Source organism: Onychostruthus taczanowskii, unplaced genomic scaffold (assembly GCF_017590055.1).
Source record: "Onychostruthus taczanowskii isolate IOZ18803 unplaced genomic scaffold, ASM1759005v1 scaffold30, whole genome shotgun sequence".
Lineage (NCBI taxonomy): Eukaryota > Metazoa > Chordata > Aves > Passeriformes > Passeridae > Onychostruthus > Onychostruthus taczanowskii.
Window position 1 is genome coordinate 2,219,597 of NW_024500350.1, and position 111,235 is coordinate 2,330,831.

Sequence of the window (111,235 nt, forward strand, 5' to 3'; positions counted from 1 at the left end):
CATTCAAACCTCTGTGGGCAGCCTGCAAAAGCTTCGTGTCGTGCTAACTGTTATGAATAAAAATATACCTATTTTTATTTAAGGTTACAGAGAAAAAAAACGGTGGGACCAGTTGCTGTTAAATTAGCTTAATTGTAAAGAGTTCTTTAATTGCCCGTTAATGGTTGGTGATTTAGCCATTGTCCTCCCAATGCTTGCCCCGGAGCTACACCTGGACACGCAGCCCAGGAGAATAGGAGTGGCCTGGGACCACGTATGCAGATGAGAAATGCACCGCGCCAAAATTTTCCCGTTTTCTTGGAAAACCCCTAAAAACAACGAACTAATGTGGAATTAGGGGACCCGAGGTGATGTCTAAGGATGGGCGTGAAGTCCAGTGCCTGCTTGGATCCTTTTTGCTTCACACCCTGACCTCAAGAGATGTTCACTAAGAAGGGCACCCGAAGTGTTGGATGAGATAGCAGGAATCTGCGGATCTCCCGTGAGGACGCAGTCCCCAGCTCTGCCTGCAGACCAGCGGACAGAGCTGCATCACCATCATCATCATCATCATCACCCTCCTCCTCCTCCGTGCCACTCTTGGGGACAGCGGCGGCGTGGGCGCGACCCGCCGATTTCTCCCCACCTGAGCTGAATCTCTTTAATAAAGGCATTGAAAAGGAGAAAGATCTCCTGCCCTATCTATGTCACTCCCCGTGTCTGAGCGCAGGGAGCTGCTGGCTCCTCCTGGGGCCGCGACGTGTGGGCAGAGCCGGGGCTCGGCGTGCCGTGAGCCGCCGCCTGGAGCAGCCCGTGCGGCCCGGCACATCCACGGCGGCTGTTCGACCTCCCTGCATGTGCCTTTCAGTCACTCCTCACCAGGGTGCCTGCTGCGGGTAGAGCAGACATGAGAATTTCACTAGGACCACTTTAAAGCAGGTATTGTATGCAAAAAAAAACAAAAACCCAAATCTTTGTCTTTTTTTTTTTTTTTTTTTTTTTTTTTTTTAGTTAAGCTCTCTGACAAAGTGTTGAAGTTGCATTTTAATCGGTATTTGACAAGCAGAGTTTCTGAACAGTCGTGCAAAATAATTTAAAGATAATTAAATCAGTGAGAATAGTTTGTATTGTTTAGAACGGGCAGTGGCTGTTTGTCTGATTCCCCCCCCTTGCATATTTCATGACAGATGCTAAGAAATGACTATAATTATAATGTGCATAGTGGAAAAAGGAATTGAAAGGGGAAGATTGATACAAAAACTGACTGAGTCTTAAAAATTAAAAGCAGTAGTTGAGTTGACCACCACCTTTACCAAAGCTGAAGGGAAGACAGTATTTCATTTTAGCTGAATTACATTACTTCCCAGCTCCTGTGTATTGCTTAATAAATAAGGGACTTGCATGAAATTCAGTGTCTAATTATAAAAAATAAGTAAGATAAGATATTTTTCAAAAGAGAGCGATTCTGCCTTTTCATAACAAGCAGCATCTACTTTGTTTTTCTCCAAACTGGGAGGTAATTAACTGACAATTCCAGGCTGTACTGAAAATGACAGATGACTGGATTGGGAGTAGGAAGAAAGCAGAAGTCCTTTTGTACTAAAGAAAGGGGGACGGCACACTATAGTTGGATCTGGTTCTCTTTTACAGGTCTCTTTCAGAGCTGAAGCAGTTCTGGGTGACCCCGGCCAACTGATTTTATTGTTTAATTTCTTAATGTCAGTGACAGCTGTTGCAGGTCCCAGGTACAACAGCCTTTCCTACTCAGTCAGTTTTATAAATCTTGTCATTTCTTCTTTGTGACCGTAAAGACACAGGTGGTGTGGAAAGAAATCTGCTTGAATGTAAGACTTATGGGTGGTTTTGGTTTGGACCTTTTTTCTGCTAGTTTTGAGCTTAAGTTTTCTCATCTCCTGGTTTATAAAAGTCAGAACAGCCCCTGTTTGTCTCACATGGTGATTAAACTGCTTCACAAGTGTGCTTGAGATCTGTAATGAGTAAAATTGTGAAGCTGTTCTGGCAGATCAGCTGTTCTGTCTGGGTCACAAGCAGCAACACTTATTGATTGCACTTGGGCAGATTTGCAGAGACAGTTGTGATAACAGTTCAGGGTGTGTGAGAAGTCAGGGCAGAGCATGAGGAGGATTTCAGCTGCCTCAGAAGTTAAAAGCTGCCAATTATGCTCCTAATGCTGCTGAGCACTGGCGTTAGTTTATGGTATGGCTTTGGGCAAGCCCTCCATGCCTCTGTTTCCCTGTTTGCAGAATATGGATATCTGTATATTTATATGTGTACACATCTATTATCTGTTAGCATACATCTATTCCATCCCTTTGATATTGTTGCCTTTAGTGCTAACCTAAAGCTGCAAATCAAAATGAGACCAGCTCACCAATATACAGCAAAGTAGTTACCCACCTCATTCATTATCCTGCTCTCTAAAGAACAGACACAGAAAACACATTTGGACAGGGTTTTTTCCTTAGCTTTGCTGTCTGATTCCCTAATTAGTCCTGTCACACAATGTTCCAAAGATGGGCATGTGGGGATAGACCAGAAATCTAAATCTTGAATTAAGGTTTTAGAGAAACTCTACTGACAGCAGTTAAGTCTTGTAGATTTTCATCCTTGGTGTCCATTTTAATATGAGCTGACAAAAAATGTGAATTTGTTGCCAGTTCTGTCTGTATGTGGTTTTGTTTCAGTTTTGTTTCAGTCTGTGGTCTGACTTTAAACTACATCCTCAGGTTTTTCTCAAGGTATTCAGCATCTTCCTAGAGCAGGTTGTATTTGTTGCTCTTTGGTTGCATCAGGCATGTTTGAAGCAACTTTGTTCCAAGACAGACCCAAATATGTAAAAAATTGAATAGTTTTGGATTTTATGGCTAATGTCCCTGGTTTGATTATCACACTGAGGCTAACATGGGTTGAGGTGGAAAGAAAAAGGCAAGAAAGTAATATTAATGCACTAAATCTCAACAGCCCCATTCCCAGCATTCCCCATTCCCTCCATGCTGTGCCTACATTCCTGTCATTCCCCCTGTGCTGCACCCACTGTATCCCTGCACATCTCAGACAGAGGTGTTTATCCAGGCAGTCCCCCCACAGCTGTCAGAACAGTCTCGTGGCAGTAAATTTTCAACTGGGAAGAAAATTGATCAGGGCCTGTCTACATCTATTCCACATTCCCTGTGGCGGAATGTCCGATTTTCCATGGGAGCAAGCTTTGTGTCCTGCCTCATACATCGGGCTGCTGAGATACAACTTCTACACAACACACAGAGAGTTACCTTATACAAGCTGCAGCAGGACAATGCAGAATCACAGCGTGAAATTTGGAGCATCTTCAGATGTGCTGAGCCCATCAAGGGTTTGCTTTTTTAAAAAAAACACTACAATACTTTGAAAGCAGGAAATGCGTCAGAGGAAGAAAGGTGCATGTTATAAATGTATTTCATTACAATTATTGTGCCAGATGCCTTTAAAAAAAAAAACCACTGCAACAAACACAAAGTTCCTTAAATTGTCAGTAGTGTATTGTAGTTCATGATGATGACAGATCCTCATGTCTGAGGAGAACAGCCTTAGGAACATGGCATTAATACCACTACTCCAAGCAGCAATTTTAAACCTTTAGTGGCTGCTTGACCCATTTTAACAAATATTCCTCTGATCTATTGATAGCAAAACCCATACGTTTATTTCCCCAGACTGCTCTGAGAAGTTTAAAAAAGTATCCAAAAAAATGTCAGACACAAGGATTTTTCTTACCTTCTTAAAATACTCAGAGCTAATCTTGGATTATATTTTATCATCATCAACTGTCATAGAACATTCAAGCTATTCCTAGACTGCAAAAAAAAAAAAAAATTGAAATTGAACCTTTAGCAAAACAATGTCTCTTTGCCTTTTTCACCCTTACTCACAGCTATGTCAGGATTTTGGCTTTTGCTGTAGCAAAGCTACACAGTATTGCACAATAAATTGTGTGTTTCTATAAAGTATTAACTTGTTTGCAAGCTGGGGGAACATTCTACATGGATTGGTTTGCGAGCAAGTACATCTCAGCAATTCCTCAGTCAGGAATGTCTTTCTGTAACACTCTAATCTCTGCTATTTCTGAAATTTGTGCTTGTTTGATTTTCTAGGGCTGCCCTTTTACAGTCAGGCAGCTGCAGCCCCATAAAGTAGCTGTCATTCAACTGGCAGCTGTTGGCCATAGCTGGCTTTTCAAGTCCAGCTAAAAGTAGCTCCTATAACTTCTTTGAGATGTTATTTAACTTAGAGAAACCTACTATGAACTTCTGAATCCCCGTCTTGAGGGCATACATGAAACACGAGATTGTGTAGGACTGTTCTAGGAACAAATACTGGGGACTTGAGTGATCTTGGAATCCAGCTCTGATTTCATCAGTCTTGGTGTCACTTCTAAATGAATCATTTCTGCATCCTCAGAAAGAATGTCTGAAACGTTTGTAACATCTCAATTCCTAAAGCTCCTTTTCTCCACCCTTTCCAATGCTTTGAGTGAAGTATGGGAAGAACTCACATCTTCCCTGAAAACCTGGGAATAAGTTAAAACCCCTTAAAGACAATGTTGTGAGGATGAGGAAATGAACTTGCCAAGGGTTTAAAGCACAAATTTAATTCAATCTTTATCAAGCTGCTTAAGCATTTATAATGAGAATGTTAGCAGGCAATGTTTGCAGAGCACTATTTATAATCTGGATTGTCTGAGGTTGTGGTAAATATTCTGATGGTACTCTGGTCTTGGCATGGATGTAACCACAACCCCCCTGGCAGACACCAGCTGGGGAGAGCAACCAGTGCCACTGTTTATTTTTTTAAAAAGGGGTTTAATTGGAGGCTGAATATGTGCATCTCTGTCATACAACAAAGTATCAGTCACCTGTGCCTAAATTGTAGACTTTGGTCCACAACAATCCTAAATTTACATGAGCCCAGCTGTGGGCTCTGCAGCTGAGGTCTGGACACTGTGGTTGTGCCACTTCGAGTGCCCACTTCCAGTCTTGGCATCTTTTTGGAGGTGGGGAAGGGACAAAAGTAACCCTGTAGTAACTCATCCCTTCAGGGGGTGGGAGTACAGTGCTAGAAAGGAATTTCATGTTCAGAAACCACCTTTCCTTTCTAAAGCCAGAGGAAAGCTTTTTATTTATGCCTTTATCAAAGGACTGAGGCCTGATGTTTACCTGAGCAACTGCTTTACTCTGTAATTAAAAGTATTTTCAAGCTAAAAGAATGTCAGGAGGGTCATCCATGCAAACCCTGACATTAGTTGCCTGTGCAATCTCAGTTTTGGCCTCTGTGGATGCTGTAATTGCCATGTATGATGAAACTATTTGTTCCTGCAGCACAGGTGCCGTAATCCCTGCTCAGGAGGGATGGCAGTTGTCAAGGTACGGCCGACCCGGTGTGTCCTTTGCTCTGAGCTTGGTGAGCAGCTCTGCACCCCTCGCTGTCTGCTCAAACACTGCCTAGGCAGCCTGGGATGGATTGGAGTTAGAGAATTTCTAAATTAACTCCTCCCTGCTGGCTCCACGCTGTGGTAGATGGCTCTGTTTTACAAAGTGGGGACACGGACAAATTAGGCAAGTATTGTGCACAAAGCCAGTGTGATTTCTTCTCCAGATAATGAGGACACGGAGCCTCGATAGCAATGTCACAGAATCCATTTGGTTGGAAAAGACCTCGGAGGCCAGCGAGGCCAACCAACACCACGATGTCAACCAGACCACGTCCAGCCTTCCCTTCAGCACCTGCAGCGACGGTGCCTCCAGCACGTCCTGGGCAGCCCGCTGCAGTGGTTAATAACAGTGGTTAATAACAGTGGTTAATAACAGTGGTTAATAACCATGGCGGCGGAAAAATTCTTCCTGATGTGCAGCCAGAACCTCCCCGGCGCAGCTTTCACTCTGCCCTTTTGTCCTATGGCTAGTTGCCTGGAAGAGCCCGACCCCCGCCTGCCTACACCCTCCTTTCAGGTGTTCGGCCCGGCCCACGCTGCCTGTCCGCTCCCGCTCCGACACGAACGCCGCCGTTCCCGGTGGGCTCCTGAGGCGGGGCCGCGGCGGGGCAGGTCGGCCTGGCACTGCGCACGCGCGGGGCGTGCCCGCGCTCCCGACGGGGCGGTGAGCGCGCAGGCGCCGCTCCCGCGGAGGGCGCCGACAGGGCGGCTCTCGCGAGAGTTGCTGCGGGGGCGGGAGCGCCCAGCGCTGCGCGGTGAGTTCCGGGCGTGTGGAGGGCCGCCGCCCACCGGGGGCCGTGCCGGGGCGGGGAGCGTGGAGGGCACGCGCTGAGCCCCCGGTGCCGCGGCCTGCGCCCCGCGGTGTTCCGCTCTCCTCGCTGAGCTCCGCAGGACTCGCCTCGGCGCCCGCCCCGTGTCCCGCCGGGCCCCGGCCTGCCTGGGGCGCGGGGCGTGGAGGGGATGCGGGCTCTGCCGGTGGGGGGTGGTTGGAATAAGCTCTGGGTTCCAGAGGCGGCATCTGCTCGGCGAGGTTCCCGGCTCACGCACGGGGAACACCGGGCGGGGGTCGCTCTTCCCTCTGCCCTGCGGCTGGGGAGTGCTGGCCGGTCGTGCTTCTTGGGGCTTATCTTCTGTATTCCCCAAAAAGAGTTCCATAACTTAAGGCCGCTTCCAGAGGTTAAAAGGCTGCAAGTACCCTGTAGGCAGGATAACATCCCTGCCGCACTGTCTCCAAACTCTTTTAGGGTCGTGCTTCAGTCGTGAGTTTCTGTGACGGAGAAGGTCGTTTTTCTCTTGGCCTCTTCCTCCTCTTACGAACTTCCTTCTTGAGAGCCAGTGCTGGTTTTGTGGGATAAGGTTTGACTCGCCAGTATAGTTTCAAATAATCTGTACAAGACAAGGATGCGGCCTTGTTAACTCCCACAACATCTGACTCAGACACCTCTTTTATAACCTACAGTGAAAACTGTTCTGTAGCACAGTTACTAACTGCAAGAGCAATTCACAGATACAGTGCTTAGGGAAATTAATTCTTTGTTTCAAAAACCATTAAATGCCCGGGGTCAAGGGACAAAATCTGAAAGACCACAGATGGTTAATCAATCTTCAAACAGGGTGTTGTTTGTAATCCATTTCTGTGCCAGCTTTGGGTATTGAGAATTTGTGCCATAAAAAGACCTTTCAGTTGTTACCATCTCTTAGGTTACTGACATGCAGTATTTTGAGTATTTCATAATACCAGCTAAGCTCGTAACATTTAAAGCCGTTTTAGACAGTTTAAAATAAGAAGAAAAAAAAAACAAACCTGCCAGTAAATAAATTCTGGCAGAGGTGAAGTTTTCTGTTACCTGATAAAATGTTTTGATCTGATAAGTATTATCTGTGCTTTGTGCTGTAGCTTAGTTTTGTAAGTGATATCTTGAGTTGCCTGGTGCTGAAGGAAGTTGAATCACTTTAAGCTGGTAGATCAGGGGGATAATTTGTGATCCTGAATGTTCTGGGGTTTATATGTTAAAATTATAATTTATATTTCACTTTGTTTCTTTATTATGTTATACTTCCTTATTTGGTTAATTTGAATTAGTGTTCTGCCCTTACAATTTTACTTTCTATTCTTTTGTCTAGAGTCTGACACTTGCATTTCTGCATGTCTTCCAGATGATGTATGCACACATTTTTCTTTCTACCACCCTCAGTAATGTTTTGTTCTAAAACAGCTGATGAAGTTTAGGACCTGATTCTTTCCAAAATCTCCCAGTGAATCTCTCTTGCCTCTCTTGACTTTTCTAAACTGTCTGTTGTTCTATTCCTGCCTGTATCACTTTCCAGAAGAGCAGTAAAACAGTGAAAAGAGAACAATGAGAACACTCTCTTTTGTTTAAAAACCATTATGTTTCTAAGAGTCATGTAAAAGCTCACTTTTGCCTGTGTGCTTTTTGAAATATCTGTTGAAGTGAACATGACAACTGTTTCCTGTTGGCCACAACAGGGAGGTTTGTCTTTATAATTACTTTTATTCCATCCTGAGCTGCAGCACTACTACTAATGAGCATTTACTGTTGGCTGCATCTGCTGCCTTTTCTTCCTCTCACCCCTCCCAGTATTTTTAAGAGCAAAGGAAGTCTTAACCCATGTCACAGTAAGGTGAGAAACATTGATATTTTGAGAAGACTTAGTCATTCCTCTAGCAAGATCATCTGATAGTTTTTGTACCATGTAATCATTGTATTCATATATTGACTGTTATTCATCCACACCAGGCTTACTCCCTTTGCAGTCTGTGCATGGGGCTCACTGTTGCACTGCTCTCTGCCTGAAGCAGATGCAGCTGTGCTTTTTCCCCCCACTCATGCAGTTTGTTCATGTTTTAATAACGACATGGCTGAATGTGTGTAAGAACTTACATTTTCTGCAAGCAGAAAATGCTTCCTTAAGAGACTTGAAGGGAATTGTGCTTCCTGTGTTTCCTGACATTTGCTATGTGAGTATCTTGGTTCAATATTTTCAAAGCTTTTCCCTCTTTCAGAAGTAACTTTAGTGCCTAAACTTCAGCTTTTGTCTGCAGTCAGGAAGGGTAGAGTTTTACTCCACACTGCAGCTGCTGTTAAAATTGTTACCTGGAAACTTCACTCCTTTGTATGTTGACAATATGTCTGATGGTGGTAGCAGTACTAATGCATGTTTAAAGAGTATTGCATGATGAATCTCTTTCATCTTGAATTGTGCTGGAAAATTTCCCAACATTGTGCTGTTACTAAGCTCAGGGAAATGCCAGTATAGTTCTTGGAAATGCTGCATCAGTTTCTCTAAGAATCTTGTGCATTAACACCTTCATTTAGAAAAACTAATTATTAGCTGGTAGTGCAATGCTGGGTAGCAATACTTGTGTGCCCCCAAAAAAGGAATATTTAAAAGTGGAAGCAGTTTCTTTCTTTAAATGTCTCAAGCCTTTAGTGTGTACTTTAAGTTGTGCAACTTGATGTTACGTTCTTAGGTTTGGAACTTGGGGTTTTCAAGCCACGCTCCCTTGGCTGAAGGTGTTTGTCCTCATATGTGGTGTGGTGGTGTTAGAAACTCCCAAAGGTTGCTGCCAGTAATATTTAAGAAGGACTAGAAATAGATGATGTTTACCATGAAAGATACAGGACTGGTAGTTGAGCAGTTTACATTTTCCATTGCTTCATGCACTGTCATTGATGTTGCACTTTAATGGTGCTATAATAGCAGAAAATTATCAGTACCATCAGTTGACAAACCCCAAGAGGCCAGGTTGGAAAGGTGAGGAGATGGTGAACACAACGCAGTAGAAGCAGCAAAGAGAAAATACGTCTGGTGAAGGGAAATAATTACTGCTGTTTGGATGAGTGTGCTGGGATGATGTGGAAGACTCACATCAGAAAGAAGGTTTTTCATCGGCCTTGAGACTAAAATTAAGTCCTTCAAAATTACCAAAATGTAGTTAAGATGATCCACTTTATGGATTTCATTATGTGTGTTGGTTGAAGCTTGGATCCAGTACATTTATTTCCTAGCACAGGGAGATTGTTCTGTTAGGATCTTTGTGACAGGTGACTCTGTTTTCAGCCTTGCTGACATTTCAGTGGTGCTTTGTAGGAAGACCAGAGAAATCCCAAAGCTCTGTCCATGTGGGGACCCTGCTAAGCTGGTCTTTTTTTGATCAAGGTGAATCCTGTAAATACTTCCTCTCATTCTGACAGATTCCTGTGATAGAATCTCAGTTCCAGTGTTTGCCTCAAGCTTCATTATTCTCTACAGGGAGCTGAAGGTTGGGCAAACATGGAGCTCATGGAATATAAGCATGTTAATTGCTGAACTGTATTTATGTAAGGCAGGTTTTTCTCTGAAATGAAAAATTACTGTTGCCATCTGCTGCCTTTGCATGCAGCAGGGCTCTTTCTGGGCCACAACCACAGAGCCTGAATTAGCAGGTGCGTGGGTTCACCAGTGTTTGTCAGATCTCTTCAGTCTTGAATTGTCATTGACAAGTGCCAGCTCTCTGTTAGCTCTTCAAGGGGGTATTCGTGGTGGGTTTTAACTTACACACTTTCTTGTGTTTTGGTGATTTTTTTCTGATTATTTAGCTTCTGTGCTATCAAGTATAGTTGGAGTTATGGAAAATCATTCCTATTCAAACCTCAGGGCAGGATTTAAGCCTTTTCAGTGGTTTCAGTGTGTATATATGACTTGCCAGCTTTGATTTAATGTCTTCTCCCAGCCGCTAAGAGACACAAACTTGGTGATTGTCACACTGAATTACAAAGATTTTTAAACGTGTTCTGCTGCTCAAAGCACTGGAATTTCAGGATGGTTGCTTTTACTTAAAGTCAGCCCAAACTTTTCTTCCTGTGTCATATTATTTGAGGACACTTTCTGATAGGCATTTCCATTCCAAAAACCCAATAGCGCTCTGCTTTGTCCAGCTTGTATTTAAATCGACATGAGCTGTATGAATGGCAGAACCCAAACCAGAAGCGAATCTCCAGACGGGTTTTTCCCAGGGCAGCCGGTGGGGAGCGGAGCGCATCCCCGCCTACCGCGGGCTGTGCCGGTTCCGTGGTGCCGTGCCCGGGGCTCTTCTCCCGGGCCCTCGGGAGGCCGGCTGGCCACGTCCTCCCCCCGTTACATCGCTGTAATTACCGCTGCGAGGAGCGGGAGAGATCCCCGGGAGAGGCCCCCCCGGCAGTGGCTCCCGGTCTCGGTGCCGCTCCCGCCCCCGGGAGCGCCGGGGCCGTCATTGGCCGCGGGACGCGTCACTCGGGCGAGCCGGGCCCGGGCGAGCGGCGGCGGGAGGAAGCGGCGGCCGCGCCGCGCCGGGCAGAGGGAGCGGCGCTGGGCGCGGCCCCGGCCATCGATCCGTGCCACTTCCCCTAATGGCCCGTCTCTTCCTCCTCCTCCCCCTCCCCTAGGGCGGATCGTCCCCCGGCCTCCCTGTATGTGAGAGACGGGGCCGGCGCCTCGCACGGAGCCGGGAGCCGCCGCCGCGGGAGGAGCGGAGGCTTCGGGGAGCGCTTCCTGCCCACCGCCCGCACCGCCGGGCGCGGCAGCCCCAGCATGGAAGCCATCGCCAAGTACGACTTCAAAGCCACCGCGGATGACGAGCTGAGCTTCAAACGGGGCGATATCCTTAAGGTAAGCGGAGGGCTCGGGCTCGGGAGTTCCCTCTTTACCCCTGGGCTGTTCAGTTTCTCTCCGAGTCTCTTCCTGTCCGTCTGACCTGACCCTCTTTTGGGTCCCCAGAGAATGCCATCTCCTTTTTATACGGAGCCTCAAGATCTTCTAAATCCCAGCCACAAGCACCTCTGAGAGCAGGGGAGGCTGTTTTGTTTCAGTACAAAGCGTGCATCCCAAAGTCTCTCAATTCTCTCTTCTGAGATGGGAATATTTGAAAACTTAGTCATAAACACGGCAGCAAATAAGCAGAAGTACAAGATAAAGGGGAATTCAGTGTAGAGATTATGAGAGGAAGCCCCATGAAGTAATCAAGATCAATTTGGTATTCCTTTTCTTTGCCTCCTGCCAAGGATTCTAATATCAAAGAACAGTGATTGGATTATTTCTCAGTAGATAATCTTTTAGCATCAGTCTGTCAAATATTGAAGCTGAGTTTTATCTTCAGTTGTGATGAACTGGAGTGATAAGCTTGTGGCTGAATATATAATGGATCTGTGCAAATGTAAGTGAATGTTAGAGTGCATTAGAGGAATTTTGGTCTATAATTCTTTCAATATATCAAAGGCTTTTTAGGCTTTGTCTTGGCTATATTACAGGAATTTGAAAAAACAGTTGAATTTCTACAACTGTAATAAAACTGGACACACAGAACAAGCCCAAAATTTTATTTTGAGGAGGTAGTAAAACACAGAAATCCTCAGTGATTTGGCCTCGGTGAAGTGTAGCTCAGAGCTTTGTTTCTTCCAAGTAATAAGAGCCATACTGCAAAATGCTTTAATGGAATTCATTCATCATCACTATTTCTCCATAAAAGTGGGCTTCACCTTCCTAGTGTGATATCTTTGGTGTTAAGGTATCTTTAAGCTGGTTTTTTTTTCTAAAATACTTAGAGTAGAAGCAGTTTTGAGAGGTGCTTTTCCTGCAGATGTAAGGCTGTAACTGTGTGTATGCTGACAAATCAAGTCCTGCAGACCTCAGTGGGATTACTCATCTGCTCAGCATTTTTGCCAGGAAAGGGCTTGATTTTAACTACTATTTTAAAATAAGCTGGAAAAATAACCTGTATGGGTAAACCTAATATGTATCTTTTATAGTTGATATTTCAATTATGGCTTTGTTAAAAGTGTGAGGCAATAAACAGATAAAGATTGCTAAAGCATATCATGCTTTGAGATTTTAACTTCTAAAATGATTGCATCTCTGTGTGTCCTACACATCCCTGCCCCCCATAATTGGCCTAAAAACTCCTGTTAGACCTGTACACCTCAGTGCCACTGTGTGTGTAAATTACCAGGATATTTCCTAGGGCTATTTTTAAATGCTTGAGACTGTCAGAATTTTGGAAACCTTTTGTGATAACCTTGGGGTTTTTTTGTTTGTTTTTTTTTTGTTTGTTTGTTTGTTTTTTTGTTTTTGTTTTTTTAACCTGAGCTGTATTCTTCTATTTTGAGTTACTACTAGCTGCCCTCAACTTTTACAGTGTATTTGAAGTAGAGCATAGCTGAAGTCAGCTTTTAGAAAATGCTGAACAGGAAGGAAAAATGAAGTTTAATGAAATGCAGTTTATTGTAAAGTGTATTCTCAGCCATTTTCATTTAGTTTGGGGTAGAAGTTTAAGTACATTAAAAAATAAACTTTTCATTTGTTTAAAAATATGTTCTCTAAGAATTCAAGGAAAAAAAATTTTTTTTTGGTATTATTGAAGTACAGTCTGTGTTAAAAGTCTTGCATCTGTGCACAGTGGCTGATAGTAAGATGTTCTTGAGTCCTGTCTACTTGATGTCATCCCATAGATACAAGTTTTGTCACACAAATATAAACATGTATGCTGTTACACTGCATTAATAATTATATTTTTCCTAGAATTCAAAGGGTTTTCCTACTTTACCCTAAACTTAGGCTGAATACTTCCTCAAAGCATTTATGCACAGTTCTTCAATCTGTGTTTCCTTTCTTTTCAGTATATATTCATATGAAAATGTTCACAAATTTTACATGTTTACATCATTGATGCATAAACTGAGCCATAGAAATGGTAAATTGCTCATGATTATCACTAAAGTCAGTGGAAGCATCAGGACTTACAGGAATCCTTCAGCACATCGCTGAGCTGAGTTCTGTGCAGTGTGGTGAGATTCACTGTGTAAAGCTGGCAAATTTCAGACCAATAAATCCAAACAAGTTAGAACTGTTCCAGTTTACCCATACTGACAAACTTCTGTGGCACTTTATTGCTTTGAAAAATCTGTTTCACTTCAAATGTGTTTGTGGTTGTGGAAATTAATTTCCACCCAAAATGCCAGATCTCTTTGTTAGAGCTGTGCTCATGACTGAGAAATCTCAGGGTATCCCAGTCGTGTGCCCTGTGTGATGTCTCTCATTAACCAGGTCAATCCTCCTGTCCTCAAGGGAGTTGGGAAGAGAAATAAACTTGTAACATGTTGAATGCACCTGGACCCTTCAGTGTCCCTTGCTGGGGGCTCGTGTTATTCAAGCACAGTGAAGCCTTTTCACTGTGAGACACCTGTGGTGATGCACTCCAGAGAACCAGGTCTGGCCATTTGAGGATGGCACAGGATTGACTTGTAGCAAGATGTGTCACACAAGGCAAGAACAAAATCTCTTAACAGTTTAATTCCCAGTCCTTGGAAGTCCATGTTTCTCCCTGTGAGGAGAGAAGGCAGAGATGCCCAGTCTGGCTGCTCTGACCTCAGCAGATAACTTGCCTATGATGTCATGTGCCATTACTGCTGCCTACCCACAGATTCAGGACCTGATTGAATAGCACTTGAACTGGAGCCATTAAGCTGGTTGTTAGTAATCTTGTGGCTGGTTTCCAAAAGTGAGTGAAGATAGTTGACCTTTGGCTTGCAATTGTAAAACAGCTGAGTGAAGAGGAAAAGTGCTTGGCCTCTTTTTTTTTTTTTTTTTTTTGTGGGCACTACATGGTAAAAGCTGCTTCTATGGTTTCTGTAACCCTGGCAGGACAGTGGGTCCTCTGCTCTCTGCCTAGTGGCTGTGTAGCACCATGTGGTACTGCCTCTCAGGAGATGCTCACTGACAGCTTTCTCTAAACTTCACATACTCTAAATACTAGTTGCTGAGCCTTTTCCAAAGAAAGGCAGGATTGCTGCTTCCTTGTGACAGTGCTGCAGCTCTCTAGCTTCGTGCTTTTCCTGTTGCTTCACAGGAACTTGTTGGTGACTGGGGTCCTGCTGGGAGGGGTGAAGGTGGCCCATCCTGTTAATTAAAAAGTAAATAAGGAAGCTGAGGAATTCCTACCTGAGAGATTCCTACTTGAAATCTTGAATTACTCTTTTTTCACTTCGAACAGTTTACAGTTGTCCTGATGCCTTTACAGTCTTCACCCCTTTTTTTTCTGTATATATTGAAGTTTGGAGGAGTTAAATTCAGTCTTGGTATTTGTTACTCAGGTTTTATGTCCCCCAAAACTATCAGCCTTCTTGCTAAGTGCCAAATACTCAGATCTAAAGTGTATCTAATACATGTTGATGGTTTGGCAGGAACCAGGAGGAGAAAAGAGAAGAAAAATCACATTCTTTGTCATCTCATTGTAATTTCTTTACTCCTAAATCTAATCAGAAGTGTAAAGTTAAAGCCATGGGGCTCTGAGAACTGTTTCTGTGGGGTTAATGTAGGAGCACTAAACATATTAATTAATATTTTACATGTTAAAATTGTTTTGTCTTTAAACCGTAAACTACTGCTCCATTTCCTCTTTCTCTTTTGTCATAGGGTTTGGGCATAGCTGGAAAGTGTTTTTCTGAAGAAGTGAATAATCTACTTTTCCCAGTAGATGTCATCATAATTAATTCAGGGGTGCTTAGAGATTGTTTTTATGACTCAAACTATCCAGGTGGTGTTTTAAGTAAAAGGTCATCATCTTGAATTCTGAGGTTTTTGCTTTTGTGTGATACTCAAACCAGCTTCCTTATGTGCTAAAAGAAGATTTAGATTTCCTTGATAGGATTTTGGTCACTTCACAATTTGGTTCAGCCAAGTCAAGATTACTTTTCCCGTTCTGGTCGTACACGTGACAGTCGTCACAGGTTCTGTCCTCAGGAGTGTTTGTCACCACACTTATTTTCTTTGTCAGCCCTTAAGAGGATTGAGTGTTTGCTAACAGTTGATGCTGAGATGGCATTTTCAGTTCCTGCATGAAAACCATTTTTCTGTGTCAGAATAGAGTGGAACAGTTTCAAATAGAGGCAGGACGATGATAAATGAGGGGAGCAATGTCTCCCTGCTGCTCTTTCCCCTCCCTGCTCTGTGACTTCACCTGCATTGGCTGTTGTGTCGTGGTGTCTGTCCTACAGAACAGAAGATCAAGGCATGCTGAAGAGATGTGCCAGTATTTTTCCTGGTTTGAGTGAAGCTGTCTTCACATTCATCTTTCCTCTCCCTTCTTTACACACTCCTCCATCATTTCCCATTTGTTGTAATGGGATGGACTCTGTGTGGTCTTGATGATTTTAATGTGTGAGAAACAATTTTCTGAATTAATGATTCAGCCAAATTGCAAACACTATGTGCTTTATCGTGAAATAGGTCAAATATTAGAATAGGTTGCCCAGAAAAGTTGTGGAATCCCCATCCTTGGAGATACCCAGACACATCCCTGAGCACTCTAATCTAATTAGACTGCTTTGAGCAGGAGGGGTCTTGGGTGTCTTCCAGAGGCCCTTCCAAGCTCCATTATTCTGTGACTTAGCAGTGAGTGGCAGCTCTGCTGTGTGTGATGGTTGATTTGTAGAGGTGTGCTTAGGTCATGTTCCCTGGCAGGTGGCCTTGAATTAAGATGATAATTGCCATCAATATGTGATTGATATTGCAGTCTAAGGTGGCAAAACTGTCAGAACACTACAGAGACATAAAACCGAGTACAGTTACCTGAAATGTAGTTGATTTGGCAGCCTGGCAGTTGGAGATCTGTGTCACAAAGAGATGGTGCTATAAGGGGCTGCATTCTTCTGATCTGCCAAAGTGTTCAAGGCCTGGTTTGAGTGCAAACTTCTCAAATAATGTTCCTCTTATGTATGAAAGTAATCTGAAGGTGGGTTATGTTCCATTAGCCAACTTTTGTAGGCATGAGGGTGAAGTGTGTGGGAAAGAAATAGCTGATGTTAACAAAGTGTGTGTTCTGTATTTGTAGAAGAGCTTGGACCTGCTTAGATGAAGACCATGTTGCTGAAGGTATTTCTGTGCAGGAGACATAGTTATGGAGTATTCCAGTCTGAAGGTGTAAAGTGGTCTTTGCAAGCAAGGAGTAAACACATTCCACCTTAAATATGGCATCTTTATTTAGAAGGTTTTTATGATGATTATCTAAACTTATCCCTGAAAGCAGAGAAAGATGAGCTCTGTGAGCTACCTGAAGGCTGCAGGAGTTCTGAGTGTTGAACAAACACTGACTGTAGCTAGTGGTCAGCTCAGCTGATTTTGTGACACTGCCTTAGCACGTGTTGCATTTTGTGATAACCAGGGAGATGGTGCTAATTTGAAGCTCAGCTGCCTTTGCCAGTTTAATGGAGGAGCTGTTACAGCCTCTCTGCAAGGTCCAGCTTGTGATGTGCCAGGAGTGACAGATAAGCATTAGCACAGGCATAGCAGCAAATCACATTTTGGCTTGATAAATTATTTATCTGTTTTGTTCAACCTGCTTGTCAAACTGCAACAAACGTGACATGCTTTTGTTTTTATTTACTGGCAGCACAAAAATGCTGCCTCCCCTCTTTGGTCAGGTGACATCTCTGTTGTGTTAATTATTGTGATTAGGGATTGTGTGAGAATTTCAGATCAATAACATCTGTTACTGTTGGACATCCTGGGTGTTAATGAACTAGCTTTGATTTAATTTTTTGTTTTAAATTAAAATGGTAAGAGCTTGATCGCAGCTTGAGGGAAGAAAAGAAAGATTATGATTTTTAGTGGCATGTATTAAGGATTGGGAGTGTATTCACAGATTTCCAGTTTGTGTGCAGAGTCCTGCTAATTGCTGGAGGAGGGATCTTGTTTGTAGTGATATTCAGACTTGTCTGGTTTCTCTCTGCAACTAATAAGAATCCAACTTAATAAGAAGGGAAGATAAGAAATCCAGTTTTTCTGTGTAGAGCTGAGCCTAACAAGGAGTGAACTATATGACCCCTTGATAAAATCCCTTGTGCTTTAAAATTGCCAGGGGCTACATACCGTAAATCAAATACTAAAGCCTGAACTTCAGAGGAAAAAAAGTGCTGGGCTAAACTAATCCTATTTTATGAAAGTGTAAGAAAATTAGTGCCCTAACAACACTGCAGCAAATAAATCTTATAATCTCAAATTGAGCAAAAAGGGGCTTTAATTTACCAGTCTTGATTAATTTTACACTAGAAATCTAAACTAGAAGAGCTACTGAAAATAATGTTTGGACATTTTCACAGCTGCTGTGAGACTGAAGTATTGTATTATAAGCTATTGTACTGAAGATGGCAGATTTCCATACTTGCTCTTTATCCCTGAATTACAACCTTTGCTAAATTTTTAATAATTCTATTTATGTACATTTTAAAAGTTTGAAGAATCAAAGCTAATTTTAGAACCACAACAACAAGCGACTTTAAAAATCCAACCAACATACCTACACATGTCCCCCACCTCCCCCAGAAAAACACATTTAAAGCCATTCACATCAGCAAAGGATTCTACAGCAGACAGGACCTAGTGGAGATGAGTTTTGAGTTTGTCCTGTGTGTCTTTGTGGCATCACCTTTCTTCTGGTCTGTGGTGTTGAATTGCAGAATGTCCTTGCCCGGTGTGACAGCAGAGGGTTGTTGCAGCACTGAGACCTGAGGTGTCTCAGGTCCACGGGTTTGTCTGCATTGTGTGGTCAAGAGAAGGGGCTGGATCTTCTTTAGCTACAGCCAAACTGACTTGAGGTGGCTGGACTAAAGATAGCCCCACTGTGGGATTCGATGTGAATTACAAAACTCACGCAGGAGTCTGGATGAATACTTTGCTGTTAGTTAATGTTTGAGCAGCTACTCTTAATTAACACACTGTAGCAAAGGATAGGCCTATTCCCCTTCTTCCCCTTGCCCTTTTTTCAGTGCTAGTGGGATGGGTCCTAGCCAGGGAGATGAAGCTGTGACTTGGGAATAGAATATTGACATAGGAAAGTGACCAAGGGAATGCAGTTGTTCTTTCTCTGCCCAGCCTTACAGACTTAGAAATGGAGCATTTGTGTAGCTATCTGTTTCACTGGGGCACTAGTGAAAAGAGGCACTAGGTCCAAGTGTTTTATGTTTTACTTGCTTCATTTAGCATTTTGCTAGGAAAGCTGCCTTTGATCTCTATCATTTCCAGTTTTCTCTGAAAATTGTGTTAGATTTAAAATGCAAATGAGTAGGTGACTTGTGTGTGTTCTGCATTTGAAGGTAGATCAGGAGACTGATACTGCAGCAGTTTGATACACAGTTCTTATCTGCAGCTTTATCCCCCAGCTGTTCTTGCTGTTTCATTTCCTTTGCTGGTCCTGCAGTGGCACTTATCTCCCAGGGTGGGCAAGGACCAGTGACTGCAATAATTAATATACACCTGGAAATCAGTGTGAATTTTGGATGCTTTGGCTCTTGGGAGAGAAAATAGGATAGGAGAATACTTTATATGACTTTTGGGGTGGGCTGGTTTTGTTTTCATTTTCCACATTGGGAAATACTGGATAAAGTTGTTTCCTTCCCTCAAATGGCCAAATCTTTTTAGACAGACCAGCAGCATTGTCCATTTCAATCTGTCAAGCCTGGGGCTTGTCCTTGTTTGTCACTTTGAGGCTCTTGCCCTGTTGCTGAGTGTTTAAAGCAATATGTGAGTGGCACATGCCTTCAGCTTCGAAGACATTTTGTAACACCTCCTCGGAGTAGGTGTTCAAATGGAACAGAAAACGTTGTGAAGCAGAATGTCTGTGGTGGAGCCTGAACTTGTTCCCATGGCTTGTATGCATGATTGGTGCCACCATCTGACAACTCAAGTGAGAATTGGTTTAACAAACTTAAAAATGTGTTTTTTCATGATGACATGTGCTAAACACACGGAGTTGTACAGCTGAGCTCTAATGGAGCAAAAAGTGATCTGACAGTCTCCAAAACTGCTCATGAAAATTATTTTTAGGATATTTATTATATTCCTGAATCCCAGATGCTACTCTACAATACTTCCTGATTAGTGACTAGATGCATCTGAAATTTGCATTTTAAATGGTTGTGTTCATATTTTTCCTCAGCCAGTATGTCTCTCTTTGAGAAAAGAATGGTGTTTTTCTATAGATACTGACTAAAAGCCCATTTGAAAAATGTTTTAAATGTCTTGAAGAGCTTAAGAGGCTTTTTATCCCCTTCAACAATGACTGCTCACTTGAATTCCTGTACCTGAAGTTGGTTTCTTTTGTCTCCAACTGTTTGAGGTTGTGAAGAGCAAATAGTCTTGGTATTGGGGACTCATGAAATCAGTTGGGTTTTGATCCTGTGGTGGCAGATCAGAACAGTGACTGGAATAAGGCAAAAGCTAGGAACAGCTACTTCTGCCTAGGAAGTAGATTGTCAGTCTCTGTGGAGTAATTAATTTAGAATGGTGATGTTCAAATGTTACTGCCCTTTATAAATAAAATATAAGAGAATACTCAACAGAGTAGAAATATTCTGTTTGTACCTGCTGGATTTACTGGTTTGCATGAGTTCGTGTCAGCCTGCACGCAGTGTTGGGAGCTGCCTGTTGGCTCCACTGCAGCTGGACCTCATGCAGAGAGAGCAGAAAGCTTTTTTTTTTTTTTTTCCCCCCCTCTCTCTTCAGCTGAACTGTAATTATACTGTTAGTCTCTAAAACCTCTTATTTAAATAATTTGTCTCTGGAATTCATGCTTTCTCCATGGAGCCAACCTACTTCTTGCTCTAACTTGTACTAAAACTCTACAGGTTGGGGGGGGAACGACGTGCTGCTGTTATGCAAAATTGTTTCCCTTGGGAGGAAAGGGGGGAATTCTTCATGAGTTATGTATGAGACAGCAGGTTCCACTAATCATAGCAGCTCTGCTAGTACTGAAGACTTGTAGTATGAGCTAGTCAGCCCTCTGGTTTGTGAGAAATTGGCACAAAATTTTAAATTCTTGCAACTCTTGCTGAGCTTGAGTAGGTTTTGCCATTATAAGTCCTGATGTACAGTCAAATTTTGAGTATTCTTTTGTTACCTACCCTTCTTTAGCATAAATATGGTAATGATACTTTAACCATTTGATCTGATTTTTACTTACTGCTGTTAACAATAGATTATGGTCTGCTTGGAAAGAGCTATGCTTAGATTCCTAGTCTAAGTGGATTTATTTTAGAATAAGTAGGATTTTAAGCTGCAGAAGTGTGTACCTTTTTTGAGCACATTTGGAAAATCTGCCACTTTTGCTCAGGAGGTATTTCCCTGAACTCCTGTGCAGTTCAGGTTTTGTGCCCTAATCTTTACTACTTCTGGGGCACAACTAATCAAGGAAATTCTTGGGAGGGAGGAGGGAAACAAGGGTTCAAAGTGCATCCCACAGTTGCAGAAGAAGGGAAAAGAACCAAATGCAAGGAGGAAGATGAGGAGAAAGTGGCACCCAAGGATAGTGAACACTTTTAAAAATTAAATTTGGCAATTAAAATGTTCTTTTTCCCAACCTTGCCTGTGAATAATGCTTGAACTTTGGTGACATGAACATCAGCTTGACAAATTTGCCTTATCCAGGCTGTGTTAGGGGAACCTGTTGTGCACATATTTCACAGCTAAATTTTGTTTCTGTAATGTTCTGCATGTCCTCAAAGACTACTTGAACAAGATGTATCCTTAAGCATGGAAGTGCTCAAGCATGGGCTGGCAGTTCAGCTCCCTGATGACCACTGGAATGGAGGAAGCAGAAGTTGCTTCTGCTTCCTCCTTGCCTTCATTTCTGTCCCTATTTCTTAAAATACATTTTGCACTACCACCTCTGCCCTACCTCTCCTGAAACTATAGTTTGTCAAAAACGGTGTGGATTTGTCTGACTGTTTGTGCCGGGGTGTTAAAACTTTCTTTCAGCTTCAAGCTGTCTTGACATTTCCTTACACTTTACTGAGAAGAGATCTGTTCCTCATTTTTCTTCCCTGAAAATTGCCTATAAGGTTCAGAGCATCATTTGCTCTCTGCCAGAATGGGCAGCTGAAGACTCTTGTGACTCTGGCTAAGCTCATTGAATTGCCTAGCTTGGAAAAGACCCCTAAGATCATCACATCCAGCCTTACTACCTAGAAAAATTCAGATTGAAACTAACAACTTTGTCTGCAGGGTCACAAAAAATAAAGATAACCAAAGTGATTATAGTTGACCCACATTTCCTGATTTCCACCCTTCCCATTACAGCTTGTTGTGTCTGGAAATCTTGCAAGCTGTTACCTTTGCTCTCTTTAGGTAATGTAAAAAGGAAAGGCATAAGTAAAAAGGCTTCCAGTGTTTCTATAAACTTTGTTGAGCTTTCTTTCCTTTGAAAAGTTTGTGTTTCAGTCCACCTGTCTCTGTTTGGATTACAAACACCTGCACGATGTCGCAGTAAGATTAGAGGCACTGTTGATTCTATTTGCATGATGAGTAATAAATTCCCCCTAAAGCTTGTTTGTTGAGAAGAAAACATTATTTTTAACATTCCAGAAAGGCTGAAGTTATTAAACATAGGGCAGTATGTTGATAAAAGAGCTGCTCTACAGGCTGGTCAGCTACTGAAAAAGATCTGTGGGTGACTCAGGAGTGCTGCAGGTTGAAATTCTATGGAAGTGGCTGAATTACCACCCCCCCTCCCCCCAAGAGTATTTTTCTGAACCCTTTAGGGCTCCCTAGTTTAAAGTCCTCACAAAGAAAATAATGTTACACAATCATTTAAGTTTGCTTTGACTCTAACTGGATTTAGCTGTTCTTAGTCAGAATTGCAGTCAAAACTGAGAAGTCTGGTCATACCTAATGAAAATCTTCTAAAAGGATCTGTTTTCCCTCACTCATTGTTCCCAAAACTCCCAGTGTACTAACTGGGAGGGAGAGGCCATGGTCCAGATGGGTGAAAACTGACTCTCATGTCCTAATGGCAGGGATCAAGTAACACTCTGGGGTGTGCTTGGGTTTGCCAAGGTTTTTCAGCCCCCACAGACAGATTTGAGCTGACCTTTCACATGGCCCTTGTACTGTGCTGCCAGCTACCTGTATTAGTCAGCTTTCTCCCACTCGCTGTTGGTTGCTACAGATAATATTCAGGTTTTTGTACCTTTATAATGGATTATGTATTAATGCTTCAAACATTCTTTGATGGAAGTAAATTCTGTTCTTCACAGTGTTCTGGGAGTAGTTCCCATCTGAAGTGAATTATGCAATTTTCACATTTAAAAGAAATAGAAAACTGTTTACACGTAGGTTTTTCCTTTTTTCGTCTCTGTACTCTGAATATTTGCCACTCTACACTGGGCTAGATGGACCATCCAATGCTGACTGTGTTGGTCGGATGTCTAGCCCGGGACATCATCTTCCTCTTTGTGTAAGGTGTTGGCTTCCTTCAGTCAGGCTGGAGGCTGTGCCTGGGTATTAGTGGCCACACCTTCTGTGCATCTTTCTAAACCCATTTTGAATCTATCTGTACATTACAGCATGAAAGCCTCATAACATAAACATGTACTGTGTGGAATAAAGCCACTTGCTTCATTTAAAACTTGCTACCTAGGAGCGTTACTGATTTTTTCCTTCTTCTCTCCCCCTTCCCTTGCAAGAGACTATAGGAAAACATCTCCCCCTGTACTTCTCATGGGGAGAATTGATTTGGAAATGGCTTCTTGTCTTTTTTTTTCTGAGAAGGAGATAGGAGGAGCCTGATCTCTTAACAGTCCGAAACCCCTTCTGTGCTTTGTTTTGTCTTGGTTCTTTTTGCAACTTTTTTAGTTCATTTTAACCCATCCTAAAAAATGCTAAATGTAAGTATTCAGAGTGTGGAGGGGCTGACACAAATTTAGTGTCAAAATATTTGTTTTGTTCCGTTCTTACGCGAAACAGGTGATGTTTCTAATTTATTTTCAGATTGCTGCCCCTTTGATTGTGTTATAATTGCTGAGGAGTAATAATTTAAAATCCTTAGTTTCATGCATTCACAGTTCTTTGGCTTTTTGGTTGTGTTTTTCCCCACACGTTATTTTCCATATTGTATTTAATCTCCATTTATTACTTGGCCATTTAGTATTACAATTTATCAGTGTAACTGATTAATATTAGGGTACATTTTGTCACTCCCTTGATGCCACACGTTATTTTCCATATTGTATTTAATCTCCATTTATTACTTGGCCATTTAGTATTACAAGTTATCAGTGTAAGTGATTAATTTGGGGTACATTTTGTCACTCCCTTGATAAACTTTGCCACTTCACCCCACTGTTACTTTCTTGGTTGGCTCCTGAAGCTGCAGCCTGTCCTGAGATCCTGTGGCACAGCCTCCCTGTGCTGCAGACACTGACCCTTTGGTTTCTTTTTTAACCACCAAGGGTGAGGTTCTTATGTTGTTAATGAGCACATTTGTGGGGAGGAGTAGCCAAAATTTGAGTTGTTGGGTTTTTAAAAGAAGCAGCTCAAATAAACCTTAGAAAAGCCTTGTGACTCTTTCCAGTTTATCACAATGAGTGATTCATCTGCCCTCTATACGGAATTATATTTTTGTTCTCTCCTGCCACTGATTAAGTGGAGGTCTGAGGTGATGATTGCTTTTTGCTTTTATAGCTTTGCCAGAAGAGCCCAGCCTCCAAACAGCTGCCTGAGTCAACTTAATTGGATATTTGCTGTACTTCCAGGGAGGTTTTATGGCTGTGGACTGGCAATATTACTGCAAAGCAGCTGGGACCAAACCAGCATCTGTCATCTCATCATATGTATTTTAAAGTCTTTAGATAAGGCCTGGTCCTGGTTGGTGAGTACATCCCTGAGTTGGCTTCCACATATTGAGGTCTTCCCAGAACTCCACTTGGGAATCTTCTTGGATGCATCCACACTAATGCGTGGTTTGAAAATCCCATTTTGTTGTGTAGGAATGATTGACCCCTTGTCAGGGCCCTAGGGGGAGTTTTTTTGTGGCCAAGGCATTGAATCTCCCAGTAAGGGAGAGATTTAATGCTTTAGCTTTTATTGTGACTTACAACAGAGATACTGTGCTTCTATAATGTACTTGGAAGCTTAAAATTAGTCTGTGGTCAAATAATACACCCTCAGGTGTCAGTGACCTGCATTGTGATATCCCTCCCAGGTTATTGCAACGGAGCCATCACGAGTTCTACTCTTCTTCTAATTTGTTCTTGACCTGGAACAATTCTTCTAATTTGAGACACTAATTAGGAGATGGTTTTAGTTATCTCTGATCTTTTCCATAAAGAATTTTGTGCCTCAGCTGTCTTGACTTTTAAATTTTGGAGCAAATTACTGCTTTTGGCATTTCATATCTGCATTTCTGCATTATTCATGTAAGGAGACTCTTGGATTTTTTTTGTTTTTGCCCACAAGCCAAGAGAGCAGCAATAGACTTAATTGTCAATATAGCTGGTGTTTCTAATAGTATGTTATATTAAAAAAAAAAGGCAGCATTTATCACTTTCATATTTTCTGTTCTTCTGAGATAATATAAGTCGTGTTTCTTTTTAAATTTAAAAAAATTATTCCTCTATTAGGATACTGGTTTTCTTTCTGACCCTGGGTAACTCTGGACTGTGTTTCTAGCCCAGTCCATGGGATAGTGAGCTACAAGAGACCTAGTGTAGTCTCAGTCTGTTCATGATACAAAGTTCTACTCTAACTTTGTGTGAGTAAATGGCATTTAAATGCTTTATTTTCCTTTTATGGGAGAATTGGACATGAACAAATACTATTTTATTAGTTCTGAAGTGAAAGAGGAACTTTACTACACAAGGGGATTTTTTAAGCATTACTTTGATGTGCAGATGTTGACCCCTCTTTTTTTTTTTTTTTTTTATTTTTTCTTCTTCTTCTTCTACCAAGACATTCATTTCACTTGAACTATGGAAGTGAAAAACTCACTGTCGTTTGCATCTATACTTTTTTAATTGTCAATATAGCTGGTGTTTCTAATAGTATGTTATATTAAAAAAAAAAAGGCAGCATTTATCACTTTCATATTTTCTGTTCTTCTGAGATAATATAAGTAGTGTTTCTTTTTAAATTTAAAAAAAATTATTCCTCTGACCCTGGGTAACTCTGGACTGTGTTTCTAGCCCAGTCCATGGGATAGTGAGCTACAAGAGACCTAGTGTAGTCTCAGTCTGTTCATGATACAAAGTGCTACTCTAACTTTGTGTGAGTAAATGGCATTTAAATGCTTTATTTTCCTTTTATGGGAGAATTGGACATGAACAAATGCTATTTTATTAGTCCTGAAGTGAAAGAGGAACTTTACTACACAAGGGGATTTTTTAAGCATTACTTTGATGTGCAGATGTTGACCCCTCTTTTTTTTTTTTTTTTATTCTTCTCATTTTCCCCTCTCCCCTCCCTTCCAGTGTGTAATTGAGCAGTTTACTTTCAGTAAGCCCCCACAGCTGTGAATTTGGACTTTTTCTGAGGTAGAATGAAAATTAAAGTTGCTTTGGAGTCCTTGGGCCTTGTACTTTCCCAGCTGAAGTCAGCTTAGGAGCAGTGTTTTGGTGTGAGTGGATGTCACAGACCATCAGCAGCTATGGCACACGTGTGATCCTTGCTGTACAGTGTCATCTTTCCTCCTCCTTTCCAAAAGAGGAGATTATTGATGTCTATTCAAAGTGACATCTGGTGCTTCTTTTTGGGCTTAGACAAATGCCATTTAGTTCTGATAGCTTTTGTTGTTTTAAAGGAATGATCTTATCCTTTGCCATCTGATTCCATGTCTGTGGTTCAGGTGGCCTTCTCTCCAGCTCCTCTCTCCATCAGCAGTTATCAAAGCATGTTCTTTTCTCAGTCTCCTGAGGAGTGTGTGTTTTTACAGGCTCGGGTGGGAGGGTGTTTTTCTTTTCTCCTTGAAAAAAAGGCTAAGCTTTCCTGTTTGGCCTGAAATTGCTGATCTTTTTATGGTTAAATTGAGCCCACTGTGACCCCAGAATTTGTTATTCCAGTCTTATGAGTAGAGAATTGTGGGTGTTTTAATTCTGTATCCTATTGGTTCTCCACTAACGAACCTTCCTTTAATGATGAGTTTGGAGAAGAAAGAAAAATGGATTAAGGTTGGAATGAATTATAACTTTTTTGACTCAGGCCTGTTGTGACCCAAAAATAGGCTAAACTTAAATGTCATTAAAAGATTTCTGGGATACAGTAGTTCATTATCCTGTAGCAGTCTGCAAACAATCATACATTTCTTCTGAAAGTTATCATGGATTGAAGATCAACATGAGACACTGGTACACCAACCCCACTCTGTTTTTAGAGAATTTGTGTGTTTGCCCTATTGAGGTTTGCGTATGCTGAAGGCACGAGTCCCTGGGAAAGCACTGAGGAAGCTTTGTGCTGGAGAGGCTGGAATATTGGCACTCCTGTAAAAGATGGGATTGATGGTGGATAAGTGGATTGCCCAAGTCTTCGTCATCAAATTATTTAAGATACAATGTTAAGAATATTGACATACAGGTTGTATGCCTCATGATCAGAGACCTATGGAAAGCTGGAAAAGCAATGAAGGATTTATAAGTTAAACCAGTTGTTTGGGAAACTGTAGATTTGGAAAGATCACTGAGCATAAGTAGTTGGTGCAGTTTGGTTCTATTGGCTGTCAAAACTGTTAGAATAATTGCTCAGAACAACCTGTGAAGCAAAGTTGTGACTAAATATGTTTTCAGAAAGGTTAGTTAACTGCAAAATTCACTAAAATCCATTTTTCCTGTATGTTTTTTTAATATGTATTATATTTAGTGTGTTTGCCTTGGTGACTGGGTTTTTTTGACAGTAAGGTTTGCTTCTTACAGGCCCAGAAGTTTGAATTCAGTGTTAATCATGGCTTTGGTGAACAAAGATCTTTCAGTACGTTTGTTATTTGAATTTTTTTTTTCTCCTAGTAGAACCTGGCCAGGTGGAAATGACCGGAGTTGCATCTCTTAACAACCTCCCGAGGTGGCTTGAACAGCATGTAACAATGGGCTGTTTGAAGTGTCTTTGAACTTCAGGTTATTAGTGCAACACTAGCATAATCCTGATTGGGTTTTTGTTGTTGTTTTTAAACCAACCAGGGTGAGTTTTTTTTGTTGGGTGTCTTTTGAAGTGTGACTGATGGCCTGCACCCATCCATTGAAACAGGTGCAGGGAAATGTGCCCTCTCAAACCTTTCAAAGCAAGTCCCCTAAAAATCTTTTTGCATTGAATGGCCTCTTTATTATCCTTTCTTTCTCCCGCATTCGGTGTTACATGAGCAGGGAAATCACTCGTGTTCCTGTAATGCTGTACACTAAAGCTTAATCTCTTTTCTCCGTGTTCGGTTTTGTTTGGTGAGATTGGAGAATCCTGTGAAGTGTTTGTGAGTTTAGTGTTCTAGAGGCAGTGGTGCAAAGTGCCCCCAGTGTGGTGTGATCTGCCACACTCGGGTTTGCAGGCTCTTGGGGTGCTTTGCATTATGCAAACAGGACAGGAATGAGTCAGACGTGTTCAACATTCGGATCAGAAACCATTTGCAGTGTCTTCCTCTTGTGTGTGCATGTCCCGCTAGCAGCAAGGAAGTGGGAACAACTGTGCAGTTACAGGAAAACGAGGAGAGTTCCCTTTTCTATTAAATATTGTCACTCTGAAGATTAGCCAGACTAAATACCTGTCCCTTTCCTCTTCAGTTCAAGACGTTGCTAGTCAATAAAAACATTAAATAAACATAATCAAAAAATGAACTGATTAAAATCATCCCTCTGCAGGTGACAAATCTCTGATAAGTATCAATGCAGTTCCTCAGTGGTAAATTAGTGGTTTAAATGCCTTAAACAGTGTTTATTATATTGTAGAAAACAGAGCTCTCATGTCACAGTGAGCCAGAATGTTGTTGGCTCTATGCACTGAAACTGCCTTGATTTGTACAGGGAAAGGTAAGCTTCATTAATTTCTCTTTATTTTAGTCAGTGCTGCTTTATAAGTGAATTTCTAATCTAGTTATGAAAGTGTCTTGTTTTAAGCCAGGGTTTGATTACATGCAGTTGGATTAAGGTCCTGATGGCAAAAATTCATTTCTGCCAGGATGGTCAAATTACACTATTGGCGCTGCTGTTCTTTTTGTGGGGAAGGATTGTTGGTGTAGCCCTTCAGAACTGACAGGATGGGGTCTCCCCTGCTGGATTTCCCCAGGCAGCCATCCCAAAATGAAATGGGTGATAAGTGCTTTTGGAAGATCTGCACATCTTCCCCACAAAGGAGAGTTACATTTAAAATCTTTAATGAATAGATAGAGGTGGGACAGCAAATTCTGCATGTGTACAAACAGGGCTGAGCCAGTAAAGAGCTTTGTGTGGAGACCGACCAAATTCCTAATTGTGGCTGTGTCTGTATAATACAATACAAAATCACGAGGCTGTGAGAGTGTGAGCAGGCTTTTTGTGGGCTGAATTAAGACATGTTTTAAAATCATTGGCCAAGAGCAGATCCTCGGGAACTGTACTCTGAGACTTATGGAGTAATTAGTCTGAACTGACAGGTGAACCTGCTCAGTAAGAGATTGGATCTTGTGGCACTTCTTTTTTTTCCCCTTTCTCAGGTCCTTGCATAACTGTCTTGAAGTGCTGCTAAATCGTCACATCGAACCTCAGAGGTGTTGTGTTGCAGGATCTGATTTAGAGAGACTGAGGCTTTTACTGTCCTGCAGCATGGGGCTGTGTTTTCTCCAGGAAAAAGTTAGGAGCTGTTAGCTGTTTGAAAAACAATTTTCCATTTATCTTACAGCTACCAGCCTGTTTTTAATTCTTTGGATGGTTTCTTGCTCTACCTCTGTTTCCCTTAACAGTATTACTTAATCCTAAGGCATCATCCTGAGCCTATTTAGTGCTAAAATCCAGCATGCTTTTCATTTGTTTTCTTTTTTTTTCTTTCGAATTTTTTTTCTTAAGCTTCCCTATTGTTGATTCTTGGCCAGCCTCCACCGAGGTAGGAGGACAGTAGCCACCATAACCACTCTCTTGTATATTTGAGGCTATTTCATTCCTCCCCAATATTCATATGCCAATATTCATATCCTGAAGATATAGAAAGAAGAGTTAAGGGATGGTTCCATGCTGCATCTCTAATACTCTGTCTTAAAGCAAGGTTAAAACTGTCCCTTCCTGTGACTGCTTTCTGTCAGACTGGTCACAGATGCAAATTGCTACTTCGTGTATATCCACCCCATAGGAAAAATCAATGAGCAGCTCTGGTCATGCGCAGTTTTAAGATCTTTGTCTTTCAAATGGTTTGCTCTTTACTCGCTGCATTCCCAGTTAAAGCATCTGGGAATGGTACTGGCTGCAGTCTCAGTAAATGAGTCTGTAATATTCTGCAACACATTAAAATGACACTGATGTATTACTTACTGTTTATGTAGTATGGATTTAGAGATGCCTGGTTCTCCCTTCCAGTATGTTCTGTTAGAATTGGTTAAATAGGTACAAATCTAGCAAAATATCGACTTACAGCTACGGCGAACCTTGCAAAGCCCTGATTCTAGGAAATTGGCCTCCTGTTATCTCTGATTTCATGCTTTTTCCATCTGTCTCAAAATGAAGAGATTAGGGCTGATCCTAGCTATGTGTGTGAGGCAGATTATCATAATCTTATTATTCTGATCTCATTACATTTAATCTCTAGATTTGAAAATGTCCTGGCTTTAACCCTTTCTTCAACAGCTGCAAAAAATGTAGTGAAAAAAGGTGGTTGAGGTGTGTTCTGCAAACTTTCTATTTTATCCTGAAATAGTAAAGCACTCAAAGACTTTGCTGCTTGGAGTCATACACTTTGGTGGTGATGGTTTGTTGTTTGGGAGGGGTTTTTTTGGTTGGGTTTGTTGGTCTTTTTTCTTTGGGTTTTTTTGTCCAAAGGTTTTTTGAAGGATCATCATTCACATATGACAGCAAATTAGTAGTGAATATTACAGTTCAGAAGATTGGGAAATTCTTAGTTCCTGATAGGTCAGAATTATTTTATTCACTAGCTTTTCTGAAACAAAATGGGATTTTCCAGAGTTTTGTCTCAGTGTTTGACACACCAAAATATAACACTTCATGGAATGTCTCCTCATCTTCTTATAAGAATATAGAAGTCAATGCAAAATTCTGGGAAGTATGTATCTGGGTAGTTAAAATGCAGAAGGAACCACTCAAATGGAGCATGAAATTCCCTGTTTTTTCCTTATCTGAGCTTTACTGTGGTTACTGGCAAGTAATTCAATTTAACTGACTGTAAAGGGTTAACTCTGTAGTTTGTGACAGAGGAGACTTCTGCACTGGACTAACATGTTTTACTGAACAAACATTGTCAGGTGGACTTTGAAGATTACAAGAGCTCTTCGTCTGAAACCTGGGAAGGGAGCTCTGTGCTCTCTACACAGTTTTGGGCATCACTTATGAAACAAGGGGTATTGCTTCTTTAGGTCTGGAAATGAAAAGAAAAAAGGACAGCTACTGGTGGTGGGAGGTAAAAAGTAATTGTGATTCTCTGTCTTTAAAGGATTGGTATTTTATTGTAACTCTTGTTTGAATGGATTCATAGGATAATTGAGATTTTATTGTACTCCACTGATGGAGTTCTAGATTAGATAGTGCTGGAATTCTTTTAAAAGCAGTTGAGTATTGCTCTGAGTATTCTACTGGTCATCTTTGAACATGGAGCGTATTTTCCAGTTCCCATTCTGAAGCTACATTTGGAAAAAGCAGAAAAGATGTAATAGTGCTTTGAGGCTGGGATAGGAAGAAACAAGTTTCTTGTCCTCCTGTGTTTGGTCTGTTATTTTTATAGGTCATCTAAACAGTGCCTTTCTGTACAGTGGTGTTTATTGTTACACCAGGTTTTGGGAGAATCTGCAGTGCTGGAACATAACTGAAGTTGCTGCCTGGAACTCCCAACTGCTTGGAGTGTCTGACTCTAATCAAGCCTTATTGTTTTGTGCAGTGCAGGGACCACTTGAGCTTCTCCTCTAGTGGTAATTCCTGTGCTCTGTGGAAACAGAATTCACCCAAATAACAGAACTTCACTGGGACTGAGCAAGTTAGAAAAAATTGAGCCCTTGAAAATGATGTATGTTTGTTTGTTTGTTTTGCTCTGTCCTGTCTTGACTTACTCCTCAAACACTTGGGCCAGCATAGCATAGGGATGGAGAGAGTAAGAGGTGAGAGTGAATGGCTGGAGGGAAGAAAATACAGGGAGAAGCTAACTTTGCTCTGTCACAAACTCTGGTCTTGACTTACTCCTCAAACACTTGGGCCAGCATAGCATGGGGATGGAGAGAGTAAGAGGTGAGAATGAATGGCTAGAGGGAAGAAAATACAGGGAGAAGCTGAACTTTGCTCTGTCACGAACTCTACTTGTGGAGTTGTGTCTTGGGGACATGTCTGAGCTTTACAGACAGGACACTCTGTGTTGAGTGTCACTCGTATTGTGGTAGCACAGACGTTCCTAGAATTGCACTGTGAAGTGGACGAGGGTTTAGGTTTGATTTTGTTGTGGTTTTGTGTTTTGGGATTTTTGCATTCAGTGGCTTTTTTTGTTTTGGTTTGGTTTTTTGGACTTGTGTGGGAGTTTACTTTTTTTGTAAAGTTGTTTTAATTTGATATAAAGTAGTTGTGCTGGGTGCACTCCCATGCAAGTTGGATCAGCCACCCCAAGCCGATGTGGATGGCAGTCTCCATCCCTGCTCTGGGGCTGTGCATTTGGGCAAGTCTCACGATTGGAAAGCAGCCCTTTCTTTTTGTAACTTGAGGTATTTTTCTTTCAGTTCTCAAGAACTCTTTAAAAACTTGCCTTACCAAAAATGCTCCTTCCATTGTGCATTCACACTGGGTGGTGATGGTTGTTTTGCTTCAAGTGCTGGGTTGCTGGCAATGTTTTAATATATTTTTAGATAACAGTAAAGTATTTGTTTTTTCAAATGAGAGGTAGGAAATTGCAAAGAATAAAGAATTGCATGAGCTGGCTCAGCGATAGCAAGCCTGTTCCATTTGGGGTAGTGGAGGAGGAAAGGGGAATAGATGGTGAGGTAAGAGCTGTTGCTGTGACACTCCCCCGGTAATAACTTCAGCAAGGAGCTGTCAGGGGTGGAAGGAAAAATAAAGATGTTGAGAATTCTGTACTTTGACACTTGATATGAATCATATCTCCTCTGTTGTAAGGGGAGGATAATTCAAGTAAGCCCTGTGAACCCTTCCCGTGACAAACACAAAGCTTTTCTTCTTCTCTCCCTGAACTTGGTTCTTGGCAAAGCAGAGCGTATATTGCAGTCCCTTTGAGGCAGGGGCTGGCTCTGTAAACAACATCCGTAAGACTCCTGCACAAAATTCTAGCAAACAGAGTTGTTGAAGCCCTGGATTGATGAGGCAAATCTTTAATTTGTGGTGTCTCTTGGTGTAAGGCAGCTACAGTAAGCCTTGCATCTGAATGCCTCATATAGCCTGGAGATTGATTGAATGATGATTTTTCGTAACACAGTAGAAAAGTAATGAGGCTTTCTAGATTACTTGAAATACTATTTTCTGGTGTAATGATCACTAGTTATTCTTTTCCATTTTGTGTGTGAAGTCTGCTTAATAAAGATCTTTGTCCTTCCATCCCACAAGCATTTATATCATTTTGTTTTCCATCAATAAGCCTGGCCACAGCTAAATTATTCTTTTCCAAAGGTGGAGGTGCAACTGCTGTTGGCCATCTTAACAACAATAGGAAAATGTATTTTTATAAATTTAATTATATATTTATTATCTTTAAAGATATTGTATTGAAACATATGTATTTTATAGGTATGTATTTCAAGAGGCTTCTTTGCACAGACTGACAGTAGTTCATGGAGGGGTTTTCAGACCCTGTCTAGGATCTCTTGGCACTTGGATCTTTTGGCACTTTGCAGCAATTGTTCAAAAAATGGTGTGTGGTCCTTTTAAAAGTAATTTTCATTTTTCACCTTAAAATGAGATTTCAACACCCTTTATTTCACTCTTCTGAGTAGGATGGAGATTGAAATGCACGAATGGGGAGGTCAGGATGTATTTTGAAATTGGGGAAAATGCAGTTCAAATACATGGTGATAATATTATTCTTAGATCATTGAGGCTGTAAAACCTTTTTGGTGCTAAGAGGAAATGGCAACTTGAGCTTCATTGGCCAGTGATGAGCCTTTGCAGCTGGGGTCTGGCCTGGGTGGTGGTGACATTTGAGACAGCTGTCTCAGGGTAGTGAAACCTGGGCTTTCCCTTCCTCTGTACTTTCCAATGCAAATTGCAGAGTATGCCCTGGGGACAGGCAGAAAAGTCCATATGTGTCTTAGGTGTGAAAGAAATTAGAAAATCCTGATTGTCAAATTGTGATTGTTCAGTTGCTGCAGAGAGGTTATTGCAGTTAGCACTCCTGTGTCTAAAAGGTGTGAGGTTTGTGCACATGTAATTTCCAACACCATAAAGCCCTGATTTCTCCTATGTGCAGTTTTGCAATGTGTGGTAGGATGGAAGGTTTGACTTTTGCTCTGCACCTGGGTGATGTAACCTGTAAAGAATTAAACTTGTCAGAAGGACCAGCAGCTGTCATTGTTGACAGTACAGAGCACAAAAAGAGACTTGATGGATGAGCCCACCAGCATTTCTTGTGTGTCCCTGAACTTTAGAGCTGTTTGATGCGTGAAGTCTGAGCTTTTTATGTCTACGCTGCAGAAATCTTTAGATGTGTCTTGCCAGGATCCATTAGCTTGACCTGGCTGGCTGACATGAAGGTATGGCTGACCTGACTCTCCTTTCCATCTTTATCCATTAAAGGTCCCAGCTTGTATACAGTTGGAAAAAAACAGTCGTAACACTTTTGCAAATAAGCCTCTCATCAGAAAACACAAATACATCGAGGTCTCAGCTGAGTCACTCGCTCCTGCTTCCCCAATTCTCTTCCTCCCACTTGCAGTCAGTGAGTTCTGAATTTTTGTTGCCCCAGAGCAGGATTACCCACGTGCTCCTTCTTAAGCTCTTGTCCCTTTCTTCCCCTAATCTGCTGTGTTTAAATCTTCCAGCAAGTGGAACTGTTCTTGCATGTGAACATTTCGAGATGGATTGCTGCAAGAATTTTGGAGAAGCCTTTTCTGTATTTTGAAACTGGAACCAAGGGTGTTTACGTCATGGCAGTGCCCACTCCAGCAGTCCTGCCCTATTCCTTTCCTTCCTGTCTCCTCTGTTGCTTTGCTCCCAGAGCTCTGCTTTGCACTTTTTGTGGAGCCAAGTAAGGAGGTGAGAAATGCAGCACCTCCCTAAACTCTTCTGCACATCAGTTCTCCAGTGTGGGGAACTAGGCAGGTGCCTGGGGAGCACAGGTGGGAGGGTGCTGCCATTGCATAAACCCGCTCACAGAGCTGCTGCCAAACTTGGAGCCACCCCAAACTGAGAGTGTGGCCTCTGAGTTTGTGCCTGGTAGCAATTCCTGCTCAGAAGTATGAATTCCTAAGTAAGATTGTTCATTCCAAGTTCAAGATGTGTGCAGTATCAGTATTAATAGTTTGATTGCTGACTGTGTAGAGAGATGCCTGCAGTTACCTTTATTCCTGAATAATGGCTTAAATCAACTAGATTTGGCTTATAGCTCTGTGTTTAGTGGAATAAGTTTTTGTGCATGACTTAACTGTGGATTTTGAGGACCATCAATAAGAGATGCACAAAAGTTCAGTCGTATAATGACTACAGTGTTGCATAGTTTTTTCAAATACATTTTTCAATTTGTCCTATCAGGTCTAATTAACCTAGGAAACTTTGTCCTGTAGATAATTACTTGTCAAATATCATTCCTAGAATCTTTCTGACAAAGAGCCAAGTAAGACTATTTTACATTCTGTAAAATTTAAAATGCTAAAATATATTAAGCAATCAATATTGAATAAGAATATATGCTGTTAGAATCCTAAAGCTTTTACATTTTAAAACCCGATGAAGCAAAGTTGAGGTTTTTATTGCTCTGTTAACTTGTCTGCAGTGTAAAATGAAAGTGTACTGAGTACTATAATAAAATAGTTTAAACAGAACCATGCATACAGAGAAAAAAAATTTAAAGGTTATCTGTCTTGCAAATGTATGCCAATTGTGCTGAAAACCTTTTTTACCATCCCCCCCTTCCTCACTTACATTACTGTCATTAATAGCAGAAATCTGCCTGGTTTTTTCCCTTCCTCACTTACATTACTGTCATTAATAGCAGAAATCTGCCTGTTTTGATCCTGGGAAACACGTTGGACCCTTTGCTCGTGTATTTGCAATAGCCTTTTCACTGGAAAAAAACTGAGCAGCTGCAGCTCAAGTTAATTTGCTTCCTTTAGACACAAAAACTGAAAGTTGGTACTTTGAACTCATGTAAGTTTTTTTTTTTTTTTAAGGCCTTTATGGGGTTGTACCTTTTCTTAGTGTGTTTTAAAATGCAGCAAATAATGTTTCTAATTGTACTTCCCACGGAAAAGTAGTTGGGTTTTGGACAACCTTTACATTTTTTCCTTCATTTTTGCTTTGTAGTAGGCAGCGATGGTACGTGGCTTGCTCCTCACCAGATTGTCTGGTGATCAGTGCAAGGCATGCATGTTTTTTCTTTTAACTTTTTCCAGGTTTTCTGAATACATCATGTTGTTAGTCACTCAGACTTACCAATGCATCCTGGGTTATCAATCCTGGTTGTCACAGAATCATAGAATATCCTGAGTTGCAAGGGACCCACAAGGATCGAGTCCAGCTCTTGACCCTGCATGGGACAACTCCAAGAGTCACTGCAGGTGCCTGAGGGCATGGTCCCAACGCTCCTTGGGCTGTGTCCCTTGTCATTGTCAGTCTGTTTTACAAGCAGAGTGACCTCATTTAGGTGACACCTCCTGTCACGATGGTTTGAAGAAATGTGAAAACAGGATGTTCAACAAGGATCATCAAAGCACTGTCAGAGTTGTAGGCAGAAATAATCAACTGCACCAATGCAGGACAGGGGGTAACTCACTTGGTATCAGTTCCTCTGAAAATACCCCAAACATTACAGTGGAAAATTGGTTGAAATCACAGTGATGTCAGCTCATGCTCATCTGTACAGACAGGGCTGTAATACCTGCCCACCATGCAAAGTAATTCTTCCACTCGGTGCATGTAAGGCTGTGGCTGGGGAGCACTGTAGTTTGATGTCCACAGGCCTGCTGCAAAACTGCCCTCTGGTCACATACCCTAAATTTCTGATCAAAGATTAAGTACAGGTTGTCCCACTAATAATCATCATTCCTCCCACCCAGCTGGGTTTGAAGTGCCTTATGTAGTGTGGTATTTTTACAGGATGCCAAGTGTTCATAATTAGTTTGTCTCCCTTAACACATCCTGTTGGACTTTACCTGCTGTTACTTATGTACATCACAGCCCCTCTGTTGTGTACAAGCATTAGAATGGTTGTAATGGAGAATGTCCTACATGAAGCAGTTTCTGGATGTCAGTCCACAAATAACTATTCCTATCTGGTTAAAAGTGATGTGTAAATTGTTGAGTTTCTCTGCTAGGGAAAGCAGTAATTAAGAGTGAAAGTACTGGAGTGGAGTGTTGGGTTTGGTGGTTTCTTGATCAGCAAAGTATAGCAGAGGTAATGGTACACACCTTTTATTTAGAACAGAAAGGCCAACTGTCCTAATTTCAGCTTTTTTTATCTTTCATTCTTGACGGAGAAATTTCAAGAATCTTCTATCTGTAGAGGTTTGGGTTATCAAGCATGAGGTGATCAAGGGGCTCGTTGTTAGTGGTGAGCTATCCTGTGCTTCGTGCAAACCTTCCCTTGTCCTCCACTGAATGTTTTGGTCTTTGACTGTGGTGTGTTCAAAGGCAACTGTGGGACAGCCAGACAGGAGCTCTGCTTCCTCCTGAGATGGTGAGAAATACATTCTCCAGCGGTGCATTTTAGTGGGAGGTAGCAGGACCAAGTAGGACACTTGCAGATAGAAGTAGGAACTGCTTAGGATATTCAAGTAAAACTGTTATGCAAAGCAGGTTACAGAATGGATTTTGCAAGCTGTGAATGACCGACCTATGGGCTGTCAGGCATTTGTATTTCCCCAGGGTATTTTCAATTTCACTGTAGTGACCAGCTTCATGTGTATTGTAAAGCTCTAAAACGACAAACACATGCTATGATTGCTTGTTGTTCTTTACCTTTTTCAGTTTTTGAGACACACTATCAAGTCCTGCCTTAAAATGGAGCCAGCACAATGAGAGAAGTGCAGAAAGTGAGAAATGTATAATTTGGGTATGCTTTGCAAACTGCCACAAACCCACTGCTGATACTTCTGCTGTTTCTCTGTTAAGCTCAAAAACAATTCTGAAACACTCTCATTGGAATGTTTATTAGCTCTTTTTATTCTGCTAGTGACTTTCAACCTTCATCCCTCAGAGTTTATGCCAAGAGTTCTTACAAAAGCTTCACAATTTCATTGAAGGACTGAAAGGTTGTAGTTGGCTGTACTTGGATAAATAGTCCAGAGCACATGATAACAGATGTGTTTTATGCTTGGTGTCCATGTTGCTAAACTTGAAGTTGCAGTTTGAAACAGCCCTTGTAAGATGGCCTGGAATTTATAGCACTAGTGTTTGCAGCAGATATAGGAATAGAAACCAGGAGACCTTACTCTGACCTGTAGGTAAAAAGACTTCTTTCAAAATTTTTCTTTTCAAAATTGAGGGTTTATTTAGGCAATGTGTGTTCAGTTCTTTATGTAGACATGTGCATATATGCACTTGGGTTGTTTTGGAGTCTGGTTTTGGATTTTGAACCTTTCCCAGATAGACCAGGTTTGTACTCAGAATTCAGGGCTGTTTTCTTTCCTCAGGAAAAAAGAGGGAGGATTGCATAGAGCTCTCTAGGCTTCAGCACATGACCTGTTCTTCAGTATGTGCTTCACCAAAGGTGGTTTTGCTGGGACCCTGTTTAATCCTAAATTAAGCAATGCTAAATAAAACCTCAGTGAATAACTCACTCACAAGCAAATGCCCATCCCTAGTAATACCTGAGTGAATTAATCCACACTGCACAACAGAAAACTGACCAAATGTTGTGCTCTTCAGGGCTTCCAAATTTGGTCTCTGGATTGGATTTGAGATTAAGGAAGGATGTTTTGTCTTCTGTTTCCGTGATAACATCCTGAGTGCTACAGCTTGTTATAAAAGGTGGCTGGTCCTGGTCTTTAGTCACTGTAAACTAACCCTTGGTCTTTTGGGGAAAAACAACACTCCCCTTCCTCTTTTTAAGAAACTGCTCTTGTGAAGCATTCTGCCCTCCACATATTTGGCCCAAGCTGTGGAGCTCAGGCTGTCTAACAAGCTTTTTACTGGTTTGCACTCCATTTTGATCAGGCACTGGAGCGAGACTGTGCATTCCTTGCAGCATCAATTGTTGAAGTAGTCCTTACATTATGAAGTTTGTCAGAATTAGTGTTTATTTAAGTACCATAAAAGTTACTGAACGTAAAATGAATCTCATTTCTGAGTCCCTGCTGTTTTGGAAACCCTTGGGGGTCTTTGAGATGTGGAAAGCCTAATTAGAATGTGAGCTGTAGCTACTTCAAGCTCTGTAAAGCTATTTTTATTTCAGTTGTAAAATCACTAATACTGATTTTTTGCTTCAGGCTGCCATGCTTTCTGTTAGGGAGATTTTCCATCAACCTTTTTGAAAACAGGTTGTTTGTGGTATCTACAGCTTAATCTTTGTAGTAGTGGGAGGACTAATTTGAAGGGAATTCTGTAGTCACTGAGGCTGACATCTCTCTATCCACCACAAGAGCAGAGGCAGAGCTGGCACATTTATTATAATTTTACCTCCATGTGTTTGTGCTAGTGGAAGCTTCCTACACAGAAAGAATGCAAGACCTGTAGCAAAGTTTCTTGAACTTAATTGACTCCTTCCAGGGTATCCATTAGACATTTTGGAGCTCACTGCAGTGTACTTTAAAATACTGAGGTTTTTTCTCCCATCTTTGTGCCACATGAAAAAAGGTGTCAAAAAGGTGAGCCATAGGGAAAGAGAATTGTTGTATAAATTGATTTTTTTACTTCTCTTTTTCCTATTATCCTTAATAAAGAAACTCTTCACAGTTGAAGACTTTTGCCAGAGGGGACATGGTAGTACCAGACTGGCAAGGCCTGGGAGGCAGGGTGAGTTAGTCTGTGCTGAGTTCTGTCCTTGTGGCTAGACTTGGCTGTGCTTCAGCTAACATAACGTTGTTTCAAGTATTCTTGTGTTACCTACAAAATAATATAGAAGGTAGTTTTGTAAAAGGTTGAGTGCTAATTCCTTGCTCCAGTCCTCTCTTTGGAATTTTCTTTGTTATAACAGATCTTACTGTGCTTGCCAGCCAGTGCCACTGTGGATTTGTTGATGACTTTGGTCAGTACTCTTATGGATTTGAGTTTGACCTGGTGAAATATTACATAGAGTTGTAGTAACAACTTGTCTTTATCTCATGCAGTTAAAAATAACATCATTTCCTGTAATCTTACCCAGTTATTTCTCCCCATTAACCCTTTGAGAAGTTTAGGGTAATTCTGAATTTATCTGGAAGTGTTTATATTGCACAAACCTCCAGTGCTGAGTAGATCTGCAGCAGATATGGAGGGCAGTATTATTAAGGGTTTGAAAAGGGAAGCTTAGATCCTAGAATGGCCTTGTCCTGTGACTTTATTGTGGTTTATTGTCTCAACTTTGTAATGTATTTTACTTTAGAGGAATTTCCAGGTTCCTTCAAGATGAATGGAAATAACTTAGACATAATTTCTTTGCAGAGAAACTAAAGACAGCAGCTGGTAACCCAGACACCAGCCTTCTGCTTTGAAAAGATTCAAAATTTCCTCTTCTGGACTCTGCTTCCAGCTGCTTGGCTGTTGTGATAAAAGGCTGTGGGGTGTGCATGTGCAAAGTCTGTGTGTGTTGAAGCAGCAGTGTCACTTCAGATATGGCTTCTGACAAAAGCACCACTGAGGCATGGGGGAGCAAGACCCCTGGACTTCATTGTGGTGGACAGATTTTCTAAATTACTTTGAGTTTGTGTTCTTCTTGTGCCTTTAAAAAGCTGTGGGTGGAAGAAGTGTTTCTATAGTGATAATGGGAATTGGGGAGAGTGAGAATAAAAACCTGTATCCATAACACATTACTGCATTATGGAGCAATCTACATCCATTATTTAGGTATTATGTTATACTACTTGGTAGTTGAGTGCAATTTAAGGAACAATCTTTCTCTGGCTGTTTTTGTTAATATTTGCTCAATGGTTGTTAAGCATTTCCACAGCTTTTTATATCTACCAAGAGAGCAAATATTCACAGGCTTAAAGGATGTCCAAACGTGATACTGTAGGCTTTGTTCTGAAAAATGTGGATATTTTGCATTTCCTATGTGTTATCATGATAAATTGAATTTAAGGAAAAGCCTAAAATATTTCAGCAGTTACGTGTTCTTGAGTCACCCTAATTGTCCAGTGTATCTTTATGTATTGAAAGTTTGCAGTTAAAATTAACTGTTCTCTATGTGATGAGTAAATAAAGAAAAGAAAAACTGCTTTGCCCTAGTCTGAGTCACAGTGTCATTTTGATGGGCAGATTTCCCCAGGTTTCCTTAGGATGCCATTCCTGCCTCACAGACACCTTGGTAACACACAGCCACAGGCAGGAGGATTCATTTGTTCAACACAAGATGAGACAGGAGCTGCAGGTGACCTGGCCATGTCTTGGGTTGTCTTTGCAAAATCCTGAAGAAATGAATTTGAATGCCCTGTTGTGCCTTTTACAATAAATTTGCAGATGTGAGAAACCACACCTCACTTTTTAAAAATAGGCTTGGTAAGCCAACCCCAGTGCATGCTGTGGGTGTGCCAGCCCCAATACATGCTGTTGGTAAGCTAACCCCTGGGAAGCCAACCCTCCCCACACTTGTGCAGATGTCACTCTTCAGACCCAGCTCCTCCTTTGTCCCCAGTCTGTGCAGTCCTTTGTGCTTAAACCCTTCTGATGGTCAGAGATCAGCTTTCAACATTACACAACTTCTATATAAGAACCAGCTCTTAACAGAACTTCTTACATTCAACATCTGTGAGAGCCACCATCACACTATCCATTTATTACACAGAGAACAAAAATGTTTTGCATTGGGCTGTGGTGAACTTGCTTTGTTGAATCCAGACAGTTTCCCTTGATGCAGTTTTTACTTGCTGGTTTATATCTAGTTTGTAACTCTCACAGCAGAAAAGGAGCCATTTTTCTCTGAAATGAAAAACAGTGTTAAAGACCTCTGCTTTAACAACCTCTCTGAGGGTGAGAACCCTGCTGCCAGGGGCTGTTCCATCCTGGACAAGTAATTTCCAGGCTTAGAAGTTCAATTGCAGAAGTGCTCCCTTTGAAACATTTATTCACTTAATAAATTTTAATTCCTGTCCTAGTTTGAGTGTTGTGAGTGCTTTCCTTGGATTTTTTTAGACTTTGGAAATGTTTTTAATGTACCGCTTTGTTTTCTTTGTAGCATTGTCAGTGTGACTTTGTGGAGGAGAAAAACTGCATTGGCAATAACAGGTGCTACTGCAGCAGTTGTTACACTTTCTGTTTTAGTTAGCATAGTAAGAGTCCCAAAACCTTGGAGTTCAGGGAAAAGAGGAATTTCAGCCAAAACTCAGAGCCCTCTCTGAATACATTTTTTTGGGGGTTGTCTCTCCAAAACCAAAGCATGCTGATTAATTTGGCTGAATTCACAGCACGTAATATTCAAGGCATTATATTTAGTTTCATGTTGCATGTGGGTGTCAGCTTGAGAGCTGAGCCAGATTTGCTTGTCATGTTCCAGTTTAGTGCCTGTGTGTTCCTGACAGTGGTTTGGTTTTGAGAGCTTTGAGGCTGATGTACAATTCCCAAGGGTGTGCTTGGAAATACTTTCTAGGTATGGAATTGAACATGCCTGGGGATGGTTGTGTGTGAACTGTTCTAGCTGAAATTTGGGAACTGCTTTGTTGCAACTCTTCTGCGGTGCCTCTTCCCCATTTCCATGGGAACAGATGGGCTTTTGTTGCTAAGAGCTGTCATCAAACTGGGAAACTGCCGGGCGCAGTTGAGCCACTCTTACTGTAAAACAGGGCTGACTGCGGGCTGAGGACATCACATGGCAGCATGGCTTCAAATGGAGGGGATAAAAATATCCTTCCTCCTTCTTCTCTCAGGCACAGATGCCCCAGTGTGAAAAGAAGAGTCACTCTGGCATGGACCTGGTTGCATCTATGGCACCCATGGGATTGGATGCAGAGGAACGCTTTAGGTTTTGACCTACCCAGAGAGCAGCAGTTTTGAACAGTTGAGCTAAAAAAGTGTTTCAGATTTTTTGCAGATGTTGAAGGCTGTCCAGTTTGGAGCAGTGAATCTTTTAAAGTTTCATTTTGTTACTTAATTTATTTGTGGTTTTGTTTTGTACTTGTCAAATTATTCAAAGCAAAATCTAGTGATGCAATGGTACTTAAATTAAATTTTGTAGCTTTGGTAAGTCCAAGGAAATCTTACTGTAATTCAGTTAAGAATAATTATTTTTCTTAGAGTCATAGCACTGTGTTTTAATATCCAGATGATAAATTTTAATATGATTTATTATCTGGAAGTCACTTGGAGATATAGAATAGATGGATTTACTGGGTGTTTTTCATAAAACATTTTGCAGTTAAATGGTTTAATTACTTAAAGTCAGTGCTTTCATTTCAGCGGATTTATGGTTTAAAATAAGAGAGCAATGTCAGATGTAAACATCAAAGACAGAGACATCAATGCACAAGATTCCTATGTGTGTTTCTGACTTTTTTTTTTAGTTACATTTCTCTAAAGGATGTTAATGGCATAATTTTCTTTGAAAGCTGAGATTTTACAGAACTATTCTACAGTTTTCATGATAATAGCTCCATAACTTCATAGGAACTGCCAGAATTCCAGCTTTGAGCATGTGACTGCAAAGTTGTCCTGAATTTAAGGCACTTCAGTACAAGTCAGTTCTGCTTGGCCAGGCATTGGACACAGGGGTGTCTGACCCTGTCAGAAGAAATGGTTTTGTAGATCTGTGTTGTGGAGATGACTCCCGCTGAAATGACACGGGAACGTGGAGCTTTGGAAAGCAAACAGTGTGTTCTGTTCTCTCTGGAAGAGCCAGAAAGGGGAAGCCAGGGGTGTTTACAGGGTGAGTGTCTGTGTGGAGCTCTCCGGTCTGTAACCCAGGGCATGGATCCCTGGCTGCCTGCCAGCGTGTGAATGGAGCTGTGACAGCTCGTTAAAGTGATCCTAGAAAGGACTACTGGCGAAGATAGCTCAGCCTGGGGGTGTGAGGCACGAAAAGGTCTTGGGAGCAAACACAGCCGTTCAGGGGGAGCTGTGGAGGGCTCGTCACTACAGCAGAAGAACCTTGCACAGGTTGGACGTGCAGATATGTAGGCAGTTCCCTTACCCTGCCTTTAATCAGCTATCTTTTATTCTGGTCACAAAGCTTTCATGCATCCCTCAGCACTGCTCCCTCGCTGGCGTTTGGCTTCAGGCCAGGCATTAATGAGTACCCCAAGCCCGATGTGATTTGGCTCCTCCAAATCTATTAACATATCTTCAGAGCAGGATAAAACTCATTAAAATAATTTACATTTGGGCGTTAGAATTTCAGATAACTTTTTAATACCTACTGCCAAACCCCCAAAACTGTGGCACTGTCCTTCAGGTGAAACTACAATTTACCCATTCTTTCTGGAAAAAGAACAGACTGCCAGATCCCTTAACTGCTCTCTGATGGTGATGAAATTACTCTGTAGCATGAGTTTTATCAAAGCTCGTGGGAGATAGCTCTGATAAAGGAATGCACACCATTGTGTAAGATTTAGTTTATTAGAAATCCTATTACAATATGCTGTGTTTGAGTTGTGTTTTACTGTACAGGACTCTAGTGAAGTCAGCTTGAGGTACAGAACAGCCTCAAATTACTGATTTTTTGAAAGCTATGTGCTGAAATCTTTACATGACTGAGTTACAGATCTGGGCTTCAGCTCATGCCCTCCCTGGTCTCTGTGCAATTCACTTTTTTACATAGCTATTTTTGATCTCTGTCCCTGTTCAGTATGCCAGAGCTCCTGCTGATGTCTCTCCCTGTATTTCATGTTGAGGAATCAGTCCCTGCCCAGGTTGCTGTCCTGCAGCTCCAAGGCAGTCCAGCAGACATCAGCTGATCCAGGGCAGCCCTCATGTGTGAGCTCTTACCTCAGAGCCTGTAACAGAGCCAGGCTTGAACTGCCCATGACCTGTGCTCAGATTGTGCCAGCTAAAAGACTGAGCTCTGCTGTGCATGCTGGAGCAGTGCTTGTACATGAATGCATGGAAGCCCAAAGTAGTAACTGCACAAAAGACAGCTTGAATGTTTCATCCACATGTAATTACTTGGTATCTTCTAAGTGCTAAAGCCTTTTCAGCTGAAAATATCCAGAAATGGGCCTTAAAGATGGGTATCTTTGCTCACCTAAATTCTGTAGATGTGGCCCTGCTGCTGTGCTAGTTCCCCAGTGGAAGTGCTGGCACCCAGGGAATGTACATCCCATCAGCCTCTTCCCTTGGGAGTGAAGGAACAGCCAGGTAACTATTACCCCCTGTAATTGACTGGGGAGACTCACATTTTGCTCTTTTTCCTTTGCCACGTTTCATTTCAGCAGGTTTTGAGGTTTTTCTCTGTCATACATAGCGGTCAGCAGTGAGGCAGATTTAGGGTGTTGGTGTGTCACAGTTTTGAAAGGTAGCAAGCAGTGATCTTTGGAGTTTAATTTTCTGATGCATTCCTGTCAACTGTAAGAATGAAACATGCACTTGCAGATTTTTGCAAGTCTGCTTTTACTTTCTCTTTTTCTTTTTTTTTTAATTTCCTCTCACCACCCTTGAAATAAAGAAACATAATGGCATAGCAAAAGAGTCAGTTTGAGGGTTTGTTGGATATCTTCACCATAACTCTCTCTGTGTAGTATGTGATCTCTGGATCAGCATTCATGTTTCTTTCTCTTTGCATTTCCTCATCTTCCTGCATTGAGGCAATGCTAATCATGTGATACTTCTGTGACTTGAGGCACTTTTTTGTGTTGACCATCACAAAATCATCTTGAGGAGAGGTTTCAAACAATAGCATGGTTTTATTTACAGAACATAATACAGTATTGGATGGGCCACTTTCAGTCAGTGCACCGGGCTTGCCTGTTGCACCGTACCAGTTGACAGAAATTCAATTAAAAATAAAACAAGTATGCTTTGAAATATCAATTTGTGCTTTTTAAAACTACCTTTTTATGTGGCTCCTTTCTTGTGATTCCTGATCTTTTGTTCACATTTAAAATTACAGCAAGAAAAGTATCCCCTTCAAAAACAAAAAGGAAGAACTTTGTTAATCTACATTTGCTGTTTGAATGTGTTTAACTTTGTTAATGTAAAAACTGCTCAATACAAATGGGAAGAATTAACCTGGTACCTTCATCAGTCTTGCTTGTATGTTGAATGTATCTCAGGCTTAATTTTAGTTTGCTTCCTTCCTTCAGGTTTTGAATGAAGAATGCGATCAGAATTGGTACAAGGCAGAACTCAATGGAAAAGATGGCTTCATTCCCAAGAACTACATAGAAATGAAACCCCATCCGTAAGTAGAGCTTTTGGGGTGGGCTCTCTTGGTCTTACTCTGGGCACTCTCACAAACAGAACAATGGTTTTCTGCTAAATTTTACCTGATCTACTCAAATGTATGGGCAGATAAAGGATGGCTGGTGAGTTGTGTGTCTCTGGCTGCAGTGTTTGTTTTGAGTCCTTTCACAGTAGCTGCATAGCAGGGTGTTTTGGGAGGCTTTTCTGGTGCTTGCTCTTTTGGTTTTTAGAGTCAGACAGAGCAGCCTTGGAGTTTTCAGCCATAAACCAGCAGAAAACCATTTAGTAGAGAGTTTTCACTACCACTGCCCCAGGAAAAGTGTCTGTGCTTGTCTACTGAGCAGGTAAGAGTAAAAATCATTGCAATCACAGCCCTGCAAAAGGTTAAGGGTATTTGGAGCTGAACTTGGGGTATGTCTGTTATATCCTGAGTATAGAATCACAGAATTGTTAAGGTTGGACAGGACCTGTAACAGTCATCTGGTCCAACACCTTCCTCACAAAACAGGCTGACCTCAAGTGCTTGTACACAAGTATTGTTGCCTTGAACTGCTGCTCCAAAGAGCTGTGTTTGAGTAACTGCTTCAAACCTTTCCCCCTAGGTGTAATGAACCCAGCATATGAAAAGTGTAACATTTCGTGACTGGGTATTTTCTTGTGTCACTTCATGTGTTTCTGCTGTCTTCTACTAAATTTTGGTTCTGCAAACCTTTGAGATCCTGCAACACCTGAACAAGAATAGCAACTCTGGGTAACAGATTCAAAAGGGAGGTTTAAGAGGGAGAAGCAAAACCTGTAATCAGGGGTTTCACAAGGAGCTGTAGCGTTTCATTTGCTCACAAAAACTGATGATTAATGTAAGTGTTGACTGTCATTTTATAATGAAGATATTGCAGTTAAAAGCAATCAAGAATTATTTTTCTAAGGGCCCTTTTGAAATAGCAGAAGGAAGCTTCTGAGGGCCTGGCCCCAAGAAGGAAGAAGAGGTGTCATACTTTAGGGCAGCCAGGGGGGAAGTGCAGCAAGGACACACAAGAAAATTCTGAAAATTTTTAAAGCCTTGTTTTCTGTAGTAATGTGTCTAGTTTACCCTGATTGTACCAGGCCACTGGGGATCACAAATACACATTGCAATGTCTCTGGCATTGATTTGATGCTTTTATCTTCTCATAACAATTTTCCAGGCATTTGAGTTATCCTGCAGTGATGTCTCCTATGCTGATCAGTTTATTCTGTGATCCTCCATGGTGTTTTGTTTTAGAGGAATAGAACTGTCAGTTTTTCACCTTTTTTTGTATCAAAAGGGAATGAACAATATTTGAGCCTGCAAGTGGGCGAATTTGATAGTGGTTTTTAAGCAGAGTTAATTTGATCTTATCTGAAGATGTTTTAAACTGCTGATGGCATCTGGATGGGAGGCAGTGCCATGTGTCAGCAATGCTGGGAGTCTTAACTACTGCATTTTAACAACCCTGGGAAATGATGCAGAAGTTTTTATAGCATAATGTCAGCTTAGTTGTAGTGCAGAGCTCTCTAGTCACAGGTCATACACAAAGCAAACTGCAGGCAGCTGAGCAGTGAGAAAGAGAATGTTCCTTTACTCAGAGTACCATAAAATTGTTTTCAAGAGGTTTTGGAAAGAAAGCAGTTGAATATGGCTTTAAATCCTGTCCTAGGATCCAAAATTTAAATCTTTCAACTGCACAGCTGGTATCAAATGTCGTGTTTCTCCTTACTTGTATTTTGCAAATCTTACAGATCACTTTGTAACTACCAGCAAATGAAGATGAATGGAAAATCTGGCACTTTTCAGTTACCAGACTTAGCTAGGGATTAACCTGAAGGGTTAATCTGAATTACCACCTCAATTAACGAAGCAAGGACTGAGCAGAACTAGGCAGGACAGAGAAGAGCTACAGGAAACTCTGGGCAGGGAGGTTGCTGTGAAGGCACAGCAGCACCTTGCTCTTGAAGGGGGCAGGGGAAGACTTTGCTGTTCATGAAACACACCATGAATCTGATCCAGGCTATCTCAGGTCTCTGTGTTTGTTATCAGCTTGTCCTGGGGATATTGCTGAAGTCTCACTTTGCAGCATTGTAATTTCTGTGGAAGAGCTCGGCCAAGGGAAATGATTGTGCGAAGTGAAGCCGAAGGAATTGCCAAAGTGCTGATTGAGGGGAGGCTGGAAGCGATGAGAACCTGTGCTGTACAATTAGTGCAGCTCCCTCTGGCTGTGCAGCATCAGCAGGAATGCCTGCTTCAGTTCTGCAGTGCTGACAGGATGTGTTTCACCTGCATTACAGAGCTTGTTGGAGTCAAGCCTTATCAGCCTTACCCTTCAGAAGAAAAGTTGTGGGAATGTTGTTGTCACTTGCCCTAGTTCTCAGCAAGTAATTTTTGACATGCTGTGGTTTTTGTTAATTTTTTCAGACATTCTGTAGCAAACATATGTGCACAACACTTCTGCTTTACCACTGTATTCTTAAGTAGACAGCAGTCCTGCAGAATGACTTTGTTTCATCTCTGGGATTTTCTGTTCATTTAATTCTGGCTAATGTAGTAGTAAAGCTACAAAACTGCAAGGAAGCTTAAGAATTGTGAAAGATTTTTAGTCTGTCTATTTGAAGTGTGTTAGAAGCAGCTAGCAGAAAACATAGCTTGCCATTGTCACTTTGGAAATGTTATTTAATTTAAAAGAATGGTACACTTCTACTTTATAGTGATTCAGTAAAATTTAGGGGGAAAACAGGTGAACTGTGGAGGCTTCAGGAAGGATTCTGTTAAGCTCTTTCAGTCTTTCCTTCTTACTTTATAGAGAAAGGTGAAGTTGTTTTTTGTTTGTGTTTAAGATGAAACTGTCACATGAGTAATTGAGAATTATTTGAGAACTAAACAGGATTAAGATACTTTGTAAACAAAAAGTATGGTGAGACATGTAAAATCTTAATATAAAGCTTGTTTCAAGCAGCATTTGGCAGAGAGAAAATTCAGGACTTCTTCGTCTCTCTGACAGTAGTGCCAAAAGCCCAGGAAATTAAATACTACCTTTGAATTCTGAAGGAGTTTCACTTAATAGTTTCTCTTGATTGATTTTTGTGGGCAGCAGTGTGCAGTGAGGGGCAGATAGGTCTCCCATGGTGTTCTGCCACCTCCTCACCTCAGGTACCAAGAAGCAGCACAGGTGCTAAGCCACCCAGAATGTACAAAATACCATGAAATTCTTAACCACTGGGAATAGGATGGTTGAGGGAGGAAGCTTTTAATTTTTATTCCAGGGGATAAAAACACAACGAGAGTTTGAAACAAGTGGAGTGTGTTTGGTAACCAAGTAATTGTCAGCCCTTCTTCAGCTCTAGAGGTAGTTTCCCCTTACAGAGATAGATCTGGTGACTTCTTGACGTCATGAGAGCTCCAGCTTCTCTTAAGAATGACTGTTTCAAGAAGGATTCTGCAACTCCTGCCTTGTTGCTGCAGCAAAACCTTCACTGCAGACAGTGGGCTGTGTGAGTGGAGCTCTTGTTATGAAATGCTTTCCTCTACGGTCAGTCATCTGCGTGGGTGTGGGTGTGATAAGTGCTGCTGTCCTGTGTGATCTGTTCCTCAGAGCTGAAAGCTCTGCTTTTTAGTTGTGAAGATGCTTCTGCTTTTCTCATGCCATGTGACCTACCACTCATCCCTTCTTTGCCTTTAATCTTGGATTAGTCTGGAAATGTAAATGTAAATGGGGGCAAGGATCCCGTGACCAGCCTATTGGTCAGTGCTGACGATGTAGTGGCCTGAGGTAGGTTCAGCCTTGGTGTCATGGTCAGCCTGTGGCTGGTGAGAATTTTGGATGTGGTTTGCATGAGGCTGCTCCTTCATGTGACTCTCCTGTGAAAGCTGCTGGGTTGTCCTGCCTGTGGGAGAAAGCAAGAAAAGAGGCTCCTGAAACAAGTGTCATCAGCATCTTTTCTGGAACAGAATCCATGCCTAGCTCAGCACTCCTCTGCAGTGGAGCAGAGAGACCTTGAAGGAACTTTTCTCGCTTGATCTGTGTGTAACTGCAGTCCTGGCACCTGCCTCAGCTTTCTGACAGATGATACTTGTCTTGGACCACAGGACTCTGGTAGGGCTCAGAGATTGGACTCTGGGCTGCAGGAGCAAACAGCTGCTGGATGAAGATACTGATTCTCTCTGCTGAAGTAGATGTGTCTTACCACCTGATCCGAAAGAGACCAGAAATTGATTTAGATACAAAATGCACTTTCCACGTGTGCAGGATGGGGCAGTGCGTAGACAAGACCTTGTTTCCGGAGCTGTGGTGTTTCTGGCTCTTCCATGAATGGATTAAGATTCTTAACTTTTCCTATTGTTTTCTTTTCCTCCCCACACAGGTGGTTTTTTGGAAAGATTCCCCGAGCGAAGGCTGAAGAAATGTTGGGCAAACAGAGACACGATGGTGCCTTCCTCATCAGGGAGAGTGAGAGTGCTCCTGGGGACTTCTCCCTCTCAGTCAAGTAAGTCATGCCCAGGAGCAGTTGTGTGCTAATCAGGCATCTGCTGCTCCTTTGGACTGGTGAGTAAAGGGCAGGTGATTGTCAACACTGAGGAGCAGGAATAATCTCACAGATGCCCTGTAGCATTCCTATTCTAGTGACATTTATTCCCTCTCTGATAGAACAAACATCTTTGCTCTGATTTGCAGTGAGCCCACAAGACTGACCTGGTGGCATGTGGCTCACACAGGCTCAGGCACTGTCTGGTGGCCTCTTTGTGGATCCCATTCCTCCCTCTTACAGTCACAAAGCACCCAATGTGGACAACTTCCCATCCTCCTTCATTCCTCCTCTGCAGTGCAAGCCACTACCTTATCTTCCCTCTGTGCATTTGCAAGTATGATTTCTCTGCTTGGCACATGCTTTGGTAATATTCCCATTGACTAGGCCTGGACATGGAGCTGTGAAACCAGAGGTGCATTTGAACTCTACAAGTATATTTCACATGGCTTAGGAAGAAAGTCTTCTCTGTGAGGGTGGTGAGGCTGTGGCACAGGTTTCCCAAAGAAGCTGTGCCTGTTCCATCCCTGGAAATGTTAAATGACAGGTTGGACAGGGCTTTGGAGCAACCTGGTCTAGTGGAAGGTATCCCTGCCCATGAGAGGAGGGTTGGAATGAGGTGGTCCTTAGGTGATTCCCAGCACAAGCAATTCTGTGGTTCTCTGATCTGAAGTCACTGAAATAGAGGATTAGAAGCTTGAAATTGTATGTGAAGTAATTTAATGTAGGATGGGGATGGGAGGGAATCTGTCCTCAGCAGTTGATTTTGACTTTTTTTGGTTTTTTAATTATTTTCTTCCCCTTTTCTAACATAAATAAACAAGATTTTCTTTAGAATCCTTACAACATTTTTATTATTCATGTGCAATTCCAGCTGGCTCTGTTTCCTGTGGCTGTCAGTGATCTGTCTCAACAAGATTTGTTTCTGTTTTTCTGGTCATCTTTGGTCTGTAACCAAAGTTTTGTCCTTCTGTACAGCAGCACTGAGTCATGCTAGCAAACTGGATTAAAGCCACTGATTTTAGAGATGTTTATATTTCTGTCTTGGATAGAGTCATTCAGGCTGGAATATTAGATATGAATGGAAGCTTCAGTTGCAGAAAGTGCATTCCTTTAAGAAACAGAAAGTTACAATGGCATAGCTGGGCCTGTCTGTTCAGCCTGGTGTTGCCATCTGGTGGTAATGTCTCAGCTGGGTGGTTTTTCCTGTGTCTGTGGTTTAGGAAAGTCCTTTTCCTAAACAGTGATCTGTAGCATTTGGAATGGTGAGAAGCTCAGAGGTTGAGGAAGCACCCAGAGCAGAGGCAGCACCCAGGAGTTGTTTCAAGGCAGTGTTAGCTTTCCCCACTGATGTATAGGAGCCATGCATGCCGAACGGGAACAGTTGTCTTCTGTTTCCAGTGTTTTAAGCTGAAGTAAAATCACCAATGTGCCATTCATCTGGAAAATCCCAGTGGACCTCTCCAGAGTTCCTCTTTATTCAGAGTAAAACCATTGGAAATGCAGCTTCAATTGAATGCCATCATTTGTCGGAAAAACCACGGAATTGAAGTTGCTGGTTTGTGTGTGCTGCATCATCTTTGAACACTTCGGGGTTTGAGGGGGTTCTTTTCTGTTACATGTTGTTTTGGGGTTTTTTTTTTCAAGACCAGAGAGGTCCTTTTGTTTCATAAGAGAGCCTTTTGCACAAGTTCTTTCTGGTTGCCAAAGGAGCCAATTCTGCCCTCCCTGTGGCAGTGCTTTCCCAGGAATTTGCCTGTAATGGGACTGGTGGTTATGCACTGCATTGTTGCATGTACCCAGTGGTGCTGTGGGAGGGAGGACTGGGGCTGTGAGAAGCAGAGGACCATGGCAAGAATAGCACAGGCTGAGAGTGGCTCGAGTCAGCTGTGAAACTGCTGGGTGTGAAGAGCTAAACCAAAGTGCTTGTGCTGTTTGACTGGCAATTCTGTGTTTGGGGATGTGAAGTGGAAAGCACCAGGTTGCAGCTGTGTTGCTGTGACCTTGCAAAGTCCCTGGCATTTGTCCTTGGGATTCTGCACCATCTTCAGCAGCACAGGTGACAGCATATGTAACATACATCAAGAAGTACATGTGATTCCAGTTATGGGATTGCATCTGTGTTATCAATGTCATTGACAGTTTTCACTGTGCCCTGAAGGACCTTCTTGTTCCAGACTCTGTGCTGATGATCCCAGAAGGAGCTCCCCATGGCTAATAATGTGCTCTTTTGTGTTCTTCATTCTTTCCACACAGGTTTGGAAATGATGTGCAGCACTTCAAGGTGCTTAGAGATGGGGCTGGCAAGTATTTCCTTTGGGTGGTGAAGTTCAATTCTTTGAACGAGCTGGTAGATTATCACAGATCCACATCTGTCTCCAGGAACCAGCAAATATTTCTCCGGGACATTGAGCAGGTGCCACAGGTAAGAGAAGTGTCCCCATAGAGTGCCCTGGTCATGCCATTGCAACCACAGTCTGAAGTGGGATTGCATTTTAGTTAGAGTAAGAAAGAAGCTGACTGAATTTTTTACTTGTTAAAGTGTATCTTTAGATCCTGCAGTCAAAATTTTACTGGTAAATAAGCTGCATTCTTGTGCAAAGCCTACCTTCACTCCTGGCCTCCCTGGAGTTGGAGGCAAAATTATTGTTGCTGCTTGAACGTTTGACTTGTTTTAATGTTTATAGATTCTGTTGCAGGAAGATCATTTGATTCCTGTGAATTAAAAAATGGATTTGCTCCTGTTGTAGGGCACAGTTAGAAAGGATAGGGAAGTGCTTGGTTAATGGATGGACTTGCTGATCTTAGAAGGTCTTCTTGAGCCTAAACAATTCTGTGATTCTGTTCTGATTTATACCTGATCATAGCCAGAAGTGCAGGCCTCAGTGAGGCTTTGATACTGGGCTTTCCTAAGGAGGTGGCTACAGCATATGGAGCATCTCTGGTTTGGATCTAGCCAGTGTGAAGAGAATCCAAAAACTGTTGTGAAGTGCTAGCAGAGCAGCTTGTGTATATCCAACTTTTTATTTTGTTCCATTTCCCAGGACAATCAGAGTGTTGTATTTCATGTAACTGCATGTTTTGTCAGTTCTGGGTAAATCCCTTTGCTTCCTTGTACAGCATTCTGGTTCTAGCCTGAAGACAAGGGTGTGGAATTTGTGCAGCTGTCCAGGTGCCACAGGCAACTTTGTCAGTTTGTCTGAACTTAACACTTAGCTCTGCACTGTCAGGTCAGGGATAAACAGAGGGTGAGAAAACAGCTGGCTGAAAAGGACAAGCATGAAGAGAACTTCCTGTCCTCATGATTTTAAGACTGCAAATGTATTTTAAATGAAATGTTAGCTTTTCCATCAGAAGGGAAGACATGCTGACGAGGCAAAATGTTCTGTGACAGAAGAGTTTAAGGAAAATGTGTAAAATGTCAACATGCAATTTTTAGGGAGAACTTTGTGTAGATCAATAATATTTGTGCTGTCAATTATGAAAACAGGACGAGTAAATAGCAATATTATTGTATTGCTATACAACACAGATCTACAATGGGCCACAAAGAGTGAAAAATACTAGAAAAACATCCGAATCATCCGCTCTATTTCAGCTCTTTCAGAGAAATTTGACCTTTTTCTGAGGTGTTCTACAGCCTGTCCATTACTGTTTTAGCACCTCGTTGCAGCTGTTGGGAGCTGGCTTGCAGAGAAAGGGAGTAGCCCAAATGTTTATTGTTAATCTTCAGTGTCAGGAGCAGGTGCCTGGAGTACCGTGGGTGATTCTCACTGTGTATGTTTCTTGTTCCCTTTTCAGCAACCAACATACGTTCAGGCCCTGTTTGATTTTGATCCCCAAGAGGAAGGAGAGCTGGGCTTCCATCGCGGAGACTTTATCCAAGTCCTTGACAATTCTGACCCCAACTGGTGGAAGGGAGCGTGCCGCGGACAGACGGGCATGTTCCCACGCAACTACGTGACCCCAGTGAACCGGAACATCTAGAGAGAAATATTAGAGATTATTTAAGGAAACCAGAGAAACAGTAAATACACATACAGAGCCTAACTGCAGCCAGTGACCTAAAAAATCACACGGCGGTAAAACCAGAGTCACCTGTCACCGTGAGGTGATCCTCCTTCCCTCAGCACGGAACTTCAGGGGCGGGGGGAAGAGTTCAACTTACACACCAAAACTTATCTTAAAGGAAAAAAAAAAAGGAAAATAAAAAAAGGAGAGAGAGAGAGAAAAATATGAAAATAACAAATTTCCTCAGCTGCTCCTGGGTTATCCCCTTTTATTCACTCTCGTTGCGAATGAGTGTTTTAAGGTCACTTAAGGTCTCACCACCACAATTCTTCTTGTTTCCCCCTCCTCCTCTGTCCATCAGTGCATGAAGTTTTGATGCCATATAAAGTCCTAGCCAATGCAGTTAAAGGAAAAGGGAGAAACTCTGCTGGTATTTTCTCTCTCTGCAAACGGTCTTCATTTGACATGAAGGGACATGAGAGAAGAACCAAATCCACAGTCCTGCCTTTAAAAAAAACCAAAAATCATCAGTTTCTGCTTTTGCCTTCAACATTCAGCATTTCTTGCCTGGGAAAGATGAGGTGTTAATCTAATTTTTATTGTCTCTTCTCCTTTGGCACTTTCTTCTGGAGCTCAGCAGCTTCCAAACAGAGGAAGGGAGAAGAGTTGTGTGGCTTTTTGTTCTATTTTTTACTTTTGAGTCACAGAGCTGCTTTGAGAAACTCCAACGTACAACTGAAGTCTATTAATGCTGTGCTGACAGCTTTTTTGTTTTTTCTTAAAGGTGTACGGTTGAGCACATTCTGTAATTTTTTCCATAGTGCCTTCCCCTTATTTTCTTTTTTATTATTTTTTAAGTTAAAAGGACAGTCCAGAGCTTTTCAGAGGATTTTTTTTCTGCCTATGTGTAAATAAATACTTTGGGGGAAGGGGGCAAAGGAGGGTGGTTTTATCAATGGACACTTGAGAAAAAATCTACAAACAGAGATGGAGCTTTAATCTTCAGATTTGTCTTACTGTTCAACTTCCCTTATTCCAAGAAAAATGAAATCATGGCATTCAAGTGGCAACTTAGGCTGCTCAGAGGTGGAGAGCTGCAACCAGGAGCCTCAAAAGAAGTAAGAGAAAGGGGAAAGTTATGATGAGGGAAAATGAGGAAGAATATTTTGGGGAGGGAGGGTTAAGGGGTGAATTTGAGAAATAATAGCCCTGAGATGTCCTACAAAATGTACATTCCTTTGGTGGAAAACTTCATAATGCAGAGAAACCTCAAGAAATAGTGCTTGAAAAAAAAACTTTACGCTCTTAGTGAATGTTTCTACGTGATGCATGTGATCAGCCTGTCTCCTCGGCCTGGATAGGCAGTATTTGCAGTCGTGTTGCTCTTGAGAAGTGGAGTTGGCATCCCTGTTCTCCAGTCTCTCCTCCCTCCTCAGGTCAGTGTTCCTGTTGAAGTAGCTCCCCGCCCGCTCCCGTTCACAGCAGGCTGTGTGTGACTGTTCTCCCCACCCCGCACCCCGGGGCGTTTCTGGTGGCCCTTTGCTCCTCACCAGAGCAGTGTGACATTAAATTGGACGGAAGGAAAGCAATCAGCCCGCAGCGCTCTCTGTGCCAATCTTCAGTTGCGTTGTTTTTCCCTTGGCGGCCGTTTGGCTGGATCCCTTCACCCCGACCTGCAGCGGAGATCTCCTCCCGCCCTGCCTCAGCACGGGCAATCTTTTGTTGGAGGGTGCCTTTTTTTGTAGTAAGTGTTACAAAAGTTTTAGTCCTGAGATGAACTCTGCCTTACACTTTGATTTTCCAGCAAATGAAAGAGAGAGCTACCCTGTAGAGTATTACTTTTCCCCCCTCTCCTTGCTAGCTGTCACTCACTTTCTTCCCACTTTGTAAAGTGATTGGAAAAGGAATCTATGGCATTCTACACCTGGACCATTTGATTGTTTCCTTATTTTGGAATTGGTGTATATCATGCAGCCTTGCAGACATATGTCTTGTGTGTGTATATATATTAAAAAAATTTTCTGTGTTTAAATAAAAAAAAAGGCCTATGTACTTAATCCTTTAACTCTGCAGCAGCATTTGGTAGATAGTAATTAACTGTGAATAATAAATATACATTGAATTCTTCACTTGAGCATCTGTCTGTTATTTCAGTTAAGTGACCTAGCTGTGACTGAGCTTGTAGTTCAGACATTTCTGGAGCCTTTTGCTGAAAGGGGGAGGTGGTGTTGGGCTGGTGTAAGCACAGCAGCCAGGCTCAGGCTGTTGTAGCTTTGGATCTGCTCCATCAGGCCGGGCCCTGCAGATTGTTTTCACTTCTGCTACCTGAAGAAGAATGGCTCTGTTGGGCTAACAAGGTGTGTGGGCAGCTCTGCAGCTTCTCCCCAGCCTTTGCTAATGGTCAGAAAGTACCTGTGAGGGTGAATGGTGTAGTCAAGGTTAACAGACAATAGGAAATGGCCTACATGGGAGTTTTGAGTTTTTTAAACAGTTGCTCTTCATTACAGTGTTTAAATACTGATTATGTCAAGGTGGAAATGCGTGGATACTTCTACAGTTAGTTCTTTATTTTTCTTTTTTTGTGCCAGAATTCACTGAGTGATTTTTAAACAGTTGCTCTTCATTACAGTGTTTAAATACTGATTATGTCAAGGTGGAAATGCGTGGATACTTCTACAGTTCTTTATTTTTTTTGTGCCAGAAGTCAGTATGGAAAATTCACGGTGTGGTTTGAAGCGCTTGGGGTTTTATTGTAATGCTGTAGCAGTACATGTTTCTCAAAGTGGTGTTTCACTGTACATTGGGTTGCTTAGAAAATCTTGCTTCCCCTGTGCTTTATGGAGACAGGTTTGTTGGTCTGTGGTTGTGTAAGGCGGAGGCAGCAGTGGGAGCAGTGCTGAGGGCAGTGCGGGCTGCATGCTGACCTTCCCCTCTCACAGCCCTGGCTCGTGGGTCCAGAGCAGGGCAGCAGAGCTGGGGAGGAGAACGGATCACAGGAGTGACCAGGCAGGGCTGGGGGAGGTGAGTGGATCACAGGAGTGACCAGGCAGGGCTGGGGGAGCTGGGGCGGAGAATGGACCACAGGTGTGACCAGGCAGGGCTGGGGGAGCTGGGGAGGAGAACAGATCACAGGAGTGACCAGGCAGGGCTGAGGGAGCTGGGGAGGAGAATGGATCACGGGTGTGACCAGGCAGGGCAGCAGAGCTGGGGTTGTTACCTGGAGAAAGGAAGGTCCAGCGGTGACCTTTTTGCTCTCTCTGACTCCCTGATAAGAGGGTGCAGCCAGATGGGACTCAGGCTCTTCTCCCAGGTAACAAGTGACAGGACATAATCTTAAGCTGCAACAGGGGAGCTTTAGGTTGGACATCAGGAAAAATTTCTTCATGGAAAGGGTGATTAGACATTGGAATGGGCGGCCCAGGGAGTTGTCACTGTCCCTGGGGGTGTCCAAGGAAAGACTGGATGTGGCCCTCAGTGCCATGGTCCGGCTGACAAGGTGGTGTTGGCTCGCAGGCTGGGCTCCGTGCTCTCAGGGCTAGTCCAGCCCCACCGATCCGCGGTTCTGTGAGCGCCGCATCCCGCGCGTGTTGCGGACCTGGGCGCCGTTCCCGGAACTGCATCTCCCAGCGGCCCCCGCGGCGCGCAGGCGCAGTGCGGAGCCGGCGGCTGAGGGTGAGGCGGCGCGGCGGGAGTCGGCCCAGGGCCGGACAGCCCCGGTGCCGCCGGGCTCGGCTCGGGCTCCACGCTGGTGGCTGCCGCTGGCGGGGCCGGGAGCTGCGGGGCAGAGGGAGTGATGCAGAGGGGCATCTGTGTGTCCCGTGGGGTGAGAAGGGAGTTTGGGGTGAGGAGGGGGCTGTGGGCCTTGGCGTGAGGGGACTGTGGGGTGGGGGCTCACTGCTCCTGTGCCCCTGCCCAGGCCGGGCACAGCCGGCAGGCATGGTGGGTTACGACCCCGAAGGCAGGTGCGTGTCCACGGTGGAAGCGGCTGCAGCAGGATCAGCGTCTGGCTTGGTCACTCGGGTCCTTGTCAGCCCCTTGGACGTCCTCAAGATCCGCTTTCAGGTACCTCGCTCGCGGCGTGCCCGGGGGCCGGGATGAAAGAGCCTGTCAGGGAGCAGAGCTGGTCCTGTCCTGGGTGAACAGGTCACCTGTGCAGCCAGAGAGCACTAAATCTGCTCGTCAGGCCTCACCTACGTTGTGTACAGGTTATGCAAGGAAGTAGGGCTATCTTGTGTCCACCGCTTCTATTTATACAACTTAACTTGTGTGGGAATGGTATCTTGTGTTTCTCAGAGTTTGTTCTCTTTCTGTTGTTGTAAATGACTTACACTCTCTGACTGAATTTCACTATCATCCCTCCTGCTTATCTTTGTGTTCATGCACATTTTTATTATTTTAGAGCCCTTCATGAATAACATCCCAGTCAGATCTGAATGTGGTTCTGTGGGAAGACAGAATGTCATCCCGTAGCATTGGCTGGCTGACAGGGTTGTGAATTCCTGAACTGGACACTTGAACCAGTGTTGAAGGGTGAAATTGAAAATGTTTTCTCCCATTTCCTCCAGCTCCAGATCGAGCAGCTCTCTGCCAGAAACCCTGCGGCCAAGTACCACGGCATCCTGCAAGCTGTGCAGCGCATCTTCCGGGAGGAGGGCCTGGCAGCCTTCTGGAAGGGCCATGTTCCAGCTCAGATCCTTTCTGTTGGCTTCGGAGCTGTTCAGGTGAGGGCACCAGGCATCACCTGGGCACACTGTGTGTACACAGGGCACTGCTCTGCTCCCTCAGACCGTCTGTGTTCAGGAGTGGAAAGGTTGTATAGCTGTATAAAGCTGCTGAATAATTCCTAAGTTAATATTCCTGAGCTGGCTGAATGGACTGGAGCACAGCAAGAGCAAACTGAGCTCTGTCTGTATCTGGTGTCATAGATAAGCCCTCTCTACTCCTGACATTTGGCTTAGCTGCTCATGCCCCAAGCCTGGGCAGTTTTTTGCTTCTAGTCATGCTGTCACCCTAAGGGCTTGTTAGGAAAAAATCAGTGAAGCTGATGAGGGTGTTTTACACAGCACTGTTATGCTTTATTTTGCTAAAGTAACAGCCTTAGGAGCAGTGGCTGAAAGGGTAAAGGAAAGCATATCTGTGACACAGCAAACACTCTTCTGGAGCCACAGAACATTAAAATGAGTTTTTCACAATTCTAAATGCAGGAATTAGCAGAAGTGTAGGACACCAGATTATCCCAAGCGTTCCCCGGGCCGTGTAGTGATTGTTACATGTTGCAAGTTGGGGAGGACTTTTGAAGGACTAGAAGGTGGTACCAAGCGCGGAGGGGTGGAGCTGCTGGTGAAACGAGAGAGGAGCGGGAAACCTGCGTGAGTCACAAGGATCGGCTTCCTGACCCTTTGTTTCCTGCAGTTCATGACGTTCGAGAGCCTGACGGAGCTGATGCACAACGTCACCTCCCTCGGAGCCCGCGACTCCTTGGTGCACCTGGTGTGCGGGGGCCTGGCTGCCTGCACGGCCTCGGTCGCGGTGCACCCCGTGGACACGCTGCGCACCCGCTTTGCTGCCCAGGGCGAGCCAAAGGTGAGGCTCAGCCTCTTGTCATCCGTGGCAGTAGCGATATTGCACAGGTCTGAAGGTGCAGGAGGTTTGGAAGCACATACAGCATCGTGGGTTAAAACGAAGGAGCAGGTGCTGTTACGGCCAGTGTTTGTGCTGTTGCCAAGTTATCCTTCGTGCTGTTGACACAGCTTTCCTAATTGTGCTGTGGTGCTTCTGATCCTGACAGGTGATGCAGAAAAGAGAAACTGTCCTTAACAGGATAACTCAGTTTTTTGCTTTGGCTGTTGGCTTTTTACAGAACCTGCTCCACAGACTGTTGACCATTGCATTTTTGAAACTTTCCACATGCAGAGAGTCATGTTTAGATAATGATGGGGATGATACTTGAAACTAGTCACCTTTCACCTGTGCTTCATGTTCTTATTTACACGAGAATTGGTCTCTGCGCTAACGAGGTCTGTAATAATGGGATAGATTTGTATCAGAGCCATTTCTGTATTTAGCCTGCAGTAGAATTACAGTATGTATTATATGAATGGTTGCAGGAGTTAAGAACTGTTAAAAGAAAAATAATCATGTCTGTGATGCAGGTGGTGTCAGGACTCAGCTCCATGCCTTGTTTCTTTTAAGTCACCAGGGCCTGGCAGAGAATGCTGTGAGGGTGTGGGAAATCACCTTGCTCATCACTTTGTGCTCAAGACAGTCAGTTGTATTTTGGGCAGTGGGGAATTCCTATACCCACTACTGGGAAATGACCTGACCTTTGGTTGGCTTTTTTTAAGTTCACTGGAAAGTCACTCAGCCTCTTCCTTGTTGAACAGATTTACCCCAACCTTCGCCATGCAGTGGTGACCATGTACCAGACAGAAGGGCCTCGGACTTTCTACAGAGGTTTGACCCCCACACTCGTTGCTATCTTCCCATATGCTGGTCTCCAGTTCTTCTTCTACAACATCCTGCAGCAGTTTTCCAAATGGGTGATTCCAGCTGAAGCAAAGAATGGAGGTAGGAACTTGGGACAGTGATGGTTGCAGTCAGGAGAGAAAGAAGATGAATGCTAGTTTGAATGACTGATGTAAGCTCTGTTGTCCTTCCACATTTTTTGATGCAACATCTGAAAAGTGTCTCTTATTTCCCACCTCTCATTTTTACCCCTGCAGGGAAATGCCAAATGAAGTACAGCAGAGTTTACAAACAGCTCCTGTTGTGCAATAACTGTGATGGAAGTGGTTGGATGGGAAAGTGAAGTGTCAGGCCAGGGTGCTCTTTCTTTAACAGTGTCACATTACTGATACTGTGGGAAGACTGCTGCCATAATCTTTCTGTTTCATTAGTGCTGTGGGGACAGGACTCTTGGATTTCTGTAGTAAATCTGCCTGCAGATTCCAGCACAGCTATTAGGGAAGAGGATTCATTTACTCTAATTTAAAGCTGCCAGGCTCTTGGTATTGTTATGTTGATTTCTAGCTCCATTGTAAGAGAACCTCATCCTGATGCAACCTGCCACCTTGGCAGTTCTAGATACCTGTGTCTCCTTGAGCAAGAGGGATGCAGCAGCAGCATGGCTTTGTTCCTCAATGGAATTTCTTCAGCAGAGGAACTAGACCTTTCAATATCATGTCTGCATATTTAATTTCAGGTGTCAGAGGCTGATGGTGGTTTTGTGCTGGGACCTCATGTTTGTCAGGAAAAGGTCTAATACAGTCCTCATTTCCCACAAGCCTCTGAAATCATCAGGCAGTGTCAGCTTGAGATGTTCCAGTCCAGAATACATCAGCCTGAGCAGCCAGGGGTGCAAGATTTCCAGTGACCAGGCTTTCACTGGGGGGGCTTGAAAACTTTCATCCACTGGCAGCAAGTTGTCTGGAGACTGGGGATTGGGGTTTTTTGAGCAGAGCAAAACCATAAGTCCATGTCATGGACCAAGAGGAGCTGCTCCTCTGATTCCAACAGACATTGCAAGCCTGAAAAAACACAGATTGAGATTCTTTGGCTGAAACTATTGCAGAAGAGGCGACGTAACTTCAAAGGACTTTTTTGACCTTACTTCTTGTGAAAAGTGATTTTTAACTTACCTCTTGTGATATTTAGTCAAAATTCCCTGATCATCCTCTTTTTTTTTCTCCCCATTATCCTTTTCCCTTTCTGCTTCTCAGCCAGCATTAGAAACCTGGTCTGCGGCAGCTGTGCTGGAGTGGTCAGCAAAAGCCTCACGTACCCTTTGGATGTGGTCAAAAAGCGACTGCAAGTGGGTGGCTTTGAGCATGCTCGGGCAGCCTTTGGGCAGGTGAGAAATGCTGGGAGTGGTGGATTTTCCTGAGTGTGGGCTGGTCCAGTGCACTGGAATGCAGTGACAGTCCACCGGTGGTACCTGTTGAGTTCATGTTTGGATTGGAAGCTCCCAGTGAGCACTGGTCTCATTTAATAATGTGAATTTATACATGAACATACTGGGTTTATTTTATGATAGGTCCCAGGAGGGAATTGTCCCACATACCTGTGCTCTGGCTTGTCATCCCTCCCTATCAACTGTGTCTTGGAGCTGGGGATGAGTCAGGCAGCCAAAGGGCTTTTGATTTACTTTAGTTTTCTAGTTGCAGCTTGGTTTTTCTGATTCAGAACCAAATTACTAGCAGAGGATGACACTGGCTGTGTGTTGGGGTCACCTGGCTGTCAGGCTCCTCTTCTGCAATTAATATTTTGATGCAAGAAATAGGCACCAAGTGTTCAATATGTTCAATTTCAATAGCCTGAAATTCAAAACAAATTAAATACTCTGTGTTCTTTAGCACCATTGTTACCCAATTAATATTATGATGCAAGAAATAGGCACCAAGTGTTCAATATGTGTTTTATGTATGAGAATAGCCTGAAATTCAGAACAAATTAAATACTCTGATGTTCTTTAGCACCATTGTTACAACCTTGAAATACACTTGAAGACAAATATAGATCAAGGAACTTTCTCTTTTTTTTTTCCCATGAAATGTGGAAATTTTCTATTTTCCTTAAAATTCCTGGGATCTGAGAAAGAAATCAGTCTGTACCCTAAGAAACTCTGGAATAGGATTTTGATGTCTCAGCCCATTCCATTGGATGCTTTTCCTCTTGTAGTAAGATACAGAGTTTGTTCTTAGCATTGATGTGTCACAAGATGTTAAAACTGCACAGTGTAACATGACAATATGCAGACAGCTAATTAGGAAACTTCTAAGTGTTGTAGCTGTGTTTGCTTTCTCTCAGAAAACTCAACATTATTTCCTTCTTAGACAGTGAAGGGGATAGAAAACAGCAGCTGCACAATCTGAAATAATGACTTCACAAACCTCTGTATAAATTTAAAGTCATGCTGTTGTTGCATGCAGAGGTTTTACAGCCATTCAGTAAATGATGTGCATAAACATTGCTGATGCTGTATGTTCTACATTTCCTCTATCCTGCTCTCTCTAAACTCTCTCTGAAAGTTTCAGCTAGTTATTATATTACCCAGAAAGGCATCTCCAGGCTGCATGTCAAGATAATGTTTCTGTGGTAAAGTTTGGGGATCTTTGTGTTTTTCTCCAGTTGTCCTGAAGTTTTCTTGTTTAACCTTGTTTAACCATTTCTCTCCCAGGTACGGACGTATGGGGGTCTCCTGGACTGCATGAGGCAGATCATGCGAGAGGAGGGCCCAGGTGGGTTCTTCAAGGGCCTCTCTCCCAGCTTGCTGAAGGCTGCCTTCTCCTCTGGCCTCATCTTCTTTTGGTATGAGCTGTTCTGCAGCCTCCTGTGCGCCCTGAAGAGCCCAGAGAGCACGAAGAGGAAGGAGGGTTGAAAGGGACGTGTGTGGCTGCCTGCTGTTCTCCTCAGGAGGGGAGACCGATGGCCTTGCTCTGTCATGAGCACGTTGGAAATGTCAGGGCTCCCAGAGCTCCCCCAGCCTGTGGGGAATCACCTCCTGGGACCAAGCAGAAGGAGAAGGCAACTGCAGTTCTGCTGGAGACACTGAACTGCTCGGCTGGGAGCCATTCAACAGAGCACTTTCCTTCTGTCTCCTCTCATACCAGTGCACATTTAGTGGGGAGAGGGGGAACCAACAGACCGCTCCCTAGCAATGCCTGTGCTCTGGAAAGGCACCCAATAAAGTGGGTGAATCCCTGGATTCCAGAGAGGGGATTCTGGCCCAGCCTAGTGCTGCTTAACCAACCAAAGGCCACGTCCTAGCACTGCATCTGCACAGCTTTATTCCTTTGCTCCGTGCCTGCTGTTTGCACCAGATTCTTGTCTCGGTGTTGCACAGCTCGCTCTGTCCTGCTGGTGTAGTCAGGTAAAGCCACAGACCCTCAGTTTTCCTTTCCTTTGCTGCCAGCTGCTGCTTCTTGGTCACCACTTGCTAGCTGAGCATTCTCTGTCATCTTAAACACAGCATCTTCTCTGATCATGCTGGATCAGACTTGTTTTTCCTTCAACCCCAGTGAACTTGATTGTAAGCTGAATTCCCTTTTCTCTTCGTGAGTGTCTGGCCATACATCTCTTAGGGATTTGCAATGCCTCACTCGCACTTTTTACAGGAAAACTTGCATATTAAGAGCCCCATTCTGAGGGGATTCAATGCACAAACTAAAGTTTTACTCCAGGGTGCTTTGCTTCAAAGCACTGAGTAAACAAATTATGTATAGAGTTAAGAAATAATTATTCTAAGCTGGAATAATGAAGGGAAAGTCCTGTGGAAACTAGTACTTTTTTTTTTTAATCATTATTTATTTAATAGCACCTCTGAATGTGTCTAACAAGTATTTCTGTCGTGGCCTCAGAATATTTCAGAACCTCAGTCCTGCACTGGTGCTAGCAGATGAAAATGTTTTGACAAGATTTGCTGAAGTGAAAGGAATGAACATCAAATGGGAATTGGTTGGCTGAGCGTGGTGTTTCACATGGATGATTGAATTAGAGATGGAAAAGTGTTTTTCTGGAGTTTCAAAGGTTTTATGAGTGGTTAAAAAACCAACAAAACAACCTACCAACAACTCTGATTTATGTAACAGTGGAAAAGAGGAAAATTACTTTCTTCCTCCTCTTTTATTCTGTGTTTTTTCAAGCCTAGCAGGGTGTGGCTGGACTGTGTGGAAGGCAGAGTTCCCAGCCCTGCCATACAAAAGCACGTTACTCATCTGCAAGGGGTGGATAAGGCAGAGCACTGCAGTTATTTGGAGGATGGTTTGGTGGTTTTTAACACAGAGCTTTTCCCAGCTCTTTTGCAGTATTCAGGGTGTTAATCCCAAATGGTCTGGCCAGATTCCAGCATGACCAATTCCATTCCACTGACGAAACTTCTGGCAATTTTGAGCATATCAGCATTGCTCGCTTATCCTGAACTATTGTGAGAGGCTGTTTTTAAAAAACAGCTGTTCCACTGGTGGCTGAGGTATCTGGAGAAATTCCTTGCAAGCCCAGGCTGAATAACTTTATGTCTGCTGTGGGTGTGAGATCTTGGAGTACAAAGTGGCCTGCAGGTGACAGAGCTGCGTAAGATTAATTTCATTGAGCAGTGTGTCAGGCAGGAGGCTGATATGTGAGTTGTAAAGAGGGAGAGGGAGCTGCATATACTCTAAAAATGGCCGTTTTGTTAAGAGCAGAAAATGCAGGAAATGTGGAGTTTCTCCAAGTGCCTCAATCCTATTGTCATTTTCCTGTGTTATTTAGGCTCTTCTGAGATTCCTCAGAATCTTCTTAACGATGTTTAGCCTTTGTTTATTGTTCACCTGTTGTTCTTGGAGAGACATCATGAGGAGTAATGAACTCAGCCTCGTGACATCCTTCTGAGGGAGAGAAGTGTCTCTTTTCAAAACAGACACAAACGGGTTGGCTTTGTTACTGTCTTTTGTTGCTGGTGAGAGGAATGCCGTCATGGTTAGCAGGGACAGGCCAGAGCAGAAAATATTCAGTGTTGACCTAGGCTTCCTTAGGAAATGGGGACTCATCCGTCCTGTCTAAACATTGCAAGACTTGTTTTCCATTTTTTGTAAAAGAGCTGCTGTTAAACCGCACAAAACAGGGGGAAACTGGTTGGGAACTCAGCGGCAGGAAAGAACAGGAAGATCTGTGCTCTGTTAAGATGACATTCCTCGAGGGTGCTGTGGAGCTTGAGGTGATGCTGGTATGGGCAGCTTGGCTGCTCCACAGAGAGGGCAGTACTGGAGAGTATGGAGCAGCTTTTCCTCTCTGGGGTTGTTTTTTCCTCCACTCTGCATTAACAGAGCTTGCCTCCACCCAGCAGACGGCAAAGCTGGAGTTTAAGTTGTGCCTGTCTGGCCCAGGCTGTGGAAGAGACACTCCCTGGTCTTTAGGCTTGTGACCATTTGTGACACAAATGTTACAGGCCCATAAAGGCATCTGGGCTTCCAGTGAGAGGGAGAAAGATGTGATAACGTCAGCAATATTAGGAGCTGCATCCAACAATCACTTCACCTCTGATCAGCAGCATCTGACCCTCATGTATTTCTCATGTGCACTTTGCTGGGGAAGGCACTGTAAGAGGTGTTGATTTCTCTGTGGGATTGAGGCTGAATGAAGCACTAGGAGGACAGGTCTTATTTCTCAAGCTGCTCTGGCAAAACACATGCTAAATGGAGCATTTAGGAGCTAAATCTCTTAGAATTAGAGGAGCAGGAGATGGGAGAGATCTGTGGTCACCTTGTTCTCCAAGGTGCTGGGACAGATATGCTCTTGGAAGCTGTGTGCTCCCGTTCAGTGTGAAGTGACTCAACGTGGCAAATGCCTCACTCTGGGACTTGGCTGATTTTGGCCATTGGGATTTCTTTCCAAGCTAATCCTATCACCAGGGATTTGCCTGCAGTTCACCTCACAAGCTGCTCAGCAGTTGCGTTTGTTTTCTTCTAGTGCCTTTTACCATGAGAACGTGCAAAAGCTCCTTAGCAGGCAGAGCATTGGTGAGGAATTGTGCCGCAGTCGTTTGCAGCTCCACCACGGCACTGAGCCAGTCTCGGACGCACAAGATCTGTGAGGAACATGCTGATTCCTGCAGTGCTGGCTGGCTCACCAAGTTCTTAGGACAATCCCACTCTCAGGATACACATCCAGAGCTGCACAGCATCATTTTTGACAAGAAATGAATGTTTTACCGTTGGGACTGGAATAGGTCATATTTAATTTGGATTTAAGTTTCTCTTGTGATGTAGAAACTGTAACAGTGGCATTTTGCTGTGTTGCCTGAGTGGATCTTTGCAGCTGCTGTTTCTTGAAAGCATCCAAACACAATACGCACAGTGTGTGCCTACCTTTTAAGACAAGGTACATTAAATATTTTGTTTTTCAGTGGCTGGCTGCAGTTGATTTATTCCTTTCCTCTTTGTGCCTCTGCTGGACCCTGCAGGAACATCGTGGCCCTCCTGCTGCCTGAAAGGGAGAATAGTCAGGGCCCAGAGCACAGGGCAACAGGAGCCACAAGGACTTTCCATTGCTGGCTTGTGGGTGCTCCTCAGCCATAGGCAGAACTGTACCTTCTCTGCTGTACCCTCTATTGAGAACTGCACCAAAAGGGATCAGCCAAAGGGGATTTTTGCAGCCCAGACCCACTGCTGTGTCCTAGAGGGGCATTTGGAGCTGTGGTAGCCAGTCCTGAGCGTCACACCCCCAGTGGAATAGTTCAGGCTTGCTTTGTATCCAGCCAGGCCACGCACTGCTACAGAAAATATTCCCAAACTGTTTGTTCTGTGCTCCCTCAGCCATTCCCTGGTTTCAGCAGCCTGTCTGCTCTGCGGTGGAGACTTCACCACCTGTAGGGTCTTCCCTATGAAATGGTTGAGATTTGAGAGAAAAAAACGTGAAGTGTGTTGTACCATATTCAGCTGTTGTTGCAGTGTGTTGGTTTACTGCCTCTCCTCTTTCCTGACTTTTTTTTCTACTCATTTTTTAATACCATTGGGCTGCAGCCTGCCGTGGCCCCGAGGGAAGGGCGGAATTCACGCCGTTGTCACCCGTAGAGCGCTGGGACAGCCCCGCGGGTGACCGTGGCAGAGGGGTGAGTGCTGCCTGCGATACCCGGCGGGGGGAGTCGGAAAAGCAGTGGCCGTGCCCGGGAAGGTGTCGCGGGGGCAGCCGGCCGTGCCGGGGGGAGCCCGGGAGTTTCCCGAGGAGCAGCCGGCCGTAGCCGGCGCTCAGCCCGCCGTGCCCCGACGCTCGCAGGCGGTGGCGCTGCCGCAGCTGCCGCCGCTCTCCCGCCCGGCCCGGCCCGGCCCTCCCCCGGCTCGGGCGAGGAAATGACCTAAGAGGAAACCTGGGCCGTGCCGGGAGGGCGCGGGGCTCGGGAGGTGCCGGCGATGTCCCGGCGGCCGGAGGACACAGCGGGGGCGGCCGGCAGGTCGGTGGGGCTGCGCCCGGCTCCCCCTGCCCTGGCCGGGGCAGCGCGGGGGCTGCTTTTCCCGGGGTCCGCCTCTTCCTCCGTCCGGTGGCCCTTGGGCTTGTGCCAGCCGCGGGGCTGGAGAGACGGGAGGCAGCGGCGGGGGTTCCAGGGGGTCCGGTGGTCCAGCTGCCCCGGGCTAGAGGCGTCTCGACGCTGGGAGTTCCACTTGCGGCTCGGCGGGGATGGGATGGGAATTCCGGGGGCTGGTGGAGCCCCTGGGGCAGACACTAAGGGGTGGCAGACGAGAATCTGCTCTTCTCCCTCTCCTTGCAGTGGCCAGGACTGGTCCAGCCCATACTGGCAGGTGTGACCCTGCAGGTCACAGGTGCCCTGGCACCTGAGCTGGTGGATCACCGGCAGATTTGAGGGTGCTGACCCCAAACGAGTCAGCCCCCGGGACGGCTCGTCTAGCCGGGGCCAGCGGAGGAGCAGTCGGTACCCACAGGTGCTCCGTGTCACCCACTGCCATCAGCCCTTCTGATAAGTGGCGCTGGCAGGAGGGTCTCTAGTGCAGGTGAGACCTGGCTGGCTCGGTGTTCACACGCTGTGGTTTGCTCTGGCAGGGTTATTTGGCACAGCAGTTCAAAGCAGCCGTGGCCATCCCAGGGAGCCGTGGAACGGAAGCTCCGGGAGCGGGGCCGGGCGGCGGCACAGGCGCTGCCGGGCGGGCTCGGCCGGTCCCGCTGCGCTGCGAGAGGCGCTGCGCTCTCGCCAGGGTCCTGCTGCCTGGAGATGCTGCCGGTGGGACACGCGGCTGCTGGTCATCTCGGGCTGCTCCACTGGCAGTGCAGCATGGCACGAGTGCAGATGCAGAGAGAGGAGAGGTCAGCTAGGAAGGTGTTTGCCAACCAGGCATGGCACGGAGGGCACCCAGCTGCTTGTGAATCCACCTGGGAAAGAAACCGCCGTGCCATGCCTGGTTGGCAAACACCAACCAGGAATCCACCTGGGAAAGAAACCTTGGGACCTGGGCTGACTCAGTCCCAGGGTAGGTGGTCACCCCCATGGGGCTGCTCTCTGCTCTGAGTTACTGTTCTGTACGTGAGGGGACTGCCCACGCTACCTGTCCCATGCCCCTAAAGGCTCTTGGGCTTTGATCTGGGTAGGGACCTGTTTGCAGAGAGGGTGAGTAATGGCCGAGGAATTTCGACGAGCTGGCAAAACTCATTTGGCCGACTGCCTTCTGTTTGTACTGCCGGTCTGGCCAGCCCTGCGTTTCCATCCATCAGATCCTGTGTGAATCAAAGCAAGCCCTTCCTCCCTGTGCCGTGCGTACCCTCTTGCTGTCTTCACTGTATCATGAGGCAGAAGAAAATCAATCTAGAGACTGCTTAGGAGCACTGCTGGTGCTGCAGAGCAGAGAGAGATGCAGAGGGATGAGAGATGGGAGCTGTTGCTGTTGGGGATTTGGCTGCTGAGTTTGCTGTGTCGTGCTGAGAGCTGAGAGAGCCTGGCTCTGGTGCAGGAGAGGTGCTCTGGCAGGTGTGTTGGATGCTTTTGCTGGCTTTGATTCTTCCCAGGTTTTTGTATGAAAGCTGCTGAATTGGTGTTTAAAAGGCCCAAGGGAGCAGTGTGTGCCTTCCTGTGATACAGCCACATATATTTTGGATCTGCTTTGCCTGCAATGTGTTTCGTATATCAGAAAAATATAAAGGCTCTGAAGTTCTATCATCAGCTGGTAGGAGACAAGGCTTTAAAAGATGTGGAGGATTTGCATAGATCTAGAGTTGGTGCCCTAATAAAAGAGGAGTTTCCTTGGGGTGGGGAGCTGTCAGGAAACACTCTGTGCTTCAGCACTACCTGGGGCGTGCCGAATGGGAAATGGGTGAAGGTTTGCCTCTGTCCAACTAAGCTCTGTGTGCTCCTTCCCCAGGGACTGTCACTAGCTCATCCAGTGCCCTGACTCTTGCCCTTGGAGGAAACCAGTCATGGGGGAAACAGGCAAAGAAGAGTACAAAATACAGTCCTTTGACTCCGAGACTCAGAAGCTGCTGAAAACAGCCCTCAAAGGTCAGCGGGTTTTTATGAGCTCCTCTGCCACGCACGGCTTCTGCGCCAGTTAATGTGACTCTGCTGGGCCCTGCACAGACCTTGGTTGCTTTCCAGGTGCCTCAAAGCAATCAGGGGCCAAAGAGGGCTGGGTCCTAACAGCATTCCTCTTCTCTGCAGACCCCAGTAATGTGGACCTAGAGAAAGTGGCCAATATTATAGTGGACCAGTCCCTCAAAGACTCTGTGTTCAGCAAGGAGGCTGGGCGCATCTGCTACACCATCATCCAGGTGAGAGCTCGTGTCTGGACAGTGAAACACCTGGGCTCTTGTGTGGCTTATCCCTGGGCTGGGCCAGGAAGGGCTTGTCCCAGTCACATGCTTTGACCCCTTGCCCTTCTCTCCTGTCCTGCCACTTGCCCTATGCAGTGGCAGCATCCAGAAGAGCAGTGGGCCAGCACAGGCAGTGTGTTGCAGCTTTTCTGCCTCTTTGGGAATCACAGAAGGGTATCTGTGTGGCACTGCATCCCCCTGCCCCTCTGGCACCCCTGTTTCATCCCTCCATGCTGTTTCTGTGGGCTTACAGGCAGAGAGCAAACAAGTTGGCCAGAGCATCTTCCGGAGGAGCCTGCTGAACCGGCTGCAGCAGGAGTACAAGGACAGGGAGGAGCTGCGCACCCGCTCACTGCAGGCCTGGATCTGCTACGTCACCTTCATCTGCAACATCTTTGACTACCTGAGGGTAAGGAGCTGGAGCAGCTGGCTGCTGCTGCCTGCAGTGCCAGGAGGGCCTGGGCATCCTAGGATACCAGAGCAGGGGTGGTGGGTGGGGGTTGTAAAAGCCCCAGGGCCATGGGGGCCAGAGCTGGTTCTTAGCACAAGGATGCTGACAGAACTGCTGCTATCTACAGGCTTGAAGAGGCAGAGGAAGTCTCCAGGAACAGTCACAAAGTCTCATCTTCTTAATTTTGTACCTAGTGTTTGAAATCCCCTGATTTGCCTGCTCCCAGATGTCCCAGACTGGACTGGTTCAGTTGCTGTGGGGTTTGCTGATGGAGTTTGGCTTCAGGCCTTTGTGCAGTGTGTGAACTTTGAATTCCTGCTTGGAGTAGATGTAAAAATGATGCAAGTAGAGCTGCAGGCAGGAAAAATACTGTTGGAACAAGTCTATTTCCCATGACTACCTGCTTACATTTAAAAATAGATGGTTTTTACATCATTTGTTCAGCTCCTCTGGTTCCTGGAGACTCAAATGTCTGATCTCTGATGAGAATCCCACTAATACAGCACAACTAAATTCTGTTCCCTTCTCCTTGGGAGAGCAGCAAGGGAATAACTATTTAAAATAGCTGCAGACTCCCTTCTGGCCCCAGGCTGACAATGCTCCACTCTCCTTGCAGGTGAACAACATGCCCATGATGGCTCTGGTGAACCCTGTGTACGACTGCCTGTTCAGGCTGGCACAGCCTGACAGCCTGCAGAAGGAGGAGGAGGTGAGTGCAGGGAGAGCTGCTGATATGCTTGTTGTCCTGCCAAGCACCTGTAAAAAGCACAGCCTGGGGGGTGCAGAGGAGCCTCCACTGCTTTGTGCTCAGCCATCTGCTCTTCCTTCTGAAGGTGGACTGCTTGGTCCTGCAGCTCCACCGCATCGGTGAGCAGCTGGAGAAGATGAATTCCCAGCGCATGGACGAGCTCTTCTCCCTCCTCCGAGATGGCTTCCTCCTGCAGGAGGGGCTCAGCTCCCTGTCCCAGCTCCTGCTGCTGGAGATCATCGAGTTCCGGGCTGCTGAGTGGAAGATGACGGACGCTGCCCAGAAATATTATTACAGCGAAGTGACAGATTAACCTCCCGAGGCAGAGGCATCCCCAGCACCTTCACCAGCAAGCTTCGTACCAATTTGGGATTTTTCACATTAATTTTCTAGCACTTCCTGTAAATAGCATTTATACTGGCTAGAGCCTCTCTGCACCTACTGCCGGATGCAGCAGGTGCTGGTCTGACTTTGGAGGTTCAGAGCGGTGGGAAGGGCACACCCAGCAAGTTCTCTCACTGATTTTGTCTTAAAATAGGGCTGCTGTCAGCAAAGGGCTCGGGAGGCTTGTAGCTCACACCAGCATTTTCTATGAGTGTTAAAGAAAGCACAGTTTAGGCTGAGAACATTTTAGCTCACCCCAAAGCCAGCAGAGCTGTGGGAGGCAGCAGGGAAATCTCCCAGCTCAGGTTGTACCTGGTTCTCTGGGACAGGTCGCAGAACACACCATGGCCTCACAAACAGCTCAACCAAGTGCTTCTTTTCCCTGACTCCTTCCAGCAGGCTGGCTGCACCTGCATGCACACAGCCTCTTCCACAGCCAGGAATACCTGCCACAGGGCAGCCTGGGACAGAAGAGGTCCCTGAGCACATGTAGGAAGGGTTTCATAGGTTTTATACAATAACTGTCACTTTTTTCCAGAATTTGCAAGTTTCAGCTGCGGTATATTTCTTAGAAGAATGGGAGAGAAAGAAATGAAACAAAATAATCTATTGATGGATTATTTTCTAATAAAAGTTTTCCACTAATGTATGCCCTGCTTTCTCCCTGCACAGCTGCTGAGCTCTGAGCAATACTGAAGGATTGCTCCTGACTTTAGCCCTAAGGCTGAGATAACTCAGTGTTTGCTCCAGTCTAGGGCCTCAGGGCTTTACACACCAGGGTACCTGGAGCAATAGAGACAAAAGTCTGGAATTGGGAAACCTTTCCCATAAAACTGGTTTTATTTTGTCAACATTCCCACCAAATCTGTGCAGACCACGTTGGTGATGGCCAAAATCAAAAAGGGCCTTTTACTGCCTGTTGTACCATTCCCTGTGGAAAAGGATCCAGCTCTGCTCTTAGCTCTGCAGCCAAAATCGTTACTGATTTGAGGAGCAGAGAGACTTTCAGATCCCCAGGAAACAGGTAAGTGAAAGATGGTTTTGTTTAGCGTTGCTGTAAGAAAAACATCTAAGGCTTGTCTTCACAGGGAAGCCATTATGAACTAATGGAGCAGCCCTGCTGATGCTGGGCTAACTCAGATTCCCCCTTCCCCCTTCCAAACAAGCACAAAGAAAAAGAACCTCGTGGGGATCGTGTGAGCTTTCCCTGGGTTAGAACAGAAGCTGCTTGCATGGGATATTCCACCTTGCCCTCTCCCAGGCTGGCAGCCCTGGGGCTCTGCTCTCCAGGCCGTGGCAGCGTGTCCCACGCAGGGTCCCTACCACCAGCGGAAGTGGGCGTACGCCCGGTTGGCCTCTGCCATCTTGTGCAGGACGTGCTTCCTCTTGATAACGGGCCCCTCGTTGTTGAAGGCCAGGAGCAGCTCCTGGGAGAGCTTTTCTGGCATCAGCGTCCGGCGGTGCTTGTTCTCCCTGCACTCGGTGATCAACCACTTCATGGCCAGGAAGCGCTTCCGATTGTCCGTCAGCGGGACGGGCACCTGGAAAGGGTTAACCCGTGGCGGTTATCAGCAAGCTGCTCCTCCCCAGCAGCCACACAGCACCAGCTGCACCTGCAGGTGTTCACTGTGCTGCTCTCTGCAGCCAGACCCGCTCCTGACAGCCGAGCCCTGCCAGTTCTCCTGCTCTGTCCATAGGAACTGGCCGCTGCTACCAAAATGGAAAGTCTGGCCTGTCTGGGAGCTGGGTCCAGGCTGGTTTGAGTTAGCAAAGATGGGAGTGGTCACCCCATCTCTGCACTGAATACAGAAGTCATAGAATCACAGCAAGGTTTGGAGTGGAAGGGATCTCAAAGATCATCTCATTCCAAGTGCCTCTACATCTCACCGCTCCTTCAGGCCCCAAGGGCTGCAGAGCCTGTACTCAGAGACAGATTCTGCTCATGTTTTAAATATCCCACTGGATCTAGGTGACCCATTTTGCCATGCTGACCTGCCCCAGGTGTGTGGGACCTCTCCCCAAGCAACATGGTGCAGTGGAAAGGATGGGACTGGTAGTCCAAAGACTACCAATTCTTTTGCTGCTGATCTCTGTCTCTTTGGAAGATACTTACTGTGTATTTCTCCTCACATCTAGTCAGAGAACCAGAGACTGCTGCTGATTAATGGCTGGACTTGATTGATCTTAGAAGTCTTTTCCAACCTTAGTGATTCTGTGACAGGGGAAGCACAATACTCAGAGGTGGGATCCTGATTTTGGACAGTTTCTAGGTGCTGTTTTAGTCCAGACTGCAAAGTGGCTCTTTCCAAGGAGAGATAATCTTGAGCTAATGGGGTGGAAATCAGTTCATTTGCCTCCCTAGCTAATTGTCTCACAACCAGATGTGCTCCCAGTCCCCTTTTCACCTGGTAGGTTTTGCCTCCTTTGGTGATGTTGCTGAGCCCGATGATGGGCTGGCAATTCTTGAGAGCCTGGTGGAAAATGACGTAGGGGTTGCATTCAATTGTCTCCTTCTCATTTTCTGGAGCTTTGTGGTACTTCTCCAGCTGCTTCCTTTTAATGGCCTCCAGAGTCTTGGAAGAAAGGCAAGAAAGAAGATATACATGGCAGATGGATTCTCCCACTCCATGAGGTTACATCACTTTTACAGGCACCCCATTTTCATCTGAGCAGCTGGTCCACCAGCCCCAGAGGCAAAAGACCCATTGGAAATTCTTTAACTCAAGTTTTACTTCACCCTCTTCCAGCTCTTCAGTCTCTTTTATCAGTCATTGCATTTCGGGTGAGGGGAATGAGCAGCACAAACCCAGGCCAGAAGCCAGGGAAGGGCAGGGACAAAGTGGAGCCAGGAACAGGGGTCTGGGCACTGAGCATCCTCCCCTGCAAAGCCTCCCCTCCAGAGCCTGTGTGCTTTTCTGAAACCAGGAATCAGCAGTTAATTGGAAACATTTGGGCAAAATGTTTCTATTTGAAGGGAGTTCACGGGGGGAAGAGACCAGATGGCAACACCAGTTAACAGCAGTGGCTGTGGGTCAGAGCAGGCTCCAAGCTGTGCCACGTAGGTGACATCTGTGGGACTTCAAGGGCAAGTTATACAGAGGGTAAGGCATGACAGAGAGCTGCAAAGATCTTAGAGGAAACCATGCATTTTAAGGGTATTCTCTGTGTTATGCAGTACAAAAGAACACAGGGATACAGAAGAATTGAAAGAGAAGGTTCTCCACAAAGCTGTCGCCTGCTGGTCTGTGCCCTAATGAGGCTGGGGCAATGTACATTTTATCAAACAAATCATGGTTTATCAGAGGAATCATGCTGCAAGCAACGTGTGGCAGAGTGAAACACATCAGGAGCACAGAATGGACCACCCGAGTTCTGGTAATTCCCAGTTCCAGTGGGTTTGACATCCCAGCCTTCTATTTTGTCTAGTTTTAACGTAATAGTGAGAAGAAACCTGAGTTCTTACCTGAGACATGAGGCTTCTGGCCAGCACTTTATTGCCACTCTTCATCATCATATTGGTGAATTTACTGTAAACACAAAGTCAGACAGGATCTGATATGAATTCTGATTAGTTCACCCACAGAAATAAGCCCCCCACCCCCATCCCTTTGTGTTGTTCCCATGGTTAAGTGTGGGTGCTGCCAGATCTGCTGTAATTATCGCTAATTACTGCAGAACAATGGACTCATTGATGGGAAAAGATTAACCCAGAATATAGGGACTGTGCTCTAACAAAAGGCAATGTGAAGCCAGCAGGTGAAGGCAGAGGAGGGCAGCACAGCTCCCATGCATTTTTGGAGAGAGGAGGAGCTGCTGCTTTCTCTGACCTGACCATGGGATCGCTGAACACGGAACTGGAGAGACTGGGAGGAGCAGCTTTGATGGGCCGAACAGCCCTAAGCTCCATTTGTTCCCTCTCCTCCTCAGTCAGCTCCTCTGAAGGTTTCTGATGCGATTCCTTTTTCACTTCTGGCTCCAGGTAGCTGGGGTTGTAGCGGCTCCATCTCACGGGCATTATCCTGCAAGGAGCGAGAGAAGCGGGGCTGTAACCCAGCGCACATCCTGTGTCGTGACAGGCACGCAGGCAGATGCGGACAGATGTGAACACGCCTCAGAAGGAATGCCAGACGCGAGGGGCATCAGTGGCAGCGGGGCGAGCAGCTCAGTGCGGATTCCATCCCTTTTTTCCCTGTTCTGTGGCCACGGGAAGCGGGGGCCGGGGCCATCCCTGGGGCCGCTCGCCTGCCCCTGCCGCTGGGTGACGCGCTTCAGAGATTAGAACGGCAATGCTGAACGTGCACGGTCGCACTGGATGACCTTAAACGTCCAACCTTCCAGCCTTGATAGTTCCGTGCCTGTGTGAGCCCGGCAAAAACAGGCGGGCGGCCTGCCCGCGTGCTCCCGGTGCGGCGCACACCCCTCCCCGCACCCGTCGTGTGCTCCCGGCGAGCCGCCCCCAGGCCTCCTCCCGCGCTGCCCGTGTTTCCGCAGTGGGGAGCAGCCTCTGGGGAGCCCCCCCGGCGCCTCTCCCCGCTCACCGGGGCAGCCACGCCCGCAGCCGCCGGCCCAGCCCCGCCGCGCTGGGCGCCGCCATCTTCCCTGCGCGCGCCGCCGCGAAGGGCGGGGCCACGGCGGGCGGGGGCGGGGTCAGCGCCGGCCCCGCCCCCCTCGCGCGGCTCTCGCGCGGGCGGGGCGGGGCCCCGTGTCGCTCCGGCAACATGGCGGAGGCTGAGGGGGAGAGCCTGGAGTCGTGGCTGAGTGAGTACCGCGGGCGTGGGGGCACTGCCCGGCCCCCTCCGAGCCCCGGCCCCGCTGCCCCCCGGCCCCTCAGCTCCTTCCCAGCAGCCTCCGCTCGCCCCACCCCGCCACCCCCCTCAGCCGAGGGGCAGCCCGGGGGTCGTCCCGGGGAGGCCGGGGGGCGACAGCGCCCTGGGGACGGGTTGGCACAGCCCCCCGGGCACGGCGGAGTTTCGGCACACCGGGCACGGGGTCTGAGCAGCCCGGGGATGCGCCGTCCCGGGGGAAGAGCCGGGGCATCCCCCGGCGGTCAGCGGTGTGGGCGCGGCAGCGGCTCGGGCCGGTCCCTGCCCCGGTGGGAGATGCGGGCAGCGGGCGGGTCTGCGGCTCGCCTTGCTCAGCGCCCGCGGGGCTGCTGCTTTTCCTTGCCCATAAAGTGTCTGTCCCTCCGTCTTTTCCCTCGCCTGGGTTGTGGCCCGTCGAGTGTACAGCCTGAGTGCTGTTCGTGAGGTTCAGAATCGTGGGGGTTCCCAGATGAATTAATTGTATTCGTGTGTTACACAACTGTGATTTTTCTAGCAGACAAATCCCGCTTTATGCCTGGCTGCAGTTTCAGGATAGTTGTGGACATCCATTCTGTACAGGCTGGAATATATCAAAACCCTTTGTCAGGCTAAGGTACCTTAAAGGTTAGAGGGGACAAACCCCCGTTGTTTGTTGATGCCCAGCCGCTGCTGAGTGGCTCCTGCCTGTGTGTCTGTCCGTGCTGCCCGTGTCATTTGGGCTCTGGCTGTACAGAGCACAGGGATATGATTCCTGAACGAATCAGTCATAACTGTAATTGTTTTTTGTATATCCTACACACAGGAGCTCCTGCTGCTGTCCCTGGGAGGCCATGCTGCACGTCAGAGCCTGTTGCCTAGATTTTCTTCTCTTTTTTTCTAAAATAGTTATTTGTTTGATTATGGTAGCAAGTGAAGTTCCAAGTAATCAGGCATGGGGCAAACAGCAGAAGATGGTCATTATCCCAAATACCTCAGAGTGCAAAACCTGTTACCCTTGGAGCTATCCTTCCATAAACAAGATTAGATTCTCCTTCTTCCTTGGTATTTTTATATAAAATTCGAACATGTGCATGCTGTCATGATCTGTTATATGAGTTACTGTCTGAAAGATGTTTCATCTATTCTCATTTTAGCTCAATCCCTTCTGTCCCCTTACCGTTTTTGCTCCTCCTCTGAACTCCCACAATTTGTCAATATCTTTTGTTGTAGCCAGTGAGACACAAGAAGGAACACCCACATCCCTTCCTTGCAATCTTTCTCTGAGGAGAGCTGACTCACCCAGTTCAGTTTGTGTGTGAAAATATCTCTAGTAGGAAGGATATTTTGGGTTGTATAGCCTGGAATGCTTCCTGACTGCTTGTTTTGTGGGGATATTTTTTAACTGAGGAAGTTAAGGTAGAGCTGATGTGTCCTTGGCCAGGGGGCTACAGGGAAGAGTTGCAAAGGCCTTACTCACTGTGAGAAGCATTGCAGCGAGCCTGATTGCAGAGGGACACACGCTTTTCAAGGCTTGAGTGCTGCTGTCACATTTAGGAGGATGCTTTTATGCCAGGTCACCGCTACCGTGATCGCTGCCGGTGTGGCTGTGTCGCCCCTCCCATCGCAGGGAGCGCGGAGCATTCCGCGCCCGGGAATTACCGTGAGGCCGGGCAGGCAGAGCTGCTGCAGCTCCCGGCTTTCAGCTGCCCTCCCGAGGGGGTTTTTCTGTAACCGTGACAAAGCCGCGGCTAATGCCAACCCTGAGGGTGTGCCATGCTGTACCCCTCCTAAGGGAATGGCTCAGCAGCACAGCCAACTTCCCAGCCACGGGAAGATGGAGAATTTCTTACTGAAAATGTTCCATTTTTTTTTTCCTGTGGTGGTGTGCAGCTTCCTGCTGCCCTGCCTCTGGCATCAGGTGGAGTCACAGACCCGTGAAGTAACATCATCCTCGTGTCCTGCTGCTGCAGCAAGATCTGCACCTCAGCCTGGGATGATCTGGCATCTGCATGTCCTGCCTCATTCCAGGCAGCTGGGATGAGAGAAGGTGATCCTGTCCCTTCCTGGCAGGCAGGCTCTGCTTCTGCTCTGAGCTGAAACAGAAGATAAGGAGATAATGGCAGTTGTATAAACACAACTGGAGCCTTTGACTCCAATGCTGCTTTTTCTGCTGCATCCAAAAGGAAGCTTCTTGTATCCCACTCATGTCAGGCTAAGGCAGTGCTCCACTGTGGAACAGATGCAAATGGATACAATATTATAACTGCCTTAATTTCTTTTTTCCTTGGTTTGTCTGGCTCAGTGTTCTTTTCTGCCCAGGACTTCAGAGTCTGACTGTTAGAGTGCACATGCCTGGCTGGGAATCACAGGCTAAGCCTGACCTGGGGAAACTCTTTGTTGGGGTGGCTTTTGGCTCATTTCAGTAAAGAAGTGAACCCAGGAAAACAGGGGCATTTGTTACCAGCCAGTTAATGGTCTGTGGTTCTCTTCATTCCAGCTGCTCTGTGGTTCTCTGCTCTCCAGTATAGTTTCTCTCTAGAGAAAACAAACACCTTTGTTTCACATCTGATTATTAATCTGAATGTTGCCTCATTAGCATTTCAGTCTGGCAGAGCACCTGAGGGCTGAGTGGCTCTGATACTCAGGGTGGGTGTGAAGCAGCTTTATTTGTCCTGAGCACATTAAAAAAAAGCAGAAAACTGTGGCAGAAGTAGTGGCAGGACTTCAGTCCCTGGATTGCTAGTTTAGATTCATGTGGTTGCTAGTGTGAAATGGGATTTTCAGGAGGGGACCAGGTGGACAAGTGTCTCTGGAAGCAAATAACTGGTACCAAATGGGCCTTGGTTGGCAGTTTCAACAGAAAAGCCAAGGACTTGATATTCCAGAGCACCAACTCTTCATCCTGGACTGAATCCTTTCACATAAGGGTTGAAGCATATTTATAAAGCAGCACAGATGAGCTCCTTGCCCACATTTTAAGCATTCTGCATAAAAATGGAGAGGATTGTAAGTCACAATTTGATAGACATGACACAGCTTCCTGTAGGTGAAGTGAGGTGATTCTGCTGTTCTGGGATGCTGAGTTCATGTGGCTGTGCTGAGACTGGGGACAGCTATCCATGCATCCTGTTGTGTTGTGTCATGCAAACACATCAATCTCCAGAGCCAGGGCAGGACTTGTGATCCAGCTCATTAACTTTTATGAACTAAGGTTTCATATGGAGGTTTTATGGATGTTAGAAATAGGAAATTTCTTCATGTGGAACAGCACTTGCCTTTGGCAGTCACTCTCTGCTTCTGAGACTTCACTGTCTTCATGTGAGAGCTTTTGCAGAAAAAAACTTAGATGAGTCTGAGAACATGAAATAATCCAGTGTCATTGCAAAAAGTTTTTGGAGATATTTGGAACAGCTTTAAAATTAACACTTTGAACTTGGGAAACTTGGTTACATTTTCCTGTTTGTACCACATCATTTCAGGATGTGCAGCCAACAGAGTCCAGTTGGTTGTTTGCCCTTATCTGTTTGTGCTCCTCCTGCATTTATTAAGTAAATTCCCTTAATTCCAGCCAGGAACTGCTGGGCCTGCTGAGCACAAGAGGTGCTTTGGAGCACCCATCCACCACAGTGCTGTTTGACTTGCATGAAGAGGCTTTAGACTGTTGTAAGCCCATGGTTTCATGATGCTTCCAGGGTGTTCATCAGTTGGAAATGTGGTAATAAGGTTTAGGTGCCACATGTTTGGAACAGTTGTTTAGCTCTGAAGCTGTCTTTTAAACTGAGCTTCCCTTGAATCTCTTGAATTTAAGGCCAGCCTGGTAGCTCAGTGAATTCTACAGGATGTTGTCTTGCAGTTATTCCTCCCTTGCTGCTGTCTTCTGCTCATCTGGGGTCCCATGAAGGTCAGCAGTGAGCACAGAGAGTCACCAGTGGAATATTTTACCATGCAATCCATGGAAAAATTTACTTGCTTTACAAGTAGCATTGAGTGAGGAGGAAAACCTGAGCAAACCTTGCAGGATGGGCACAGTAGGAGGGCTGAGGTGCACTGGGAAAGGGAGGGTTTGCCATAGATGCCTGACAATATTATATTGTCACAGCTGTTTAGCTGTGTCTGGAGAGGTAAAATGATATGTTTTAATGATGATAAAAATGACTCTTAGTAATGCAGCATTTGTTTGTTTTGTTATGCTTCCCTCTGAGATGAAAGTACAGGGATATGTGCTGGGTTTTTTCCTGCCCTTCATACCCTGGTCTATACTATCTGACTAAGCAATATTTAATTTCCTAAACTGCTTTCCATTATATTAACATTTTTTGGAAGGTTTCTTAAATGCCAGCTCTTAGATGTATAGGGACAGGTACAGTGCATTGTTTCTTCCCTTACAAGAAAGAAAAACCATTATGTCTGGTCATCTTGGCTGGAAAATTAGGTTAAAGCAGGAATCTGATCTCCTGTAAATTCATTGCTGCATCAGGGTTAAGTAAAATACATGGGGAAGATGCATTCACAAGCAAAGAGGTGCTGATAGCCTCACTGCTCTGCAATCAGCACAGTCAGTGGGGTCCTGCTGCTTAAGGGAGGATCCTTCAGGAGCCTGAAATAGCCCTGTCAGTAAAGCACTGATCTCTTAGCTTCAGCATGTAGGATTTGAGTTCCTGATCAGTGCAGGCTGAAGTGTTTATTACTTGAAAGAAGAACTCAATGTATAATAATAAATTTCAGTTCATAAATCCCAGGAGAAATGCTAAGGCATCAATCAAAACAGCTGGCACTCCAAAAGCAAGTGCTAATGCTAAATGACTGATATTAAACATCTGATGTTCCAGCTCTTGTTTCTGCCAGATTCCCTGGGAATGCACAAATAATTTCATACGTAGAAAGCGTGAGGGTTCAACCTTTAAAGAGTTTATTGTTACAGCCAAATAGAAAGAGACAACATTTCAGGCAGAGGAAGCTGTGAGCTGAAATATTTTATTCTGTGCTCTCGTTTAGGATATGGGAATAGCCTGTCTCTAAATACTTGAGATTTGGTCACCTGTTTTCTTTGGAAAGCAGTGGTTCTTACTGGATGTTTGGATGTCCCAACTTGGACACACCCTTTTCCCTGAACAGACAAACCACATGTGAACTTCTTTCTCCTTTTTTAGAGCTGGCAATGGATGTCAGATGCTTTTCTCTAGGAAATGTGTGACCTTTTACACTGTTTCTTCTCTTGGTTGGTAATATGTTCTCTTTCCCTTGCCAAAGATAAAGCCACCAACCCATCCAACAGGCAAGAAGACTGGGAATACATCATTGGATTCTGTGACCAGATCAACAAGGAACTTGAAGGGTGGGTGTCCCAAACTGCTCTAGACTTAATAAATAAATGTTCACAGTTTAAAGTCTGAAATTCCATTATCAAACATTTACATTTTCTTTTATATATACTGATATCAAGCAAGAGCTGGCTACAACAGAGAGAAGATGCTGCCTCTCCTGTGAAAGGCAGCGTGGCTAATCCAGACTGAGCACTGGGAAACTGGGAATTCTGAATCTGCTTCTAATTTCACATTCAGCAGCTCCAGGGTTCTCATCTGGCCAAAGTTATTCCATTTGCCAGTCTGTAAAATGGGGTTATCACTGATAATGGTGGTGGAGCTTCACATCTTTAAAATCTTTACTTGCAAGACATTTTGTTTAAACAGCAGAATTTGTGAAGGTGTTAAAGTCCTCTGTGGTGTTTACCTGTTCTGTTCCAGGCCACAGATAGCTGTGAGACTCCTGGCTCATAAAATCCAGTCACCGCAGGAATGGGAGGCAGTCCAAGCCTTGACAGTAGGTAGTCCTTACCCCTCCCCTTAAATCCAGGCATGCATCCTCTTGCATCACCTGGGTGGAGTGGAGGGGGCACAGGGTGTGTCCATGGGGTCAGCTGGGGGCTGAGTGCCCTGATCCCTGGGAGGGAGCACAGTTCCGTCCCTAAAGTCTCCAGAAACAACTCTGGGTTAGTTTGAGCTGCTTTCCTTTATTATCCACAGGCAAGATTTGTGTTTATTGTTGAGGCCAAGTATTGAGATAACACAGACTCAGATACACCTGGATGAGGGTGGGACACCAGCCTGCCTTGATTTGTCATCCCTAAAGATGGGAGATAGATGTCTGCATGGGGCAGGAATACTTGCCTCACTGACAGGGGCCCTTTACCTCCCCTCTAAGCAGAACACACACTGTTGTAGGGTTTTTCCCTTTGCTTTCAGCCTCTGTTTCTATTCTTGAATGCAGGTGCTGGAAGCTTGTATGAAGAATTGTGGGAGAAGATTTCATAATGAAGTTGGGAAGTTTCGCTTTTTAAATGAGTTAATAAAAGTTGTGTCTCCAAAGGTTAGTCCCTGAGCTGTAGCTGCTTTTTGTTTGACCTCTGTAAGCTACAGACAGCATCCAAAATATTTGCAGTGTTCTGTTTGGCTCATTGCACTTATTAGTCTATATTCAAGAGCATTTGTTAGCTAAGTTCTTGTTGTTTGGGGTTTTTTTATGCCTTACTAAATTTCTCAGGAAGTTGTACTAGGTTGCCATCACTATGCAGTCTCTGGGCTGTTCTAATCCTTCAGGTAGCTCTAAAGGGCTTCTAAAACTTGGGTTGTGTTGTTTTAAAAAATGAAATTCCAGTGATTGTGGAAGAGAAATGTGATGCAGAGGTTAAAAGAAGATGTTTGACAGCACACCATGGAGCTCTAGTCCTCATTCTGCTGACTTGCTGTGTAAAGAGTGCCAGGCTAAGTCCCTCAACATTCATGATGAGTTTAATGTGCTGAAAATCTTCCCTATGGCATGATTGATGCAGCAATGCATTCCCAAATTCTCTCCCATAAGACAGAGGAGGGGGTGGTTCTCTGTATTGCTGTAATTTAAAAAAAAAAATTTTAAAATAGCAAAATCCTGCTTTTTCTTTTGCTGAAGGTAATCACAAAGCTTCTCTTCACTGTTATTTCAAATCTATTAGAGGACCACCTTTTCCTCCTAATGAGATGTACCTTAGACCATCTTGGAACTTGGATCATACACCTTTGAATGTATTTCACTGAGCTTCCACAGAGCTTTATTTTTAAAAAGAAATTAAGAACGTGAAGAATTTGGATCTTTTTTCCCACACTTAGTACCTGGGGGACCGAGTCTCGGAGAAGGTGAAGTCCAAAGTGATTGAATTGCTGTACAGCTGGACTGTGGCATTGCCAGAGGAATCCAAAATCAAGGATGCCTACTACATGCTGAAGAGACAAGGTAGGGAGTCAGCTGCTCACTCATGCATTCTCTCCAGGCTGGGCTTTGAGCAAGAGTGTCACAAAATATACAGTTTCTAATTAAATGGGATCAAGGCAGGCTCTGAGGGGAAATAGAACAAGGGAGAAATTCTCTGAAAAGCTTTTCATTATGTGTAAATGCCTTGGGCAGGGTTGGCTCAGCTCAGTTAACTAAATTAGTGAAATACCTTGCAAATACTTTTGTTTTGGTTTGAAGGGCCTTTTCTAAGTTCTTTTTATTTTTTTTTTGTGGAAGTAGTTATTAGATTATTTGAACAAGTCTAATTTAAAGTGAAATAAGGGCTTCCAAGTACCTTTTTTTGTGTTCTTTTAACTAAATGGCTTTGCAGCTGTTCCTTTAGTTCAGCTGACACACATTTCTTGTGTAGGCACAATGAAAAAAACTCAGTAGCCTCACAAGAAAAATAGATTCCATGAAAGCTCTGGAAACCATCCTGTCTTACTAGGACACACATATTGGAAGTCATAACTGTCCCTTGCAGCACTGTGGATAGATAAACTAAAGGCTGAATGGGATTGAAAATGGGTCCTCCCCTTCAGAGGCAGAGTTTTAACTCATGTTGTGGGGTTGGGAGAACATCCAGGTAAAAGTCAGCTTAGGGATTTGGATGTATTGTTCCCTGGAACAGCGTGGCAGCCTCAGGGGCTGATGTGTGTTGGCTCTGAGAGAAGCCTGGGAGTACCTGTGTGCCCTGCCTGGTGTGAGTGTGTGTGCTGACCCACAGGATCCCTTTCTGCTTTCAGGGATTGTCATGTTTGATCCCGTGATTCCTGCAGACAGGACACTGATTCCTTCCCCACCGCCTCGTCCCAAGAACCCAGTGTTTGATGATGAGGAGAAATCCAAGGTACAGTGAAAGCTTGTGCCAAAATCACTAATGAAAAGTGCCTACTCAGTGCATTTAGAATAAGGAAGCAAAGTATAATAATGTGGCTTTTATTTTGGGGGGAATGGTCTGTGCTTTTGCAGGGTTCACTGCTTTGTCCACCTGCTTTACCCAAAGTTCCAGTTAAGACCTTGTCTGTGTTACCATTATGGGGTTACTTATGTTAAAGTGCCATTCTGCTGAAGTACTGGAAAGCAGAGATGGTTTCACACACAGGAGGAAAAATAATGATAGGAGGAATAACTATCTAGTGCCAGAAGTCACTGAGACATCACAGAATGTGTCCTGTGTAGAAGCAGGAATGCAACAACTGCATAGATAAGCATAGATAATAAACTCTAATAATAAATTCCTCCTGCTGAAGTCCCTGTAACTATGGAAGCTTTGTGAGCTTTGTAATACTGGGCTGTATCCCTTTCCCTGAATTGTTCATATAGATTCCTTTCCCCTTGCTCAAGGGTCTTTATTTGTTCCTGACTATAATTTTCTTGTCTTTCAGCTTCTAGCCAAGCTGCTGAAAAGCAAAAACCCAGATGACTTACAAGAGGCAAACAAACTTATAAAATCCATGGTAAAAGAGGTAAGAAATTCCTGTAGGATTGGTTCAGGTCAGCAGTCTGCTTTCCAGGTTCTAAGCAATTTGACTTCAAATGGTGGAGAGCTTAGGATTTGGTCTCTAGCTTGTACCTAGGAGATGTTTGTGTCACAGAAATGTCTACAGTTGGTGTCTCTGGTGGATGATGGGGTAGGAATTGAATGTCTCTTGTTGTAAATAACCACATTCCCATCATTCAAGGTGGGATTTCATATCAAGGTTTGGTGGGAGCATCGTGATACCAGCCCTGGATGCTGAGGACTGAGTCACTGGACTGGTTTTTTTCACAAACAAGTTCATGGAAACATCTTCCTGTTTGTAAAGCTGTGCTGCATCCACCCATGGCAGTCATTCCAAACTCTGGAGTCCAGGAAATGACTCATTGGGATTCTGGCAAATAAAAGGATGCCTTCTGGACCATAGTGGTTGTATAGGTTACCAAGATATTTCATTCAAGCTCCTCTTGTCCCCAGGGCAGATTCTCCTACGTCTTCAGTTGGAATCTCCAATCAGAGATGGGTGGACATTTTCCACCAGAGTGTGCTTGTTGTTCCTAGTAAATGTTTTGTTTCAAACACATCTCTTTTGTTAAATGGCATCAAGTGAACAAAAAAAAAAAACCCCAAAAAATCTTCTGAAAAGGTCAGAAAGGAACTTCTAGGAATTTTTTAAGTGTTGTAATTATATGTTGAAGTCTATCTAATGAGACTTTTTGGAAATACGGGGTTGCCTGTAATTCCAGAGTGGTGATGAAAATAAAACTTTTGGAAATACGGGGTTGCCTGTAATTCCAGAGTGGTGATGAAAAGACAATAAAATAAACAAATCTTTGCATGAATGAAGAAGGGTTTTGTTTGCTTTTTTCTGGCTTAACCTTAAATAGCCATTACTTGACACGTTTGCAGATAATACCTGTGGTTGTGTTACTGTGAGTTTTTAGAAGGAAACTCACCCTTTGTCTTTGCTTTGCACCCTGAAGGATGAGGCTCGGATCCAGAAGGTGACAAAGCGTATGCACACACTGGAGGAGGTGAACAACAATGTGAAGCTGCTGAATGAGATGCTGGTTCATTACAGCAAAGAGGACTCCTCAGAGGCTGACAGGGAGCTCATGAAGGTGGGTCTGAGCTGCTCCTTCTTCCCAGCAATCCTGGAGTTAGTCCTTTCTTACAGATTTGAGTTCTGCAAAGAATTACAAACACTGCAGTAAAACGGAGAGCAGTGGTAAGAAACAGGAGCAGTTGCTGCAAACAGCAGGCAAGAAAATATCCATGTTTTTAGTGCCTTTCACCAAAAGACTGGGTGGGGAGTAGCTCCATTTCATCTGTGCTTGAAGTGAGGTGCAGCTGTTCTCCAAAGGTGCAGCATGGCAGAACCTAGAAGCTGCAGTTTGTAATTCTGGATCCTATAAAGACACACAGATTGCAGGTCATAACTGTCCATTGCAGCACTTGGATGAATAAACTAAAGGCTGAATGGGGCAGAAAAGAGTCTCTCCCCTTCAGAGGAAGAGTTTCAGCTTGTGTTACAGGATTAGGAGAACATCAGCAAAGTGAAAATTGTAACAACCACCAGGGATGACTTGGTAGGCCCAGAGCCTTTAAGAATTGCACATTATCTTATTTAAAAAATCAAACCCACTTATTTTTAACAACAAGGTCTTTAAAGAGTGGTAAGATGCTTAAGAAACGTGTTTGTTTCCTTGAACCATTTTGTTACTGCCACCTTTCTGCTGTGTGGTTGCAGACTCAGTAGTGGTTGCAGCACAACTGAAACCTAGTTGCTGAAGCATGATTCTGCTCTTCCTCAGGCTTTTACGGACTCCTGTACAAGGAAGGAACATCTCTTTTGGATTAGAACTTGGCCATAAGTGCTGATGTGAGGGAGGACTGAGGAATGTGTTGGGAATGCAGGCTGTGTTACCCCAGGCTCATGTAACGCTGCTCAGCATTGTGAGCTGGGCACAGAGAGCCACCCTGGCTGTGCAGCCACACTGGCACAGTCAGCACAGTGAGACTGGTCTGTTCTGGGGTCACTCTGTGCTGACTGGTGCTGCTGGCAGTGGCTCCTGGCTGCTGAAACCCTCTGTCCTGATCTGTCTTTCAGGAGCTCTACGAAAGATGTGAAACCAAAAGACGGACACTGTTCAAGCTGGCCAGTGAGACAGAGGATAATGACAGCAGTTTGGGTAAACTAAGCTACACTTGTCCTTTTTAATTGCTGTTGTGCTCCTTGCCTTTGTAAGTGTTCAGCTATAAAGTCATTTCTATAAACTGCTGGTTCCTGTTGCTTTAATAAAGGACAGTCATTCCCTCTTTGTGCTTATCATTCCAGTTCAGACAAGGACTGGACAGTAAAGTTGGTTTGGGAGGATGGGAGCAGTAATGGGGGACAGCTGCTGCTTTGGGAGAGGAAGGGAGTTGCTGTGGGAAACAACCTTGGGCTTATTTTTTAGTTGCTACTGCAATGTGCGTGGAGCTAGAAAAGGTCAGGCTATTGCTTATAGAAATGTGGCACAGGCAGAGTGATGGAGCTCACAGCCAAATATTCTTGGGTTTTCTTGCTGATTATTTAACTGACAACTGAGCACTCTCAACATTAGTAGGAACAAAGTGACTAAAGCCCTGGTGGTCATTTTTATCTCTCTTGTAGGGGATATTCTGCAGGCCAGTGACAATTTATCACGTGTGATAAATTCCTATAAAAAAATAATAGAGGGGCAAGTGATCAATGGTGAAGTGGATCTCCCTGGGATGTCTGTAGTGGAAGGTGAGTTCCTGGGAAGACAGTTGTTTAATTGTTTAATTTTTGAATCCTGCAATTCTAAGTCTTTTTGAACAATATTTCCTGTTTTGTTAAAGTAGTTTTTGATGGTTCTTGTGGCCAGCAGTTTGTGAATCAGAGGGAATAAGAAAGTTTCTGAGCAGTGGATAAATAGTTCTGGACAGAAGCAGCAGAGCTGCAGCTTTGCATTCTCCATCGCTCAGTCTATATTATTGAAACCTTTGACATCAGTAGCAAACCTCCATGTGAGCAGTTTGTGTGGCTGGAAGTTCTCATACATTTTCCTCCCCACATTTGTCCTGTTTCTTAATGGTAGTGTGTAAGAAGAAGATAATTTTATCATAAGCACAAGAGCTGAAGAGTAGGAGCTGGACCAGGGGTCCTTTTCCTGGTTTTGCAAGTAATTCCATTTGTGAATTCAGACCAGTTGCCCACTTCACACTTGAGCTTCAGCATTGAAAGCTCTGGACATGAGTGTGACAGAATTACCACTTGGGACTCAAACGTTTTTGCTGCTTCCTGGCAGCATCTTACTGGGACAAGACTGTTCTAAATATGAAGACTGAGGTGGTGTGAATTTCTTTCAGCTTTCCAGCTCTCTGGTAACCTCTGTTTATTATAATGTTGTAGGAACTCCCAAAGCCTCATCTGAGTTCAAAAGATTTTTGCAGAGATCATGAATTGTGATGCACTGGGGAAGCAGCACTGGTTGAAGCAGATTTTCATTCTTTTAAGTATCTGTGTTAATTTACATAGTCCAGACAACAAATATCCTTTCTCTGTTACAAAGAGCCATAAGCCATGATGAGGATCTAAACCATCTCTCTGCTAATTTCTTGCACACACGGGGTTTGCTCTGAGCCTTTTGCCTTTTCTCCTAATAGTGCTCTTCTCCTGTCTGCTGCAGGGAGTAACTCCACCAATAATCTCAACACCCTCATTGACCTTGCTGGACTGGACACCAGCAGCACACCGCCACCTCCGGTGCCACCCAGCAGCCTGGCAGCTGCCCCCAGCACAGCCCCTGGCCCAGCTGAAATCCCCATCCTCCCTCCTCCTCCCCAGGCGTTCGCGCCGCTGCGCAGCAGCTCCTCCGGCCACGGGGAAACGGCAGCCGCTCAGCAGGGCAGCACAACCAGCTCCCTGTCCTTGCTGGATGAGGAGCTCCTGTGCTTGGGTAAGATGCTGAGAGGCCTGCAAAAGGGCTGCTCAGTCCATCCTAAGAAAGGCTACTTCTGTGTTCTCTCTTGGAATCCACGTTCCTGGATTCCAGGGAATGCTCCCTTGCATCATTCTGAGTATAAGCCCTGGTCGGTGAGTCGGTATTAAAATCCCTTCCCAGAGCTGGGAAGAAAGAAATTAACTGTTTAGTGCAATTGAAGTCTGATCTCTCGGGCTGCTGGGACATGCTGCATGTACAGGCTGCAGTTTGGGACAGATGAAGCCCTGATTGTGGGGTTTTGCTGGGGAGAAGGTGCCTGAGAGGGGCTGTGCACAGGAGCCTGCAGGATGCCTGTCTCTGGAGCCCACATGTGAACAGCAGAAGGCAATGCTAATTAGGATGGGTTAGAAGACTTCTGGTGCTGTCAGTGTCTTCCTCATCATAGACTTGCAGTCCATCTCAGTGTTTCATCAGGTTCTTGGGTTCTGGAAGAGCTGAATCCAGTTTTGATGGTACTGAAACAGCAGCCAAGGAATTACACTGAATTAATTTTCTCCTCCTGTTGTTTTTCCCTTCAGGCCTGAATGACCCAGCCCCTGCCACAGGGAAGGAGGCCTCAGAGAACAGCCAGTGGAGCATGTTTGAGGTACAAAGGAGGAGTCTCAGGGAAGGCAAGGGAGGGAGAGACTGATGTTGTGGGAGGTCTCAGGACACACTGTCACCTTGGAAAAGCATGTGATCACACACATAGGCAAAGGGGCAGTCTGGCTTAGCTCTAAAATCTGGGATAGCTGTGTTTAAACAAAGTAGGTATCCCTGAACCTGGCTTTCTCAGTGTCCCATCTGTCCCCATGATGTTAGTCCTTGCTTTGCTTACATTACAGATCAGATGTAGCCCTGACTTAGGCTGCAGACTGTGCTGCTTGTCACCCAGAACCTGTTTTTGTGGTAAACCTCTGTCCCTCTGTAACAGCAGTGCCATCTCTGCATCAGGGCCAGCAGTGAATTAGAGCATCTGCCTGTTCTCTCTTTCAGAACGAGCAGCTGGACCTGGATTTCTTTAATCCGAAGATGGTGACTGTTGCTTGCAACCCTGCAGGGAACCCTCTTCTCCATCACACATCACAGACCACGTGTGGGACATCAGCCACGCTGCCTTCTGCTTTCCCAGCCTCCCAGACTGCTCCCAGCATCCCAGCACCAAACTCAGCACCGTTTGTATTTCCTGCTGTACCAGCTGCCCCTACAGGGCCTCCTAAGACTATTCCAGCTGCTCCTGGGTACTTCAGTTCATCTGTGGGGAGCAATATGTCACATAAGATGGATGCATTGGAACAACTCCTTGAAGAAGCCAAAGGGTAACCAAAAGTCCTGACTTTGCTTTGGCTCTGCAGTTAGAAGCTGCAGTGCCAAGTTCTGAGGGTGACTTTCAGCTCTGTGGTTTGGTAGGAATGTGGGATTGGGATTTTTCTTCTCAGAGGTTTCAGTTTACAAACAAATACAAGTTTCCCACCTCTGGGAGGGAAAGGCAGGCAGAGCACACAGCTGTACTGTTGCCTGATCCAAAGGTGTGATGTGAAGGAGAACTAGCTGTTAAGGTACAAGAGACCTCATTTCCTCCCTGACTTAGAGAAGTGACCCCAACCCAACCACCACCCTTGTCCTTGTAGTTCTCCTCATGTGAGACCGTGCAGAGTCACAGACTCCAGCCTGACTTCAGGCTGCTCTTTGTCCTTGTGATGAGCTGTTACCTCTGGGTGTTGGTGAAATTCCTGCTTCACTTCCAGCTCCATTCACCACGGCTTTTCTGTCTCTCTTGCAGGAGTGCCACCCAAGGCATGGCAACACCTTCAGTGTTCCCTGGAGTTACTTTGCCAACCACTGTCACCCCTGCCCCATTAGCAGCACCTGCAGGGCTGGCAGCCACTGCCTCTGGGGCCCCTCCTGCTCCCTTCCCAAGCAGCTGCCCTGCTGGATCAGGAAGTCCTCTCTTCCAGCCGGCATCATTCCAGCAGCAAGGCAGTCCCATGAAAGCACCTGAAATTTCTTTGGCCAATGTCCATGTTCCCTTGGAATCCATTAAACCCAGTAAGTATTTCAGGTTTTTCACTTTGCTCTGGATATTTTTTAAAGACAAAGCTTCCTGTCAAAGCTCATGAAATAGAGAGAAGGGATGAGCAGCTCCATCCTGATCCCCTGATGCTGCCTCAGACCATCTGCTGCAGCATGAACCTGGATCCTGTCCCTTCTCTCCCTGTGGCAGGCAGTGCCCTGCCCGTGACAGCCTACGACAAGAACGGGTTCCGGATCCTGCTGCACTTTGCCAGGGAGTGCCCGCCGGGGCGCTCGGATGTGCTGGTCGTGGTGGTGTCCATGCTGAACACGGCGCCGCTGCCCGTGAGGAACATCGTGCTGCAGGCGGCCGTGCCCAAGGTAGGGACACGTGGGACAGAGACTGCAGCCAGGGAGGCCTGGCCGTGGACCCAGGGACTTGGGACAGCCTGGTCTGACCTTTCCATAGGCTGTGCTCTTTCCAGAACACAAAGGTTCTTGTCAGAGGCAGAAAACACTGAACAGGATAAGTCAAGATCTGCCTGTTCCTATTGTGTTTTGCAAGCTGGGCTGGCTCTTGTTCCCTCATTCTCACTTGTAGGTTGATTCTCTTCCATTTGGATATGTGCTGTTGTCCCCCCAGCCTGTGCATGCAGCCTTCATTTTCCCCCACGCAGGAGATCAACCCTGAGGTTCTGCTTTCTATTTCATTTGCAGTCTATGAAGGTGAAGCTGCAGCCACCCTCTGGCACTGAGCTGTCTCCGTTCAATCCCATCCAGCCACCAGCTGCCATCACCCAGGTCATGCTTCTGGCAAATCCTGCAAAGGTGAGAGGGACAGTGGGATTTATCCTGCCCTCTTCAGACACGTTTGATATCATCTGAACTCTGTGGAGGGGTTGGACCAAACATTTGAGCAACTACAGCTGTTTGTTCCTAAAAATTTGGCCTTGATGATCTTGGAGGTCTTTTCCAACCTTAATTATCTGTGATTCTAATGTGCCCTCCAGAAGTGGTTACTATGGAATGTTGGTGTTTCACTTCAGGGCTAGAGGACGCTCTTCCCAACAATCTTTGGCAGGGAGAAGGGAGAGTATACTTCTTCCAGCCAGAGGGCAAGGATCAGGCTCAGCTTTAAGGGGAAGCAAAGCTGCATAAGGAGTTTGTCTCTTCTGTGCACTGAACGTGCCTGGCTTTGCCGATTAGATCAGTGCTAAATTAACTGGTGCTGTAGCAGTACTTTTGATGAACCAGCAGACAAATGTCAGATCTTGCCTGTTCCATCATTCTCTGAGGAAGTACCTGTGACCAGGGACACAGCAGGGTTGACACTTCCCTTTCTGCTGATGATGCTAGGAGCATCTGAGAAGCATTTTCCTTGAGTAGTCACTCATTCAGTCAGCCAGCTCTGAAAGCACAAATCCGAAGGACTCTCTAATTGTTTGACAAATTTAGATATTTATACTTCAGAATTACAGTGAAAGTGCCCTTAAAGTATCAGCTGAAATCTCTGAGATAAAAGGGTGAATGTCAGAGGAGTTTAGTGGATGTTTAAAAAACTTTGTGGGTACACGAGGGTTCTGTTATTGAAGGACTACTTCCATCTTGTACTTCCTGCTCTGAAAAATTGCAAGGCATTTTTCAGAGCAGGAACTGTTTATGTTCCTCCATATGATGAGGAATTTAATTTTTGGAACTTTTCCAGCAGCAGTCTTTAGGTCTCTGGAGAGCAGTTGAGCCATGTCTGTGCAGTCTGCTCACAGGTCATTCATGCTTTTCTCATTCTGCTCCATGCTAAGCAGTAAAAGCTTTTTGGTATAAAAAGTGTAAGGTGAATAACTCAGGTTTGTAAATAGCTGAACTCAATGAACTTAACCTGAGCCCTCCTGCCCCTGCTCTGTATAACAGAAGTCTTGTGCTCTCTGTAGAGCTGTAACAGTGAAGTGTTTTGTTCAGGGCTGTTGAGCTGGGACTGTTCTCACATTGCTTTTGGGTTTTGTCTTTCCTGCAGGAGAAGGTGAGGCTGAGGTACAGACTGACCTTCACCCTGGGAGATCAGCCCAGCACAGAAGTGGGCGAAGTGGATCAGTTTCCCCCGGTAGAGCAGTGGGGGAATCTATGACCTTAGGACACTGCCAGAGACTGTGACAGGACCAGGGCAGGATCCCACAGGACTGGAGCGGATGTGCCGTGGGGAGGGACACACATGCTATCCACTGGTGATGTTCAGCTTTGTTTACATGTCCTGACCACTCTGCTTGTAGCTTTAGTCCAGAATGTTGTGCCCCACATTTGAAGGGGCCCTGGAACACTTATGCCAAGCATGAACTGAGAGGCAGCCAGCGACAGGCGGTGCTGGCTGCTTTTACTTTGACCTCTGGGTGAATCTGGTTCTATCTTCCATTCTATTAAACTTGAAGTTATTGTATTTTGAGGGAAGACCTGTCAGCAGAAGGGGATTTAGTTGGCTCTTCCTGCACTGCTGTCCAGAGATCCCGACAGGCTGTGGGGTGATGATGCCGCGAGCTCAGCGCAGAGCCCTGACAGAGCCCTCCCTGGGACTGTGACCTCCTTGTGCCACACGGGCCCGTGAGCATGCTGAGCAATACTGCTGCTCCATGAGGGAATGCTTCCTTTTTTACACTGATATAGCACTTAGCTCCCTTCTCCCTCTCCTGCTTCATTCCCAAGGGCTCGTGTAAGCAGCCCCTTGCTCCGTGTGTGCCATACTGCTGTGTCTTTACTTGTTATATTTATTTTACACTGCTGGTTGCCACCCTGGGGCATCCCTTTGGGGCAGCTGGTGCTGAGTTTTGTCTGCAAATGGATACACTGGGGTTTTTTTTTCGCCTTCATTGCATTCCATAGTGTGGAGAACAGAGGAAATGCATAGTGAGGAGGAAAGAGGGCTGGGGGCTATTGGTCAGTATTGGAGGAGGACAGCACCTGGAGCACAGAACTATCTTTACAATCTCTAGTCAGGGCGAGTGACTGAATCCAGGGATAAGGAGAGATGCCTCTCATATCCCCTCATGCAGGCAGTGTTACTGCTATAGTCAAATACTGTTTTATTGAGCTGAGTACAATGACCTACAAGGTGTAAATAGTAGAACCATAGAGTATTAAAACAGAACAAGCAGGCAGAGAAAGGAAGAGGCTCCCCTGGGCTGTGATGGGGCATGTGCTGGGTTAATGCCCCATTTTCTTTGTTCTCTGTATTAAGTGGTAAAGTGCAATTGTCCCCACAAAGGGGAAAACAGTTTTGCTGGACATCAGTGCTAACAGAAGAGCTGATCCCTTAGCTACAGCCTCCTAAAAACAAGGTTTAAATCACCAAACCTTGGTTCCAGCAGCCCCTTCTTTCTTCTCAGTTTCAAGTCTCAAGCAGTGCCTCAGTGAGCTCTGAGACAGACTCTTGTAAATTATGGAGGTTTTTAACACCCATTGACATGAACACAGAGAAGTGCTTGCTCAGTCCTTGGACACTCAGCTCTGCATTTCCAGCAGGGCTGTCAGGCAACAGCTCTTGTCAAACCTGGAGTGGGAGCAGCACAGAGAAAAGCAGTACAGAGGCTCCTGCCTCATGTAGGCAAATTCCACAGGAGAACATGATGCTGGAATGAATGGTGGCTGTAAAACCATTGCTGCAAACACAGCTTGCAGTTATTAGTCGTTGAATTTTCTTTACTATGCTGCAGAATAAAAATCCCTATAAATGAAAAATGGAATTCACAGCCTGAGGCCCTCATCAGAGGCAGCAGGCAGCTGCAGGAACCCCTGGAGGTGGAATCCAGGCTTGTCCTGGTCTGAAGCCTGTGGAGATCTCAGCCTTGTCAGCTCCCTGATGCAGAAGCCAGGGGAGAGGGATAGGTTGTTTAGATCCTAAAGAAAGCTGTTTTAAATTGATGGACTGGGAGATAATGGACAAGGAGAGAATTCTTTCTGCCTCAGACATGTTCTTGCCAGCACTTTAGACACAGTAGCATGGGGGCAGTGCCTGGGTGGTGTGTCCTGAGGAGCAGGGTCACTGCTTCCCTGCATGTGGATCTCACTGTGACTTGGAGGAAGGCAGGAGAGCACAGGTGCTTTCAGCAGCAGCAGCACCCAGATATGGACACGCACCACAGTCCTGCTGCTTTGGAAATTAAACTATGAATGTTCCTTGTCTGTAAGGGTGAGGTTCCTGCTTCATCCCCAGCAGTCCTACCTGTACATACGTTTCCAATGCATTTGTGCTACTGCATGTTGAATAAATAATTTTCCCTACCTGGCTCTGTGCTGGCCCTTTCTCGTGATGGCTTCTGCAGTGCAGTGCTGCTTCTGGAAAGCCTCAGACTGAAACCATCAACTCAAGACCTTCCTAAGCAAAAATAGAGAGGTTGCCATTTCTAAAATGCTGCTGGTTTAAGAGCTGGCCTTCATTTCACTTCTGGGTGTTAAAGGCAAAGAAAACAAAATCCAAGGAAAAGCTGTAGTGAGGCTCACTTCAGGGGGAGGGCTGCCAGACCAAGCTGGAACAAGCAGCTGTAACATTTTGATGCAGGTCCTTCATAAAAGGTTAAAAAAAAGCCTCTGTGAAGTTGTATTTGGAAGACAAGAACAAATGACCAAGCAATCTGCAAAACAAAACATTTATTCTTAGAAAAAGTCAGTTTATGTACAGCAAGCCCCAGAGGAAGAGGAACACCCTGCAGTCTTCAAGATCCTTCCACGGTGCCTTCTTTGATGATGACTCGTGCGAGGTTCCGTGCAAGGGCAAGTCTCAGCATTTCCACCTTGGTTGTCTCAATGTCATCATCCTGCAAGGGAGCAGAGCCTGGCTTTGGGGACTGCAAACAGCAATGAGCTGGTGCCACAGTCTGTCTCAGGATTTGGAAAGTGAAGATGCAGGTCAGTGAGAGGTATTTACCTGTTACAGGGACCTCCTGAGAAGAGCAAAACCTGCATTTCCTACTTAATAGCTCAACCCAAGACAGCACTGCCAATCCTTTTCATTCCCTGGATGCTACAGGGCTTTGCATGTGCAGCAAATAGTTCCCTGTTCTGTGCCTAGAATGCTCAGAGCCAAAGCAGCTGGATTGCAACATCTCAGCTCTTCATTGCCCACGTAATGTGCAATTATTTTTCTTGGAAAAGCATCACAGTCCAGTGCAAACCATCAGAACATGAAGAGTAGGAACACTCCTGCACTGGGTTTGTGAATACTTCAGTCTCTTGCTGATGCTTCATTTGACTGCTCTGAACTCACTGTGCCAGTCTCTGGGACTTGGGCTGTCCCTCTCTTACAACCTCACCAGGAATATAAATGCAGTTTCCCTCCCTGACCCTTCAATGGCCCTCCTCGCTTCGTTATCCATTGTCCTCAGAACTGGGGCTACCTGGAATTTCTGCTTGTCTGGATTCCCTGCTGTCAGGTCTTCCAGGCATCGCATCAACTCGTAAGTCTGCTCTGCTGAAAATATGACCTGTGGAAATCAAAGTATTTACTGAAAAAGATCAAATTTAGAGACATCACACAGGCTGAGAAGATAGTGCAGTTGAAGAGAATGCTTTTACACTCCCACAGACCCATTCTGACCCCTGAAATCACAGGATCCAAGGATAATTGAGGCTGGATGTGACTTTGGGAGGTCTCTAGTGCCACCTCCTGCACGAAGCAGGGTCAGCTATGAAGTCAGAGTGGCTGCTCTGGGTCCATAATTGCTGAATTATCATTTTTTCTTGATGGATCTTGAAGGAAAAACTGTGCTTAGAAGCACCGGAACAACCTTCAAGCCAAGTACCCAAAGGAGCCGAATGCAGTGTGTGCTAAAATTACCAGAGCAGATGAATTCCACTGCTGTTGTAACAGCAGGGAACCGCAGTAAGAGTCAATTTATCCCCTCCTGGGTCCCTGTGTGTTCCCACTGCTGGGACACTTGGAACTGCCACACACAGGTCCTGGCAGGAGCAGGAAAGGAGGGCCACAACTTTGAGGTCCCGTGTCAGTTAAAAGCAGAGGCCCCCTGGGGGGCTGCGTCGGTGCGAGCAGGACCTCACCTCCTTCTGCTCCAGCAGCGGGAGCGCGTCCGTGAGCAGCGTCATCCAGAAGGAGCAGGGCGCGATGTGAGCCGTCATCAGCGTCAGCAGCAGCCGCGCCGCCTCCGCGAAGCGCTTCTCCCCGTAGAGCCGGTGGAACTCCCGGTACTTCCCTGCCACAGGGCGGCGAAAACGAGGCATCAGCAGCCGGGCCTTGGGAGATCCCCCTGCTCCCACAAAGCCCGTGGCAGAACCGCCCCCAGCCAAAACGAGCCCAAAGCAGCCCGCTCCGGGGGTTGGGAATCTGGTGCGTGTAGGAAGGTGACAACAGAGCCTTCCTGAAAGGGCAGCCGAACCCTGCTGCTGTTCTGGGTGAGCTTCAGGGTTTGCACCAGACTGGTCAGGGGCTGCTGCTGCCTCAGGCTGAGTGTCTGCAGGGGAGCAATGCCCCACTGGCTTAGAGAGCACAGAGAATGTCCTTTTTGATGTCACAGTATCAGGAGGTCTGAAAAGCTGCACCATCTTCCTTGGCTGTTTAAATGGAAACTGGAATCTCTGTTAATAGGGAAAGTTCTGCATTTGCTAAGAACTGGTGAGATCAATATCCAGCATGAGAGAAGTGGCTGAGGCTGGGGCTCATTCTGTATCCACTAATCTGTCACAATACTGGAAGTTAATGATTCCCATTCAGATTCACCTTGACTAATGCTTGAGCTTAAGGCAGAGACATGGGGAAGTTGTCCAGCAAAGGTACACCAAAGGTTCTAAAAACCTTAAGGGAAAAACAGACAGAAATATTTTCAGGCCTTTCAGAATTGTTTAGAAAGAGCAGAAAGGGAAAAGGCTTCTCTGGGGCTGACAGTTACCAGATGATGCTGGGCACGCAGAGCTGAGGGATTACCAATTTGATAAGTCATATTTAGCTTCTAGACATAGCTTAGGATCAGCTTTAATGGAGGAAAACCAGTTCCAGTTTTGCAAGCTGGATCAAGTGGAAACAGATAAAACTCATGCTCACCCTCCCTGTAAGGGTGGCATCAGGTAGAGGAGAGTCAGTCCAATGCTGACAGCTTTCCCAAATTCTTATCAGATTCTATGCCCTGAAATTGAGATTCCTTCTCACAGCATCAGAGAAATCAATTTCCTGTTTTGGTCCATGAATCAAAGGCCACAGAGCAGCTGCAGGCAGAGGGGCAGGTTACCACAGCCTGCCTTGTGCCAGGCAGGAGAAGGAAGCTGTGGTACCTGAAGGAAATGAGCTGGAGGCCCTCACTGTCTCTTGGCACAAGTGCTCAGTGAGAGGGCAGGGAGGGCTCTTGTTCCAGTGAGCCTGACTGGCACACTGGAGACTCTGGAGAACTTGGTACAATTCTAACAAGCTCAACATAACTTAATCCAGTGGATTACTCTTCCAATGAACCCCCTAAGGCAGCATTTGTATTTCAGAGCCTCTCAAGGCAGTGATACAGTCTGGAAAAAGAAGGAAGAAGTTTGGAGTGTCAGGACTTGGGCCTGTCCTGCTCAGAGCAGAGCAGGAGCCTGGTGTGAAGGCAGTGGTAAAGGCCACCCCTGGTACAAGCTGCATCCCAAACCACATTCAGCATTTGCTTTTCCCTCATCACTAAACCAGGAGGTAGCCAATTGGAAGAAAGCATAAATCCAAGTAATCCCATGGAGTTCCTGTCCATAGCAGAGCAGTATGGACACTGTAGGGAGCTCTCACCAAGGAATGTGAGCCGGTCACTGAGCAGCATGGACGGGCCCAGATTGTCAATGAGGTCCAGGTCAGAGAAACACCCCCTTTCACAATAGTCCTTAAGGAATCTGGGGAGAAAGTGGAACACAAGGAAAGCTTAGAGGGGAGGACATTATCCACATCCATTCTGTATCTCCTAATCCCTTCCCAGAAAACTTGACTGGACAGCTCAGTTCTGTCTTAGTCAATCTCCCTAAGGGTTTCAGAAGTTGTCAAACATTCCCTGAAGTGGCCAAGGAACTGGTGTAATGTACATTTAACAGACATTTCATTGATTCTTCTGCATTCTGTGGTAGTTGAGATCTATTTTTTAAGAGTAAGTGAAGGAATGCAGGCAGGAAGCTGAGGCAGGTGGATGCATAAGTAACACTCTCAGATCACAACAAAAGCTCTGTTTTTCTGCTGTGTGAAAAAGTTGATAAGCAGCAGGAACAAAAGCAATGCTAAGAGCTTTTCATCTGTTTTGCCACAGCCTCTATTATGCTGCTTTCTCCAGAGCTGCTTCCTGTGACTTTTTTTCATCCTTCTGTTGAAGGAAATGTAATGATTCCCACTCCCTCAAACAACAACAACAACAACGACAACAAAAAAAAAAAAAAAAAAAAAAAAAAAACAAAAAAAAACCCAAACCTCAGATTAGCAATCTCTTACCACTCATTTTGCCAGTGTTGAAGACAGTGTTGTCTGGCCACCTACCCAGAGTGTAATTTCAAAATTATACTCTTAACTATGCAGGGACTGGTCTCTATTTGCAATTAGCAAAACCCACATGACATGGATTGCTAGAGATTACAAAGCATAAAGAGTTGCCAGAGTTTTGCTGAGCCCTGAGCGAAGTGTCAATATTGTCCTCACTTTGATAACAACCCTCCCACTTCAGAAAAGGTTAGGAATTTTGAGAGGCTCACACAAAGCCAGGGACACGATAAAACCACTCATTGATACAAATTTTTAGTAGAAACAGTGAGATTTTTAGTAGAAATGGTGGCTTAAGTGACTCCTACTGGCTCGTTTGGAGGTGAGGTGAACTTGATTTTAAATAATAATAATCTGCTGAGTAAAGCACAGGTAGGGACTGTCCTCCACCCAAGTCATCCCCCTGGGTCACTGTCTGGCCCATCGAACAGCTGTGTCACAGCAAGTGAAGCACAGAGGACAGAAGCTGTTAGAAATGTTTACCCAAGTAAGGTCCAAGGGGTTGGACTCTCAGATAAAGTCAATTTGTTTTGTCTCTAGATGTCAGGAAGGAAAACAACATAGGGCAGGCACAGCTGGGGGTGCTGCAGGGGAGAGCACCCAAGGGTGTTGTTTTCTGGTCCAGAAGAAGGTGCCTGGCTCCACCTGCAGCAGTGGGAGCTTTCCTGGCCCTTGCCACAGCAGCCACCTTCCCCCCGTCCCCCCAGCCTGGGAGCCGCTGGCTCAGCCTCACCGGTCCGAGATGAGGGTGGCAAATGCCGCGTCCTTGGCTCGGATGCTCCAGGACAGGGCCGAGCCCAGGCGGTTGTTCCGCAGAGCCTTCATGGCCATGATCTTACAGACGCTGCGCACTTGGGGGAAACAAGGCAAAGGGCCAAGGATTAGCGTCAGCGGGTTCAGCTGGAGCACTGATAAACAGCGAGACTGAAAATGCAGCACCTTGTTCTTGCATCTGCCTCTGCTCGCAGATCCGCAGCACCTTGAGGGCCTTCTGCTCCGTGCTGAGCGGGACGCGCTCCATGTGCAGCTCCAGGTACACGCGGCCGTACTCCGGGCAGTGGTCGAAGTAATCCACCCCCAGCTGCCACAGGCTGAGAGAGGGGAGAAATCACCACCCTAGAGATCTTCAGTGAGCACAACAGTAAAGCCCCAAGGAGAATGCGAGCCTGCATTAGTAACTGTTACCTCTGATTAACTTTGCATTCAGTCCTGAAATGGCTTTTCCTTTCTGCCTCACGCCAGTTCCCTGTAACGTAACTTTGGAATGCTTTGGAATATGTGCAGCTTGTAAGAGCTTCTGTGCTTGTAAGGCACTCTGCACAGTGGCAGGAGTGGCTGTGCCCAGGTCATGAGGTGTGAAGGGTGCTAACAGTTTTTGTCTCCACTCAGGAAGGGAAATGTGCCAGTGTTGTACAAACCCTGAGGGACACCTCTGCTGAAATTGTAACAGTGGCTGCTCTAAGTTTCGCCCTTTTACTTCATGAACATGCAGTTATTTGTTTTGGCTGCCTCAGTCTAAGTCTGTCCTATAAGTAGTAAAACAAAAGGTGATACCTGTGATGGGAGAAGAGTCCTGAGGCATACTCCAGCAGGAGGAATTCACGCATATTTGAACCAAAACTGGGGGAAAGAGAGCAAATATCCAGATATTATTATTTGCATCTCACTGGAAAAATCTGATGACTTTATTTCACAAGTACTGTCAACTTCTGCAGCATGTTTTCTTTTGGTTTTGTTTTTTTTCCTCTGGACTATCTTAATCAGCTTTATTCAAATAATGCAAGTAAACACTTACTAGAGATTGTGAGACTGCAGGAGTTTGCAGTGATCCAACAGGTCAGTCAGATGAGCCACAAACCACCAGTTGCTCAGGACAATGCTGTGTTTGAAGCAAAAGAAAAAACTAAGCTTAACATTGCCAGGGACTGTGTCAGGTTTTCCACAGGCATTTCTTACCAATACACAGCTCTGTTACATTCCAAGGTCTGGCTGCAATGTCCCAGATCTAATGGAATACTTTTAATTGCTGCCAGCTTCACATATTTTTGCTAAATGCTTTGCAAGGATGATCAGGGCTCTGTACCCATACCCCCACCCCAAATACACAGAAGCAATACTGCAGGACCAGAGAATCAAAAACCTTAAAACTCAACCTGCATTCCTTGATCACTTGATGCATCTCAAATTCAAAGGCTGCCATTAAAATCATGTCCAGAGGCTCAGGGCTGCTCTCTCCACCCAGGAACAGGTCCATACTAGACTGTGGAATGAGATGGCAAGACATAAATGCAGAAGCAAGACATTGGTATGGATGTAGCAGTTATTTTATAGGAAATAATAGGTCATAGAGGTTGAACACGTTAACAAAATGGAATTTTCCTCATTTTAGCACAGGGGACTGGGACAACAATTTGCAGGAACAAGACTGGCAACGTTATGACACTGAGAAGTGACCCACTGAAAAGTGAGTCTTCAACAATTATTTGTCAACTTTATCACTCTCCCAGTCCTTTTACAAACAGCAGACAACACCTTACAGGCATGCAGTTGCTGTAAGACTTTTCCCTACGTTTTTCTTTCAGTGTAGTAACCCTTTTGTGCTTGAAACAGTGGGGAATATGAGAATAATTGTATTTCCTACCTGTGCATAGAAACGCAGCTCCATCGGCTTCACCGTCGGGTGAGAATACAGGAGCCGGGTGACGAGGAAGTGATACCAGGTGGTCATGAGCTCCTTCTTCTCCAAAATGGCATCCTCATCTCCCAGCAGGATCTAATGGGACAAAAACACAGCAGGAATGCTGCACACTCAGTGATGGACACAGCTGCTCTCCAGAGGCATTAGTCCTGTTCTGCAAAGGTGAGGATTTCTTCAAAATTACGTAACAAAGATCTTTCTCACAGCTCAGTTTCCAAATCAGCCTTAGGACCTTGGACAGGGAGAGAAACCCAACTGCCCAGGCTGGCAAACCATCAACAGAGGTCAGGAGACACATTGAAGTTACTTATGGCTACACTGGGCTCCTGAAATCCACAAGGACAGATTCAATACCTTAGTCCAAAACACACCTTGCAGATGGACTCCATGTGGGGATTGGAAGCAAAAGTTCCATCCTGTAGATACCGTTGACATTCCTCATGCCAGTGCTGCCACTTCAGCTCCAGCTCTGTCAGTGTCTGGGTGTTGCCAAGCTGAACAGAGGGAATAAAGGAATACAGGGAATACAGGAAACACAAAGTCAAATCACACCAGGCTCTTGGGCCAAACTCACAGTCACTCCTGACGAAAAGCTAAACGAGAGGCTGCCTGTCATCTTTCTGTGTTGTCACCTTACAGACTTTTATCTGAATTGCTGGGTCTTTGGGCAATTCAAGAACACAAATATTGTTACTGTAAAGGAGTAAAACTGAGATATTCTAAAGGGGAACAAACTGTTACAGGAGACACAGCCAGGAGGCTTTACCAACAAACTGCATGAAAAAACACACTTTGTACATACACTGGGCACAGGCATCTTCTTCATCAAGTCATCCAAGATTTTGTACATGTTCATGGATGTGGGATTGGCACTGGCTTCCTTGGAGAGCAGGTGCCGTGCTTCGTCCATCCGGCCTTGGAGCACAAAGACATCCACCTGCAAAAACGCCCTGGCCATGAGCTCCACACTGGGCAAGACTATGGAGCACCCAGGAAAGGGATCAGAGGGGCATTTTAACTGTGACTCAGGCAAGGGAAGTGCAGTTAAAATGTTTAAACTGTAGGCACTGCTAATTCATGTAACAGTGTAAGGCTTGACCTCTGTGGGTCATGAAGGAAGAGGATGGGAATGAGAAATCCTAAAGCCTACACAGGCAGACAGCAGGGAAGAGGAAGGAAAGCACAAACACGAATTCCTTTTCTTCAAGAATCTTCCAGGTGGTGATACTTACCACATTCCAGAAGAGCTTGTGTTTGGATGGGCTCTCACTGCTCAGAACTTCCCGGACCATGCTGTCCACGTCACACACGTGGAGCCGCACCCAGTCCAGCAGGCGCAGCAGGAGGGGCCCAGCTGTGCAGACAGATTTCCCTGTCAGCTCCCAGTGTTTGTTCCCAAACTGCCCTCACACATTTCATAGCAGTTTGATGTCACTAGATGAGATTTACTATCTGCTACCCTCAAATTACAGAGTTCCTTAAGCAAAGAGGCCCTGGGAGCACCCAGCCTCTGACAGGTTTTCCTGTGGCAACACATCTAGAAAACCCAAACTTGGAAAAAATAAAAATGAGTAATCCAGATCATAAATCTTGCAATGCCAAGAGACAAATAGAATATTTATGTTTATTTTAGCATAATTTCATTATTACTAACGGAATATGAGGAAGAAATTCGGCACTAGGTGATTAATTTAGATTCAGTAATCTATAATTTGTGAGTCTTTCCTGAATTCTGGGACTCTGTAAGTAGCACATTTGTTTGCATAATATGATTTCCTTCAAAAATTATTTCCTACTTCAAAATGCCAATGTAAACAGACTGGCTTCAAAAATGGCAACGTAAAGGTAAAGGAGTTCTATCAGAGCTGTGTAAATGTCAACTGGCAGTGACACATTTGATGTTTAAAGACATGTTTAAGCTTATAAATAAAATAGATCAGCAACAGCTTTTGATATCCCTTCTCTTCATAGCCTTTCTGACAAAGAAACAATTTAAATCAGAGTGAAGAAGTAGAAGGCAAATTGAATAGCTTGACATAATTCAATATAAAGAAGGCTATTAACTGAGGCAGAAGGGCACCAAAAGGCTTATTGACACTCTGCATATCTCTAAAACATTAAACTATGCCACAGTGAGTATGATATACATTTTAAACAAATAAATATGCAAAGAAGAAACCCATCAGTCTTTACACCAGGACAGTTCATGGCTCACCTGTAGCTGCTTCAACAAACAGAATCTCACACAGGTTCCAGATCAGCTCCATTGCAGAGAGAATGGAAACCTGAAGGAAAGCAGGGCCAAGTTTCAGAGCTAGTCATTATTCCAGTTGGGTTTTTTTAACCACACAAAGGCATCTGCTGTCCACAGCAATCAGTTCTTACACAGAAATATCATACTGACATTTCAGAGATAAAAATTAAAAGACACAGACCACAGTTTCACACTCTTTTTTTGGTCAGAAAACACTGACACTGTGTAATGAAATGCAGCAATAATCTGTCACCAGTGAGCAACCTAACTGGTATTATTTTCAGCCTTTTTGCACTTTTAAAACTCAATACAAACATCAAAGGAAGAACGGCCAATGAAAACAACATCACTGCAGCTGCCAGGACAAAACTGGTGTGAGCACTCTGCTCCTCCCAGAACACTCACCCTGAACACCCAGAGGTTGCTGTGAGGCTCAGATGCCTGACTGGAATCTGAGAGTTTGAGAGGTGAAATACCACACAACCAAGTCTGAAATTTTTCTTGTCAGCTTTGGGATGACAAGAACACATCACATCTACAACAGCAAATATGTTTACAACATGGCAGTGAATTGAGGTGTTTGGCATCTTTATTGTTTTAGAAGTACAGGCATTAACTATTTATTTCCATTTATTCTTGGTCATGAACTGCATTTCATATACAAGGCAGAGGTAAATCTGAAGTGCCTCATGCCACAGTGGTGGCCTGGTGAATTCACCAGCCAGTAATCCACGTTCAACCTGACAGGCCTGCAGATTACCTGAGTGCTGTACTGGCCTTGCAGGGCAGGGTCCCGGGTCGAAACTGAGGGAAAAACAAGGAAAGTCAAAGAGCAACATATTTACATTTGACAGTCCCTTCTGAGCTTTGATAGTTTTCATCTGCCACATGAGATAGGAAAAGGCTGCAAGTCCCCAGAAAATCAGTTACAACGCAGTGGGAAAAAACCAGTCTATGATCAGATTTACAAACCAACCTGGAAATCTCCACCAGGGAAATAGAGTCATAGTAATTACTGAAACCTACACATGCTATTGTACAGCAGTTAAAATAAGTTACCATTACAGTCCTACTTTTATAATTGCAACTGGTGTTTCCTTTTCCTGCAGTAGGAGAACAAACAAACAAACTTACCAGCTGCCTGGTGCATGTCCTCCATGCAGGCTCTTATCACTGACCGGTAGTTTTTACTCACTTGAACCAATCTGCCAAACACAAAAAGACTTTGGTTGGAGGGAGCTGTTGGAGTTTTAGTGTTATGCCCCTATAGCCTTGGAGGTTCTCTGCAGCAGCAACTCCCAGTACCTTGGGTGGATCCAGGTGGAATGGGTGAGACTGTGCCACACTCTACCAGCGTGGTTATTGGAAGGATCTGAGCCTTGATTTGTAAAATCCCCCCAAAATGGTCATTCTATCTGCCCCGCTGCTGATTCCAGAGCTGGTAAAAGCAGCCTGGCCAGCGGCACTTGCCTCACCAGAGGCGTTTATCCGCTCTTGGCGCTGGCCCCCGGCTGGAGCAGGGGCAGCCGCTGCCTCCCACTCTCCCCAGCCACTCACTGCGCCTTCCGCGACTTCCCCGCCAGCTCCTCCTCGCTCCGCTGCAGCCCCATGAAAATCCCGTGCGACTCGTTGAAGAGCTTCCGCAGGGTCTGGATGTAAATGTCCTGGTCCCTGCGGACCACGAAGACGCGGGAGGAGCTCGGTGCTGCATCCCCGGTACCTGCAACAGAGCCGGTCAGCGCCCGGGCAGCAGCGCCCGCCCTGCCCTCACGGCAGAACCGGGACGGGCCGGGGAGCGGAACCCACCTGCGCGGCCGAAGAGCGTCTCGCACACCAGCACCTCCGCGGGGCCCCAGGCGAAGCAGAGCTGCCGGGCCGACGGGTCCGCGCCCGGCACCACCTGTGGGGGGACGGTGTCCGTCAGCGCGGCCCCGCACCGCCCGCGGCCCCGCACCGCCCGCGGCCCCGCAGCCCCCGGCCTTGCCCTGCCCGCCCATGTCGCACCACGAGCGGCGGCTCCGTGTCCGGCTCGTCCATGGCGGCGGCCGCGCTGCTCCCGCTCCCGCCCGCCGGAGGCCCCTCCGGCGCCGCCCGCCCCCGAGGCCCCGCCGGGGCGGGACGAGCCCCGCTCCGCCCCCGCCCCAGCCGCGTCCCTGAGGGCCGGGGCGGGCGGGGGGTGCTCCGGGCGGGTTGGGGGGGATGATGGGATGGGATGGGACGGCACCCCATGACAATCTGCCTCATTTTCCTGTCAGAACAGATTCAGTGCTGGTGGGAGCATTGCTGGCCCCAGGTGTGTAGTGCAGTGATGCAGTTGGTCAGTCAGTGTTCCCAGATTCACCAAACAGGTCAAGTTGGAAGGAGCACAAACTCACATCCAGCAGGCTCGTCTCAGAGCGCATGGCACTGGGTTGTGTCCAGACAGTTCTGGGATATCTCCAGTGAGGGAGACCCTACACCCTGTCTGATCTCTGCCCAAGTGCACAGTCACTAGCACAGTGCTGCTTTCATGCTCACTTCATTGACTGATGGCTCTGTAACAACCCGTGTCTCCTATTTCTTTATGCATGTCAAACACATGCAGGTTGAGAAGCCTCTGGGATGCTGAAGGTGACGCTCTCTGGAGCTCTTGGGCATTGATAAAGCTGACAAATCAAATTATGTGCTCTGACTTCAGGGAGTTGCCTGCAGGCTGGGGAAGGACTGCCACTGTGCCTCACTCACTCACTCACTGTCCAGGAGGAGGTCGATATTCCCTGGACACTGGGCAGAGATGCCTTCTGAGGCTGCTGGAGGCTCATCACCTTTCTGTTAACCCTGGGAGCTAACCTACCATGGCATTCAACTCAATAACCTGGTGTGATAAAACACTAATGGCACCCTGCTCCTCTCCTTGCATTCTGCTCTCCTCCCCACTTCTGTGTACTCCTCACTTTTTGCCTGTGTTAGCCAATAAGCAAGTTCTTCAGCAATATATTTTTTAAGACAAGTATTAGCAGTGCAGTTTTGTTGGTCCTACAGCTGGAACCAGTCCCTCTTAGGGTGGTGCCTTCCCAGGATGCTCACTAAAAATTAACTTTTCAAGATAATGTAAATCATTTTCTGTTCTTGTATGACAAATGCTGCAGCACTCCATGGCTAAATTGCCCTTTTTTACTCATCAGCTGCTGCATCCATCATTTCCAATAAAAATGTAGCTAGCAGTTATCTCTGGGAAGAGCATGTCATGTAACCAGTCATGCTGAGAAAAGGAAGTGGTGTCTGTTCAGGTCAGAAGAAATAAATTTTTGCAGGTAGAACAAATTAAACATTCCAAAAGCTGCTTGAGAAGCTGAAGACTCATCAATTTTAAACCCCTCTCTGTTTATCATGGGTAAGGGTCTGTGTTTTGTTGTTTGAAGACGAGCCTGTATTTGAATCTCTGCTGTACAAAGTCAGATTCACCTATTGTCTTACACAATGGTGCTGCTCTGTGCTGCAGACCTCTGAGGATGTTAGTGGGCATTCCTAGATCCAGAATACCATTCCACACATCACTACAAGGCTCTAGATGCAAATCAAAACCAGATCTCTGAAAACCCAGGAATACGAGGCCTCCTGCCACTGTTCCTCAAGGCTAAGGTGCTGCTTTTATAACTGCAGCAGTTTCTTGTGAGTGGCAGAATATATTCAGAATATCCATGTAATACTGTGTAGAGATCCATCGTGTGGGAGGTGGATCTAGGAGTGGGACACTGTCCTCTGCTGCTCCCAGGTCCATCTGTGTGAAGAGACACTGAAAGCTGGAACTCTTTGATCTTCTCCTGCTGTCTCTTGGCACACAGCGTCCACTTTGCTCGCTCCCTAAAAGTGTCAGTGGCTTTTCATATCCGCAGCATCTGTTGTTCTTAAATGGATGATTACTGTGGAAATCAGCTTGGGAAAGGTGAGTTTTAGTATGAAATCTTGACATTTTTTACTCCTCTTGAACACTGGCTGAAGCTCTGCTCATATCTAGAAGTCAAACCTTCCTGCTTACCTCTCAAGGAAGCTTCTGTGCCTCTCCAGTCCAGATAATTGAGCAGAATTGGGAATTTCCATGTCAGAGTGGGACTTCACATTGCTCAGAAAGGATTTGGAGTATGGGCTGTGGGTCCAGCAAGGAAAGAAAAGAGAAATTGTGTGGTTTACAGTTAGGAGAAAAAGAGGAAAAAGAAAATTAAAAAGATCTGATGAGATAGGAGTTACTACCTTGTGAAACAGGAGTTTTGGAAGCTGTTTGGGGAACAGAGGGAATGATCAGCATCATGAACAGGGAAGGCACAGCACAGACAGGACTGTAGGCAAAAGGTATCTTCTATTCCCAGGACTAAGCCAGCATTAATGAAGAGCAAACCCTGAGTAAAGCACTCAGACCTGCAGGGTCTGAGCCAGTAACCCAAAACACTCATTCACACCTCCAAATTACTGTGTGCTTTCAGTTCTTGCCTTGGACTCAGTGCAAAATAACACCCAGTTTTAAAGGGACTGGAGTAGGTTTTGTGGGCTAATGCTTGCTGATGTGCAGGAACACACACCTTCTGCCTGTAGCTGCTTTGGTGTCAGAAAATGGAAGGTTTTAAAATCCCAGCATGAAGAGCATATATATGGAATGCCTGTGTTCCCTGCCCTCTTCATCAGAGGGTGGAGAATTAAACCAAAGAGCTCTGCAAAATCTAAATCTTTTCCTTGTAAAACTGCAGTACAAGAATGAAACAAAGTATGGAAATATTTTAAGAAACAACACGTGGAATTTTTTTCTCCCAGAGATGGAATTTCTCAGGAATTCTCACTGTGACACTTCCCTATTCACCTCCCTTCAGCTTGGTGCATTGAAGAGGAGGAGCTCAGAGGGACAAAAAGCTTTGCTTTGCTCCCCTCTGCTGCAGCCTGGACCCTGCAGGAGTGAGCCCTTTGTAGTTCCCAGTGTGGCTTCTACCCCCACTGCTTGCTCCCAGTGCTGCTGTCTGGCCAGTTCCTTTGCAGGTTTTAGCAGTGATTATTGTCAGCTCCAGTTTCTCAGAGTTTCCTCTGTTGCTATGTAAAAAGAAAAGCCACACAGAGATGAGGTTTGTATAAACCTGCTCTGTGATTTGGGATCTGTTTGATTGGTGGTGAGACCAGTGCTGGTGCAGCTGAAGCAGTTTTCAGCCTTTCTGAGCACATCTAACTCCCATATGTTCCCATCAATTCTAGAGTATTTTCCTGTCTTTTTTAGCACACTTGTTCTATTTGTGATGCTGCCTTAACGTGTGTGTCACTTGGTGCCATTCCTGCCTTCAGTTCTTTCACGCCACGCTCAGACCTTGGCCAGTTTCATCCCACCTCCCCAGAAATTCCTCCTCCTGGGCCTGCAGCACAGGGATCTTCAAGGAGGGAGGGGGAAGAAGTGACAAAAACAAAATACAACAGGACCATCAAGCCCCATGATGCCCTTCCACACTTCTCTGTGATGTTGCATCATCTCTAAAAATAGAACTTAAGGTCCATTGGGAATCACAACTCATCTTTAGTTCTGTGAAGTACCCCATGGGTTTGGAGTTTTGCTTTAAAAAGCCATGGATGAGATAGAAGGGTGAGGATTAAGGTGCTTTTTTTCCTTTTTCTCACTAGTAGTCCTACTTCTCAGTGCTGATGATCGACTTGAGAAGGTCCAAACCAAGCTGCCCATTGCTTTTCAGAGCTCAAATGAAAGGAGAAGGGAGATCACAGGAGCCTGAGGTATCACACACAAAGGGGGATTTGGGTAGAAGAACATGCGGTCTTCCCAGCCTG

General features: G+C 45.2%; 6 protein-coding genes across 8 annotated transcripts; 4 read left to right on the forward strand and 2 right to left on the reverse strand.

Moving 5' to 3' along the window:
• The first annotated feature begins 6,186 nt into the window (after positions 1–6,186).
• Positions 6,187–54,763, forward strand: GRB2 (growth factor receptor bound protein 2). Its single transcript, XM_041409030.1, has 6 exons — positions 6,187–6,219; positions 10,891–11,113; positions 45,939–46,036; positions 50,413–50,535; positions 52,831–52,999; positions 54,376–54,763. Exons 2-6 carry the CDS (start codon positions 11,036–11,038, stop codon positions 54,559–54,561), a joined length of 654 nt encoding a protein of 217 aa, XP_041264964.1. The 5' UTR covers positions 6,187–6,219; positions 10,891–11,035; the 3' UTR covers positions 54,562–54,763.
• A 3,482-nt stretch (positions 54,764–58,245) lies between these two features.
• Positions 58,246–67,461, forward strand: SLC25A19 (solute carrier family 25 member 19). Of its 2 annotated transcripts, none has more exons than XM_041409035.1 (7): positions 58,246–58,257; positions 58,502–58,647; positions 59,151–59,306; positions 59,998–60,168; positions 60,969–61,152; positions 62,304–62,434; positions 63,761–67,461. In XM_041409035.1, exons 2-7 carry the CDS (start codon positions 58,522–58,524, stop codon positions 63,959–63,961), a joined length of 969 nt encoding a protein of 322 aa, XP_041264969.1. In that variant the 5' UTR covers positions 58,246–58,257; positions 58,502–58,521; the 3' UTR covers positions 63,962–67,461. The 2 variants fall into 2 exon arrangements, with proteins under 2 accessions (XP_041264969.1, XP_041264968.1); XM_041409034.1 differs by lacking the exon at positions 58,246–58,257 and adding an exon at positions 58,268–58,408.
• A 629-nt stretch (positions 67,462–68,090) lies between these two features.
• MIF4GD (MIF4G domain containing) lies at positions 68,091–73,097 on the forward strand. Its single transcript, XM_041409038.1, has 6 exons — positions 68,091–68,506; positions 70,422–70,558; positions 70,718–70,827; positions 71,123–71,278; positions 71,937–72,029; positions 72,154–73,097. The coding sequence occupies exons 2-6, from the start codon at positions 70,477–70,479 to the stop codon at positions 72,379–72,381; spliced, it is 669 nt and encodes a 222-aa protein (XP_041264972.1). The 5' UTR covers positions 68,091–68,506; positions 70,422–70,476; the 3' UTR covers positions 72,382–73,097.
• Positions 73,098–73,273: 176 nt separating this feature from the next.
• On the reverse strand, positions 73,274–77,069 carry MRPS7 (mitochondrial ribosomal protein S7). Its single transcript, XM_041409037.1, has 5 exons — positions 76,991–77,069; positions 76,280–76,471; positions 75,916–75,979; positions 74,858–75,025; positions 73,274–73,993 (listed from the first exon to the last, which is right to left on the reverse strand). The coding sequence occupies exons 1-5, from the start codon at positions 77,044–77,046 to the stop codon at positions 73,772–73,774; spliced, it is 702 nt and encodes a 233-aa protein (XP_041264971.1). The 5' UTR covers positions 77,047–77,069; the 3' UTR covers positions 73,274–73,771.
• A 49-nt stretch (positions 77,070–77,118) lies between these two features.
• On the forward strand, positions 77,119–96,292 carry GGA3 (golgi associated, gamma adaptin ear containing, ARF binding protein 3). 2 transcript variants are annotated; one of them, XM_041409032.1, is made up of 18 exons: positions 77,119–77,210; positions 79,124–79,280; positions 82,484–82,568; positions 82,978–83,053; positions 83,501–83,599; positions 84,376–84,499; positions 85,285–85,388; positions 85,927–86,007; positions 87,002–87,139; positions 88,129–88,210; positions 88,675–88,791; positions 89,714–89,983; positions 90,547–90,614; positions 91,004–91,326; positions 91,791–92,056; positions 92,232–92,401; positions 92,738–92,848; positions 94,032–96,292. In XM_041409032.1, exons 2-18 carry the CDS (start codon positions 79,271–79,273, stop codon positions 94,140–94,142), a joined length of 2,235 nt encoding a protein of 744 aa, XP_041264966.1. In that variant the 5' UTR covers positions 77,119–77,210; positions 79,124–79,270; the 3' UTR covers positions 94,143–96,292. The 2 variants fall into 2 exon arrangements, with proteins under 2 accessions (XP_041264966.1, XP_041264965.1); XM_041409031.1 differs by lacking the exon at positions 79,124–79,280.
• Positions 96,293–96,637: 345 nt separating this feature from the next.
• On the reverse strand, positions 96,638–107,531 carry NUP85 (nucleoporin 85). The gene is made up of 19 exons (XM_041409033.1): positions 107,447–107,531; positions 107,249–107,342; positions 107,000–107,162; positions 106,577–106,647; positions 106,203–106,246; positions 105,404–105,473; positions 104,421–104,542; positions 103,991–104,125; positions 103,560–103,682; positions 103,132–103,263; positions 102,644–102,750; positions 102,286–102,369; positions 102,045–102,110; positions 101,430–101,581; positions 101,224–101,341; positions 99,762–99,862; positions 98,060–98,211; positions 97,399–97,485; positions 96,638–96,819 (listed from the first exon to the last, which is right to left on the reverse strand). Exons 1-19 carry the CDS (start codon positions 107,477–107,479, stop codon positions 96,718–96,720), a joined length of 1,956 nt encoding a protein of 651 aa, XP_041264967.1. The 5' UTR covers positions 107,480–107,531; the 3' UTR covers positions 96,638–96,717.
• Between the last annotated feature and the right edge of the window lie 3,704 nt (positions 107,532–111,235).

Bases quoted from the DNA above. Each gene is read 5' to 3' on its own strand.
- GRB2 (XM_041409030.1), top strand. From the start codon at position 11,036: ATGGAAGCCATCGCCAAGTACGACTTCAAAGCCACCGCGGATGACGAG. The intron at 11,114-45,938 runs GTAAGCGGAGGG...TCCTTCCTTCAG, and splicing joins AACGGGGCGATATCCTTAAG to GTTTTGAATGAAGAATGCGA. The intron at 46,037-50,412 runs GTAAGTAGAGCT...CTCCCCACACAG, and splicing joins ATAGAAATGAAACCCCATCC to GTGGTTTTTTGGAAAGATTC.
- MIF4GD (XM_041409038.1), top strand. From the start codon at position 70,477: ATGGGGGAAACAGGCAAAGAAGAGTACAAAATACAGTCCTTTGACTCC. The intron at 70,559-70,717 runs GTCAGCGGGTTT...TCTTCTCTGCAG, and splicing joins GCTGAAAACAGCCCTCAAAG to ACCCCAGTAATGTGGACCTA. The intron at 71,279-71,936 runs GTAAGGAGCTGG...CTCTCCTTGCAG, and splicing joins ACATCTTTGACTACCTGAGG to GTGAACAACATGCCCATGAT.
- MRPS7 (XM_041409037.1), bottom strand. From the start codon at position 77,046: ATGGCGGCGCCCAGCGCGGCGGGGCTGGGCCGGCGGCTGCGGGCGTGG. The intron at 75,980-76,279 runs GTCAGAGAAAGC...TTGTGTTTACAG, and splicing joins TTCAGCGATCCCATGGTCAG to TAAATTCACCAATATGATGA. The intron at 73,994-74,857 runs GTGAAAAGGGGA...AACCCTTTCCAG, and splicing joins AAGGAGGCAAAACCTACCAG to GTGCCCGTCCCGCTGACGGA.
- SLC25A19 (XM_041409035.1), top strand. From the start codon at position 58,522: ATGGTGGGTTACGACCCCGAAGGCAGGTGCGTGTCCACGGTGGAAGCG. The intron at 60,169-60,968 runs GTGAGGCTCAGC...CTTGTTGAACAG, and splicing joins CTGCCCAGGGCGAGCCAAAG to ATTTACCCCAACCTTCGCCA. The intron at 62,435-63,760 runs GTGAGAAATGCT...TTTCTCTCCCAG, and splicing joins CTCGGGCAGCCTTTGGGCAG to GTACGGACGTATGGGGGTCT.
- NUP85 (XM_041409033.1), bottom strand. From the start codon at position 107,479: ATGGACGAGCCGGACACGGAGCCGCCGCTCGTG. The intron at 104,126-104,420 runs GTAAGTATCACC...GCGTTTTTGCAG, and splicing joins ACAAGCTCTTCTGGAATGTG to GTGGATGTCTTTGTGCTCCA. The intron at 97,486-98,059 runs GTGAGGTCCTGC...TGATTTCCACAG, and splicing joins CGCTGCTGGAGCAGAAGGAG to GTCATATTTTCAGCAGAGCA.
- GGA3 (XM_041409031.1), top strand. From the start codon at position 77,171: ATGGCGGAGGCTGAGGGGGAGAGCCTGGAGTCGTGGCTGA. The intron at 83,600-84,375 runs GTTAGTCCCTGA...TCCCACACTTAG, and splicing joins TAAAAGTTGTGTCTCCAAAG to TACCTGGGGGACCGAGTCTC. The intron at 91,327-91,790 runs GTAACCAAAAGT...TCTCTCTTGCAG, and splicing joins CTCCTTGAAGAAGCCAAAGG to GAGTGCCACCCAAGGCATGG.